At 43.3% G+C, this 125,867-nt stretch overlaps 1 protein-coding gene across 1 annotated transcript; it reads right to left on the reverse strand.

Annotated features, from left to right (window-relative positions):
* Positions 1-7,999: 7,999 nt before the first annotated feature.
* Positions 8,000-120,815, reverse strand: LOC119970635 (homer protein homolog 1-like). Its single transcript, XM_038805565.1, has 9 exons — positions 120,148-120,815; positions 81,602-81,758; positions 68,596-68,727; positions 66,011-66,103; positions 58,540-58,682; positions 51,654-51,810; positions 45,059-45,169; positions 35,978-36,058; positions 8,000-8,898 (listed from the first exon to the last, which is right to left on the reverse strand). Exons 1-9 carry the CDS (start codon positions 120,150-120,152, stop codon positions 8,710-8,712), a joined length of 1,068 nt encoding a protein of 355 aa, XP_038661493.1. The 5' UTR covers positions 120,153-120,815; the 3' UTR covers positions 8,000-8,709.
* Positions 120,816-125,867: the final 5,052 nt, after the last annotated feature.

The following is a 125,867-nucleotide window of genomic DNA, read 5'->3' on the forward strand; positions in this document are numbered from 1 at the left end:
CCGACTTTGAAGATCACTGACCATAGTCTGACTCCTGATTGTCGGCTGACAGCATGCTCACACCCATTACCTGCACATGGTATGCATTGGGTTGGGGGGGGGGGGGGGTGCAGATCTAGTGCAGAGGACAAACAGGGGAGGAGAGTGCAGGCCTGCCCGCAGTGCGGACAGATGTGACAGAGGTTTCACATGTCTCGGGTGTAACGTGTTTTAATGGTGTACAATCGTGACCCGATATGTCCCCACCTACCAATGGTGTGGCCCACCCCCTGCAGTGATCCTCAATCTTCGTAGTGTTCCGCGATCTGTCACTACATCTAGGTGTATCCCCAGGATGCACATCAGAGGTGGGGTGAGCCTGCTACTTATCAGTGGTTAGCATTGTGGCTTCACAGCACCAGGGTCCCAGGTTCGAACCCCGGCTTGGCTCATTGTCTGTGTGGAGCCTGCATGTCCTCCCTGTGTCTGCGTGCATTTCCAAAGATGTGCAGGTTAGGTGGATTGGCTATGCTAAATTGCCAATAGTGTCCGAAAAAAAAGGTTGGGAGGTTTTGTTGGGTTTCGGGGACGGGGTGGAAGTGGGGGCTTGAGTGGGTCGGTGCAGACTCGATGGGCCGAATGGCCTCCTTCTTCTCTGTATATTCTATTCTATTCACGTCCTGTGGCCTGGGGCCGGAGGTTACCAGGAGCACAGGCCTCACTGTGCCACCCTGGTCCACCCGCTCACCTTAAATGTGCTGTCAGGAGGGCAGGGGGAGGGGGTGGAGACTGGAGAGCTGGTGAATGCCGTCATTTCCCTGTCGGGTGGCTCTGGATCGGCCTATGGTATTTCCTCCTCCCAGTCAGTGCCAGTGGGGCGCTGGGAGGGTTACCTTGGGACGGAGGGGCAGCTGGATTGAGCTCCAGAGGCCCCTGCGCCATCTGGCTCTGCCAACCCTGGCAGCTCCCCATTGTATGCACCTTGGTGTCTATGCCCTCAGCGATGCCCCTCTGACTGGGACAGCTCCACAGTGCCTCACCAATATCATCTGCATCTGGGACATTAACCTCAGTGACTGTGACATGCTTTGGAGCACCTTGGCAATACCCACCTGAGACTGAGACATGCTCCGCAGTACCTCAGAAAGGTCCACCTGAGACTGGGACATGCATCTTGGCATCGTCCACCCACAGGGACACATCCCCCAGCGACTGGGACATGCTGTCGAGGCCCTCAGCCACAGCAGTCACTGACTGAGCAAGACCTTGGACACCGCCACTCATGCTGCTGACGTCATGCTCGGCTTTCCACTGTGGTCGCCACCCCAGACGTTAGCATGGGTTCCCCGTATTGCGTCGCCATCTCCTGCACTCATAGCCTTTGAGACTCCTCTAATCTGCTGGAGCGTCGCTGACTTCCCCGCTGAATCTCAGTTGTACCCCAGCATCTGCATCTGCTCTGGGTTAAACTGGTCCAGAGGCTTGATATCGGACTGGGACTCAGCTGGGTCCAGGAGTCCAGAAGATCTCAGACTGCTGTTCCCCTGGATGTTACTAATGTGCATCAGCAACTGTGTGGTGCTCACCAGGTTGTGCCCAGAAACGTGTTCACTACCTTCGACTACAGAGGTGTGTGTCTCTGTGCTGGAGGGTGGGAGATGACAGCTGTGAATTGATGATGGCCACCTCAGAGCTCTCCTTCGAGGTGTCCTCTTGGATGGCAGGGGGTTGGGTCCCACACACCAGACGGGCCGGCACCATCAGATGGAGATCCAACAGGAGAACGGGCAGGTGGTCAGTGGGAGGGATCATTACGTCTGGCATTAACACACATGTAATAGGTCGTCTGGTTGGGTGACGATGGATACTCACCACTGCGATGCAAGCCAAGCTCGACATCGGAGATCAATCAGTCGCGGCGATACCCCACAATCTCTAGGGCCTGTTCCTCTTAGGGAGTGAGGACTCTGACGTCTGGCACCCCACCGCCCTTCTGTTGTGGGCCAACTTCTCCTGCTGTCAAAGAGAGTGCTGCATTAACAATCATCATGCATTGTGGGGCTGGCTGCACTGGTGGGGGCCAGGGTGTACTGGGGTACAGGCACGGTATTGCGCTGGGGGGGTTATGTGGTGCCAACCGGAGGGCCATGGGGGGGGGGGGGGGGGGGGGGGGGGGGGGGAAAGAGGGAAGCCAACTCACCCATGCGGCCCGGTGGAGGGTGCTTAGCATCTTACTGCACTGGATGGTGGTCCTTCTGGATACAATCCCCATGCTGCCACTTCCTCTCAGGCAGCACTGGCTGACCACGTCCAACAATTGGGCCAGGTCCGCATCACCGAACGTGAGGCTGGTGTGCGTGGTGGCATGGCTGCGTGCTGTGGTTTGCTCTGCAGGATCAGTTTAAAAGTGGTTCCCTCTCGTTAGCTGCCGAGCATGGTCCAAGCGAATCAGCTGACGGGACAGTCATTTCCTGCATCAAGCCCGCAGGGGATCATTAGATACCGGTGACAGCCTCGCCGGGTCAGCCGCCGGGAAACACCCTGCAGTTCCCGTCTACTATCGCACTTCGATCTGTTGGATTGTGTCCAGTATTCTTCTCGTCACTGGGCAGCTGAGTTCGCTGGCCGGACCGGCTCCTCAGAAGTCTGGCCACCATTTTGAAAGGGTGCCCTGATCTCTAAATGAGCTCGAGGGTCCCCCACATCCCCACCATGGGCAATGTCACCCCCACCAAGTGAGGACAATCTGCTATGGAGTTGCAGAGGGCACCCACTTTCCAGTCCTTCCCACGCTCTTTTCGGGCCCCTCCTTTCAGGTGCCCTCACCTACCTTCCAGAAGTCCCTTCATACCCGCCCTTCAACCCACCCCCCATCCCTCCTTCCCCTCTCCCCCCCCCATCCGTCCTGTCATGTGCTGGGCGTCCGCTCAGTCCCTGGCCCTTGGCAGTGCCAGTCGGGCATCTTGGCAGTGCCAGTCGGGCATCTTGGCAGTGTCAATGTGCCAGGGAGTCACCCTGCCTTGACAACTCAGGGGCCTTCAATGGCCTGGGAGGCCCCCCCGGGTGCCTTTCAGCCTGGTCGGCTTTTGTGTTGACCAGTACTAATTGCCGTCCTGCTGCGGTCTCCTTTGGGAGGCCGACAGATACCGGGAGCCGGTTAGCTACGGCGTGGTTAAGTGGGTTCTTAAACCAACCTAACCATGAGAGACTGGGTCCCGCCCATTGTGGGCAAGGCCCAGATCACAACATCTGGGCGTAACGGCCGTCGGGAATACTGGAGAGCCCTCTCCTGGCATGAACTGGCCGCGTCCCGCACCGATTCCGGTGGGACGTGGCTAGTATATTGCGCCCACAGTGCTGCCCCCTTAACTAAATGTACTTTTACGATTGTTTTCATCTCAACAACAAAACATGACGGTTTCTTCTCATTTTTCAAAATGTTTGATTTTTCAAAATGTCTAAATATTTCTAAAATTTCTTGGAAGCAAATTAAATCATGAAAAGAATACTGCATTATTACTTACATTGCACACACTGAAACGACTATCTTTGTGGTCCAGGATCATCGCCTTTTAATCCTACAAATTATTTTCCAGTTATTAATTACTGAGCAAATATCTTTCATTATTCGTCTGCGAGCATTTAATGATTTCACTGAACCTACACAATAACAGGTTTAGCATTTTACTGTGAAGCCATGTATTTACAGCTTGGGTGTCCACTTTGGCTCTGCGATAACACCTTCCGTCAAAAGATCATAGGTTCTGTCCCACTCCACAGGCATTAGCATTTGGAAAAGGGAAACACCCCCATGTCAATCAATAATACAAGCTTACCCATTGATGCACAGTTGTGTGTGATCAAGGCGCGAGTCGGATATGCTCAGATTTATTTAGCAGAGCATTGTTGTTAGTGATTTGGAATGAGGAAAGGTAAACCAACAGATTTGGGAGAGAAATTTGGATTAGACTAGGAAGAGAGAGTTCAGGAAATGCAAATGCAAGAGAAATTGTTTTCTCAACTAAGCTTGTTTTCCTTTAAGTACTTTGTTTTATTTGAAGAATTAAGCAGAGTCAGTAATTTAAAAAAAAACCTATGAGCATATTATCTCACCGTCATTGATCTCACAAAACAGTAGAAGCTAGCTGGCTATCACCTTCCTCGACCAATAAAACCAGACAATTATGCAATAATTTATCTCAGTACTGTTCGTGGGATCTTACTGTGTGCAAACTATCCACTTTGTTTGCCTACATTAGCAACATCGCTACTGTTCTGTAATTCAAAACTGCCTATGTTAACTTGTCACAAGTTAATTACACTCTCCCATCAGTGGTGACATTACAACACTTCCACTTGGAAGGGGTAATGAAAGCGTGACAGGTTTACACTGGCAGTTCCCATTACAAATGTGGGAAAATGGGTTTATAATGGAATTGAACAGAAAGCACATGCAATTTTCTAGATAATTAATATCACTATATAGTAATCTATTTTGCTGAGCTTGTACAGTTAAAGTAATGACTGGAGATGGAACTCAAGAGCTTTGTACTCTGTACAGTGTTAACTACTCCCTAAATTAATATGATAAATGTTCAGGGAGGAGCACTGCAAAAGGATTGTCCATTAAATTCAAGTACTCGCACCCAAGGCCATTTTAATATTATTAATGGTGCTGTTTGCAGACAAATACAAAGGGATATTTATCAATTGCACCAAATTTCACAGCAATTACAAAATGCAACCCATGGCCAAGATATCTAGTATGTTTTTTTTTAAATTGAAAAACCTCACCTGATTGCTTCACCTAGAGTGCCTTCAGAGATGCTCAACAATACTGAGATAGTCATTGTGCTTTGCAAAGTTAGATTATTCATCCTTCATTTTAAACTGAAAATATGTTTTAATATAAATTAACCAACAGCAATAGAAGTCTGCAATGTTGCAGTTTTTAATACAGTACAAACAAGTTCTTTTGGCACAAGGGCTTACATGGATTCTAAAATCATAAAATCCACCTTAAGACACACCATAAGAATATTACAGTATTGCAATAAATCAATGACTCCATATTTGGAAAGACATTCACATATAAAAAAGAATCACTGACAGTTTCTGTAAAAAGGACACTGGGTTCGTCAATCTCGGCACAGCTGTTGGCCAGCCACATTGTTTGAGAAATAATAGTTACACCTAAATAGTGGCATAACAACAGAATAGCCTAGAGCGTTGACCCACTATACTGTACATGCTCTGAACAGGAGAGCTCTGTACCATACAATGTGTTAGATCTGTGTTCACTTGTCAACTAGAACATTTAAACACACCTGTGTTATAATGGGGGACCTGAAGCTGACGATGTGAGTCAATAATCAAATGCTTCTAATCCCGACCGGCTTATTCTGGTTCAAAACCAACATTGTGCAGAACTGTCTAAGCATAATGCCATTTAATTCCAAGCTTCAACATGTTACCAAGTGTAGCAACAGTTGCGTGATTAATAGGGCACTCCAACCCAAGACTCAATTCCAAATCAAAGATTACTCATGCGTCTTAAAATATTTCTAACTTCCCTGCCTTTCAAAAAAAAATATTCCCACACTATCCCCAGGAGGTTGCCTTGGCTGGTACAAATCGATTTCCTACACTATCCCCAGGAGGTTGCCTTGGCTGGTACAAATCGATTTCCTACACTATCCCGAGGAGGTTGCCTTGGCTGGTACAAATCGATTTCCTACACTATCCCCAGGAGGTTACCTTGGCTGGTACAAATCGATTTCCTACACTATCCCCAGGAGGTTGCCTTGGCTGGTACAAATCAATTTCCTACACTATCCCCAGGAGGTTGCCTTGGCTGGTACAAATCGATATCCTACACTATCCCCAGGAGGTTGCCTTGGCTGGTACAAATCGATATCCTACACTATCCCCAGGAGGTTGCCTTGGCTGGTACAAATCGATTTTTGTGGATACATAAAAGCGCAGGCGTGTCTGTAATATTAATACCACTGTCTTGATGAGTGTTCTCAAAACACTTGCATAAAAGAGGAGAAATGATGTGCAGTTTAATTTAGATCAGGCAGGTCTGCAAAGGTACACACAGCCTCTAATTAGCCCTCAATTTCAGCCACCACTGAGCACATTTCTTTTCTTCAGAAATCAACCAATTAGAAATGAAACTAGACTTTGCAGAATTAAAAATATTAGAGTTAACCTCGCAAAATACGTCAGAATCTCCAGTGGCATTACCTCCTGAAAGCCAATTGAAACAGTTAATTTATGGTAATTAATGCAGTGTTGCTTGTGTTCATTTATCAAGCAATATAATGTCCTAACAAAGTACAGAACATAAAGCTGCAGTTTCCCTTCCCTTTATCGAACATCATTCAACTTGCTACACAAAACTATTTAGTGCAATCTAGCTGCACGATAAACACACTATAGTTATAGTAACTATAAACACAGAGTAGCCTCTGTTTCACTAGCATGCAGTATTGGGTCAAGGCTCTATTATATTTCCTGATCCCAGTGTAACAATAAAGTTTAAAAACATGAAAAACAGATCTGACCCACCCCCCCCCCCCCCCCCCCCCCCCCCCCCACCTCCAAGATTGAGTGAATGAGAGATGACACAAATATCCAAAAAGTCATCAGGGGGCAGATAAATATTCTGTTATCCCATTTGAGGGAAAGCCTACACATGGTCAGTTGTAGATAAAGCAATAATAATTTTGCTAATCAGGGCACCAAGGTTCATCTTAGTACATAGACCAGAAGCTGGCATTGTTCCAAATGTTTTTTTCAAAAATTAGTGGGCGATCCAGAAGTGAGGACTTTCATCAATCTGTTGTAGGGGCTCTTTATATCCAAAAAATCATGATGCTTATTTCCCCAGGTCCTTCACTCTTGTTGGAGATTCAACTGTAGTGAAGCTATTTTACCCCATTTGGAGTTAGTGCTCATCTAGCAATAATCAAGCTTCAGTAAGCGCCAAATGTTCGTTTCTGTTCTGAGCAAAGCTATTGAACTAATGGCACTGAGAAACAAAATGAATTCTCAGAAATTACGTCTTACATTATTTTACTGCAGTGTTAGAAAGTCTGTATAATTGTTCTTCAAACATATCTTAAATAAATGTTAATTAAGTCATATATATCTCATCAGCAGGCTCGATCAAGGTCTATTCTAGACTACGATTCTAGCAGCAGGTTCACATTTTGAAGGGTACGTTTTTGCTTCTGTCCACCAGTTTGGTTCTGTGGTTCCTCAACTCAATCATCATATAGTCATTGCCTTGGTTCCTTTTTCTGTTAGACAACGGAGGCATGTCTTAAGAAAACCATGCCAGTGCCACCTTAACTCGTCTGCAACATTAGCCAATACTTCCAGTATCTTGTAGGTTGTGATAGAAAGACAGGCATATATTCTCAGAGAGCTTGATAAACATTAAAATGTGTAACACTCCAAGACTACCATATTATTTTAGATTTATAACGTACATTGTAAGCCACTGTTCACATTGTTTATAGCATGTACAATAAATAGATTTCTTACTTATAACCTGCCCCTCCACTTTTTTTTTTGAAGTCAACTATTTGTAGGAGCCTTCAGAGTGAAAAATTCACACACGTTTGCAGCACACATGCTGAAACAAGAGTTCCATTTTTAAAATGCAAGTTATTCTCCAAGATACAAGAAGCTTCATAAACCTTAACCAAAATGCACTGTTCAATTATGCCATGAATAATAACCAATTAACTATTACCAAGGTCTGCTTACACACCTATAAATTACTTAAATGCAAATGATACTCTGAATAAAACATTTCAATAAATTATACATATTTAAAACTTTAGTGGCATTCAATTATTGCTGTATAGTGCACACCTTAAAAACTGATGTCTGCCCGATACTAATGTTTTGGATTTTCACAAATTTACTTTTAAATGTGTGCAGGGTGTGCAATGGCACTGCTTTGGAAAACCATAATATATATGTTTTGTAAATAACAAGGTAGCAGTTATATTAAACTTACACTTTTATTAAATTTGAAGAGACATCATCCCTTTTATCAACCTGCACAGAGTATATCTCAGAATCAAACTGTACACCATACTCAAACATTTCTAAGCCTTCTGAAAGAACAATTTAGTGTTCTTAATAAATTGAAAAATCATTCTTATAAAGAATTTCTTTGGAGCCCATAAATAAATGCATCTGTCAGTGCATCATTTTTCACTGTTATAATAATTTGACAGCAAAAATGAATGAAACTTGGTTGAGATGCAAACAGTATGTGGATGTTACCATTAACAGCCTTTGCATAACTGTATAAAGGGATACTGTCTCTTTGATTCAGCAAAATCCATTTGTTCGCAATTAAAAGGCTTCATTTGTCATGTTATAAACCTTTCCAAGTTGCCCAGAGTACATTTTGATGCAGTCTTGTGAAATAATGGGAATTTTAAAAACTAAATGTACAAAATTCTCAGCTACAGCAAACAAAGAAGAAATAATATGGGAAATGCCCATTTACAGTTAGGCTTTCTGCTCTTGCACCTCCTTAAGTAATGGGTATGAAACACTAAATAAAGAGCACAAATCATATCTTTTGCCAATATAGAACGCGACAGGGAACAAACAGTATCCCTCTCACTGTGAAGATAGATTTCAATCTGGCCTTTATATGTACTGTATTTGGATGACAATGCTGATGCAGAGGTTCTCGTTTTAGCTACCTTCTATTAACTTTGCCAAGTTATCTCTTAATTCCGTTAGTTCAAAAATTTTCCCATCTAGAATTTCTAGAAGTGTTTTTAAGTTATTGCGGAAGACCCCTTGCTCGTTCTGACTCTTCTCCAGACGCTGCTCAAAGTCTGTCAACTGTTCCACCAGATCCCGATTACGGCTTTCAACTTCCTATCGGAAAAGAAGAGGAGGAGTTTAATTGGAGTATTCCATGGAAGAATTTATATGCTAAATATAATATAATAACTGAAAACAGACAAACAAAAATCAAAAAACCTGAAGGCTGAGAATAGTGAGATGCTCCTCTTTGGACTAATCAATCCAAATAAAAGCTGCAAAACATTCATTCTTTTGGTTTACTATTACAGTATAAAGAGAAATTGACGTAAATTTCTAAGTATCCATATTAGGTACATGAGATATAACATAAGAACATAAGAACTAGGAGCAGGAGTAGGCCATCTGGCCCCTCGAGCCTGCTCCGCCATTCAATTAGATCATGGCTGATCTTTTGTGGACTCAGATCCACTTTCCGGCCCAAACACCATAACCCTTAATCCCTTTATTCTTCAAAAAACTATCTATCTTTACCTTAAAAACATGTAATGAAGGAGCCTCAACTGCTTCACTGGGCAAGGAATTCCATAGATTCACAACCCTTTGAGTGAAGAAGTTCCTCCTAAACTCAGTCCTAAATCTACTTCCCCTTATTTTGAGGCTATGTCCCCTAGTTCTGCTGTCACCCGCCAGTGGAAACAACCTGCCCGCATCTATCCTATCTATTCCCTTCATAATTTTTAATGTTTCTATAAGATCCCCCCTCATTCTTCTAAATTCCAACGAGTACAGTCCCAGTCTACTCAACCTCTCCTTATAATCCAACCCCTTCAGCTCTGGGATTAACCTAGTGAATCTCCTCTGCACACCCTCCAGCGCCAGTACGTCCTTTCTCAAGTAAGGAGACCAAAACTGAACACAATACTCCAGGTGTGGCCGCACTAACACCTTATACAATTGCAACATAACCTCCCTAGTCTTAAACTCCATCCCTCTAGCAATGAAGGACAAAATTCCATTTGCCTTCTTAATCACCTGTTGCACTTGTAAACCAACCTTCTGTGACTCATGCACTAGCACACCCAAGTCTCTCTGAACAGCGGCATGCTTTAATATTTTATCGTTTAAATAATAATCCCGTTTGCTGTTATTCCTACCAAAATGGATAACCTCACATTTGTCAACATTGTATTCCATCTGCCAGACCCTAGCCCATTCACTTAACCTATCCAAATCCCTCTGCAGACTTCCAGTATCCTCTGCACTTTTCGCTTTACCACTCATCTTAGTGTCATCTGCAAACTTGGACACATTGCCCTTGGTCCCCAACTCCAAATCATCTATGTAAATTGTGAACAATTGTGGGCCCAACACGGATCCCTGATGTACACCACTAGCTACTGATTGCCAACCAGAGAAACACCCATTTATCCCAACTCTTTGCTTTCTATTAATTAACCAATCCTCTATCCATGCTACTACTTTACCCTTAATGCCATGCATCTTTATCTTATGCAGCAACCTTTTGTGTGGCACCTTGTCAAAGGCTTTCTGGAAATCCAGATATACCACATCCATCGGCTCCCCATTATCTACTGCACTGGTAATGTCCTCAAAAAATTCCACTAAATTAGTTAGGCATGACCTGCCTTTTACGAACCCATGCTGCGTCTGCCCAATGGGACAATTTCTATCCCGATGCCTCGCTATTTCTTCCTTGATGATAGATTCCAGCATCTTCCCTACTACCGAAGTTAAGCTCACTGGCCTATAATTTCCTGCTTTCTGCCTACCTCCTTTTTTAAACAGTGGCGTCACATTTGCTAATTTCCAATCCACCGGGACCACCCCAGAGTCTAGTGAATTTCGGTAAACTATCACTAGTGCATCTGCAATTTCCCTAGCCATCTCTTTTAGCACTCTGGGATGCATTCCATCAGGGCCAGGAGACTTGTCTACCTTTACCCCCATTAGCTTGCCCATCACTCCCTCCTTAGTGATAACAATCCTCTCAAGGTCCTCACCTGTCATAGCCTCATTTCTATCAGTCGCTGGCATGTTATTTGTGTCTTCCACTGTGAAGACCGACCCAAAAAACCTGTTCAGTTCCTCAGCCATTTCCTCATTTCCCATTATTAAAACTCCCTTCTCATCCTCTAAAGGACCAATATTTACCTTAGCCACTCTTTTTTGTCTTATATATTTGTAAAAACTTTTACTGTCTGTTTTTATATTCTGAGCAATTTACTCTCATACTCTATCTTACTCTTCTTTATAGCTTTTTTAGTAGCTTTCTGTTGCCCCCTAAAGATTTCCCAGTCCTCTAATCTCCCAGCAATCTTTGCCGCTTTATATGCTTTTTCCTTCAATTTGATACTCTCCCTTATTTCCTTAGATATCCACGGTCGATTTTCCCTCTTTCTTCCGTCCTTCCTTTTTGTTGGTATAAACCTTTGCTGAGCACTGTGAAAAATCGCTTGGAAGGTTCTCCACTGTTCCTCAACTGTTCCACCATAAAGTCTTAGCTCCCAGTCTACCTTAGCTAGTTCTCCTCTCATCCCCTTGTAATCTCCTTTGTTTAAACACAAAACACTAGTATTTGACGTTACATAAGAATTCATACATGAGAGATATATAATTAAATACAATGACCTTTTGACATATCCTGATTAGAATGTATCTCTATCGCCAACTTTCCCACTCCACAACCAGCTTACACTAGCTAATTGACAATTTTTATGCACTGGAAAAGGTTTTAAGGATCTCTTAACCTGTCAATGGAGGCAGGGCAGGGGGGGTTATTCCTCACAAACCCAACAGAAGTACTTCCTGGATGTCAACCTAGAATTTAGAACAGTAAGAAGCCTTACAAAACCAGGTTAAAGTCCAACAGATTTGTTCCGAATCACTAGCTTTCGAAGCACTGCTCCTTCCTCAGGTGAAAGAGCAGTGCTCCAAAAGCTAGTGATTCGAAAAAAACCTGTTGGACTTTAACCTGGTGTTGTAAGACTTCTTACTGTGCTCACCCAGTCCAACGCCGGCATCTCCACATCCAGAATTTAGATCCACAGCTCAACTCTCCACTTGCCAGAACTGTCTGGTGCTGGGGTAACTATGACCTGTAAAGAATGTTTCTCCTCAGTGTTAAAATTAATAAGAGGCAATACATTTTGTAAAAATACTTGGTTGTCTTACTTGTAGAATTAGAATAGATCTTGGCATTGACCCATGGAATACTATCAGTTTATTAGGCCCCATCTAACCTGCCAGTTCACAAAGAAAATACATATTGCAATACTAACCAACATTGCAACGAGTTACATTACCTTGTCTTTTACCACAGGAGATCAACTAGTCTAGATTTATTCACATACTCTTCTTAACGTCCCTCCTATTCTCTGCCATGCTTGTGAAACTAAAATTCACTGTGGCCATTTGCGTGTATTTTAACTGCTGCACCAGACTTTCTTGCCCCTTCTTGGAGCATCTTGTGACAGAGCCTACTAAGGAATAGGCAATTCTGGATTTAGTGATGTGTAATGAGGGAACTTAAGGTGAAGGAACCCTTAGGGAGCAGTGACCACAATATGATAGAATGTACCCTGCAGTTTGAGAGGGAGAAGCTGAAATCAGATGTAACGGTATAGCAATTAAATAAGGGTAACTACAAAGACATGTGGGAGGAGCTGGCCAGAGTTGATTGGAAAAGGAGACTAGCAGGGAAGACAGTGGAACAGCAATGGCAGGAGTTTTGGGGGGTTATTCAGGAGGCACAGTAGAAATTCATCTCAAGGAGAAGGAAACTTGCTAAGGGGAGGACAAGGCATCCATGGCTGACGAGGGAAGTCAGGGACAGCATAAAAGCTAAAGAAAAAGCATACAAAGTGGCGAGGATTAGTGGGAAGCCAGAGGATTGGGAAGCCTTTAAAAGCAAACTGAGCACAACTAAAAAAGCAATAAGGGGGGAGAAGATGAAGTATGTGTGCAAGCTAGCTGGTAATATAAAGGAAGATAAGAAGAGATTTTTTCAATATATAAAAGGTAAGAGAGAGACAAAAATAGACATTGGACCTGGAAAATGTGGCATGAGAAGTAATAATAGGAAACAAAGAAATGGCAGACGAACTGAATAGTTACTTTGCATCAGTCTTCACGGTGGAAGACACCAGTGGGATGTTAAAGCTCCAGGAGGCAGAGGTGAGTGCAGTGAAGGTTCTGGGGAAACTGAAAGGTCTGGAGGTGGATACATCACCTGGACCGGATGGACAACGCCCCAGGGTTCGAAAGGAGACAGCTCAGGAGTTTATATAGGAATTGGCGATGATCTTTCAGGAATCACTAGAGGCAGGAAGGGTCCCAGAGGACTGGAAAGTGGCTAATGTAACACCACTGTTTAAGAAGGGAGGGAGGCAGAAGACGGGAGATTATAGGCCGGTTAGCCTGACTTCGGTTCTTGGTAAGATTTTAGAGTCCATTATTAAAGACGAGATCGCGGAGTACTTGGAAGTCCATGATAAAATAGGACTGAGTCAAGGGGAGGACATGTCTGGCAAATCTGTTAGAGTTCTTTGAGGAAGTAACAAGGAAGTTAGACAAAGGAGAACCAATGGACATGAATTATTTAGATTTCCAGGAGGCCTTTGACAAGGTGCCGCATATGAGGCTGTTCAATAAGTTAAGAGCCCATGGTGTTAAGGGTAAGATCCTGGCATGGATAGAGGATTGGCTGAAAGGCAGAAGGCAGAGGGTGGGGATAAAGAGGTCTTTTTCAGGATGGCAGCCGGTGACGAGCGTTGTATCTCAGGGGTCGGTGCTGGGACCACAACTTTTCACAATATACATTAATGATCTGGAGGAAGGAACTGTTGCTAAGTTTGCAGATGATACAAAGGTCTGTTGAAGGACAGGTAGTATTGAGGAAGAAGGCGGGCTGCAGAAGGACTTGGACATGTTAGGAGAGTGGGCAAAGAAGTGGCAGATGGAATACAATGTGGAAAAGTGTGAGGTTATGCACTTTGGAAGGAGAAATGGAGGCAAAGATTATTTTCTAAAAGGCAAGATGCTTAGGAAATCAGAAGCACAAAGGGACTTGGAAGTCCTTGTTCACGATTCTCTTAAGGTTAACGTGCAGGTTCAGTCGGCAGTTAGGAAGGCAAATGCAATGTTAGCATTCATGTCAAGAGGGTTAGAATACAAGAGCAGGGATGTACTTCTGAGGCTATATAAGGCTCTGGTCAGACCCCATTTGGAGTATTGTAAGCAGTTTTGGGCCTCGTCTCGAAGGAAGGATGTGCTGGCCTTGGAAAGGGCCCAGAGAAGGTTCACAAGAATGATCCATGGAATGAAGAGCTTGTTATATGAGGAACGGTTGAGGGGTCTGTACTTGTTGGGAGTTTAGAAGGATGAGGGGGGGATCTTATTGAAACTTACAGGATACTGCGTGGCCTGGATAGAGTGAACGTGGAGAGAATGTTTCCACTTGTAGAAAAACTAGAAGCAGAGGACACAATTTCAGACTGAAGGGACGATCCTTTAAAACAGAGATGAGGAGGAATTTCTTCAGCCAGAGGGTGGTGAATCTGTCGAACTCTTTGCTGCAGAAGACTACAGAGGCTAAATCACTGAGTGACTTTAAGACAGAGATAGATAGGTTTTTCATCAATACGGGGATACGGGGAGCAGGCAGGAGAATGGGGATGAGAAAAATACCAGCCATGATTCAATGGTGGAGCAGACTTGATGGGCCGAGTGGCCTAATTCTGCTCCTATATCTTATGGTCTTCTCCTCCTGCTCCCTGGGTACCTTTTCTTTTGAGCGCCTTATCTTGACTTGCCCTCTTGTAACACCTTTAAAATCTTTGTCTGCAACTCTCATCCAGTCGCTTCCAATATATCCCTGCTCTTCTCCAATTCATTTGGTATTCTCTCTTTATATTTCATTGCCCTCCTGTCATCCCTATACTGAGACCATCCGTGAAATTGCCTCTGCTGCTCTTCCTCTTGTTCACCAAGAAAGACATGAAAAATTCGAAGACACCAATTCCACAAACAGCCCCCATTCTAATTCTCAGCAGCTCTCTCAACACCTCTACTGGCGTTATGTTCTCGGTCTACTCGTCCTACATCCATTGTTGGATGAGTGGCATTGTTTCTCATACCCATCACAAACTCTAGTACCCATGCTGCTTATTTCTTTTATCACCCTGCAGAACTAAACGGTTTGCAATCTCAGGGCCCAGTTGGATCGCAGGCTGACCTTCTGACTAGGTATCCTTTGCATCGTCCATCTACGTCCATCTCAATTGCATTGCCTGCATTCACACCTGTCTAAGCATATCTGCTGCCACAATGCTACTCTAAATCTTTGACTGCTCCAGACTTCACTGTTCCAATTGTCTCCTGGTTGGGCTTCTTCAATCTACCCATGGTGCGATTTAACTGAAACATTTCCAAGTATCATTTTGGGCAGGTTTGGTGGGTGCTTCTTGCTGGCTTTTTAGGCAAGATCCACACTGATATTTACTCACACTTAGTCATTTTTTGAGGCCTCGGACAGTTTCTCCCCGGTCTAACCCACACTTCAGTAGTGGGGAGCTGAACTCGCTGGCAGGACTGGTTCCTCAGATCAGTCCGCTGTTTTGAAAGGGTGCTCGATGGGCAATGTCACCCCCTACCCCCCTCCCAAGTGAGCCCACTCCCCCAACCTGTAGGAGACCCCAGGAAGGGTGGCAAGAGAGCACGGTGGTTAGCACTGTTGCTTCACAGCGCCAGGGTCCCAGGTTTGATTCTCGGCTTGGACCACTGTCTGTGCAGAGTCTGCCGGAATTGGCGACTAGGAGCTTTTCATAGTAACCTCATTGCGGTGTTAATGTAAGCCTACTTGTGACAAGATTACTATTATTATTATACCCACCGTTCAACCCCCACCTTTCATACCCCCTCCCTTTCATGGCATGGCCCCCTGAATCCCTGGCACTGCCACCCTCAGCCTGGCAGTGCCACCCAGGCAGCTTGGCAGTGCCCATTGGACTGGCAGTGTCACAAGCACCTGGCAGTTCCAGAGTGGCAGTGTTGCCTGGGCATGTTGGCAATGTCAAGGTGCAACCCTGGCCATGTCAAGATGCCAGAGGGAGAACCAGGGTGCCATCCTGCCCTGTCCCTGACCACCCACAGGTATGCAATGCCCTGAGACCCCCCCCCCCCCCCCCCGGGTGCCATTGGACCAATGCTTAACGGGCAAAGCACTTGGATAAACTAGGGCAGACATATTTAAATGAGCCATATGTTAATCTGGATCTTGCCCAGGAATCGCAATGTCTCGTGAGAACCAGTTAGATGTGCGTGAACGTTTCGAGGGTCGCAGATCTCATGAGAGTTAATGGCCTGGACACATCCTGGAGTTGGGCTAGGTAAGGTTGTTCGAACTCGCCCTTCCATATCTCATTCTGCTTCAAATCTTGCTCAACATCACTCTGCTGCTTAGGTATCATCCTTGGCGCAGTTGCAGCACTCTTATCTCGGAGTCAGAAGTTGTCAGCTCAAGTGTCATCCAGAGATTTGAGGACATAACCCAGATTAACATTTCAGTGCAGAACTGAGAGAATGATGCACTGTTGGAGCTACACCTTGCACATGAGATGCTAAATAAAGGTCGCCCAACAGTGCTATTTGAAGAGTCTTCTACTAATATTGATGGTTGTTTAATATCCATTAAGCTTTACACATCTTTTTGCAAAAACAACACCAAGAACAAATTTCAAATTGTTAATTCTTCCATTCTCAACTGGGTGACAGGGTGGCACAGTGCTGCCTCACAGCCAGGGACCTGGGTTTGATTCATTCCTTGGGTGACTGTGTGAAGTTTACACATTCTCCCAGAGTCTGCATGGGTTTCCTCCAGGTGCTCCGGTTTCCTCCCCGAGTGCAAAGATGTGCAGGTTAGGTGGATTGGCTATGCTAAATTGCTCCATAGTGTCCAAAAGGTTAGGTGGAGTTACGGGGATAGGGCAAGGGACTGGGCCTAGGTAGGGTACTCTTTCAGAGGTCCTTTTGCACTGTAGGGATTCTATGATTTAATTATTTGGATCAAAACATACTTCAAGATGTCCTAGTTCCAGATAAACCTCAGCAGTTAAAACCAATGTGTCAAATTTCTCACCTCTTACAGCATCCTCTCCTTACTTGCAAAGATTCTAAAGAACTTAAATGCTGTTGGCAGCTGTAGAGCAGCTAACAAAGACCTTGATGCCAAAAGTCAATGAAAATGCCAGCCAAATTTTTGCAATTCTTTTTCAAGTATTTTTCCATTACCAACACGCCAAATATCTATTGCATTACGATTTCTCTTGGACTCCATTATGTTCCTCTACCAAGCCGAACAGGCATTTGATGAGTTCAAGAAACATACTGTGACAGATGCATGTAATTGCCCTTTAATTTTCATGCTACATTATGTCTGCTTTATTTATGATCACGGCTTGTGGGTCATACTTAGCTTTATTGTTCTGTATATTGTTTTAAGTTTCCTGCATTGCTCTGTGACTGTTTTCCGTTTGGTAAGCCATCAGGAAGACTGTACAATGCATATCTTCCGACAGCTGTTTTATTCTTTGTAATTATCAACTTCAGTCATCTTTCCCATCTGCCGTAGGTAACTGTTGCATTGATATTTATTTAGTCAGTGTCAAGGATGTGCACAGTACCCTTTCCATTTTGCTTCATGGACTGCCAATAGCAAATTTCTATCCTGATCTTTATTGAACGCAAGGTCAGTTCGTACTTTGTCTTAGTTTTTTTACTTTTCAGCAGGCGTTTCTGATATTTATTTCACCAAGTTCTATAGTCAGCCATGTCTTGAATTCTATGAGGCTCTTAATGAACTTTGTTGAAACATTTTAGGCAGGGTCAATTCTGCTTCAAATGCAGTTATTTCTTCACCTTCTATCAGTGAGATGAACTTCAAATTTCATTGCCCAGCCCATAACAGATGGACAATTGTGTTGAGGTTGGGCCCTGCAGCAAGACAGATACAAGCTCTACCCAAGGAGAAAGAATCTGGCCTCTAATGCAATGGGCAAATGAATCAATATAGTTTAAAGTGTGATGCGACTTTTTGAGGTATAGAAGAACACAGAAAATTGGAGTAGTAGGCCACTAGGCCCCTCAAGCCTGCAATGCCATTCAACTTGATCATGGCTGACCATCTACCTCAATGCCATTTCCCCCACACTATCCCCAAATCTTTTGACATCTTTTATTTATTTTTTTAAAATTTAGAGTACCCAACTATTTTTTTCGAATTAAGGGGCAATTTAGCATGGCCAATCCAGTTAACCTGCACATTTTTGGGTTGAGGGAGTAAAACTCACGCAGACACGCGAGAATGTGCAAATTCCACATGGACAGTTACCCAGTGCCGGGATCGAACCCGGGTCTCCAGTGCCGTAGGCAGCAGTGCTAACCACTGTGCTGCCCTTGACATCTTTTATTCACTAATTTTACTTTGCTTGAACATACTTTTTCACTAAGCTTCCAGAGCCCTCTGGGGTAGAGAATTAAAAAGATTCATTGCCCCCATCACCTCAGTCTTAAATGGCCAGCCCCTTATTCGGAGACTAGGGCACCTGGTTCCAGCCCTGCAGCAGGGGGAAATATGCCCCCTGCATTTACCCTATCAAGCCTTGTAGGAAATTTGTACAATTTCCTATTCTTCTAAACTCTAGCAAATACACAATCTCTCCTCACAGGAAATTCTTCCATCCAGAAATTAGTTTGCACCTTTGTTGCACTCCCTCTATGGAAAGTATATCCAACTGTGCTTAATACTCCATGTGCAGCCTCACCAAGGTTCTATACATGATGTGGAGATGCCAGTGTTGGACTGGGTTGAGCACAGTAAGAAGTCTTACAACACCAGGTTAAAGTCCACCATGTTTGTTTCAACACTAGCTTTTGGAGCACTGCTCCTTCCTCAGGTGAATGAAGAGCTATGTTCCTCTTTCTAAGAGAATTGTCTATATCGATGTTTCTGGAACATACCTCTTCATTCACCTGAGGAAGGAGCAGTTCTCCGAAAGCTAGTGTTTGAAACAAACATGTTGGACTTTAACCTGGTGTTGTAAGACATCTTACAAGGTTCTATACGATTGCAGCATATCTTTACTCCTGTACTAAAATTCTCTTGAGATAAACATACTTTTTATCTTTCTAATTGCTTGTTACAGCTGCATGCTAGCTTTCAGTGACTTATGAGCAAAGATACCCAGGTCTCTATGGACATCAACACATCCAATCTCTCATTGTATAAAAAATACTCTGCAGTTCTGTTTTTCCTTCCAAAGTAACTTCACATGTTTCCACATTACAGTAAGCCCTGGCTTTAAGTCACCCCATTTAATGTTGTTTTGTTTTGTCATTTGTTCTTTAGGGCCAGTGCGTCTGATTTGGGTCACCATTTTTGCTTTTGTGTCATTTGCACTCTGACCTTCCCCACACCCCCCATGCTTTATTCCGGGACAGTAACTGAACACCAGAAGCAGAGGAGAGAAAGTGAGGTCCAAGACTCAGAAGCAGGTAGGGAGCCGGACCCAGAGGTTCAGACGGGCTATCACCACCAGTTGGGGAGGTGCCATAGTACAGCTCAGGACAGATGCTGTCAACCCCGCTCAATCTACACCCCCCCCCCTGACACAATCAGCAGCCTGTGTCTGGACCAAGGGACAGGCTCAAGAGAGCATGAATTACCGACAGGGTAGTTTGGGGGGGGGGGGGGGGGGGGGGGAAAGAGAGAGAGAGAGAGAGAGAGAGAGAGAGAAAGAAAGAGAGAGAGAGAGAGAGAGAGAGAAAGAAAGAGAGAGAAAGAGAAAGGAGAAAGCGAGAGTGAGAAAGAGAAAGAGAAAGAGAAAGAGAAAGAGAAAGAGAAAGAGAAAAGAGAAAGAGAAAGAGAAAGAGAAAGAGAAAGAGAAAGAGAGAGAGAGAGAGAGAGAGAGAGAGAGAGAGAGAGAGAGAGAGAGAGAGAAAGCGAGAGTGAGAAAGAGAGAGAACACGAGAGGGAGAGAGACAGAGATGAGCTGAGTTTCAAGAGTGTTGTGGATGAGACATGGAAGCTGCGTTACTCAGGGCTTGTTTGAGTGATTCAATGTTATACAATTTTAATTTATATAATTAAATTTCTGTAAATTAAGTATTTCTATAATTAAAGAAACGCTCAAGTTCAGGAGGCCATTCAGCCCATCAAGTCTGCACCTACCCTTTGAATGAGCACTCTACCCATGTCCAGTCCCCCGCCCACCCTGCCCTATCCGCGTAACCCCATAATCTAACCTACACATCCCTGGTCACTAAGGGGCAATTTATCACCATTCCACCTACTTTGGACACATCTTTGGACAGTGAAAGGAAACCCATTTAGTGAAAGGGGAGAACATACAAACTCCACATAGATCGTGATCTAAGGCTGGAATTGTACCCGGCCCTGTGAGGCAGCAATGTTAACCATTGCGCCACCTGTATATTCAACAATTTATTTTATTTTGCAAGTTATCCAACCAGGAATGCACTGTGCTGCACATGTGTGATACAGCATTTCATCTTGTACATTGGTTTTCCAGGCAAGAAATGTCTGAAGGAACCCAACTCTGGTTTTAACATAGGTTCAGAATGATGAAGTTGTTTCAGGAATACAGCCACAGCTTTGAGAGAGGACATATTGTATGTTCCATCTGCCATGTTCTTGTCCACTCACTTAGCCCGTCTCAGATGGAGAGTCAGTCAGTTTATTCTCTCAGGTCAAGAGGCTGCGTTCCATGCTAGGCTAGGAATCTTGATATTTGATAGTTTTGTAAACATTGCAAGAGGAATATCTGTAGCTTATTGGATACAAAATAATCTGCCTTCCAAATTAACTGCAAGCTGGTATTCAAAGGCAGGAATTGCATCAAAGACCATTAGCCAACTTCAATTTCTGGTCTCATGATAGGGAGATATTAGGAACTTGGATCCAGAAACAGGGTCCACATTCTAGCAGGCAATTTAGTGGTTAAACAGACTGAAGGAAAATACTGTTGGCAGCAGAGTCAATGGAATACACTCACAGCTGGAGTTACATTGTCCCATTCCGACTTAACCTGGTTAGTGGGAATACACAGGATGCCCCAGTTCAGCCAGAAGATTAATTGTCATTCTGGAAAAGCTTGTTTGACCAGCCATCAAAGTCTGATTACCTATTTGTTCGTCAATGGGTTAGCGCTGTTGTTTTGCATAAACGAGAGTGGCCAATCAGCAAAGATAACAAGAATAGATTCAAGTCTTGCCACCTCAGGGGAGAATCAAGGGAGACTTTTGTTTGAGGGGGTGACAGAGCCAAGAGAGGCAGGAAATGCTGTTTTTCTGATTAGTTAAAAGAAGGCTGTGGAAATAAACCAGGGACGTCATGAAAGTTGCTGCTGAGGCAGACTTGGGAAAAAGGATTCTGAACAAATGTCCCTCATAGAAGAAAAATTGCTTGGTCAATGAAAGTATTGCCTTTGCCTGTCTGTGATAGTGAACAAGAACTACATGTTCATGCACAGTGTGGTTTAATGGAAGCTTGTGTGTTAAGGTTAAGAAACTGCATGTAATCTGTAGAACTAAAGTAAAAGTTTGAATATGGATTTATTTTCTTTTGTTTTAATAAAATTTGTTTATAAAATAACCACGCCCCATTTCTTACATTTATCATCCCGAAACAGATTGATCTTTCTGCACCACATTAAAACATTACCCGCCTGGTTTAGTATCTTAGCCAGTGTGGACAGCTGACCAGGTGTCCGTAACACTGGGCATTATGTTTCACTTTTCCCTCATTTTAAGTTTTGAAGCTCTAGTTTATCGGACCAGAATTTGACCCAATTCCTTTCTTAAGTATTAAACCGAGTCAGCACGCAAATAACTATTCTCGTGTGTTTTAAATCTCCACCATCAGCAGAGACTTGATTTTGACTTTACTGATCATGTTAACATTAATGCAGTCCTTGGCTACCCTTCAGGACTTTGAACAATTCAACACTTAACCTTTCAGTATCACTGATCATTCTAAATATTTTCCCTGCCTCCAATTCCAACCCTTACACTATTTTTCCATTTTTAATTCCAAGTCGAGGTCTCTCTGCAAACTAGCCCAGACTTCTTTGGAATGACATGCCCATCACATCCTACAAGTTCTGATCCTCAGGGCATTTTGCAACACCATCAAACTCATTACATGCACACTCAACTCTCCTTTCTTTTCCTGACACCCAATCACCATTCCTTTCTTAGATACTACCATTTGCACAGCCTGCAACTGCTCTCATGACAACGGTCTTTACTTGACATTAAGAAGTCTCACAACACCAGGCTAAAGTCCAACATGTTTGTTTGGAATCACTAGCTTTCGGAGTGCAGCTCCTTCATCAGCGTAGTGTGCCCACCCAAGTCCAATGTCAGATGAGATGTTAAACATAGGCAGTGTCCAACCTCTCAGCTGGATAAAAAAAGATCCTAAGGCACTATGTGGAAGAAGGGAGAGTATTTTCTATTCCTACATGGGATGTGGATGTCAAGTCCAGCAGTTATTGCCCATTCCGAATTCCCCTCGAAGGTGCTGGTGAGCCGCCATCTTGAACTACTGCAGTCCATGTGGTGTAGGAACACAGTGCTGCTGGAAGGGAGTTCTACAATTTTGACCATGTGACATCAAAGTTCCAAGTCGGTATGGTGTCTGGCTTGAAGGGAAACTTGCAAGTGGTAGATTTAGAATTGCTACAGAATTCACAATGTGCCAGGGGCAGTCACTCGGCCCATCGATTCTGCACAGACCCTCCAAAGGAGGACTCCACCTCGACCCATCCCCATAACCTAACCTGCACAACTTGGGACATGAAAGGGCAATTTGGCACAGTCAATCCACCTAACCTGCACATCTTGGGACTGTGGGAGGAAACGCACGCAGACACGGGGAGGACATGCAAACTCCACACACAGACAGTGACCCAAGGTCGGAATCGAACCTGGGTACCTGGCGCTATGAGGCAAGTGTTAACCACTATGCCACCTATACTTCCCATTTCTGGGTGGCAGAAGCAGAGCGGCATCCCTGATCACTTGGTCAATATCCCTCAATCGACAAGACCAAAACAAATGACCTGGTCTTTATATTATTGCATGTGGAAGGTGTGTTGTGTACAGATGAGCTACCAGTTATCCTATAATAGGACTACACTTTTGGCTGTAAAACACTTGGGAGGCATCTGGTGGTTGTATGAAATACCATATAAATGCAAGTATTTCTTTAACATATGATAAAGAGTGGTGAAGGATGTAACAAGACTGTTAAGCAGCAGAGCTTTGGGCAATTTCTCGGGTCACTGGAATCACATGAGCTGATCTTTCACATCTGTTGCTGCAAGGCTTTGAAGGGACTCATCATCTGCTGCTTTCTCATCTCTGATAATGAATGCTGTTGCTTTGCACCCTCTAAATATTGGCCTTTCTGCATGGCATACAGCACAAAACTACTTAGTAGGACATTTGTAGGGAACTCCCACTTGGCAAGTTTCTTGACCGATTGTTTTAGCATGCATGTGATACGCTAACAATCCACTAAGTAGGCTGACAGATTCAATTATACTTGCGCTGTTCAGTAATGGAACAACGGAGATGGGCGTCACATGTAGATGGGCTACACCCCCATGACCCAGTGATCATCCTGCCACGTGTCTGCTCGGCTCAGGTACGAGATTAAATGGTCCTCATAAATGCATAGTCAAATTTGCTTGGATATCTTGCACAAAATTATAGGATCCCTGGCTGAGCGGCTGCTCACCAAACTATTTATGAATGATGTTGATTGGTTTAGTAACATTCTGATGGCGATATGACTATAGTTAAAGATGTCTAGGCTATAGGGGAAAACTGGTCACAGCGGAAAAGCGTTCCACTATTGATTAATGAAGATTGTTATGTGATAGTTGGCACAGTCAAGCAGAGGTATAGCAATGAACAGCGAGTGGGAGTTGAAGGGCAGTGTCCCCTGTGACAAATAGGACGCAGTGGTGAAGAAATTAAATGTTTTGATGGTTTGGGGGCTATTGGTAATAGCCTAGCTGATGAAGCATAGCCGCCTATGAAAATGCTCTCCAATTAGATCCAAGAAAGAGGCTTTCGACCAGTATCCTCTGCTTGCTGTAGATGAAGGAGCAACAATTTAAACTAATTGAATGTCAGATTGGAAAAAATGGGCTGATACACTGAGCTGCACAAGAGTGCTCCTTCAATTTCAGACTCCATACAGCTCAGATCCAAACCTCACCCAGTTTAACTGGCAGTTATACCATTGATTTGGGGATTAAAAAATTTAAATTAGCCCCCTCACCCCAACTTCCCATTTAAAAACAAAGCTACCAACAAAATGGCAGAATGCGCAAGTACATCAGGAACATGATTAGGGTTGCCAATCCTCTAGGATTGCCCTGGAGCCTCCTGGAAAGATTATTCTCCAGGACACTGCTGTGTGCCACCTTGGAGAAAAATCATATTTTATTTTGGTATTTCCTTTAACATTTCTTTTTACCAGATATAAAAATATTGAAAATGGGGAAAAAGTTCTTTTTCAGCTGACACTCCTGCATCATCCAATTGAGTCACTTTCCAATTGGCTTAAGACGACAGTGCATCACGCAAGGTGTGAGCAACATGTGATGAAACCTTCAGGAATACATTTAATCATAGTTGGCACCTTTAAGCCCAGTAGTAAATGTCTGACTGTCACTTTACAAACCGATGCATTTTAAATCCATTTTAAAGGCATATGCAACAAAAACAAACCAAAACCTCAATCCATTGAATAATTCAGAATAATCTTGAATTGCTTCAATCTCTAGTTCTATTCTATCCACTTTCACAGAAATTTAGTCTGGTTTATCCTTTACTCAAGAAAGTCAAACTATATGATTACTAGTATTGCATTGGGACTTAATGAAGTGACAAAAGCTATCAAATTGGCTATCGCTTTAAACACATTGGCCTTATCCTTGAAAATGATATGCTTTTCCAGAAGTGATCTTGTTTCTCCACATTATGCACTTCTGCTTCCGAGAACTTGAGAATTATCAGTCTTGGGGCATCTCCAGAGCCCTGGACATGGTCCAACACCAAAGAACAGAACGATTTTAAATTACTTAACCTACATTCATGATTTTCCTTTGTCCTCAGCCACATTAAACAGTTTTCACTCCTCAACATTTCTATCTGCAGTTCTGGGGACTGGCTATCAACCAATGTTTACTCCAGGTCCATGGTCTCCCACATCCACCTTGATTGCACTTCCTCCCACCCCACTTCCAGTAAGAATTTAATTTCGTTCTCATGATTTATCTCCATCATTCTACTGATGCCACTTTCCACACTGACTTCTGGTATATCTTTTCCTCAAGATTTTGCTCCATCTGATCCTAATCTTTATCCACCTGCCCCCCACATTGAACAGATCATCCATCATTTCTACCATCTCCAACATACCACCAATCATATTGTCACCTTGCAGCATTCCAAAGAAACCCCAAAATGAATTTCCTTTTCCATGGCACATTCCAATGCTAGAAGATGCAACAGTGACCTTTCCCATCACGCAGAGCGGTAAATGTTTCTGCCACTTGAAACAATGATCTATTTGTACCATCAATTTGTGTACTGTATTTGCTGCTCATGAGACAGTCTCTGCAGAGTGGCAACCAAACGCAGATAGGGCAAACAATCACTTGGCTGAAGACCTGTAAAAGTATGACCCTGAATTTGTCACTTGCCATTTTAATTCCTTCTGACCTCTCCCTCCTACACTGTTTAATGAAGTTCAATGGAAGTTCAACGAAGAACATTTCATCTTCCAATTCGGCACTTGAACCTCACATAAACAAAATGGAATCCAACAATTTCAAGTCATATTTGCTGCTCCCATTTGTTTCAGACAGCAGCTTTTGCTACTGACTCTTGTCCTTCACATTACGACTCCTTTTAGTTGTTTAATGTCCCATGTCTGCCACCCTATCAATCTCTTTTTGTTCTTTTCTTCCCTTCCCCATTTCCTGCCTCTATTTTGTTGATGAGTCACCAGCCTAAAACAACAATGCCATTTCTGCCACCACACATGGTGCCTGACCTGCCTGATCAGACTTTCAATACCCATCGTATTTTGCTTTCGTTATTACATTTTCCCCCTCTCAAAATCAACAATTAAAGCTGTTGACTTTTTCTATCAACTCCAAAGTACCTCAAGGGTTCTAATCTTACTCACCCCATTGTTCCATCTTCACATGCATGTCAACCAATTCTACCTATTATTTTACTGTCTTCTGTATTCAGGTTCCTTAAACATTTTAAACTCCAGTCCTATTGGAATGTAAAGGCAGAATTCGCATCTTGATCAGTGGAGCAGTGCACATTGTGGTCCTTTAGATAGCATTTCAATTTTCTTAGACGTCTAACCAACTACCACCACTTGGGTTTGGTTCCTCAATTTGTAATTTTCCATCCAAGACTCGTGGCATTTAACTGGAAACATCACTCTGCCTCCGGCACCTCAACCTCATTATCATGAAACTCTGTGGTCTTATAATTTATTCTCTAATAATTCTCACTTTATATATGTATTGATTGTGTACTCCCATAAGCTCTTGACAAGTCATCTTGTTTAGCTTCGCTTCACAATTTAAAAATACTGCACTAAAAATGGAATTTTATTCTCCAAGCATGCATGATGTTATTTATTCCTGCAATTTAATCTGCAATTTCTTTAAACTCATCAAGACTGATCCAAAGGAACAAGTGACCTCTTAAGTAATTTGAGGCCACGGGGTAGGTTTAGTCTTCAGAAACAAGCGATAATCTGGAAGAGGTCACCTGTCCAGTACAGAACCTATCCAAGTTTAATTCCTCTGGAATGAAACTCTGGTAAGTTGTCATGGGTAAGTGATCTGCGATCAAATATTGAACTGTTCAGAGAGATCAATGTGCAATGTGACAAAATTATACTCATTAAGAAAGCTGGCCAGTTCAATTATCTTTTTTTCAGTCTGGTTTGGACATACTACATTGTATCTTGCTGAAGAGAAATCTGCTAATGGTGACCATGAAACCATTGCCAATTGTTATGAAAACCCATCTGGTTCACTAATGTCCTTCAGGGAAGGAAATCTGCCTGATCTGGCCTACACGCAACTCCAGCTCCACAGCAATGTGGTTGACTCTTAACTGTTCTCTCCCCCCCCCCCCCCCCCCACTGAAATGGCCTCACAAGCCACTCAGTTCAAGGGCAATTAAGGATGGGCAACAAATGCTGGCTCAGGCAGCGACACTCACATCCGAAGAACGAATGAAAAAAAAAAATGCTGCTGAAGCATTTAGTCTTGCACTCTAATCAGGATAAATGTAAGAATACCAAATTGTAAACACTCAATTTTCAGGAGAAAAGGGGTGCCGATGGGTTGACATTTTAATTAGCCAAGGCAGTCAGGAGAACTTAGTCTCCCCATGCTTCTGGGCGTTAAGAAAAGTTCAGCAATGTAACATGTTTCACTTTTCAGCAATTCTACTGTACACTCTCTTCCTTTCTCAGACTTTTAGAACAGTACAGCACAGAACAGGCCCTTCGGCCCTCAATGTTGCGCCGAGCAATGATCACCCTACTCAAACCCACGTATCCACCCTATACCCGTAACCCAACAACCCCCCCCCTTAACCTTACTTTTATTAGGACACTACGGGCAATTTAGCATGGCCAATCCACCTAACCCGCACATCTTTGGACTGTGGGAGGAAACCGGAGCACCCGGAGGAAACCCACGCACACACGGGGAGGACGTGTAGACTCCGCACAGACAGTGACCCAGCCGGGAATCGAACCTGGGACCCTGGAGCTGTGAAGCATTTATGCTAACCACCATGCTACCATGCTGCCCCTATTTGTTTTGGAAATCCTGGATCCCTCTAAAACGTCCGAAATAAACATGAAATGAAAATGGCTTATTGTCACAAGGAGGTTTCAAATGAAGTTACTGTGAAAAGCCCCGAGTTGCCACATTCCAGTGCCTGTTCGGGCAGGCTGGCACGGGAATTGAACCCAAGCTGCTAGCCTTGGTCTGCTTCAAAAGCCAGTGATTTAGCCCTGTGCTAAACATCTGCACAGGTTTGATCCAAATAGCTACAAACAAATTCTCAACCCTCCTGAGAGGATTTACACAGAATCCCCTTTTAAAGAACTCAAGTGAAATCCAGTTTAAAGGCCCAGGAAGATCCACTCAATTTTTTGAAAAACATACCTAAAAGTTTTTTAAACTGAGCATTAGGAGAAAAACAAGGAATTCCAATATCATTTGAGCATAAAGCAACAAATGCATTGAATAAAATCTCTGATTGGACAACGTACTTTGAAAAATAAATGATGAAATATGGTGACTTTTGGTGCACATTGATATTAAATGATGAAACAGTTTTAAATTAAAAGCAAATGTATTAGAGGTCACTTCTTTATTGCTGAGTTTTTAGCAGCAAAACTATGGAAAATCATTTTGGACTTGCTTACGGGCATCTTCAACCCTGCTCAACCAGAAATTGTCCACAAGAGTCATAATGAAAACAAATTATTTAGCCTCTATTTTGAGATCAAGCCTCAACAAGATATCTGAATTTTTACAAAAAACATGCATTAAGTTTTCATTCAATGTTTTGAGAATCTCTCAACAGCAAATTGACAGACGTGGACACAATAGGCCGAATGGCCTCCTTCTGTGCTGTAAACGTCCATGAATTAATCAGCATCAATGCTGAATCACCCCATTATTCTTTGCTAACTCTGCTCCAATTATGCCTTTGAGTGCCATGTGCTTGGAGATAGACATGTAGATTTTAAGTTTAAGATACAAATCCTGGTCTGCTTAATAGCCGTTTAGATTAACTGAACTGAACATATTCAATGAACAAGCAAATCTAAATCTTTTTCTTTTTTTTTTTTAAATTTAGATTACCCAATTATTTTTTCTATTAAGGGGCAATTTAGAGTGGCCAATCCACCTACTCTGCACATTTTTGGGTTGTGGGGGCGAAACCCACGCAGACACGGGGAGAATGTGCAAACTCCACACGGACAGTGACCCAGAGCCGGGATCGAACCTGGGACCTCAGCGCCGTGAGGCGGTTGTGCTAACCACTAGGCCACCGTGCTGCCCTGTCTAAATCTTTTTCAACCCCTGCTCGTGTAACCCTTCATGTTTTTATTTGAAATACTATAATACCAACATAATTTAACAAACTATATTTAACTGGCACTACTCCCTTCTGTATTATTCATTAGCATCAACAGCGCAGGCCTCAAATGGAGATTCCAAGTAGAACTCTACTTACTGCTCCCCAGCGATAATCATTGTTTTAACTCGATTTATTCTGGTTTTAACAAACTCAAAAACGGAAGAGAAGTCAACATTGGAGGTGGGAACCCTGCCTTGGGCTCAATTCAGAATCGATTTGATTCAACATCAGCTTGACCTTCCGCCAGCAAATTTATTGCACTTGCAGAACTTTGATTTTCAAATTAATTCTCTTTCAAATTAATCAACAGTTCATGAACCTACAAATCCCTGTGGAATTAGGATTGTCGTCAAAAATGATGTTTACCAAACATCCTAATGTACCAATTTTAGGTATCTGGTTAAAATGAGATTAGCGATATTGTGAAGCAGAGTTGAGGTCCATGCAAACTACTGCATGTAGCCTCTACATTCTCTCTGCACGAGGATCATCCTGCAAAATGATAGTAACCCTTCATTTCCACTATGCATGCCACTCTGATTAGTTTATGACTCTTGGGTTCACATGATTTGCTTTTGTACAAGATGTGTAGGGCCATAGGGGTTTACCACCAACAAGACAACACTAAATTTAGAAGGATAAGGCCTGGAATTGACTCAATTATGAAGTATCAAGTTGAAACCGTACCAATAAAGGATGCCAGACTGACAGCTCACTTCCTCATTAAAAATATAAGTATTACTTTTCGTAAGCTAACAGTTTAGTTTTAACAATGCTCAAATGTTGCACTAGAAATGTTAAAGTTCGGGTGGCATGGCGGTGCAGTGGTTAGCACTGCTGCCTCACGGCACTGAGGACCCGGGTTCGATCCCGGCCCACTGTTCCGTGTTGAGTTTGCACATTCTCCGTGTCTTCGTGGGTCTCACCCCCACAACCCAAAGATGCGCAGATAGGTGAATTGGCCATGCCAAATTGCTCCTTAATTGAAAAGAAAAGAATTGGATACTCTAAATTTATTTAAAAAAAATAAATGTTAAAGTTTTGTTAAAACAAGTTTCAATCATTGGGAATGTAACCCCAATATTCAAGTGACAATATGACCACTAATTTTAACTATAAATTGTGGAATCATAACACATTTTAAATCCTCCTCAAAGTTGATCTTTGGCCAGTTATAGGGGTAGGACAAGGGATTACTAAAATGTGTCCAGCAATACTAGTGTTCAATCTACATTGGAGTTTGCAAAAACAGTAAATGCTCAACTTCCCTTAATATTTTCCCCACATTATGCACCATCGAACACTGTGGGTTACAAGGAAAGTCGATCGCCCGCCACCTGCCTCAAGTTACCCAGAATGGCTCCTTAAGGCTGCAGTTAAACTGACCTACTGCGATCACTGCAGAAAGGCTACAATGACAGCGAGACAAATTTTAAACTGTTGTCTGCTCCACGAGGCTGGGAAAGTGGACTGCTGAAAACTACTGCCCAGTAAGATTTTCAGATTTAAGATTACAGCCAATTGTACAACTTTTTAAAAATAGGCCACCTTAACATCTTGCCTTAAAGCACAAGGGAGTCTTACTAAAATATTTTACAATGATATAGCTCCTTTAAAAAAAAAGTCAATGTATTTAAAAAAAAAAGTGTATTTCAAGTTTTGGGAAAAGCATGTCTCCAAGCTTTGAGACAATTACAAAAGGCTTGATCAACAAGAAGGCGATCATTAAAAGAACCCATAGAAGAGCGTGATAGACAGGTTGAAGGAAATTTCAACTGCTGAGAATTAGGTGAGGGAAGACACAGCTGTAAGAGGTTGGAGGTATGGAAAGAGTAAGGGTTCAGAAACCAATCACGATGCTGGTGGGCCAGGAATCATGTGAAAACAAAGTAATCAGGGCTCAGGCCGAGATTCAATTAGCTGAGCTTTGGATAGGTGCAGGTTGTTGGAGGAGGATGAGGGATTAGCAAAGCAAATCAAAATCTGATGGTTATAGAATTATCCTAAACAGCACAGGAGGCTGGTCGAGTTGCACCTGGAGTATTGTGTTCAGTTATGAGTTTCAGTACTATTGGAAACAAAAAGGACAGAAATACTAGAGAAAGTGCAAAAAGTTAAAGATGGAACCAGAACGAGGATAAACTAAATTTATTAAGCAGTTGGTGTGGAATTTGTGACTGCAGGATGTGGTTGAGGCAAATGGCTTAAATACTTTCAAAAGGGAATAGAAAGATATGTTGATAGGCTGAGATAAAGGAACAGATGGGCAAACAGCCTGTTCCTGTGCTGTATATTGATTTATTGTTATGATATTAATGACGGTTTCAGCTGCTGAAAGTTTAAGCTGGGGGAAAGAGGTGCCAATGTTATCAAACTGGAAGCAGGCCGTCTCTGTATGGAGATGAAAAGTAAGCCGAGTTGAGCAAAACTCAGATTGTGAACTGACTGGCAAAGCCTAGCTGGCTCTGGCGGTTAATGGAATCCCTGCTGGAGATGGAAGCTAATTGCATCAGTCTTCACAACATTCAAGTCTAGGAAGTTATGGCCTAATTAATACTGAATGGCAAAGAGTCTGACAGCACCAAAGCAGTGTCAATCAAAAAAGTGACAGCGGTAGAGCCAGGTACCATTGATGTATGTGTCTACAGATTATGTTGACCAGGAGCAGCAGAAATTATATTGGTTAAAGTCGATAAAGTGAAATAATACGAGGCTTGTCCATCACACTATTTCAAATTACACTTTTAAAAGCAAGCAATCGCGACTTATTACAAGGAAGCATACCACCAAATTGTTTTCCTCATTACCAAAGATAGGGATATATTTTCTTGTTCCTCTGATAGGATGTACTGGATCACCTGGGTACAGTGCTTAGAAGGCAGTGTAGAAGTAATAGTACCCACCTAACCCATTTCCTACAATATAAATAGGCCAATTGCCCTTCCAGAATAAGAAATTTCTTCAAATGATTATTAAAATAGTTACCCTTTGTCAACTTAATGCTAACTCCCCAAATGTATTTTGATTTAGCTAAACTCTCCTGAAGGCTTGACCGTATTATGCATATGCACCTAATGCAAACAGCAAGAAAAAAATTCAGATCACACTACAGGCTTGTAAATGTTTATTGAGACAGCGCAACAAGACAATCCATTCAGAAATGCAAAGTCGACTTCCCTTTTTTAAAACCAGTAACTGGTTGAAGTTAAAGTTGTTGCCTAATTTTACGTTCTAAAGATGATCCCACTGAAGATGGATGCTTTTCTTCTGCACATACTGGATTCAAATCCAAGGACCATGTTAGTTTTTTTTTTAAAACGGAGTCTTCCAAAGGAAAAATCTGGAAGCTTTCTTTCAAAAGTCACTGCTCAAACCTTCGTTTTTTTGTCAAATTCAACTGCTTTAGTTCTGGTCCACAAGGTCAGGCCCAGAAGCCTTGTAGAAAATTAACTGTCCATTAAAATCTCCTTTTAAAAAATAATTCTCATTTAATCAAGCAAGAACATTTTAGAAAACAAAATCTAGTTTAAACATGTTCATTTTGCTCAACAAAAGCTTAACCGTTCCCATTGTGGACTAGATTACATTATGCATTTAAAACATACATCAAGTATTTACTATTAAGACTTGCAGGTTTCAATTTTACACTTTTATAGAAAAGGCTTCTTAAAAACAATACATGAAGTTCAGTCCATCTTGGGTCCCAAGTCAATCAATTTAACGTTAATATCTTGACTGCCCAGTCCGTTTGTTCCCAGATGCTTGGTTTTGATGGTAACAGCAAATGTAAACATCATTGTCCACTGTAGCAAGAATCTGAGAAAGCCAGCTATTGTCATCTACCAGAGGAACCAGAGCCTAGCAGAAGGTTACAATCGTTTTGCCTGTAGCCAGCAGATAGTTGTACAGTTGAATTTCCTCCACGTTTCAGATCAAACATTAACTTTTAGTCGGTTCTGCAACATGAACACAAGGCTGCCTTGTGTAGTGTGCTAAATAAGTCAAACTTGATCACATTTCATGTAGAAGCGAAGTACGTTGTGTCAATCATGGCATTGCCATTCTGTATCCATGAGAGTCTTTAAGTTTGTCTCAGCAACAGTATTGTTCGTTGCATTGTCATTGGATTGTAGCATTTTCTCCAGCAATAACTGCATACCTCATTAGAAACTCTCGTTTTTTTGCACTGCAGCTTCAATCATCTGGCTGTTGTAGCAACATTGATGCAATAAAGGCTTTGCATACCTTTGATGTGCATTTTTTTTTAAAAGTGGAGTATTTTAGTGAAGTTCTATCACTGAAGTTCAGAAAAAGTACACCAATTGCTTGCACACTATACAGTTGCTATTGTTGAATAAAATAAGAATTCAGATAACTTGCCATTCACTCTCTGTTAGCAACTTGAGCTCGTTCAGCAGGAACCTTTTCCATTCTCTACTTTGCAAATTTTAATCCCAATTTTTAAGCAACTTTAGGCTCAACAGTTAGCAACAATTCAAGTGTGAGCGCTTCAGCAACTTCAAAACCACTTAAAACACCCAGCAAGTGGAATGACCACTTACTGCTTGCAAAATAACTCATCCATACACGATAGAGAAACCTAGATTCAGGAAATGATTCAAACAGCACAGGACAATCCAAATATGAAGCTATGGTTTCTTGGATTTTATTTTTGTTTTAAGTTCATTACTAACAGCTTTGCACAATTTTAAAATACTTTCACTTTATAAATCAGCCAGACTCAGAACTTGAAATAATCAAACTTCAAATCTGCCTTCATACTTTCAGGCAAATTTGCTAGTCTTCAAAACAAATAGCTTCTATACTTGGGCCAAAAGTTAGTTATGTAACTTTGGGCATGCACTCTGAACATAGATACGGACCAAGGTTTCTTGAAGTTTGAGTTATCTCAAGTGCAATCTTAACAGCTTAAGTTACAATACAAACAAGATTATAAATCTAGAAGAATATTAATGAAACCTATGAAACTAACATTAGTAATCACTATATGGCTCTATAAAAGATCATTGGTTGCATTTAGGAAACCAGAAAATGTGCATACTTTGTATTTGCTATATGGTTCTATTTTGGTCCTGAATATAGGGAAAGGAAAGAAATGAAAAGCACACAAGAATTTCAGACAACACATAGCAGAATCTATATGTACTACTCTCTCTTGAAAGAAAGGGCTTTAAATTAGCACCATTTGGGTTGGTGAAGGATGTTTGATAGTGAAAGCAGTGACCCTTCAAATAGTTCTTCCAATACGAGGGTTTATTGAATCTTTTAAAAAAATTTGCTCAGACACTTATTAAATAATTCTTTGGTAGATTTAATCAGGCTGCGTGTTGTCTGAAGTGACTTGGTAGGCCTGAGTAGACAGCTTTTCTCAAATGGCAAAGGTGCTGTAGAGCTCAGGATTTGTGCGCATTTCATCGAGAATGCTTTCCCTAACTAGAAGGATACAGAGTTGTCATCAGCAACTGGAAGAACAAAGATCTAGAAATCTATTTAATTGCAATAAGGATTCTAGCCTATTACTTTAGAAACAAAAGCATTCTTTAAAGGATGGACAAAAAGTGGAAGCCGCTTTAATCAAATATCCACAGGAATACCCCTTTAATAAAACTATATTCCAAGTAAACTATTGCTAGTTGGCACTGAAGACAGAAAAAAAATGGTTCAATATTAATAAGCATTAACAACTTAAAAATGGAGAAACTGATATTACTCTGAAAGAACATGAAAGAAAGGAGGCTGACACAGTATATCCCAGACAAAAAGATGGTCAAAAGCCATCTCAATTTTCTTTTTAAAAAAGGTCCTGAACTTCAAGATGGTTCTGAATTCCACTAACTTTTTGGTGCTAAGAAATTCCTATCTTGAGCTTAGAAGCTGTAACCTCATCTAACAGAAATGTCATTAACTGTTATGTATTCACAATATTTTTTTGCACGAATTTTGGAAGGGTTACTGGAAACTGAAAGTCATCTAACTCCCTCAAACTGACAACTTTATCCACTGAACTCCAAGCTGAAGTACAAGCTCTGTCACAAAAGATTAACCCCTTCTGGCAGTCATTTCCACAGAGCTTGCCCACTCCCAAAGCAGATTGTAGACAGCACTTACTCATGAATAACATGGAGGGTAAAATTGTGCTAGCGTTCTAAAATAGTTCCACTAATATTAAGAACACTGTAGGGCATATTTAAGCCCCCCCTCCCCCCAGGATTGAGAGCGGTTTCATATAAGACACACAATTATGGGTCAAAAGACTACCAGTAGTGGATTGTAAACAGATGAATGCAATGACTGCACACCAGTTCTTGATTCTGCCAAATGCTGCCCATGTGCTTCAAATCCAGACCGTCTTGCACACATGAAAATTTTAAGTTGCAGACAACTGGAAGTGGCAGCCCTTCCCCTTTGGAATTACTTAGTGCATTATAAAACTCTCCAATGTGTATGTTATACAAGCATTACCAAAGTATGGTGATTTTTGGAAAAAGGCTCCAGCCCATTGAGTCATACAATATTTGCCATTTAGGTAATGATTTCCTTCCTACATCAGTGTCTCCATTGGCAGGAGATGCAATGCAGAATCAAGTGTTTTTGTCTCCCATTTGTCCCTGCAACCTCCATCTTCCTTGATCACGAAAGCATCATCTTTTGGAATGTCATTACATTGTTAACAGAAGGCACTTCTGATTGTCTAGAAGTTTATATTGAGCAACAGAAAAATCTACAATCTGGATTGTGCACACCTCGGACTCAAAAAAGGTGAAATACAGTAGATGGCAGAAGTCAGGATCTATAGGGATGTAACACACGAGTGACCAAGAAATCGGAATGGTGGGGGAGCAACCGTAACACTTACCTGTAACTGTTGTGACAATGTATCCCTCTGTGCCTCCAGCTGCTTTGCTCCTTCGATATCCTTTTTCAGTCGCTCAATTTCCTAAAAAAAGGATGTTCGCATAAGTGATCATATTAAAAGTAGTGAAGCCAAGTTTACATGTACCTGAACTGTTAAATCATTTTCTGAAGAACAATTTTCACCTTTCAGAACTAAATTTTTATTGCTCGGTTTGTAAGTCAAATATTCTCAAATTAGTCTGGCAACAAGAGAAATTAACTTGAAGCAAAAAACTTTTGTTGGGCTACCATTTTGTTACAATTTCAGAGTGTGCATTCAGATCTTGCTTGCAAATTGTATTTACTTGATAGCAATCATACTCCTGAATTACAATGTTGGTTCCAGCTCCTGGGACCTGTGAGAGATGCTTAATTCATTATATAAATACAAACTATTTCCTTCCCTAATCACATGGACTATTTGTTTTAGGACAGAATTGTAACTTTACTTCTGTAAATATAAATACTTGCTTTGATAAATTAAGTTATTAGAACAGAGTTCACACCAGATCAATATGCACGACAATGAACATAATATTGCAGGTCGAGTAAACATAAACAATTATGATCGGCGACTGAGTACAAAGGGCGAATGCAGCATAGTGTCACCAGAGATTTACAGCACAAAAAGAGGCCCTTCTGCCTATCGTGTCTGTGCCGGTCATCAAGCACCTATCCGTTCTAATCCCATTTTCCAGCACTTGGTCCGTAGCCTTGCATGGTGTGGTGTTCCAAGTGTTCATCTGGGGAGGGTTCCCGCCTCCACTACCCCTTCAGGCAGTGAGTTCCAGAATTCCACCAACCTCTGCGTGAATTTTTTTTCCCTCAAATCCCCTCCAAATCTCCCGCCCTTTGGGCTTCGGGCAGATGCGAGAGGAGGGCACCCACCGGGAGATGCTCCGTGGGGGGAGCCAAACATGCTCCTCAGTTTCAGAAGCTTCCATGGAGTTGGTAGGAGACAGATTAGCGGCGGTGTGCGCACAACACCCCCCCCCCCCCCCCCCCCCCCAACCTCCCCCCTCACCAGGCTACCACGTGGCAATCAGTCAAGGACATTAGCCTCACTGTGGTGGCTGAACTGAAAAAACACCATCGGGGTATGGCTGGAGCAGTAAAAAAGGTCGGTGGATGAATCTCAAAGCCAAATTTCTAGCCAATTGGAAGGGGTGGATAAAAAAAAAAATAGAAGTGTTGGGTGACAGCCAAAGATATGGAGGTAGCCCTCGCTGACCACAGAGAGCAGATCACACACTGGAGAAAAAAAAAAACTTGCCTTCAGTTCTGGATTAGAGTAAGCTTCTGAAGAATAAAGTTTTGAAGAATAAAGTAAGTGACCTGGAGAACAGGTCTCGAAGGCAAAACATCTGCCTCGTGAGTCTGCCGGAGGGAATGGAGGGCAACACCCCCACAGAATTCATAGCTGGCATGTTATTCAAAATAGTGGGCAAGGAGGTGCTCAAGTCCCCCCCCCCCCCCGGAACTAGATCGGGCTCATTGCACGCTGTCACCAAGACCTCGTGCAGAGGAACCCCCTTGAGCGATGATCTGGAGGTTCCATAACTTAAAAGAAAAAAAAAAGAGCAGGTTCTGCGATGGGTCAGGGAGCACCAAGGTGTTAAATGGGAAGGTCACTTGATCCAGCTTTACCAGGACCTTAGTGCTGAGTTGCCAAAAGAAAGTGCAGCATTTAATGGGGCAAAATCTGCCCCATTCAAGAAGGGAAACGGTTTGGGCTACTTTACCCGGCCGGTCTCGAGTCTTGGTCGAAGGAAAGGATCACTTCCTTGACTCCCCAGTGAAGTAAGCATTTAAAAAACTTGTTTGAATTCTGTCTCAATCTTTCTCTATTGTTGTCCAAAAGTTAAATTGTTGTATGTTCGAAAGTTACACTATTGTTGCTTATAGGACTGATTTACACTGTAAAGTTAATACTGTTGAAGTATTTTTTTTTGTTATACTAATGCTGTATATATTGCTCATATAGTGCTGTCAGTGCCACTGGGCTGTTGTATGAATTAAAAAAAAAAAAAAATTTGTTAGTGAAGTTTCTCAACTTTTAACATAGAGTCAGTTGGAGAGCCTTTCAGCTATATCGTAGAATCATCATCGAATTTACAGTGCAGAAGGAGGCCATTTGGCCCATCGGGTCTGCACCAGACCTCGGAAAGAGCACCCCACTTAAGTCACACCTCCACCCTACCCCCATAACCCAGTAACCCCACCTAACATTTTTGGACACTATGGGCAATTTATCATGGCCAATCCACCTAACCTGAACATCTTTGGACTGTGGGAGGAAACCGGAGCACCCGGAGGAAACCCACGTAGACACTGGGAGAACGTACAGACTCCACACAGACAGTGACCCAAACCGGGGATCGAACCTGGGACTACCGTGCCGTACAGCTAGAGATGGGAAGTAATAAATGTGGGTATTCTGCAGCTCCTACTCACAAACACGTGACGAGGGGGAGCTTAGATTATTCTGTTAAAGAGTTCAAGTTTCACTTCCGGTGGCGGCCATGGAGCGAGTGCTCCCACATTTGATGGCTCCCGCTCGTGGCGTGTTTTCGGACGTTTTCCCCAGTTAACAGGTGGATGGGAGGCGGAAAAAGGTGCAGGAGAGTGAGGGGACAAGATTGACCCGCTGGTGCATGGAGACGAGGGAAGCGGTCGAAAAAGAGGGAATCATTCGGTTGGAGCTGGTGCGGCGCTTGCAACGCACGTAGAGATGGTGGAGGGGCAGGAAGCAGCCCTACCGGCTCAGTGGTCGACAGACCAGCCGGTGAGTTTCCTGAATGAGGGGTTCATCTAGCAACGGAAGGAGTCTGGAGGACCTGGGCGGTGGATTTGATCAAGGCAGTGGTGGACCACGTGGAAAAGAAGCTGGCGGCCCAGGGTCAGGCAATCCAGAAGATGGAGGTGGCGGGGGAACACTAGGAGCAGTTCGCCTCGATGGCAGTGGAGATGGGGCTGATGCGGGACCAGCAGAGGCGGCTCCAGAAGAACGATGAAGACCAGTAGAACCGGTCACACAGGCAGAACAGAAGGATCATGGGCCTCGGAGGGGAGTAAAGGAGCCAATGCTGGCACATATGTGGGGAGGATGCTGGAGAAACTGCTAGGAGTGGGTACGTTTGCATGGCCTTTGGAGGTGGATCAAGCACATAGGGCACTAATGAGGAAGCCCCAGGAGACCGAACTGCGGAGGGCGATGGTGTGAGATTTGCATTGGCTCCTGGACAAGGAGCAAATTATGAGATGGGCCAGAGAGGGTACCAGGCCCTGGGTGCAGAGCTGGCCAAGAGGAGAGCGAGCTACAAGGTCAAGGTGGCCCTCTACAAGACGAGGGTGAGGTTTGGGCTACTGTGGGTGACCTACGAAGGCTGGGAATTGTACTTTGGATCGGCAGAGGAGGCGGTAGAAGTTGTCAGAGACAATGGACTGGCAGGAGAAGGTGGACTTTGGTTGAAATGCTGCTGTGAACTTGTGTTTGGGGCAATTTATTTTTCATTTTCAGATTTGCTCTTTGTTCGAGGATGGGGTTTGGTCTCTTTGTTTGGGTTTGGGGAGGGGTTGTTTTGGTTTTTTGCACTAATGTTCGAGCGGGGGGTGGGAGAATGATAGGCGCCATGGACAGGGGCTGCCAGGCTAGCTGGGTGGGCTAGTTCAGGGAAGCACAATGAGTGGAAGGTTAGTAGGGGCATGGTAGCAGGGTTGTTGCTGGGGGAGGGGGGGGGGGGTGAGAAGTACTGTTGACAGGGGTAGAGCTTTTAAAGTGTAAGGGGCGGAGGCTCGATGACAGTGGGCGCCGAGGGGGGCCTGGTGAGGTGCGGGACAAGGGCCAGAGGTTCGCTCAGGAGGGTCTATGGTTGGAGGATTGAATGGGCCAGTCAAAAGGACCTGTGTGTCGCACACTTGAGCGATTGAAGGCGGATGTGGCCATGCTACATGAGACTCACCCGAGGGTGGCAGACCGGATTAGGCTGGGTAGGGCAGTTGAGAAGGGCAAGAGGAGCAGTACAAGAGTATGGGGGGGGGAAAGCGAGCAGGATGTTAGCGCACCAGTTTACAAGAAGCAGCGAGAGAGATTGGGAAAGTGAAGGACACAGGTGGGAATACGGACTTGGACCAGTAGGGGTGAATGGGGTGTTTAGGGAGTTTTACAGCTAATTGTACAAGGCGGAATCCCTAGCAGGGAAAGAGGGGATGAGGTGGTTTCGTTGGAGTTTCCGAAGGTTGCTGAGGAGTTGGTGGAGGTCCTGGGGGAACCAATTGGGCTTATAGAAGTAGTAGGGGGGCTGGAGGCAATGCAAATCAGGCAAGGTCCCAGGACCGGATGGGTACGCGGTGAAATTTTACAAGAAGTTCTCGGGGTGTTGGGGCCGCTGTTGGTAAGGGCCTTCAATGAAGCAAAGGAGTCGAGAGTGCTCCCCCCAACGTTGTCACTGGCATCGATCTCCCTCATTTTAAAGAGGATAAGGACCCGGAAAACTCGGTCATACAGATCGATCTCCCTGTTGAATGTAGATGCCAAACTACTGATGAAGATCCTGACCACGAGGATCAAAGACTGCTTCCCATGGGTAATAGGGGAGGACCAGACAGGATTCGTTACAGGGTGGCATTTGACGACCAACATTAGGGGGCTGCTTAATGTAATTATTTTTTTTTTATTTTTTATAAATTTAGATTACCCAATTATTTTTTCCAATTAAGTGGCAATTTAGCATGGCCAATCCACCTACTCTGCACATTTTTTGGGTTGTGGGGGCGAAACCCACGCAGACACGGGGAGAACGTGCAAACTCCACACGGACAGTGACCCAGAGCCGGGATCGAACCTGGGACCTCAGCGCCGTGAGGCGGTTGTGCTAACCACTAGGCCACCGTGCTGCCCGATGTAATTATGATGCCTCCAGAGGGGCGCAAGGTTGAGGTGGTGGTGGCCATGGACGCAGAGAAGGCCTTTGATCGGGTGGAGTGGGAATACTTATGGGAGGTCCTGGGGCAGTTTGAGTTTGGGCAGGGATTAGTGGACTGAGTCCGGTTGCTATACCAGGCACCGGTGGAGAATGTGCGGACAAATCGGGTTAGACTGGACTACTTCAGGTTACACCAGGGGACGAGGCAGGGATGTCCACTTTCCCCACCACTCAAGGCATCTGCCTGGATGGAAGATTTGAGATTGGTCTTGCATCTGGAGAAAGTCAAGCGGACCACCAGAAGCTCGGTGGGAAGATTCTCCCAGAGATGGCAGTCATTCATTACTTTCTTCAACGACCTGGAAATGTTAGAGGGCTGTTTGGGTGGGGGGTATATGGTTGCTTATGGAAGTTATATTGTGTGTATTTTTTGGCTATATGTAGATTACTGTTTATCTTTGATAATTCAATAAAATTCATCTTAATCTATGCCCCATGGTTATTGACCCCTTTACGATGAGGAAATGTCCCTTCCCATCTATGTCCATCAATTTTGTACACCTCGATCAGGTCCCCCTTCAGCCTTCACTGCTCAAGGAAATTCGTGCACTTTCATTGCATTTGTCAATGTAGAAAGTGACAAGATTTCTAAAACATGAATATTATATATTATATTTATTTAAAAATAAGGAAACTGGCAAGCTAAGAGAATACAGGATGAAACAATTTCAAAAACATCAAAAAGGTGCTATCAATAATATATATCAAAAATATAATGAGCAAAGAGGATTGTTGGCAAGGTAAAACCCCTGATTGGGGTCAGTTTGTATCGAATGATTAAAAAAAATTGCAAAAACAATTAACACTTGCTTTGCACCGATCTTTACTAAAGACAAGGATACCAAAGAGGTGATGCATCCTGAAACAGTCATGGATGAAAGGAGCAATAGTTTAATGGATAAAAGGCCATTTTAGGCACCTTATTTTAAGTGACAGAATACATCCTGCAATCTAAATGGAGGAAATTGCAGAATTATTTTAGGTCTAAAGTATAAATGTGTGCCAGAGGATTGGAGAGTAATTAATGTAGTCCGTATTTTGAAAAACGCAGCCAGACGTATACCAATTAGATGAACACTTGTAGGGGAATTGGAAAGTGAAGGAAATGACCACATTATGCAAAGAGAAAATAGTTAGCAGTAGCTAACGCACAGATTTCAAAGTGCTCAAGAAACTTCAAAATTCTCTCTCAGGACACATTGGTAGGGGTGAAGTTAGAGGTGATGAATGTAGTGTACATGGTCTTTAGGAAAGCTTATAAGGCTATGTTTAATTTGCAATGTAACACTACAAACTAGATTGGATTTTGGTTACAAGGGAGAGGAGTTGAGGGCCAGCCCTTCCAACCCAAATTTTCCAAAGTGGGCAGGGCTATTTCCATTGAATCATTTGGATACAATCACAGAGGATAAAAATGGAAGGTGTAGTTAATTCCTTAAAAAAATCCCAGGAAATTATGGAGAGAGAATAGTCATTACTTAAACTATGCCTCAATTTCCTTGCATTTTTGCACCATCGAGATACTTACAGAAACAATTCATGCAACTCTCCCAACCATCCTCCATCAATTTTAATCAATGGTGTCCACAAATCTGCCGAATTAATGCTATATTGATTATCTCCTTCATTTGGATTACGTTGGAGTGGAGGGCTCAGAATCAGTAATATTTTCAATCATTCAGCAGGTAGCCAATATTAAAGTATTTAGCACATTGGTATCTTGATCACAAGGTTTAAGCAGATATAAACAAACAAAGCATGAAAAGTGCCAGTCTACCTCAAAGCTACCTTGGAAGGATAAGGTGCCTCAAAAATCAAGCAACAGGTGGTGAAGTTAGCTGTTTCACACTGCTACTGTGCAATATAAACACAAACAACATTCTCCTCTAATAGGATGCTACAGTCAAGTTAAAAAGACATTCCACCTATCACACAAATGAGCAATGTGGTATGCGAATTTCAATGCCGGTGAGGTCCCAATGACTTGTGGATTGTATCCAACAGCAGATCCCTTCGGGTGTTCACAACAGGCAAATATTGACTGTGCCCAACCAGTCCATGTTTGTAAAACTCAAATGTAGTGCCCAACATTAGATGTGATTCTGTGATTGGACAACACTTACTAAATGGAATGAAATGAAATGAAAATCGCTTATTGTCACAAGTAGGCTTCAAATGAAGTTACTGTGAAAAGCCCCTAGTCGCCACATTCCTGTTCAGGGAGGCTGTTACGGGAATTGAACCGTACTGCTGGCCTGCCTTGGTCTGCTTTCAAAGCCAACGATTTAGCCCTGTGCTAAACAACCCTATTGTGCTAATGACAATAATAAGCAATTTTAAGGTGATTAGTTACAGTGTGGCTCTCTGCAAACAAAAAGATCATGTCCATGCATTGTGACTTTTTCCACCAACACGGAGGACAGCCATTCCCTGGTAAATTCCTTATAATACCTTGAACAGAGTGGACATCCTGGTTTGAATTTTTAAAAAAGCTTGGTCGTTAGCTGTTCCTTGGTGCATAAGCCATAGCATTTTCTCAGCCTCTACCTATCAGCGTCCACTTTCCAACCAATCAGCACCCTTTTGCTATGTAATACAACTTGTTCCTTTGCATTTATTCTGACGAGTGCAAAAGAAAAAGCTTTGACCGCATGTCTTTCTTTTCATCTATACCCAAATATAGACACACAACAGTTTCATCATTAAATTTCAAATTTCCTTAGTGCATAATGTTGACGTGAACCTCAAATCCAAAATCAAAATCACAAGGTTGCAGTTTATAAACATAAAAGTCTGGACCTATATGTACAAGTTGTCCCTTAACTCTGTGCAATTCCCAACTGTGTATTACTACCAACTGCAAACCATGCTTAGCACACAAACTCAAAAAGTATTAAATCTGTCAGGGAAAATGTATGGCTGTCCAAACATTTATTTACCAAGTCAAAAGCCAACAGCCTTCAATAACTATTTGAAGTTAAAAATAAGTAAAGATAATCTAGAGTCACTTTTATGGAAGCTTTAATAACCTATTGTTCCATTTGTTGTCCACTGTGGCACCTTGGGTGTATGTGTTGCATCTGACTCACCACTAGGCTCAGTACAGCCTTTTCTAGTCAGTTTTGCAGTAAATTATGTAAATTTATCATTGCAGGATCAGGGACACAATGGTCTATGGCATGTGCTGCTAATATCGTCCAGGGGAAATTTGGGCTAATAATTATTTCAAGGCACAGAATTTAAAAGCCAAAAGATAATGATGAGACAGTACTAAACATTACAGTATTGAGATTCTTATTATGGAAAAGATGTTGCAGCTTTAGAGCACAGTAAGAAGTCTTACAACACCAGGTTAAAGTCCAACATGTTCGTTTCAAACACTAGCTTTCGGAGCACTGCTCCTTCCTCAGGTGAATGGCGAATTAGGCAAATTAGAGTAGGCATGAGATTGGAGGAATAGAGGAAGTTTGTAGGTAAATGTGATGTGAACTCTCTCCTAGTGTGTGTTGCTTAAACACTGACATGGAGTTGGTTGGGCAAATAGTCTGTTTCCATATTGCAATTTCTATCTATCCCTGCAAGTCATTCACTGAATTAAAGAACATTGAGAATTGACATTTTTTCAATCCAGATCTTATTGATTTGTGTTCGTGATAACTGAACACCTATCAAATTTAATAGAATAGTAATGTACACAGCATTTATGAAATACTTTGAGCTATCCAGACAATGAATTGCAATACAAAATTCAGCAACATGTAGGTAATGTATGCAGATTTGATTTGTATATTTAGTGAAAGTCTTTACTTTTTTGATCTCGTTAGATATGCAAGAAGTGTTTTGTTCTACATTTTTACTCCTTGTAAAGTACTCCAGTGTTGCCAATTATTCATTCATCAATTCAACATGCTAGAATATGATTATGCACTTAAGTGCTCAAGGACACCAAACATCTTTTTCTGTTTACATTGAATTTAAATTTATAATCACGTACATGTTGAGTGTTCCAACCAAATGTCGCTACAGACAAGTTGGAAAAAGATGCATTATGCCCTTACCTCTTCCTTGTCCTTCATCTGTGCCTCTAGTTCTTCTATCGTCCTGTTCAATTCAGTTTTGTGTGTCTTAAGCACATTTGCCTGCCCACTCAGGCATTCAAGTTCAGAAACCTGAATATAGATCAAAATGAGAAAATACATTTTTCACGATAGTCATTCCAAATATGTCTTTAGTTGTATATTTAAAATATAAAATAATATACATTTTCTTCAGATTATGGAATTCTCTCCCCAGAAAACAGCATAAACTGGGTCATTAAATATATTCAATGTGGAGTTACACAGATTTCAGGGTGTCAGGGGTTATAGGGGCCCAAGGCCACAATCAGATCAGCCAGGATCTTGTTGAATTGTGGAGCCAGCTTGAGGGTCCGAATCCTCTGTTCTCATCAATGGAATCTCAACATTTTGGATCAAAATTCTAATAAATCACAGAATTAGCGTGGACTTTATTTACTACTACCATTACTGCACAAAAGTAACACTTGACCATTTTGAAGGCATGCATAAAATAGAGCTTTGGGACCTCTGCATCTGGGTTTGTGATAAGATTGAAGGGAATAAGTGAAAATCCTGCTCATGCACATTTTTAAGCCAGATAACGTGATTGCTCTCTACTCAAATTATACAAGCTTAATAATGGAGCAGATTCTTCTACCATTTACCATTGCAGTTTACTATCATTGAACAGATTAGAACAAGTGAGTATTGTTCCTTCATTTCAGATGAACAGATGACTAGCTACATTTCACAAACTGGTTTTAACATTTTGGGTGCCTACGCCCTATTCTTTGTACTTGCAAAATGCCGGGAAACTGCAGAGAAAGTGATCAATATCTGTAAAGGGGAAAGGCAGGTTTTGACATGTTCAGTGTGTTAACTTTTTATTAGAATGTGTCAAAGGTTACACATCCAAAATGTTAAAAGCAGTATTTTCCTACAAAAGTAATGACTCAAAGCAGTGCATATCCTGAACCTGGTTTTTATTTCACGTTTCCGGTCTTCCTCCCTCATTATCATACTTGCAGTCAATTATGTTTTTGGTAGCACACAAGAACTATGCCAGAGGAGGACTTGTATTGTACACACTCTGAAAACTGAATATCGGGATACATAGATAACAGAGCACATTTTCTGCACTGAATGCCAAACATCTTACAGTAATTGTGTGTTCTCCTTTGAGAGTAGAAGGGCTACAAGGAGATTTGATAGAACTGTTCAAAACTATGAGGGCATTGGACAGAGTAGAGAGGGAGACATTGTTCCAGCTTGTAAACGGATTGAGAACAAGAGGGCACAGATTTAAAGTGATTTGCAAAAGAAGCAAATGCAAGAAAAAAAAACTTTCACACAGCGGATCTGGCAGGTTCAATTGAGGTATTCAAGTGGACATTTGGATGATTAGTTGAATAGAAACAATGTGAAAGGTTGCAGGGAAAAGGCAAAGAATGGCACTAAAATCACAATGCTCATTCGGAAAGCCAGTGCAAACATTATAGGCAGAATGGCCTCCTTCGACAACATAACAATGTTGTGATAAAAGAACCAAAAACTGCAGAGTGACTTCCCATTCACTGCATTTGAAAAAAACCCACAAGGGGGCAGACTAACTAAATTGAAAACCAGACCTTATTACATTTTGTTTCCTTGGTAGTCTCCAGCAAATAGTTAACTCAGATCAACATTAAAAAAAAACCTCTTCCTAATGACATTAACCATGCAATTTAATACCTGTGCTAGCTGCACTCTCTGGAATTAGCTGATGGTACGAAAACAAGACTATCAAATTTTAAATTCCTGCTTCCTACAGCAGGAAGACATTTCTGCTCAAACACTTCACCGATGTGTTGAACAAAGTTGAACAGCCAGCTCAGACAATGGCGTGAAGTAATCATTCCACATTTTTTTTTAAACTAGAAGGAAATGGAGTTACTCATAACAAGATTTGTTCAGTGAAGTTCATAAACAATCCTCCAGGCACTTTTCATGACATACTTGCTACTCAAATACTGCAATGGTCAGGATATATCAAATGCCACAATCTTTCACAGTCTTGACCCTGAACTTGATCTGGCATAATTCTTATATCTAATGCAATTAAAAGATTAAGTCCCTGCGGTGCATATTTATAATAACCAACTCAAATTTGGAAACTAGGAACAATATGTTCTATGTAAACTCTTCTAGTCAATATTTTTTATTTATTTTTTAAAACTCTTTCAGAATGTGGGTGGTTTACTGCACATCCATAATTGCCCTGGAGAAGGTAGTGGTGAGCTGCCTTCTTGACCTGCTGCAGTCAATGTGGTGTAGGCACATCCACAGCACTGTCAGGAATTAAGGGAGTTCCAGGACTTTGATCCAATGACAGTGAAGGAACAGCAATATATTTTCAAGTTAGGAGGTACTTGCAAGTAGTGGTGCTCCCTTGAATCTGCCACGCTGATCCTTCTAGATGGCAGTGGTTATGGGTTTGGAAGGTGCAGCCCAAGGAACCTTGGTGAGTTCCTGCAGTGCATCTTATAGATGGTACACACAACTGCCACTGTTCATTGGTGCTGGAGGGGTAAATGTTGAAGGAGGTGGCTGGAGTGGCAATGAATGGCTTTGTCTTGGACGGTTTTGAACTTCTGGAGAGTTGTTCGTGCTGCATTCATCCAGGGAAGTGCAGAGTATTCCATCGACTTGTACCTTGTAGATGGTGGACATGCTTTGGGTAGTCAGATGAGATGAGATACTCATCGCAGCCTATGACCTGCTCTTGTAGCCACAGTATTTATATGGCTAGTCCAGTTCAGTTTCTGGTCAATGGCAACTCCCAGGTGTTACCTTAACATGGATTTGATTTTGATTTGATTTATTATTGTCACATGTATTAGTATACAGTGAAAAGTATTGTTTCTTGCAAGCTGTGCAAACAATGCATACTGTACATAGGGAAGGAAGGACAGACTGCAGAATATAAGGTTACAGTTATAGCAAGATGTAGAGAAAAGATCAACTTAATACGAGGTAGGTCCATTCAAAAGTCTCATGGCAGCAGGGAAGAAGCAGGAGGGAAGAAGCTCTTATACAGTGAATGGCAGAACCATTCAAGAAGTCAATTCAGGTAGTCAAGAAGGCATATGGCATGCTTGCCTTCATTGGCCAGGGCATTGAGTATAAGAATTGGCAAGTCATGTTGCAGCTGTATAGAACCTAAGTTAGGCCACACTTGGGAGTTTAGTGTTCAATTCTGGTCGCCACACTACCAGAAGGATGTGGAGGCTTTAGAGAGGGTGCAGAAGAGATTTACCAGGATGTTGCCTGGTATGGAGGGCAGTAACTACGAGGAGAGGTTGAATAAACTTTTTGTTCTCACTGGAACGAAGGAGGGTGAGGGGCAACCTGATACAGGTCTACAAAATTATGAGGAGCATAGACAGAGTGGTTAGTCAGGGTAGAGGGGTCAATTACTAGGGGGCATAGGTTTAAGGTGCGAGGGGCAAGGTTTAGAGGAGATGCACGAGGTAAGTTTTTTTTCTTTTTACACAGAGGGTAGTGGGTGCCTGGAACTCGCTGTTGGACAAGGTGGTGGAAGCAGGGACGATAGTGATGTTTAAGGGGCATCTTGACAAATACATAAATAGGATCAGAATAGAGGGATACGGACCCCGGAAGTGTAGACGATTTTAGTTTAGACGGGCAGTATGGTCGCCGAAGGGCTTGTTCCTGTGCTGTACTTTTCTTTGTTCTTGAGTCGGTTTGTCCGTGACCTCAAACTTTGGTATCTTTTTCCTGACAGAAGGTGGAAGAGTGTATGTCCGGGCTGCGTGGGGTCCTTAATTATGTTGGGAACTATAGCAAGAGTCAATGGATGGAAGGTTGGTTTGTATGATGGATTGAGCTACATTCATAACTTTTTGTAGTTTTCTGCAGTCTTGGGCAGACCAGGCTCCATACTAAGCTGTGATACAACCAGAAAGAAGTTGGTGAGAGTCGTAGCTGACATGCCAAATTTCCTCAGTCTTCTGAGAAAGTAGAGTCATTGGTGGGCTTTCTTAACTATAGTGTCGGCATAAACTGGAATCTCTCGACCCTGCACTCTACATGCATTGCACTCTAAATGAGTTCCCAATAATGATTCTTGTACATTTGTGTAAAAATTATGTTGCATTTTATTATGCTTGCAGCTAATTTTTAAGTTGCTGGTAAAAACAATTGATTCAGCACATGACCAGAAAATATTTTGTTCGCAGCTGCACTTTGCAGGAGCCACACATTGACTCAGGGGATAGCTATATATTTCAGAACAATAATTTCATTTGGCATGCACAAAGTTAAAATTCCTGACTCAAAGAGAGATTTTTTTTTTAATAAACTGAAATACTGACAATTTTCAGGATATTACAGCAGAGTTAGTCAATAGTCGAGCAGTTATCCCCTTTCAACATTCTCAAAAATGTGTGCACATTGCAGTGGTTTGGCTTTGACAAGTGTTTTGAAATAATTTGCATAAATTACAACCCCCCCCACTTTCCCAATTAATAAAAGTTCACTTCTGTGATGCTGATCTCATCATCCCAATCCATGTACTAACAGATAACGTGCAACAGCTAGAACTTACTAGAACAAACCTGGAGCTAAATTCTTGTTGTAAGAAAGCAACTGACCTCCTCACAGCAGTACTGTGGACTGGCAACACAGCAGTACTGTAAGGGAAGCTAGCCTTGCATTTTCCTTTGATGGAGCACCAATGCAAAACACCAGTTGGCTCCTGTCAAAAATCATGGACACAGATTTTTATATATGCATCATTGTCAATGGAACTGATTTGTGTGCGACAGACACACCAAGTTTTACAGTGCTCTGCCATCTTAATGCAGTTAATTTTCATCAACTATCCATTATTATTTTTTAAATGGTTAAGACTGTCAGACTCCGTTTCAAGTGATACAAAATTGTCCAATAACATCATCCTAACCTGAAATACAACTATTTACTCATCACCTAGATTCCATGAATTTCCCTAAAAATGGTTGGGACCAATAAAGATCTGCAGTTATTCTTTGTGGTCTACCAATTTCAATAACTCAAGTCAGGGTCATCTACTAAAGCAATAAGTCAACTATCGGTACATTTAATAATCACACTGTATAGTCCCTCAAAGAGGCACAAAAAAAATCTTAAAAGCAGCATTCAACACAGAACTATGGAACTGTTTATTTCCATTTTTGGTTTGCAATATCTTCTACTAAGGAGAGGAGCTATCAACTTGAAGTCAGATTCCCTTAGGGTAAAATAAATTTGGTTTGAGGACTATTCTAAAAGAGGTGCAGCTATATACAAATGTACAAAGGGGCAGCACGGTAGCATTGTGGACAGTGCAATTGCTTCAAAGCTCCAGTGTCCCAGGTTCGATTCTGGCTTGGGTCACTGTCTGTGCGGAGTCTGCACATCCTCCCAGTGTGTGCGTGGGTTTCCTCTGTGTGCTCCGGTTTCCTCCCACAGTCCAAAGATGTGCAGGTTAGGTAGATTGGCCATGATAAATTGCCCTTAGTGTCCAAAATTGCCCTTAGTGCTGGGCGGGGTTACTGGGTTATGGGGATAGGGAGGAGGTGTTGACCTTGGGTAGGGTGCTCTTTCCAAGAGCCGGTGCAGACTCGATGGGCCGAATGGCCTCCTTCTGCACTGTAAATTCTATGTAAAATCTATGTGACAAATTGAAGATGGTACCTACTACTGAAAGTTACTTTTCCAGAATGCAAGCTACACTTGCAGAATGAGAGAGGCAGAGCCATGGTGTTATCACTGGACTAGTAATCCAAAGACCCAATGTAATGCTGTGGTGGCTTGGGTCCAAATTCCAGCAGGGCAGATGGTCAAATTGGAATTAATTAAAAATGTAATGATGACCATGAAATCATTGTAAAACAAAAACCATCTGATTCACTAATACCCTTAGCAGGAAATCTGCTGCCCTTACTTGGTCTGACAATGATGTGGAGATGCCGGCGCTGGACTGGGGTTAAGGATAGCACTCTTGTGTGGAACTTGGCTGCAAGTTTCTGCTCGGCAATTCTGTGTTGTCGCGCGTCCTGAAGGCCGCCTTGGAGAACGCTTACCCGGAGATCAGAGGCTGAATATCCTTGACTGCTGAAGTGCATTCAGCCTCTGATCTCCAGGTAAGCGTTCTCCAAAGCGACCTTCAGAACGCGCAACAACGCAGAATTGCCGAGCAGAAACTTATAGCCAAGTTCCGCACAAGAGTGCGGCCTCAATTCACCCCCCACCATCTGGCCTGGGCTTGCAAAATCCTACCAACTGTCCTGGCTTAACCCCTCTTTAACCTGGGGTTACCCCTACCTCTGGATCTGTAAAGATTTGATTACCTGTAAATGCTCGCATTCCAAGCATTGTCTGGCATCTTTGAATGAACAAAAAGTAATCTTTAAATCTATACACAAGACTACCTCGAAACAAACAAATTCAGTGAAATATTCCAGTACATTTCAAGAGTCATACGGTATATTAGGTAATAATCTATCAGTCACTATCAACATTATATTAGAACATAAATGGATATTAGAACTCTTTATAGTGCATCAATACATACGCGCTTGTGTAGTCGCTCGGCTTCGTCCTGGTATGCAGTAAGCTGCTGTTTCCACTGTTTAACATTAGCAGTAGATTCCAGTAGTGCTGCTGTAAGTTTGGCATTGTTGGTTTTTAAGGTTGCCAATTCAGACTCCCAGTGCTTTCCTATTGTAGTACTATATATAAAATAAGCACAACAGTATGGATTTTGTTACTGAGTTCTTAAAAAAAAAAATCAGTCTATTTGCATCTGACATTTAAGATATCTACAGTAAATGGTAAATCAGATGGAGGTAACATACTCTTTGTTTCCCAGTTTCCCCATGACCCTCTTCTAATCTTTCCTGAGGGATCATCAAAGGCTGACCACACAACATTCCTTTCTGGCTGACATTTTACACAGTACCTTCTCTGCTCTTCCATTAAATTCTCCCCCCTCAAAAATTCACTATTGCCTTCTCAGTCTTTGAAAGGTACTGCTGTACTGGCACCTACACATGCCTTTCAGCATGCTTGAACACAGTGGATTTTGAGCATTCTGGTTACAGCTGTCATTATATCCAAACTCTCCATTGTTCACATTCTGGCCATGTGCATTTCTTCCCCCCCCCAACATGGTCTATCAATGGTAGCTTCAGCTGTTCAGTCTCCCTACACCCCTTTACATCACTTTTAGGTTACTCTTTAAAACCCAGTTCTGCAGGTAATTTATTTTCCCTCCCGGCATATCAGGAACTTATTTTGCATTGAAGAGACTATCAATGCAAGTTGCAATAGATAGTCTTTGAGTGAAAAAAGGTGAAGAGTATTTGTGAATCTTCTGTACATTCCTATATTGTTAATCAGCCGGTGTGCATAAACTTAAGCTTGTAAATCCACCATGGTCATTTGCATTTCAATTGGGTCAGGTCAGAAAGACCAACTCCGGCAATCTGTCCATCTGCGACCAGAATTCAATGCTGGTTTAAAACAAAATGTAGAACTAAGTAGGTCAGTTACCAAAGAAAAGCTACATGGTAATTGATTAATGAGTGTGGATTTTACATGACGAGGAGTCACCACACAGACTTGAAAGTAAAACGATTAAGATTTCACACTTATTGGATTACATAAACTTCAACACAATATTGGTATTTCCAAAAATTGTTTCAATTACTTTATCATAGACAACTGTAGAAGTCAACCACCTCCACAGTACACCTTTTATGCTTCATTCCCAGAAATTGTCTTGGATATTTTTATAGCCACTCAATCCCAGAGATAATTCATGTAGGGGAACAAAGGAGGGAAGGAAGGAATTCATATTTTTAAGAGATATTCGCAGTAAAATTCTTACTCCTTCTCCACGGCAATATTTCCTGATTCAAAAAAAAGAATCAAAAATGTCCCAATCTTAAACACAGCTCTCTAACAGGTTGTAGGGGAGGCAGATCTATTGCAGTTTTCAACCTCAATATACAAATGCTTGAATAAATATGGGATTGACTTTGCCTTTTTATAATTAATTTATGGGATGTGGACATTCCTGGCTAAGCCAGCATTTATTGCTCATCCCGCCTTCATTGCCCTTGCAAAAGCGGTGAGGAGTGGAGTGGAGTAGCCTTCTTGAACCACTGCAGCCCATCATATATAGGTAAGCCCACAGTATTGTTGTGCAAGCAGTTTCACCATTTTGACCCAGCTGAATGGGGATACCATCTCAGGATGGTGTGGGTCTTCCTGCTCAGTGAATGTATGCCAGTTTATGAAGTACATTTCTGACATTATGCAGTCCCATTCATGACAGGTAAGTGTAGCACAATTAAAAGTCAAGGAACAAAAGTGTCACCAGAATGTGCTTTGACAGCATCAGATTATGATCCAACATTGACAGAACATGGTTTGACTTTCTGTTCATAATCCTTCACCAAATCCAGGTGAAACGAAGGAAGCTCTTTATGCACAAAGTCATGCATCTGCAGATATCCAAAGACATTCCCTCTCAGAAGCTGAAATGTCTCAGATCTCTTCTAGACTTGCAAACCTACCTTCCAAAAACAAGTCTCTAAACCTCATTCCCTGAATATTGAATCTAGGCCAAATAAACAAACCTACAATTCCTACTAATTGGCGCCAAAAGAGACGGTGCTTAATTTAAAATGCTGTCTAAATTGGTTCCAAATTCATAAAATGGCTATTACCACTGGGTTTGATGCAAATCTTGCTCAAGAGAATCAAGGATCCTTAAACGATCCCCGTACCTTATAATTTGCTGCCCAGTAATAATACATTAGAAAGTGCCAAACCACCCTCCCCATCCCCGACTCTCTATCCCTGTATAAAAAAGGCCTACGCACCCCAAGAGCCTTGCCCACCCAAACAAGAGTAATTATAACGTATTGACCTGAAACAAAGAAAGCCTTAAAAAAAAAAGACTGAGATGAAAACAATTCAAAATCTTTCCTGTCGAATGGGCGCCTCCAGCTCCTTCTATCCCACTCCATCTCCGGAAAAGTCAACTTATGTAAAAGTTGTATCACTGTCAATTCCTCCTCCAGAGGCTCCGACTATAGCCTACAGCAAAAGGTCTCAAACACTCACGAGAGGCAGTCTGTTTCCTCAGCTGGTGGGCTAACAAGCGGTTGGCCTACTCTACAAACTTATAAAAGTTCCCCTCGTGCGATGAAGCTGGCTCAGCGCCTTCTCCGTTGACAACAACCAATAAGTCCAATTGTAACTTCTTTCGCTCTGCGAAAATCTCCTGCCTAGGGGCACTCGAGTATTAGTGGTCCACCACCAGAAGAGTCAACCAGACTCTGCCTCTCCATACTTCCAGATTTATCCCTATATGACTTGTATGAAATTCTACCCCCCCCCTCCCCCTACACAACTGACTTCAACGTTTCCCAGAGCATGGAGGGCAAGGCTTCCTGTTCTATTTTATTTAGCTCCACATACTCCCCAATGGCAAAATGATATCCACTCGCAAAACTCCTTCTCTGCAAGTAATTCAGTTTCCAACCTCCATGGGAGTCGCGGAGAGTGGCCCAGCTCCAACAAGAGATCCACAGAATAAGAGTATGATCTGATATTACTATCGCCAAACACCCCACCTCCATGACCTCAGGAATCAAAGACCTGCCCAACATAAAAAACCCAATCCAGGAGTAAACCCGATGCACATGGAAAGAGAAAGAAAACTCATCACTCAATGTCTAAATCTCCATGTGTCTGCTCCCCCCTCATCTGTTCCATGAGCACCCATAGCTCCTTTGCCATCCGCGATGGCATGAAGTACTTGGCACTTGATCTGTACAGTCTAGGGTCTAACACACAATTAAAATCCACTGCCAATATTAACTGATACACATCGAGATCAGGAATTACACCAGCACCCTCTGAATAAAATCAGTGTCATCTCAATTCGGCACATAGATGTTAATCAAAGCCACCGGCTAACACCCCACTTACTATTACATATCTTGCTCCTGAGTCCGCCAAAATGTTGACCGCTGCAAAAGCCACCCTCTGAATAATGAGCACTGAGGTCCCCAGTGTTCTGGCATCAAAGCTAGAGTGAAACATTTGTCCAACCCCCATGGTTTCCGCAGCTTTGTTTGATCCTCCAACTCTCAAATGGGTCTCCTGCTGAAAGACCATCTGCCTAAAACTTTTCAAATGGGCAAATACCTGGGCTCTTTTAACTGGCCCATTTAACCCGCAACTCCTCCCCCTCAGCACCCACCCCCATCCCGACACCAAACAAACAAGCCACCAAGAACCAACAGCGAAACAAACACAAAACCCATGCTAATTTCCTGAAGCAACAATGAACCCCCCCCCCCCCCCCCCCAAGTAGGTAACCGGCTGCGGCCATCTTTCTCGCTCCACTCCCATTAACGTGGTAGCCAGGTGAACCCACCTGGGGTGAAAAACTATCTTTCACTCCATGTATCCATAACAGCCCCCTAGCCCATATCACACTTTAATAGCAATCAATATAGGAAGAAAACAGAAAACCACAACCCAATCCCACCCGCTTCGACAGTTCCAACAATATAATAAACCTCCAAATACACCCAGAAACTACCCCACCAGCAAACCCCATTACAATGTACCCTCTCCCACTTTATAACCATCCCATAGACAACACAAAACTGTATTTTTTTGCAAATACAAATATAGGAGAAATCAAACTGTCCAAATAAAGAGGACCATAAGTCCTCAAAGTCTTCAGTTCCCTCCCAATCGTGGTTATTAACAAAGTTTTTTGCTTCCTCAGGCACGCCAAAATAATTAGTCTCTGAAAGCAACACAAAGATGAGTCGAATACACAACCCATGTTGCTTCTGTAGAGGGCCACCTTGGCCTTAAATGCCACACACCTTCTTGCACCTTGATATATTCAGATAGGATGGCCCTCCCATCTACATTCTGGCGTGTCCTTTACCCATCTGAGGACCTGCTCCTTAACCAGAACCACTCCCCCACCCCCAAACATCATGGAAACATAGACAGTAGTGCTATACCTTCCAGGCCCTCCAGCAATCCAATAATCCTAGAATTCTGATGCCTGGAGCGGTTCTCCAGGTCATTGACTTTGGCCATTTGCTCCGCCACCAGCAACACCTTATCTGCCTCCAACTAGACAATCTGATCACTGTGATCATTGAGCAACCTCTTCCACCTTCTTAGTCATCATCCCCTGTACCTCCCGCTGATCCAACCCGTCCAAGGTCACACAAATGGGTGCCATGGCCCCCACAATTGTCTTCATCAAATCTTCAGCAACAGCTTCGACCATAGGACAACAAGAATAGGAGCAGAATCAGGCCACTCAGCCCATTGAGTCTGCTCCACCACTCAATCATGGTTGACATTTTTCTTAGCCACATTCTCCTGCCTTCTCTTCATAACCCCTGATCCCCTTATTAATCAAGAACCCATCTATCTCACCACTGAAGAAATGCCTCCTCATCTCAGTTTTAAAGGATCGCCCCTTTCGTCTGAGATAGTGTCCTCTGGTTTCAGTTTTGTGCGACTGCTCACATCATAGCCGCTACTGGAAGTCCTGGATAGCTTTTTTGAAGAACAGACAGATGGGCCAAATAGCCTTCTTCTGTGCCGTATCATTGAAGGATTCGAAAACATTTCCAAGCACGTTTTGGCTTGGGTTGGGTTTATGCCAGTAGGTGGTTCATGACTGATTACTTTGCCTATGTAGGAAATTTAATATGAGCATATCCACAGACTTGGCTAAATAGATATTGGTCATTTCAACCAAGTGTACATTTTACGTGTGACAGATATGATAGGATACGAAAGGAGCTAAAGACAACAGAAATTTGGAAAACAGAATTAGGGGCCGTAAAGCCTCCGCCTGGCTGCTCAAAACACAGATCAATCACAATAGATGTTTTATTTCAATCAATTAAGAAACAGCTTTGTCCACAGTTGGATATGACCATCTGCACTAACATGTTATTCTGGAAAGTTTAAAAAAAAATTTAGAGTACCCAGTTATATATTTTTTCCAATTGAGGGGCAATGTAGCGTGGCCAATCCACCTAACCTGCACATCTTTGGGTTGTGGGAGAGAATCCCACGCAGATATAGGGAGAATGTGCAAACCCCACACGGACAGTGACCCAGGGCCAGGATTTGGACCCGGGTCCTCAGCACCAGTGCTATCCGCTGCGCCACATGCCACCTGTTATTGTGGAAAGTTAACCCAAGGTAGTAAGGATGCATGTTTGAATGGATGAGTTATATGATTCCCGGCTGGGTCACTGTCTGTGTGGAGTCTGCACGTCCTCCCCCTGTGTGCGTGGGTTTCCTCCGGGTGCTCCGGTTTCCTCCCACAGTCCAAAGATGTGCGGGTTAGGTGGATTGGCCATGCTAAATTGCCCGTAGTGTCCTAATAAAAGTAAGGTTAAGGGGGGGTTGTTGGGTTACGGGTATAGGGTGGATACGTGGGTTTGAGTAGGGAGATCATGGCTCGGCGCAACATTGAGGGCCGAAGGGCCTGTTCTGTGCTGTACTGTTCTATGTTCTATGACAGCCACAAGTTCGAATTAATGGTTCTTAAAATTCCAGGATTTGATAATTTAAGAAGTTTGTGATCCCATTACACAGGTTGATATGCATAAATTGAAAGTTCGGGGATAGTTCACATTTTGCATATAGTTTTTTCCTGTCTGACAACTACAAACTGATTCCTTGCTTTACCCAGCTCATCCGAAACATTCCTGACTCCACTATCTTTGCTGAACTCAAATGGAAGTCACACCTTTTCTTTCATCAAGGTTGCCTATAAATTGCTTGGCTCATCAAGCACTTGTTTCTAAAGCTCTATAAAGTTGTTGAAAGTTCTCAGTCAGTAGTTCTCAGTCAGTCAATCTCAGACTTACTGCTCCCATTTTTGAAAAGCCTCTTGCGAAAACTTTTCAGAACAGAACAAATGAAAATCTCAGCATGCAAATAGGCAGCTCAACCTGTTCTCTCATTATATTGGGCAGGTGGAGTTCTATCTCTCATCAGCTTTCCTCTTAAACTCCAAATACATTACCCAACATGACTAAAATCACTTGCTCAACTTGAACTCCTTGTGGTCCTCAGTCTCCTTTGCCCTGCAATCATCAGTCCATTAAAGGACAAACTCAGCAAAAGTTTTCTGATATGTAATTTAAAAAAAAAAAAATCAACCTTGGCAATGGCCTCCATTACAGGAACTGGCTCTTTGTTTCAAATGGAGAAACCAAAGCAGTGTCCCAGAGACGCAATGTAAAACATTAAACTCCAGCAAAAGAAACATTATGCAGTTTTAAGCAGCAAGAGATTTTACGTAACAGCGACTCCAATATGGAAGCAATGTAAAACAGCAATCACCACTGACCGAACAAAAACTTCACATATCATATGCTTACCTGTGAGTAAAAGGTAGAGAACTCTGGTTAATTTCAGCTCGTGCATCAGAATCTTGCGCCACATCCTGAATAGATCTTTCATCATCTGTCCCATTGATGCTCTCTGGTGTCAGAGGGGACTGCAGGTCACCGCCTGCAGACTCCTGTGAAACAAAATATAAATCTTTCATTCTGGAAAAAGGAGTCCTTACTTGGGATGTTAGCAGATCATCGAATATAACGCTTTCAAATTCACCCCAGTGAATTCACCTCTATAACTGGGTTCAGATTCGCAGCTATTATTTGCCTTAGTCTGTGCCCTTCTCTCCCCAGAACTTGCAATCCAGTGTCTCTCTCTCGCTCTGTCCTCCCCTCCCCCCCCTTCTTCTCCTCCTCCCCCTCTTCTTCTCCTCCTCCTCCTCCCCCTCTTCTCCTCCTCCGCCTCCTCTTCTCCTCCTCCGCCTCCTCTTCTCCTCCTCCCCCCTCTTCTCCTCCTCCTCCCCCTCTTCTCCTCCTCCTCCTCCTCCTCCCCCCTCTTCTCCTCCTCCTCCTCCTCCTTCCCCCTCTTCTCCTCCTCCTCCCTCTTCTCCTCCTCCTCCTCCCCCCTCTTCTCCTCCTCCTCCTCCTCCTCCCCCCTCTTCTCCTCCTCCTCCTCCCCCCCAGTGGCGTGCAGAGGGGGGGGGGGGGGGGGGGGGGGCGACGGTGCATTGGTCCCGGGCATCCATTGGATGGGGGCATCCAATCAGAGAAGGGAAAATTTTATTTTTTTTTTTAAATTTAGATTACCCAATTATTTTTTTCAATTAAGGGGCAATTTAGCGTGGCCAATCCACCTACTCTGCACATTTTTTGGGTTGTGGGGGCGAAACCAACGCAGACACGGAAGAATGTGCAAACTCCACACAGACATTGACCCAGAGCCGGGATCGAACCTGGGACCTCAGTTCCGTGAGGCGGTTGTGCTAACCACTAGGCCACCGTGCTGCCCCAGAGAAGGAAATAAGATAGTAATTTTAAAATTTCAGCGGTGATAAATCAATTTTTGGAGGCTCACCACACTGCAGAGGCAGTTGTTAGCCCTTTATTCCTTTAACATGGTGTACCCTTTCTGTCTAGAGAAAATGGTGCTTCTCCCCCATCCCCCCACACGCATGCGCATGATGTACGTGGTGCAACCATCAAAAGCAACAAGCAGACGTGGCTGTTCGTTCCTGCATTTCCTCGAGTCATAACTCGTCTTTTCTTCAGCTTTTTGTGCATCTAGATTAGTTCTTTTACCTACTCAGGTCAGTGAATAGCTCTAGAACAGGTGCAACTACGGTTTTTATAGGTTTTTTGGCGATATTTAATGAAATATTTACGTGGGATGTAGTAAGAGTGAAGCCTGGATGATCAGAGGACTGCTATGGCATTTAATCTCGGAATAGGAGACATTTATTCCTTAACATGCTAATAGTCGAATACAGATACCACTAATTTGCAAGTCTATGATATAAATTGCACAAAATTATCAGTGGAGAATCAGTGTGAAATAATTTGATACGAAGGAACAAAGAAATGAAATATGGTTTATCCGTCTGCAACTGACCGATTGTTTACGATTTTCTTCCCATTTTCTCATGCGTCTTACGGTTTTTGAGATAGAAAATGAAATGTTACGAGTATTTCGTGTACAACCGAGTGGAGCACAGAACAGAAAAAAAAGAGGGCCAGAGTCGAAGAAGAGTTCCATCAAAGAGGAGCATTAGATGCATGGATAAAAAGAAGTAAAGAAGAAGTAGGAGAACCTGGAGAAGTAAAAGATGATGTGGGTGCAGAGAAGGATTTTTCTGATACGGATTCAGCTCGGTCAGAACATAATACTCTCTCTCCTCAGTCTCGTTGTCAGGATGATGATCCATGTGAAGAAAATAAAGAAGATATTTGCATATTTTTGCAAAGAAGCGATTTTGGCTGTTTGAAGAAACCGATTCCAGATCATTTGAAGATGACAATATTACAACATGGCCCTGAAAGATATCAGAATAAAAGTGGTCCATTTTCTGAGAAGGATGGGAGATAATTTTCCAAACAGTGGTTTGATAAAGTTTCCACAAACGGAGAAATTGTGGAGAGAAAATGGTTGTTATACTCTCCATATCGGAAAGCATGCTACTGTTTTGTTTGCTTTTTGTTTTCAAAGGAGCATTTGTTGTCTGTGTCAAACTTTGGAAAGGAAGACGGTTTCTCCACTTGGAGAAAATTAAATCCAACAATACCTGACCATGAGAAAAGCCCTTCTCATAGAGCTCACATGAGGGAATACCTGAACCTTGTAGTTCGACTCCATCATTCAACTACGATAGATGCTGAACTTCAACAGCAAATGTCTGCTGAAAAGAAAAGATGGAAAGCTATAACTGAACGGATTGTCGAGGTTATATCCTTTCTGGCAAAACAGAATCTGGCCTATCGTGGACATCGAGGAGAAGGAATATCTGGGTTATCAGAGCCAGGGGAGACAGTCAGTGAAAATACAGGAAACTTTCTAGCAACAATCAGACTTTTGACCAAATATGATGACATCTTAGCAAAACACTTGCAGAGCGGGAAAGAGAAACCAAAAAGTGTCACCTACTTGTCCAACAGAATTCAAAACGAAATAATCAATCTTCTTGGTGAAACTGTCAAGAAAAATATAATTTAGAAATTAAGGACGCAAAATATTTTAGCATAATGCTGGATTCAACTCCAGATATTGCCCATAAAGATCAGGTTTCTGAAATTCTGCGTTACGTTCATATTGATGAAAACAGAAAAGTAGAAATACAGGAGACATTTCTGGGATTTTTTCAAGTCAACAAGAAAGATGCAGTCAGCCTGGTAAATAAAATTCAGGAAAAATTGGAAGACGACAAAATTTCCATGAATGACTGTCGTGGTCAAGCATATGATAACACAGCAGTTATGGCTGGAGTGAGAGGAGGTGTTCAACAAAAAATTCTTGAAGTTAACCCAAAAGCTGTGTTTGTGAACTGCGAGAACCACAGCCTCAATTTGGCCAGTGTCCATGCAAGTGAGGTGCAACCTGTTGTTGTTACATTTTTTGGCATTCTAGAAAAACTCTTTACTTTTTTTTCTTCATCTACTTCTCGTTGGGAAGTGTTAAAATCATTTGTCACTCGGACTGTGAAAAGACAGTGTGACACAAGATGGAGTTTCAGCCATGATGCTGTGCAAGTAATCCACGAAGAGTGTGACAACGTTATTGCAAGCCTTCAACACCTGCTGGAAGGAGAATTTTCAAGGGAAACTAAATCTGATGCAGGATCGCTACTGAACTCTATTCAACAGTTCCCGTTTATAGCTTTATTAAATTTTTGGTACTCAGTTTTATCATCAGTGGATAAAGTCTCAAAACGTTTGCAGGATCCGAAAATGGGGTTCCATGAAGCTTCTTGTGATCTGAGAGGACTTATTCATATCTTGAATTTGAAGAATGACGAAATTATCCACAATGCAATAGATTTAGCCAATGAATATTGTCAAAATTGGGGAATACCAATTGCACGAACAAGGAGAAGAAGAATAATGCCTGGAGAGTCAGCAAGAGATAGTGGACTGACGGCACAAGAAGAAATTAATAGAGTAATGGTAGAGATTGTGAACAGATTAAAAACTGAAATTGAAGACCGCAGTGTCCGTCTTCAAAGACTCAGTGACCGATTTTCTTTTCTTCTGAACTTGAATTCAGGGGTGATTGAAGATGAACAAGAAAGAGAGAAATTAAAAAAGGAATGTTCAGACTTTGCAAATTATTATGACAATGATGTGGTTGCAATTCAGTTATATGACAAAATTATTGATTTTGTGATGCTCCTTCGAGCTGGAGGGAATAGAGTTCCCCCTGATCCTAAAGATGCTCTGGAGTCTTTACTGCAGTATGGGAGGGATGTCTTTCCGACGCTGTGTGTTTCATACAGATTACTGCTTACATTTTCAAAAAAGGTCATTTTCAAAACTGAAATTAATAAAAACATATCTGAGGTCTTCTATGTCACAGGAGCGACTGACCAACCTGGCTTTAATAAGCATTGAAAAAGAATTTCTCACAGCTGATGTAAAAAGTGAAGTAGTTCAGGTGTTTTGTGACAGGAGGTATCATTTGGGGAAAAGAACTTAATAAATTTGATTGATTTATATTAAAATCGAATAAAGCGTTTATTTCATGTTTCATCTGTGTTTATATATTCAAAATGTTTTCCTTTCTCATAATATTTCTCAGTATATTAGGCCTTATACTTGAGTCCTAGGGGCATACAATCAAGATTTGCCCCGGGCATCACCAGACCTCTGCACGCCACTGCTCCCCCCTCTTCTCCTCCTCCTCCTCCTCCTCCCCCCTCTTCTTCTTCTCCTCCTCCCCCCTCTTCTCCTCCTTCTCCTCCTCCTCCTCCTCCCTCTTCTTCTTCTTCTCCTCCTCCTCCTCCTCCCCCCTCTTCTTCTTCTTCTCCTCCTCCTCCTCCCCCCTCTTCTTCTTCTTCTCCTCCTCCTCCTCCCCCCTCTTCTTCTTCTTCTTCTTCTCCTCCTCCTCCTCCTCCTCCTCCTCCTCCTCCTCCCCCCCCCCTTCTTCTTCTCCTCCTCCTCCTCCTCCCACACCCAAACAAAGATGAAGTTTTGCTCAGAGGACGGTTTTGGACCGGACTCAAATTTGAAGTATGGACAGTTCTACCCATAACACAAATCACAGTATCAGACGATCTCTAACTAGTGCAGCCCTGCAATTTGGGACAAGTAGATGAGCCATCCAGCTTATAAAGGCAAAAAATGTTTTCATTTTGCAAAAATAGTTCTCACCTTGAAAATAGCTTATTGAATACGTGATCCTCATACTTACAGGGACTGGGTTAGGAATTTTAGACATCTCACTTCAGAGTTACAGGAATAGTGGGCACGATTCTCTGGCCTGGTTACATTTTTGATCAGGTTAGATGAGACTGGCGAATAGTGGAGGTGCAAAAACGGGAATCGCGCCTGGTGCCAAACAGTTTGCGATGCAACCGTCCCGCACGCGTAGGTGAAATCGGAATCTGGCTGTAGCATGGTGAGAAACCAATTATCACCACTTAAGCCCCATTTTCACACAAGTAACGAGAGTCACTCATTATCCAATGGCCTGCTGTCATTCAGCGGCCTCCAAAGCAAGTGAAAAATGAAATGAAATGAAAATGAAAATGAAAATGAAAATTGCTTGTCACAAGTAGGCTTCAATGAAGTTACTGTGAAAAGCCCCTAGTCGCCACATTCCTGTCCAGGGAGGCTGGTACGGGAATCGAACCGTGCTGCTAGCCTGCTTGGTCTGCTTTAAAAGCCAGCGATATAGCCCAGTGAGCTAAACCAGCCCCGAGTGGTTTAGTACTCCTTTTGAAAAACGTGAACCTGGCGTTAGGGCTTCTATGGGATCAGAGGAGGTGAGCAGCCATCTGTGCTCACAGGCAAACAGCTCATGGGCTCTGGACTTGCCACCCCAGTGCTCGGTGCGGGGTGCAACTGCAGTGGCACCATCATGCCAACCCCTGGATCGTGTGTTCCCATTCCTGGGGCAGCCCTTATCCCTGCCCATCTGCCCCACCGGCCACACATAATCCCACCAACTGTCGAGGTCTCGGCTATTGCCAATCGTGGTTAAGTGAGCACCTCACACAACCCAAATGGTTGGGCGGGCCATGCAGCATGTGGAAGTCATTGCCTAGGATCCCACTCACACCTTGATGCATGGACTCTGTGCGAGGCAATACTATACGCGCAGCAGCCAACATCCGAACACTCAGGGGTGAGACACAACTCCAGAGACATGTCCACAGGCGGAGGATGGGTGAGTGCTATGGGGAGGGGAGCTGCTTGGAGAGATCGACTAAGGGTTCGGAGGTCAGCCCGCATTGCGAAAAAAAGTGATAGAGGCATCATACTAGTTGTGCACAAAAGGTGTTTGTGTTTTACAATTCCTACCCTCCGAATTATGCTGCCCCCTCCTGCACCTGCAGCCCCTCAACTCTTACCCATCTCCCCACCCCCTCCCCCAGTGCCCTCAGTGATCCTTGATGTGCTTGGCCCTCCTAGCTCCACCATGTCTAGCTATGTCCCCAGGATTCAAATCTGGGGTGGAGGCAGCCAAATGCTTACCACATCCCATACACTTCAATGCCTCTGGCAGGCGCAATCTTTTCATTCGTCAATGAAAAAGGAACAATCTGGTTCTTCGACTCTTTGACAGAGTCATCCAGACACAAAACGTCAGCTCTGTTCTCTCGTTAAGAGATGCTTTCCGACCTTCTCAGATTATCCAGCAATTTCTGTTTTTGTTTCAGATTCCAGCATCCGCAGTAATTTACTTTTATCGATGTTTCCTTTGTCTGTCCCTTTTTTTCATTTTGATCAAGACTAATTAAATTTTCTCAGTACAAAATAATACTTCTCCAGTTTCTCAAGAATTCAGAATTTTCCAGTCTTAATTTTAACCAAGTAAATCTGCACTGCACACTCTAGCGATCCATACCCATCCTATTTGAGGAGATCTGAAGCTATAGATTATTCCAAATGTGGCATGATTGGTGAGCTATCACAACCACTTTCCTGTTACAATACAAATACCAAAATCTCATTTATCGATGTTTTATTTTTTTTTTTAATTGTCCACCCACTTGGGTGGGCAATATACAACCCTTTGATCCTTCCCTGCCTGGAGATATTACCATGTTGACATGTCTATTCTTGGTTTGCCCAAAAAGCATCACTTCATTTTTTGTTGTTCCACTAGGTTTGCAATATGTTTCTTCCAGTGTGTTTAATGCCCATGATTTTCCCAAGACAATGGTATTCCACGTTTGCAAACAGCAGTCAATTACAACATCAGCACAGATTAGTGAGAAAAATATCCTCTTGCCACAACGGTCCACCTTTCAGCCATGGTTACCCAGACCTTCACTCTTCCTTTTACACCATAGATCTCAACTATCTCGAACAATTTCTCATGCAGCACTTCATAAAATGTTTTCTGCATTTTCTATGCAAAACGCCCAGCGCCATATTTTTGCAACATGAAGAATTACGTTCCTCTACATGAGGTTGCAGGTCTGGCTGAGATAACTGTTCTGAAGTGAACTGGATTCGGAGTTTAAGTTCAAATGTTATACTTCTGAGGAATTTGGATAGAATGAGGTGCGCAAATTTTCAAAATCTGATTTGGTTAGATTATTTACTGCAAAATGGGCCAATGCTGATTTTCAATAAGTGTTTACGGCCCCCATGAAGCATCCCTGTGTTCTCCATATCAACGTGCTCATGGGCTTCTTTCATTCAAGACTGAAGAAGGGTCTGTTGGACGATAAAGAACCCTACCCTCTAATTACCAGACCTGCTTTTTTAAAAAACTGATCCCACAAACGTGTTTCCCACCTGTTTAATGCATCATAATATTTAGTGCCCACCTGTGAAGACCTACTGGTTAACTCACCTGTGAAGGCGTACTGGTTAACTCCATTTTCTCCTGCATTTTCTCTTTTGCTATCCGTGCTGCATCTTTAAATTCCTGGAACTTTTCAGAAAACTATATTGGGAATAAAGAGTCTTTTAAAAATCAGTTTGTAAGAAATGAAAGACTACAAACAATACATGGGCAACACACAGCTGATTATTCAAGTCGGCAATTTATGTACAAACAAAAGCAATGGGCTTTGTTTGTTCAGCTGCAACACGAATGTCCATACCTATTCTACAAACCCCTGCGAATTTTCTCTCTTCAGATAATTATCCAATTCCCTTTTTAAAGTCACAATTCAATCTGCTTCTATTACACTCTCGGGTAGCATAGTCCAGATTTTAACCACTTGCTGCAGAAAGGAGATTTTCCTCATGTCATCTTTGGTTCGTTACTATTCACCTTTTCGCTGTCCTCTGGGTTCTTGACCCTTGTGCTAATGGGAAGTTTCTGACCAGATTCTTCCAAGATTTTGAGCACGTCTATTAAATCTCCTCTGCTCAAAGATGAGCAACATCAGCTTCTCCAATCTATCCATGTTACTTAGGTCCCTTATCCCTGGAACCATTCTCATGAATTTCTTCTGCACCCTCTTCACATCCTTTCCAAAGTGAAATGCCCAGAATTGGACATAACACACTGCTAGAGGCTAAAGCCTTGTTTTATGAAGATTCACCATAACTTCCTTGCTTTTGCACCCTATCCCCTATTTATAAAGCTCAGGACACTTCAAAATGATTTGCGCATATATGCCCCCAGGTCTGCCCCTTCTTTCAACTCAACTGTACCCTCTGTTTTGTTACCTGTAGAGATGGTAACCAGTGCTGCTCAAGTCAGTTACAGTAGATGCTCTGGAAGAAGGCTCAAAGTCGTCCAGAAGTTTGATAGAAGGTTTATTGAGCAACACAACTTAAATAACTGCGTGAGCTCTTACTTGAAGAACTGCACTAGTAAAAAGGTTACAACTTTTCTATGCTCTGCAACTAGGCCCGACCACACTCGCAGCCCTGAACTAAAATTTCTATTCCTGTTCTCTTCACAGTCACATCAGCCAAAGAGAGCGGGAGGGCTGTCTGCGTCCCACTTTTATACACGGCATTGTTGCCCCCTGGTGGTCTTTCCATTACCCATCAGTCCCTTCTGTACATACCCATGCAAGGATCACTACACCCTCTATTTAATGATGCCACTTTTGTGTTCTGCCAACAAAAAGTGTTCCACTTCACACTTCTATGCATTAAATTTAACTTCCATGTGTCCATCTATTCCACCAACCTGTTTATATCCTCTTGAAGTCCATCACTACCCTCCTCACAATTCATTATACTTCCCCAGTTTTACAGCATTCACACATTTTGAAATTGTGCGTTGCACATTCAAGTTATGTACCAAGAGAAGCAATGATGCCAGAAGTGACTCCCAAGGAACTCTGGAGCAAAAAATTAAGTACTCAGCACTGCTTGGCTTCCTGTCACTCAGCCACCTTTGCATCCATGCTGCCTCTCGTCTGCTTTATTCCATGGGCTTTAAACTTTGCAGACAAAACCTGTTATGCAGCACTTTGTTAAATGTCTTTTAGAAGTCCATGTACACCACATTAACTTGTGCAAACTATGTCAGTGACACTTTGGCAGAATTGGTAATTCACTCCAGTCACACTGTAGTGCAACTAATTATTATATAAATACTCTAGATGTGTCACCTTAAATTAACTTTTTAAACAAGCTTTGCATCAACCATAAACTGGCTGCCAGGCCACATTTCTGCCTCACCACGCCGGCGGGATTCTCCGTTACGACGGCTGGTCAATGGGGCTTCCCATTGTGGGGCAGCTCCACGCCATTGGGAAACACCCAGGCGCCGGCAAAACAGAGCATCCCACCGGCGGAGAATCCCACCCAGAGTCTCTCGGGTAGTAACCCAAAAAACATGTTATACAGTGAGCAGGCAGTAAGAAAGAAGAGTTTACATATTTATTTCATTTACACATATAGTAATTTACAGTATTTAAACAGGATATATTGTTTTGATTTCATTATTCTCAAAAAGTACTACTAACTTAAGCTTTTATATTGGTTCCAATGGGGAAATCTGATTCACTTCTCATTGTTTCATTTAAAGTTGCAATTTTCAGGAAAACATTGTAGCATTAAGTGAGGAATTACTGTTCGGGGATGATTTGGCTCAGTTGGCTGGACAGCTGGCTCGTGGCACAGAATGGCACCAACATCATGGGTTCAATTCCTGCACCTACTGAGGCTATTCATGAAGGCCGACCTCAACCTTGTCCCTTGCCCGAGGTGTGAGGATTCTCTGGTCAAATCACCACCACCTCAGATCTCCCCCTCAAAGGGAAAAGCAGCTTCTGGTCATCTCGGACTGTGGTAACTTTACTTTACTGTAAGGGGTATTGAGATATTGTGCATTACTGACCTTCTAATATTTTAGTCATTCAATATAAATTACCCTTAATTTTGAACAACAAGTTCAATAAAAGTACAACCAAAATGTGTTTGAGTATTGATTTTGCCAAGTTTTCCAAAATTATGTATTATACTTACTTTTGTTAGATGATGCTCAGAGGCAAAACCTAGGCCATAGACTGTATTTGCACGGCTATCTGGCCACTGACCGAACTTCTGAGATGTTTTTGTGAATGTCATATTTGGGGTGATTGTGCTGTTGATTATTGCCTGGAAGAACAAAAACTTTATTGTATCATTAAATTGGCTTTACAAGTAGAATTCTTCAAAACAGATCAATGGCCCCAACCTTCCCCACTAACGTTAGACATACCATTTAATTCCAAATCAAAATTAGGCTTTGGTCAATTCTTTCTTCATCACCCACTTCCACATGGGAAGTGGCCTGTGACGAACTGTCCATATATTCTGTTGGCTACTTACGTTCTACGTTAAAAAGGGAAATCTCAATATCAGTTTGTGGAAGAATGCATATTGCTCATCTTAACTGTTAGCTAATCGACAGGGAGTTGAAAACATTTCCCAAAAAGAAAATCACAGCTTTCTATGGAAAGACACATCAAATCGGAGTTTGCAAACCTTCAAGCTTCAACGTGCCTCTCCACGCACTTGGAAGCTGTCAATGAGAAGCAGTTTTGCACAGATTGCAACTGGTTATCTTAATTTTTTTTCTTTAAAAAGCTACACAATCTAGTCTAGAAAAGGAAGTTTGTCAGTTTCAGGAACCATTGCAGGGAGAATTTTAACACTTTTAATCTTTGGATGATCAGGCACCTCAAGGGAACTCTGAACTCTTAAAACCTCCTACTGAAGGAAGCCGCCAGAGATCATGAATAAAATGCTCAACAAACATTACTTGTGCTCACCATCACCACAATTTCTCAATTGAGCTTCACAAATTCTGAAATACTCACATATAAAATTTTAACTTTTGCCCTTTTAACAGTGCAAGTTAATTAATTACAATTTTTTCTGATGTTCCACAGATCTGTAAGGGGACAAATCTTTAATGTGTTTTTCTATCTTGAGAGGAGGAGCGTTCAACGTAAATAATTAAAGATTTACATTTATAAGGTGCCATTCATAAACTAGCAAGCGCTTTACACCAAACAAAGCACTTTTAAAGAGTGGTCACTGTATTTAGTGTAGAAAACATGGAAGTCAAATTGCACACACCACATTCTCAGATATCGTTTTGAGATGTTGACACAGGGGTAAATATTAGTCAGAAAACTGGGAATCGACTTTCATGTTCTTCTTTGAAATAGTGCCATGGGATCTTTTACATTCATCCAAGAGAGCAGATGGGGCCTCAGTTTAACATTTCATCGAAGAGACAGAACCTCAGACCAGTCAGATTCACTGGTGAAAGATGGTAAGCAATTAAACAACTTTAAGAGGAGGGGGCTCGACAAATAGCAATGAATTCAGAACAAGTCTGTGAGTACCAGAGAAGGCTGAAGTTTTTACAATCACTTTCAAACAGCACAGCCAAGTGAATGTTTGAGAACCAGTTGTGCCTCTAGCTAAGCTATCCCAGTACAGTTACAACACTGAAAAATTGCCCAGGTACTTCCTGCTCAGAATTACTACCCCATCTACTCAATCAGCAGCAAAGTGATGACAAGTGTCATCAACAATGCTAACCAGTCGGACCTGCTCACCAAAACCAAAAATAACCTGCTCAGCAGTGCTCAGTTCTGCAAGGACCACATATCTGCAGATCTCATTACAGTCTTGGTCCAAACATGGACTAAAGAGCTGAACACCACAGGCAAGTGGAGTGTCATTGCTCTTGACATCCAGGCAGCATTTCACTGGGTGCGGCATCAAGGAGCACTAACAAAATTGAAGTCAATAGAAATTTGGGGCAAAATACTGCACTGGTTGAAGTTACCCCAAACACAAAAGGAAGATGGTTAGGTTGTTGGTAGTCAGCCTCAATATTATTGCAGGTGGTCTTCAGGGCAGTGCCCTGGCCGCAAAACATTTTCAGATGCTTCAGTGACATGCTCTAGTTTTAAGAATGGTGGGGACAGTCATTGCTGATTGCAGAGTTTAGAGTCTCATTTGGATTATTCTAATCGAGCAGTGAACCGGACAACATTCAGACTTGACGTGAGACACAAAATGTTACTTGCCACTTAGTGTCAGGCAATTACCATTTCTAACAAGCAGGGAATAAAGTGAGTCGGTGTAGTCTGGTATGGTGTGCTGATAACAAAGTTGCCAAATCATCCGGTACAAATGGGCAAAATAGGCTCAGTTTAACTGTATTTAACAGGAAATCAGATTTGTCACTTGAATTAAATATATTTTACAATCTCTAGAAATGAAATGTTCCTCTTTAGTTTTTACTTCATGGCAGGAGGAAGATGTTCACGTGATGCTGAATGGTAGCTTTTGAGTCACCACTTGCTCCTTATTGGTAAAGTCCATCGTGCCAGGGACTCCCGGTGGTGGCCATGAGCCGAGCAGTTGTATGCAAGGTGACTCTCGTGTGAAATTCTCAAATATGGCCTTTAACTCCTTCAAACAGGAACCAAAAATATCCATCCCCCCCCCAGCCTATGGGGGTAAAATGGGGGAACCAGACCAAGAGGGGAACCGTTACACTAGCCAGCAAATTGGTGCATGGGAGTAAAGCAAGTTGGTGCATGGGAGTACAGTGAAGGAGGAGGATGCAGCAGACCTCCCAGGAGGGAGGACGCACCTGACAGGAGGGAAATGAAAGGCAGAAATTCTGGGAAAGTAAAGGGTAAAAGAGTAGAGCACTGGTTGCAACAGACAACACGTGGAGTTGGCGAAAAAGACAAAGCAGTTGGTGGCTATTTTGGATGGCCCAAGAGCAAGGGCAGGCCCAACAGCTTGTTGGCTTCCTGCTCGAAACTAATACAGAATGAATTGAGTTCATCAGGGAAGAGTGTTCTGTTGCCAGAGATTCTACTCTGCATTGCTTTGTACCAGTTATATTATTTAAAGCTTGCCACAACCGACGAGAGTGCATGTCGTTAGTCTGGGACTAGAGTTTAGTTTGGTACTGTCCGCTTTGCAACATCCGCAAAGCCATCAGGTAGTGGGGTGGGAAGAGGGTGTTGCAATACAACTAAACCAGCAATAAATTGAAGTTACTTTCACCCCTGTCAACAAGGCAATTGACCCACATCGTTTTGACATTGCATCATCAAATCCACAACCACCAACATCCTTGGGGGTCACCGTTCACCAGAAACGTAAATGGACCAGCCACATAAATATTATACACACAGGAGGCGATGGGCAGAATTCTCCGCTCCCCACGCGGCCTGGGAGAATCGCAGGAGGGCCTCACGACATTTTTTACGCCCCCCTGGCGATCCCAGCGATTCTCTCCCCCCCCCCCCCCCCCGGGAACAATCGCAGCTCGCAGTTTTTCACGACGAACGGCGATTCTCAGAGCCAGATGGGCCGAGCGGCCGGCCCTTCACGTCCGTTTCACCACGGCAGCAACCACACCTGGTCGCTGCATTCGTGAAACGGGCGCCATCTAGAGGCCCGATTTGGATGGGAGCACCACGACTGTGCTCCGGAGGGGACAGGCCCGCGATCGGTACCCACCGATCGTCGGGCCAGCGTCCAAAACGGACACACTCTTTCCCCTCCGCTCTCTGGCAAGATTAAGCCGCCACATCTTGCCGGGCGGCAGGTTGAAACCGGCAACCCGCGCATGCGCGGATGACATCATGAAAAGCGCCGTTCGCGCGTCATTTCTGGCGGCCGAGGCCGTGAACGACGGGGGCCCGCTCCTAGCCCCCCGGGTGGGGGTGAATTAGGTGCGAGGTGTGGGCCCCGAGGCCTTCGTGAACCACGGCCGAGTTCACAACGGCCTCCGCGATTTTTGGCCTTAGCGGAGAATACCGCCCAAGATGTTTGGCATTCTGTAGCAAGTCACTCAGAATGATAGGATTCCTACAATGTAGAAGGAGGCCATTTGGCTCAAAGTCTGCACCAACCACCCTACACAGATCCAATCCCCACCCTAACCCTGTTAACCCTGCGCATGGGCTGGTTTAGCTCAGTGTGCTAGACATCTGGTTTTTAATGCAGAACAAGGCCAGCAGCGCGGATTCAATTCCCATACCAGCTTACCCAAACTGGCGCAGGAATGTGGCGACTAGGGACTTTTCACAGTAACTTCATACTTGTGACAATAAAAGATTACAATTATTATTAATCCCACCTAACCTTTGGACACTTGGGACCTAACCTGCACATCTTTGGACTGTGGAAGGAAACTGGAGCACCCAGAGGAAACCCACACAGAGAGAATCAGCAAACTCCACTCAGGCAGTCACCCTGGCACTGTGTAGCAGCAGTGTAAACCACTGGTTGGAAGGTTGTGACCTGGGGAGGACCAAACAGCCATCATGCTGCCTGAAAATTCATTCTTGGGATGTGGGCGTCACTGGCTGGGCCAGCATTTGTTGCCCATCCCTAACTGCCCTTGACCGGAGTGGCTTGCTAGGCCATTTTATATGGGACAGTTCAGAGTCAACCGCATAGCTGTGTGGGTCTGGAGTCACATATGGGCCAGACCGGGTAAGGATTGCAGACTTCCTTCCCTGAAGGACATTAGTGAATCGATGTGTTTTTACAACAATCAGTAATGCTTTCATGGTCATCACCAGACATGTAATTCCATATTTTGCTAAAAAGGGGCAATTTGAAAGGCTGACAACTGGGAGGGCAGTAGGACAGATGCTTGGGCAAGAGGGGTGCAGTTCGAATACGGAGAGAAGGCGAGTCGAATGTTAGCGGAGGCAGGCCGCGTCCAGGGAAATATTGAAGATACGGACAGGGGATGTGGTGTTGGAGCCGGGGAAGATAAATGAGGCATCTAGGGATTAGAAGGAGCTGCGCAGGGCGGACCCGGGGCATGCGCTGGAGGGAGGAGAAGGGGCTGGTGCTGGAGGGAGATATTAGACAGTATAAAGGGGTATGAAGTCAGGGGAAGGCCCCGGGGGCTGGTCGAATTTTATAAGGAGTTAGAGACCGACCTGGCACCACATCTCTTGGGGGGTGTTTAATGAGGCGCTGGAGAAGGGGGTGCTGCTGGAGATGATGGAGCAGGCAACAGTCCGTTAATACCAAAAAGGAAGGACCCATTGGAACAAGGGTCGTATGGGCCCATATGGCTGAAGTTGGTAGCAGGAACGAAAGGAATGTCACGTTGCAGGGGACCAAACAGGCTTCGTGAAGGGCAGGCAGCTTTCTAGTAATATAAGGAGACTGTTAAATGTGATTATGACCCCGCTGGGAGCTCAGGTACCGGAGGTAGTGGTGACCATGGACGCGGAGAAGGCATTTGACTGGGTGGAGTGGCAGTACCTGTTTGAGGTCCTGGGAAGGTTTGGGTTTGGGCCAAAGTTTGCAGCATGGGTGTGCCTCTTATATGTGGCACCGAGGGTAGGTGTGTGGACCAATGACATGGGTTAATGGAACTTTGAACTACACAGGGGATTCAGATAGCGAGGGAATGGGCGATGCTCCACAATTGGAATTTAACAAACTGGTGGGAGGAGGCTAGGGAGGAACTCAAGCAGTGGGATATGTTGCACTTTACTTTGGCAGGGGGGAGTCCAAGTGGTGAAGATGAACATTTTGTGGAGGTTCGTTTTCATATTCCAGACACTAACGTTCTTTATACCCAAGGCCTTCTTCCAAAAATTGGACATGATTATTTTGGACTTAGTATGGGCAGGGAAGTTAAGATGACCCTGTTACAGAGGCAGCAGGGAGGGTTGGCTTTGGCAAACCTGCTTCAGTACTAATGGGTGGTGAATTTGAAGATGAGGCGATGGTGGGGAGGAGAGGGGTAGAATGGAAGAGGAATCCTAAGGAGTCCAGCTTAAGGGCTATGGTGATGGCAGCGTTGTCAATGGCACCGAGCAGATACTCAGTGGCCCGGTGGTGCAGTCCACGGTGATGATCTGGAACCAGCTGAGGAAGCACATTAGGATAGAGGGGATGTCAGTGTTAACTCTGTTATGTGAAAACCACAGTTTTGAGCTGGGGAGAATAGGTAGCACGTATCGGAAGTGGGGCTGGTTAAGGTGAGGGATTTGTATCTGGAAGAAGGGTTTGCCAGCATATATGAATTGAAGGAGGGTAGAGCTCCCAAGAGGAAGTGAGTTTAGGTACCTGCAGGTAAAGAACTTTTGCTTGGAAAGTTTGGAAAGAGTTTCCCAAGTTGCTGAGGTACAGCCTGCTGGTGCGACTGTTGCTTCTGGGCAGGTGGCTGGGAGAGCAGGCAGGTAAGCAAGTGGGAGGGGGAGCTGGGTGGAGAAATAAACTGGGGAGTATGGAATGAGGCGCTATGAAGGGTAAATGTGACCGCCTCGTGTGCAAGGATAAGCCCGATACAGTTCAAGGTCACACACAGGGTACATATGACAAGGGCAAGAATGAGTGGCTTCAAAAAAGGGGGAAAATTTGTACAAACTATATAGTCATGTGTTGGGAAGTTGGTTTCCCGAATTGTTTCTGTATTGTAACATTTCATACAAGCTTGGAATAAAATACATTTTAATTCCAGATTTTTACGAACTTCAAATTTCACCATCTGCCATTGTGAAATTCAAACCGGAGACCTCAGAGCATCAACTTGGGTGCCTGGATTATTAATCCAGTGATGATACCACTGTGCCACCAACTCCCCTGATTAAGTTTAATTCTCGGCCATTGGCCATTAACATTCATGGAAATCATAGGATCCCTCCAGTGCAGGAAGCCATTTGGCCCTTCGAGTCTGCACCGACAGTCTGATAGACTGATACTCCACCCAGACCTCATCACCACCCTCTTTCTCTCCCCCCCCTCCCCCACACAACCCTGTAACCTAATCTTCACAGTCTCAGATACTAAGGAGCAATTTAGCATGGCCAATCCACCTAACCTGCACATCTTTGGACTGAGAGGAAACCAGAGCACCGGGAGTAAACTCCCACAGACACTGGCAGAGCATGCAAACTCCACACAATAACCAGAGATTGGAGTTGAACCCAGGTCCCTGGTGCTGTGAGGCAGCAATGCTAACCGCTGTGCTGTCCACTTGTATCCAAAACTCCCCAATGCCTGCCCACCATCTACAAGCACAAGCTGAATGGAATATGGTTCACGTGCCAGGATGAGTGCAGCAAGAAGCACGATATCACGGAGGACAAAGCAGTTTGGGCGGCACGGTAGCACAGTTGCATCACAGCACCAGGGTCCCAGGTTCGATCCCGGCTTGGGCCACTGTCTGTGCGTTCTCCCTGTGTCTTCGTGGGTTTCTTCCGGGTGCTCCGGTTTCCTCCCACAAGTCCCAAAAGACGTGCTGTTAGCTAATTTGTACATTCGGAATTTTCCTGCCGCGTACCCGAACAGGCGCCGGAATGTGGCGACAAGGGCTTTTCACAGTAACTTCATTGCAGTGTTAATGTAAGTCTACTTGTGACAATAAAGATTATTATTAGTTGACTTGCTCGGCACTTCCTTCAATTCCTGTAAAACATTCACTCCTCCATCACCAGCCCACTGTGGCTGCAGTATATACCATCTACAAGATGCACTGCAGCAACCCACGAGGCTTCATCACCAGCACCTCCCAACCTTGGTCCTTCTACCACCAAGATAGATATGTCCAGTCGCTGGATAGAGCACCACCACCTTCAGGAGTTGTCTTTTGCCATCCTTTGCCCGCTCAGATTTTTCAGTCAGTTCCAGGGAATCCTGGAGCACAAATTCCCAGTGCAAAAACTTGTATATATAATTAGCAAGTCACAAACTATCCCAAAATTCCCTACCCAACAGCACTGTGTATACTACATGAACTGCAGCTATAAACCACCACATTCGCCAGGTGGGATGGGAAATAACCACTGGCTTTGCCAGTAATATCCACATACCTTGAACAAATAAACAAAAAGGTTGAGGAAAATACTTGTGACAATTTTGTACTTGTTCTACTTTCAGCAAATATGAAAACAGTTCAACTTAGTGCAGGATTGTCATTTTGAGTATATAGTCTGAGCATTTCCAGTTACCCACATCACTCAAAAGCTATGCTCAGTATGCACTGGGATGAAGAGTCTCAAGATGGGTATCACTGTACCCCGGGTTTATATGTCAAGGCAGCCTTCTTGCACCCCAGCGTAAATGTCAGGGGTGCGTCTGTCGCCACCTAGCTGGCTCACCCAACTTGCATAGTTTGGGTTGTGGACCTTTAATTAGCATGAGGCAGGTGTCGTGCCCACTGCCAATTCTGCACGTAGGGCAAGAGCAAGAAGGTGGTGCTCAGGGACAATTAACTATGTTTAGGATTTTCTAGGGGCCAGGGGTGGAGGTAATAATGTGTGGGACATATTGGACAAGATAAAGAAAGGAGATGGGAATGAGCAGGGGCAGACAGAACTGTGACAAGGAGCCTCCCGACTGGCACTGGTGGCCAGGCAAGAGGCAACACCTGTTCTTTTACCACTACTACAACAACTCCTTAACTGGCCAACAGCCCACAGGATTAAACCAATGTTGCTGCATGTTCAGTGCCAGGTGCACATTGAATGCTGAGCTCTCCTCCCACCAATTGAATCAGAGCTTAATTGCCCACTTAATGGTCTAAACTGGCCCATGGGTGGACGCCCCAACTGGCCCATGGGTGGACAACCCATCTAATGCTTCCCACAGGACACATAAAAGGATAGTACCATTGGATGGTCTCCACCTGCCGATCTGGGGCCAAAAACATGTAGCAGTGCAGAGAGTAAAGAAAGTCAGGAACCCAATTTCTGGAACTGTAGCTAATGACAAAACTACAAGTATACCAGTTAAACCAAAAGAGAATAACAACAAACAAGCAAATAAAGTATCAGTGCTAAGGGAGAGGTTAGCCCAATTAAGAGTTCTATATACTAATGCACCGAGTGCGAGAAATAAACTAAATGAGCTGCAGGCACAAATGCAAATCAAAGATTATGATGCAGTAGCTATTACGGAGACATGGCTGCAGGATGGCCGGGACTGGGAACTAAATAGACCGGTTATAAAGTTTACATTTTTTTTTTTTCATTACTTTATCTTAGTTACAAAGCCAGGGCTCAGAGTGTGGACAGAGGCGAACCCCCAATCCAGCTCGTTGCCTGCTCCAAAAAACAACTCAAATTGAATCCAATTCATGGTCCCCACAAAGGAGACACACCAGATCTGAGCCAAAAGGCTCAATCTACACTCAGTCTTAGCCAAAAGGCCGAGAAGCGATGTTATAAAGTTTACATGAGGGACAGGGAAGATGGCAGAGGGGGTGGAGAAGCCTTACTGATTAGAAATACTGTATCACCTCAATGGTGATGACGGGAAAGCATCCAGTGAAGGCCATTTGGATGGAACAGAGGAACAACAAAGGATACAAAACTGTAATGGATGTTATTTTTGCAGTTCGGAGATGTCAACATGGAGAACTGCAGAAATCGGGAGGGTGGAATAAAGACAGTAGTGTGAATAGGGATTTTAACTTGGCACAGAGATTGAAGGGGCAGACAAGCACTCATCGGAAAGGTAGTAAATTTCTGGATTATGTCTTCCAGCAGCAATATGGTCTAGATACATCAAGGCGAGAGACAATATTAGATTTAGTATTGAGTAATGAGGTAAAACTACAAGTATAATGGTTAATGGGAACCAGAACAGGTCAACATGTGAGGGAAAGGTAGAGGAGGTTAATAGAATGAACCTAACGACTACGTAGGGATAAGAAAACGTAAAACAATAAAATAAAATACAAGGTTACTGGGGGAGTGAAAGTTGGGGATGAGGCCGAGTGTTATCAGAGACTAATGAAGGAGGTCAGAATGAGTGAAAAGCGTAGTGCACAAGAAAATCCTGCAAGGGAAAGACAAATCAGTAGAATATATTTTAAAACCTTGTACCTAAATGCACACAGTATTCGGAATAAGGTCAATGAGCTGACTGCACAAATAGAGACAAATGGGCATGATAATTTTTATTGTCACAAGTAGGCAATGAAGTTACTGTGAAAAGCCCCTAGTCGCCACATTCCGGCACCTGGTCGGGTACAGAGGGAGAATTCAGAATGCCCAAATTACCCAACAGCACGTCTTTCGGGACTTGTGGGAGGAAACTGGAGAGCCTGGAGGAAATCCATGCAGACACAGGGAGGACGTGCAGACTCCACACAGACAATGAGCCAAGCCGGGAATCGAACCTGGGACCCTGGTGCTGAGTTAAATGTCCAAGGATACTCAGTATTCCGGAAAGATAGACAGGGTGGAACAGGAGGAGGATTTGCTTTATTGGTTAAAGGTGACATCAAGGCTGTATTAAGAAATTATATTGACACTAAGGGCCAAGATGTTGAATCGATATGTGTGGAAATAAAAAACAAGGGGGAAAAACTCCCTGGTAGGAGTAATTTACAGGCCCCCAAACAATACGTCCAAAGTGGTGCATAGTATAAACCAAGAAATAACGAGGGCTCGCCAGCAGGGCACAAAGGTAATCATGGATGATTTTAAGAGCAATATGTCAAGGAGCCAACCAGGGTGCAGGCTATTTTAGATTTATTATATAACGAGGAAGGGTTGATAAATAGTCCGGTCACTAAGGATCCTCTTGGAAAGAGTGATCACAGCATGTTTAAATTTCAAATCCAGATTGAACAAGAGAGGACAGAATGCCGTACTAGAGTTTTAGTGTTGGGCAGTAGTTATACAGGCCGGAGGAAAGAGTCGACCCAACTAGACTGGGGACAAATAATTGTCAGTAGAACAGTTGAGCAACAATGGCTGATGTTCAAGGAGATATTAAATACCTCTCAATTAAAGTATATTTCCGAGAGCAAGAGGAACTGTAAAAAAACGTTCCATGACTAAGCAAGTCAAAGAGGGCATAAAGGCAAAAACTAAGCATACTGTGAAAGTTAGTGGTAAGCTGGACGATTGGGACAACTTTAGCATAACTACTAAAAATAGAATGAAAAATGCTAAGATGAACTATGAAAGGAAACTGGCAGAAAACATAAACACTGATACCAACAGCTTCTATTAGGATATAAAGAGGAAGAGAATAGCGAAAGTAAATGTTGGCCGTTTACAGGACAATACTGGTGAGGTAATAATGGGGAACACAGATGGTGGAGGCACTGAACCAATATTTTGCCTCAGTCTTCACGGTACAGGATAATAATAAAAAATTCCAAGAACTGCAGTTAATAGAACTTAATAGTCATCACGAGGGCGAAGATATTAAATAAACTAATGGGACTAAAGGCAGATAAGTCTCCGGGATCTGTAGGCCTGCAGGTAGGTACAGCAGTCTTCCTTAAAGATAGGCTTGCAATGGTATAGCTACTTGTGTGACCTCAGGATGTCCCAAAGGGTTTCACAGCCAATGAGGTACTATTCAACTGTAGTGATTATGATTACATCGGAAATAAAGCTTCCATAAAGAGCAACGTACTGACAACCAGACAATCTGTTTTAATGATGTCGATTGAGGGATAATTATTGGCAAGGACAGCAGGAATAACGGCCCCACTCTTGTTCAAAACAGGAATGTTTTACATCCAGCTTCAGAGTAGACAGGATCTCAGTTTAATGTTGCATCCAACAGACAACACTTCAGGTATTGCAGCACTCCCCCTGCGCTGCACAGGAAATTATACGGTGTGTTAATCCTTTATGATGTAGACACATGATTTCAGCAAGAGATTGCAGTAAATATCAAAACAAGCTTAAAAATAAAATCGAATGAATCAAAAGAAAAATGTTGTGTAGATATGGGAAGCGTTGCAGCAAATTTTTAAAAAAGATCTTTGAATTATACTTGGTTTGCACACATCGTAACCAAAAAATAGCAAGCTCAAGGAAAACATGACCAGAAATGTAAAGCAAACCTATCAAAGCCTTTTTGTGACCTCCGTTGTTAGAAATCAAAATCATAGTTTGGCAGTATTTTGGGAGAGGGGGGCAGCTACTATCAAGGTCAATCATGTACTGATCAGGAGGGCATGACATTGCAATTCAGAACAAGTTAAATGAAAAGGCTCCACCTCAAAAGATAGGGACAGTGAAAATAACACAGAAAAATGACCAGGATGATTAAACTGTGAAGACAAGTGCAATCATAAAGATTTAACATTTTATCAAATAAAATCCTTACGTTTTTACACTATTACTAATGTGAGGTATTGTAAAATAGTTAGGTTTTAAATTGTCACATTAATTTAAGGTAAAATGGAGCAATGTGGAACCACGTGATTTGCTATGAGCTGTTCCCAACAACTGGCCTGAGTGACCGGACTACCTTGGAAGCAGGGTGCCTAGGTCAAGTGCTGTTGAAACACACGTAGCAGGTTTAACACCAGAAAACAAAGGCAAAGCTGATATTTTTGTTATCAGACTTTGTCTCAGGCATTTGGAATGGGAAGAGAGGAAAGGAGTCCAGGATAAAAAGAGACAGCACACGTCAAGGAAAATACTGTTGTGTGTTATCTATCAGTTAGAATGCTGATAATCTAGTTGGAAGAGGAAACCAGAGGAAACTAAGAACTCTGAAAGATTTGTCCTGGCATGGTTTGGGGGCGATGGAAAGAAGGAATGCAAGACAGGTTGTACTGCTGGAATCGGTTGGGATTCCTTGGAAGACCGAACTGGTCACTGGATGTTACAATGTGGCAAAATGGGGAGAAGCTAACCTGTTGGAAGCTGGAAGTTACTTTGGACCATTTCCTGAAAAGACTTCAATTCTGAATACAGCTTATTAATGCAGTGTGGGTTTATTGGTCATGTTAAACACTGGTGAGCAATATATTTTCTGTAGTTTATATTAGGCGTCACTAAGTAATGTTTAGTCGAGATTGCTTTTAGTTTGTTTGTTGCAGTGAAGGTCTTGAAATTTAAAATAGTGAAATGTCATTCCTTCAAGTCGGTCACTGGGAGTTGAAATATATTTTTTAAAGTTATCGGTCCCTGTAGGGATTGTAACAAGAGATTGAAAAACAGATGCTAGAAACCTCAACCTTTAACGCATTGTACTTTCATGTAGTTCTCACCTTTGAGCCATCAAGGCTGATTATCCTATACACATTGCGTGTATTGTCATAGAAGTAGGACACAGTCACAGCATGTTTGCTGGTGGGAACCCAGTTCTTCTTTGTGGTAGGGTCAATCTGGAAGACATGGGCTCGCGTGCTGAAGATGGGCTGCTCCCTGAGGGGGTAGAAAATAGAAATTAGACCATAAAACGGCTTGTGCACAATCATGCTGGGGATGGAGAAGTCAAATAGCTCAATTTACTTCTTTTTCCATTAGAAGCAAACAAATTGGGGGGAAAAAAAAAATCTTATTTAGCACAAAGTTTTCACAATTAGGAAATGCTAACTATGCAATCTAAAGGTTGGACAACTAAATGTCTGATGTTTCTCAACATCAATCCTTACTGAAGCTTAGCTTTTACCATGTCAAAATGTTTCCTTACAAAAATATGCAAACATATTTGAGAATAAAGGGAAGAACAATGAGACCAAAGAGGAAACAGTGCAGTTAAGGCATAGCTAAATGCTGCCAAAACATTTCTGCATTTCCATCTAGAAGCAACAAAAATCCTGCAACTGGCTGGCAGTTAAACCTTTGTTGGACGAAATTTCTCAATGTGGCATTTTAAGGGTTGGCCTGCCAAGTGAAAATTAAATCCACAATCTGTTCACTGTCCAGGAGATCATTTATATTTAATTTGTTACACAAATGTCAATCAATGCTTTAATTCAAAAGCCATATAATAGTAACAAATGTATGGCAGTAATATAGGAAAGCTGCAATTACTGAAAATCTGAAATGAAACTCCATAAGAGGTCAGCACATCACAAGTTTAAGTTCTAAGATAATTATTAATATTTTGATTTCACACTCAGATTATACGAAGCCTTGCAATATTAAACTGGTCATCTATGACAATGCTGGAAAATGAAATAAATCATCACTTCTCAGCCTTTTGGCCAAGATTGAGCGTCAAGGGAATGAATTGTAAGGTGAAGGAGCCTTGGATGACAAGAGAAGTGGAGCTTCTAGTCAAGAGGAAGGAAGCTTACTTAAGATTGATGAAGCAAGGATCTGGCATGACTCAAGAGGGTTACAAGATAGCCAGGAAAGCTCAATAATAGACAGAGCTAGAAGGGGGGCATGAAAAAGCCTTGGCGGGAAGGATTGGGGAATATTCAAGGCATTCTACACTTGAGAAATAAGGAGGTTGATCAGAATGAGAGTAGGGCTGATCAGGGATAATGGAGGGAACTTGTGCCTAGAGTCTGAGGAGGTGGGAAAGGGCCCTAAATGAATATTTTGCTTCAGTATTCACTAGAGAGAGGGACCTTGTTGCTTGCGAGAACAGCGTGAACCAGGTTAATAGACTCAAACAGGTTGATATTAAGAAGGAGGATGTGCTGGAAATTTTGAAAAGCATCAGGATAAATAAGCCCCCTGGACCTGACGGGATATGCCGAAGGTTACTACGGGAAGCGAGGAAGGAGATTGCTGCGTCGTTGGCAATAATCTTTGCGTCCTCACTCTCCACTGGAGTGGATTGGAGGGAGGCGAATGCAGTTCCCCTTTCAAGAAAGTGAATAGGGAAATCCCTGGGAATTACAGACCAGTCAGTCTTATGTCTGTGGTGAGCAAAATACTGGAAAAGATTCTGAGAGATTGGATTTATGATGATTTAGAAAAACAGTTTGATTAAAGATAGGGCCTGCCTCACAAGCCTCATTGAATTCTTTGAGGATGTGACAAGACACATTGATGAAGGTCGGGTAGTGGATGTGTTGTATATGGATTTCAGTAAGGCATTTGAGAAGATTCCCCATGGTAGGCTCATTCAGAAAGTTAAGGGGCATGGGATACAGGGAAATTTGGCTATCTGGATACAGAATTCACTGGCCGAAAGAAGACAGCGAGTGGTAGTGGATGGAAAGTATTGGATGGAAAATATTCTGCCTGGAGGTCGGTGATCAGTGGTGTTCCTCTGCTCTTTGTGGTTTTTATAAATGACTTGGATGAGAAAGAGGAAGGGTGGGTTAGTAAGTTTACCAATGACACGAAGGTTGGAGTTGTAGATTGTGTTGAGGGCTGTTGCAGGTTACAACAGGACATTGACAGGATGCAGAGCTGGGCTGAGAAGTGGCAGATGGAGTTCAACCTTGATGAATATGAAGTGCTTCATTTTAAAAGGTCAAATTTGATTGCTGAATACAGGGTTAAAGGCAGGATTCTTGGAAGTGTGGAGGAACAGAGGGATCTTGGGGTCCACATACATAGATCCCTCAAAATTGCCACCCAGGTTGAGAGGGTTGTTAAGAAGGCATATGGTGTGTTGGCTTTCATTAACAGGGGGATCAAGTTTAAGAGCTGTAAGTTTTTGCTGCAGCTTTATAAAACCCTGGTTAGACCACACTTGGAATATTGTGTCCAGTTCTGGTCGCCTCATTATAGGAAGGATGTGGATGCTCTGGAGAAGGTGCAGAGGAGATTTACCAGGATGCTGCCTGGACTGGAGGGCATGTCTCATGAAGAACCGTTGAAAGCTAGGGTTTCTCTCACTGGAGCGAAGAAGGAAGAGAGGTGGCTTGAAAGGTGATTACATAGAATTTACAGTGCAGAAGGAGGCCATTCGGCCAATCGAGTCTGCACCGGCTCTTGGAAAGAGCACCCTACCCCAAGGTCAACACCTCCACCCTATCCCCATTACCCAGTATCCCCACCCAACACTAAGGGCAATTTTGGACACCAAGGGCAATTTATCATGGCCAATCCACCTAACCCGCACATCTTTGGACTGCGAGAGGAAACCGGAGCACCCAGAGGAAACCCACGCACACACGGGGAGGATGTGCAGACTCCGCACAGACAGCGACCCAAGCCGGAATCGAACCTGGGACCCTGGATCTGTGAAGCGATTGTGCTATCCACAAGGCTACCGTGCTGAGAGGCATGGATAGAGTGGATAGCCAGAGACCTTTCCAAGGGCAGAAATGGCTGTCACGAGGGGACATAATTTTAAGGTGATTGGAGGAAGGTATAGGGGAAATATCAAGAAGTAGGTTCTTTACACAGAGAATGGTGGGTGCGTGGAATGCCCTGCCAGCAGAGGTGGTGGAGTCAGAGTCATTAGGGACATTTAAGTAACTCTTAGACAGGAACATGGACAGCAGTAAATTGAAGGGGTGTAGGTTAGGTTGATCTTAGATTAGGATAAATGGTCAGCACAACATCATGGGCCGAAGGGCCTGTACTGTTCTAAGATCAGGTGTAATGCCTCTATCTGGTATCTCTCGGTTGTCGGGACCATGAATTGGATTCAGTTTGAATTGTTTTTTGGAGTAGGCAAGGAGCGGATTAGGGGTTTGCCCTTGTTCACTCTGACCTTTGACTTTATAAATCTGATATAGGAATAAAAGAAATAAGTGAAATAAAGCAATATTAATATTCAAACTAATGTACCTAGTTTATAAAACAAGTAAAGTCACCATCGTGCCAGATGTTTGCCCTTTAGAAACAGAAATTAGGTGCACGAGTAGGCTATTTGGCTTTTCGAACTGGCACCACCATTCAATATGATCATGGCTGATCATGTAAATTCAGTATTTCATACCCGCTTCACACCTTGATCCCTTTAGCCACAAGGACCATGTCCAGCTCCCTCTTGAATCTATCGAACAACCTGGCCCCAACAGGTTGGGTAGAGAATTCCACAAGTTCACAACTCTGAGAGAAGTTCTTCCTCATCGGAGTCCTGAATGCCTTATCCCTTATTCTTAGGCTGTGAGCCCTAGTTTTGGACGTCCCAAACATTGGAACATTATTCCTGCATTTGGCCTGTCCAGCCCCATCAATATTTTATATAATTCTATGAGATCACCTCTCATTCTTCTGGACTCCAGTGAGTAAGCCCAGTCGATCCAGTCTTTCTTCAAATGCCAGTCCTGCCATCTCAGGAATTAATCTCTCTCCTTTTTAAAAAAAAGTGGGGTTACATTAGCTACTCTCCAATCCACTCCACTGGAACTCTTCCAGAGTCTACAGAATGCTGGAAAATAATTATTTGAGGGGAGAGCTGACTGATGGTGGTTTAACCCGAGGATCACCATACCTCAGGCGAGGGGCAAGGTTGAGAAGGTACGTCTTCACGACTAACTGCAGCTGGTATGGGAATTGAATCCACGTTGTTGGATTTGCTCTGCATCACAAACCAACTGTCCAGTCAACAGAGCTAAACTGGCCCCTGGTTTATACCAAATTACTGCACAACAGTATATTTGAAACTTGACTTCCTGGGATAACAAAGCTGATAGTCATTTGAATGACGAGTAAAAAAAAAAGAAAATTAAGAATGAAAGTTAGCCAGAAATGACGTGATGTCCAGAGAGGAGTCCAGTGACATTGCCACTACCCATCTCCCCCATGAGATGGAACCTGGAGTACGATGTACAGTTTGGTTTCCTTACTCAAAGGAAACAATTGCATTAGAAGTAGTTCACTCGGCTGATTCCTGGGATGAAGGGGTTATCTTGTGAGGAATGATCGAGCCTGCATCCATTGGACTTTAGAAGAATGAGAGGTGATCTGATGGAAACATACAAGATCCAGAAGAGACTTGACAGGTTGGATTCAGAGAGGCTGTTTTTCCCCCATATGGGAGGGACTAAAACTAGGGAACAGATTTGTAGAATTATTTTTCCCAGAGCAGTGGAGGCAGGGTCATTTCAGATGTTTACGGCCAAGTTAGAGAGACTATTGATTAACAAGGGAGTCAAAGGTTATAGAGGGTAGACAGAAACAGGAGTTGAGGCTTTGGTTACTGTCTTTGCAGAGTCTGCACATTCTCCCAGTGTCTGTGAGAGTTTCCTCCCACAAGTCCCAAAAGACTGCTTGTTAGGCGAATTGGACATCCCGAATTCTCCCTCCGTGTACCCGAGCAAGCTCCGTAGTGCAGTGACTCGGGGATTTTCACAGGAACTTCATTACAGTAATGCAAACCCACTTGTGACACGAATAAGATCGTATAATAATAATAATCTTTATCAGATAGTGGAGCAGGCTCGAAGGGCCAAATGGGCGATTCCCTGCTCCTAATTCTTATGTTTGTATGTACATCTATTCACAGCACTTTATTCTATATATGAAAATACTCCAGCTGTGTTGTCACATTCCATAATTATATTCACTCAATATTCAAAAATGATTTAACCTTGATTCAGCATTTTTTAAAAATCCATGATTCTGTCTTCTCCCATATTAAAAGGAAATTAAAGAAATAAATCCTGAAGATGTTACAATCACTGAGACACAGTCCATTCCAAGATACAACTTTCCTTCATCGATTCATTTCACGCTGAAAATTACAGCTGGTGTTTAAAAACAAAAGACTTGTGAGCAAGAGTTTGAAAATGTAACGAGGAGCAACTTGTTCTGGAGGCATAAAAATTGTTGGTGAAAATGATCAGCTCTCTCATAAAACAAACATCAAGAACGGAAGCAAGCAGCCGATACCCATGTTGAACAATTAAACTAATGCAGCATACTTGATTTCAATGATTTTTGATCAAAGCTTCTGAACATGCTCACAAATGCAAGTCCAGATGGGGAAAATCACATTTTACAAGCTCAATTCATGTAAAGAAATACACCAGATAACTCTGAAGATACTCATCAATTAGCTTATTTTGATGCCACACATCAGCAACATCTCCCATTTCCATTTCCCCAAGTAGGACTTCTAAAAATTAGTCAGTGTAGCTGAACCGCTTGATGCTTCAAGTGGACTTTTAATATTTCAACATGAAAATGCAATAACACAAATCAGGATTTTCAAGCTCCTCAAGCAAAATGTTCAATTTAAAAGTCAGGCTTGTTGCATCTACTATTTAATAATCATTCAGCTGCAGTTACTATCAAGGCACAAATTAGAAAGTATGGGTGCCATGTAACCGGAAAACGAAAGTACATTCGGGGCAGGAGTGAGGGCTTCTTCCAGGCACTTATAGCGCTGGGCGGGAGCTACGTCACTATCTAACGGCACTCATTTTTTCTCAGGCCTCAGCAGGGAATGCCCCGCTGAGACAGCACTCGAGTCACATTTCCTTTGATAAGGGCAACATTCCGATCGCCTGACGTGACCCCCGGACCACCCCAATGTCACCCGTTTTGGGGGAGATGCGACCATCAATTCACTCGGAGACTCAAGTCGAAGTAAACAGCGGTTTTAATCAGTTTACAACTTTGCCTGCCTGTGACCTGTACATTACTGAAGGCGGTCTCGCAGTTCAGCTGCTCTTATACGTCCTATAAGGGGCAGAGCCCATACATGCTTCACATCTCCCCCTGTGCTAAATGGCACCCACCTAGGGTCGACTCGGCAATGCCGGAAGATCTGGCATTGGAAGAGACAGCAAGTCTCTGTCACGCCCATTATGGGGGGATCCAGATCGTGACATCTCACGAGATGTCCTGAGGCATAACGACTGTCAGGAATACAAGAGGCCTCATGGTTTTTACTGGCTGCGACTCATTCGGATTCCAGTGGGACACGACCAGTTGATCACGCTCTATGATTTGGTAATGGGGTAGAAGGGCAGCAGGGAAACAAACAACAATAGAAACAAACAGTGCAAAGAATGGATAAAACCATAAACTGAAGACCTGAGGACTCAACTTTATATTTGATGCAATAATTAGTACGCATTCTGTAAAAAAATTGATGGGGGGGGCGTGGGAGAAAGAGTTACATCCATTCCTCACTACTCAAGACCAGATCCATGCTCGTCACTGGAGGATGGAGTGCAAGTTGTAAGAGAATTCTAATTTACTATACACCAAGGAATTATGGTGATCTATAAATATGACGCTGGATTCCAAAAGTTCAACTCTTCAGTTTTAATGCTGCTGGTAACAGCCTCATGTGTTAAGAGGCATGGATATCTTTTAATATTGATTAGATGCAATTTAAAGAAGCAACCTTGCTTGCTTGCACACTATCTTAGATCAGCTTTTTTCAAGTGTGGGTGGCAACTCACGTGTTTGGTCACAGGATGGTGTAAAATGATCACTGAAGATCACCTGATCATTTTTCCCTGGTTTCTTGCTGGCTAAATTCTCACTGCAGTATATAGTGTATGGCCATGTGAAGCTGATGTAGAAGCCAGTGCTGTGGACTTTATAGTCTCCCTGGGGCACAATGTAGTTGGGGGAAGTTTGCAGTAGAAAACCTGCAAAATCCTGTGTGGAATTTCCTGCTACTGGATCTGTATTATTTCCGAGCTCAGTTTGTCACCAACAAACCCAGCACACCCTTTATCGTTCTCGCAGTTAACTCGGAGGTATGGCCTCCTCCACCCCTCCAAGCCCCACGTCCACTCCCTCCACTTCAGAATTGCCGCTCCACACCAGTGGCTCTTGTCCTTCAAGAATGCTCATTTTCTTTCTTCACTTACTCTGCCACTATCCACCCTCTCTTTCCCAAGAATCCATCATTGCTTTGTGGCTACATGGGCTTGGTCAGCTGAATTGGTTCCTGTACCACAAAGGACTTTTGTATCTACCTTGATAAAGTCTTCAATTGTATACCAAGGATGACATTAGCTGGCGACTAAACTATATTCATGCCTACGCGAGCCAATAAAATGTTGCAGGTGTATGGAATGGAATACGCTTACAAGAGTTTGCATATGGTTAGCAGAGATTATTCAGCAAAGCATTATTTCAGTCTGTTACATATTTACCTGGGAAACTGCACTGACAGGCAACATTTTGGTGCTTTTGGTTCAACAATTGGAGCTCCTGTTTCTGAAGTGGATATTTGGAATTTAAGTTTCCTATCCAGGGAGTTGGGTTTTGAAAGAGTGAACATGACGTTGTTGAAATTGTGCAATATAGAGCGCCTGTTAATCTTTCCAGCCTTGCATGCAGTTCTCCAAATGCTAACAATGGGTGTGAAGAGACAAAATAATCAAATAATCCTGAGTTATACCCTTTAGTAAGGTGTCAGGGTAGACTTGTCCTTAGCTGAAACAGCAGCTCAATTTGCAATTTTTACATTTAATAACACAGAAGTGTCAACAATGAATGTGGCATATTTAAGAGTAACTATGGAGAATCTATTGCGAACATGGCATGGGTCGCCAGAAAAAAAGTTTGAAAACACTGTCTTTTGTACCGAAAGTAGAAATCTTACGATTTGCTAATTCTTCAGACACAATCAGAAACAATTATAACTACCAAATTAATAAGAATCATAGAATCACTACAGTGTAGAAGGAGGCCATTCAGCCCATCAAGTCTGTACTGACCCTCCAAAAGAGCACCCTATCCCAGTAATCCCACTTAACCTTTTGGACACTACGGGGCAATTTAGCATGGTCAATCCACCTAAACTTCACATCTTTGGACTGTGGGAGGAAACCGGAGGACCTGGAGGAAACTCGGAGAAAGAAAGTGAGTAAACTCCACACAGACAGTAGCCTAAGGTTGGAAATCAAACTCGGGTCCTAGGCGCTGAGGCAGCAGTGCTCACCACTATACCGTCCCAGAGGATCAGAAATCTTAAGACACTTTTGGTATTTCAATTAATATATTGCTTCCAAAAGGAGGTCATTTTAAAAACCAAATGAAGACAGTTCAATCAAATGAGCAAGATAGCAGTCACTTGCATCCAAATGATTGTGCTATGAAAGGACAACCAGGATTAACCAAATTGGCAGTTTTGGTTGACAGACATGGGCAAGTATATAGCTAAAGCCGAGCTTAGGTTAACCTTGGCTTGCAATGCTACATTAATAAATAAGGCTTTGTAAAATTGCAAATAGCACAAGCAGACACTGCATTTCCACATACGATTTGCATGTTAATTGTGACTGCAGTAATTGAAACTCTTAAAACCAGGCAATAAAATTAGAATTAGCATTTTAAATGACTACAGTACAAATTACAAGGTGCGAAGCACTATTGATAGTTAATTGGGATGGGATGGGATAATGGGGTGGAGCTAAGAGGATGTTCTCATCCGGTGTTAAATTGCAATCCAGAACCTTTAAGAACTCAAATCTTATTCCTTATTAAAATTACGTCCTGCACTTTGTTACCCAAGAACTTAGGTTGCACTTTGCTACAGGAAATTTAAGTTATACACTATTAGGATGAACAGCAAAAATAAGGAAAAAGCCATTTAGCTCATTAAGCCTGCTGCTTCCTCAGTCCCCAACTGTTTTTTTCATTTGAGAGCAGAGAAATATAACCAAATCAGAAAAGATTTACTGGCATGAGAAAGAAAGAATCAATTATATACTTAGCTCTCTGTGATGAAAGCTTCAACTTAAAGTCTTTAGAAACTTAGAAAGAGGTTGCTAACCTTTCTTTTCTGCTTCAGTTGAGCCGGTATCACAGATCAATATCCATATTCCACCAACATTTATATGGGTAGCGGAACTCCCAGCAGAGACGTAGTCCTGATAAACTTAGAAATTGAAATAATCTAAAGATGGGTTTGAAGATTTCAAGTGCTGGGGCTATGACTACTTCTTTTGGTAGCTTGCTCTATTGTGAGATTGTCCTGAGGAAGAAAGATTGTTGATGCGCTGTCTTGCAAACAAATAGTCTTTGTTGCTTGTGTTGTGTTTTGTCATTGCCAGAAGGCAGCACATTTGTCTGTCAATTCCCACCAGCCCATGCCATATTTTATGGAAGCAAAATATTGGAAGCAAAATATTGCAGATGCTGGAGATCCAAAATGAAATAAGAAAATGCTGGAAAAGTCAGCAGGTCTGGCATCTGTGGAGTTTACGTTTGAGTAAACTATGACTGTTCTTTGGAACCAAAGTTGAAAGAAGATTCATATTGGACTTGGAAATGTTAACTCTGTACCTGTCTGCACAGGTGCTACCAGTTCTTTTCCAGTAATTTTTATTCCATAATTTATAGAACAGAAGTCGGTGTATTTGCCCCGCTCCTTTCCTGCAGTTATCACCATTCCAAATCTTTGATCAAGGATGTGACATTAATGTATTTCCCATATGAATTTGTGCAGCAAGTCTTTTGATCGCTTCAATCATATTGATAAGATTACTCCAGGATTGGATGAATAATTGTTGGTTATGCTATAACTTTAATATTTTGCTGGTTCTTGGTCAGAAATCCAAGAACCCAGTTTGCTTTAGATGGTTTCTACTGAATGTACAATACCCATTGAAGATTGCGGTTTAAGATGAACTGCCACGCATAGTTATCTATTTAACTGCTGGAGAATTTGATTACATAATGTAAAGGTATCTGTTGCTGGATCTTTGGTGATGCACACAACAATTTTGTCATTGAATGCCATCTCCCATTATTCTTGTCAATTTTGCAATCACTTTGTCCTCAACAGCAGTTACCATTTTAATGAAATAAAACCTCAAGAGGATGAGAATTGGATGCATACAAAGTTTTTTATGCTGTAAAAGAATGCTCCAACGGAATGACAACCTATAATTCCAAGAGGAGCCCTCAGGATAGAATTAGGTCAGAACTACAGTGAAAATAACCTACTCAAAAAAAAAGGGTCATGGGACCTTAAATGCTGAAAGTTATTGTCAGATCAGGACATCATATGGGATGCATCGTTAGATATTTTCCTGCTCCCTGCATCTTGAATGGAATTGTGTGCCATAAATTTCTGATGATTCGAGCTGATAATGATAGGGGCTGGTTTAGCACAGTGGGCTAACACAGCTAGCTTGTAATGCAGAACAATACCAGCAGCGCGGGTTCAATTCCCGTTTCAGGCTCCCGAACAGGTGCCGGAAAATGGCGACTAGCGGCTTTTCACAGTAACTTCTTTGAAGCCTACTTGTGATAATAAGTGATTATTAATGGTGTGATGAGGTTTGGCACAGTAAAAAAAAACCCAGTTAAATCTCCTTAACAAATGAGGTTTAAGGTGTTGATATGCCTCTGCACAGTTAGCAATGCGATCATTGGATCAACCAACCATGGATCAACCAAAACTCATCGATCCAGCCAAGGTTCTGAAATCAGCCACGGTGGCAGAAGAGCTAGGGTCAGCCTGCACAGCATGATCCAAAAGCACCGCAAGCAACTAGCCCCATGGCAGAGTCCAGTGGCATGACGGATGCAACCGAAGCAAAAAAGAAAAAAAAGAGACGCAGTCAGAGAATCCCTCCCATGAGAAAAGGAAAGTGGGTCAATGGGGTAGCACCCGTGACACTGAAGAAGAAGGCATCGACAATGTGGCCAACAGGCAAGAAAGCACACAAATAGAAAGAAAAAGAAACATTATGCTAGAAAATTGAAAAGGTTGGTGACGCAGAGATGACCAACAAGAAAACCGCAACAAAAGGTGAAACAAGTTACCGATACAAAAAAGACCAGCAAGAAAACCGGTCTTCAGAAAGTTAAAGCAACATCAAGCAGTTGAAAAAATCTTCGAGCAATGTCGCTGTGAATGTCCAATAATCCAATAAGCTGTGCACAAGGGACAAGTTGATCAGGTACATCATGTCGTAAGAAGCACATTTGCATCTGTATATATGGCATGTGTAAAATGATAATGCAGATCATTTTTTGTAAGACAGTTATATTTGAATGTAAATGTTAACAGTTCCAGAGAAAGGGGGGGATGTGGTGATATGGCTGTGCACAGTTCTGTATATGGTTAGCAATGCGACCTCCAAACAGCTGGCGTCAATACAGATCTATCAAGTGACTCAAGACACCCTCCAGTTGATGGCAAGATATACGAGAGGGTAGTCACACTTGGGAGTAGCTCCAGAATTTACTGAATTCATTTAGTAGCCAGTGTCTGTATCTTAGATGGTTAGTTATCTTTCCACGTGTTTGTTAATAAATCATCTTTCTTATGTACATCATTACAACGGCCGTATCTCAGGACACAACATAAGGGGTGATAATTAAACAGAGAAATAAATAGGAATATAAATATACACAGATAAGTCAACAGTTGACCCCTCGAGCCTGCTCCGCCATTCAATAAGAACATAGTCAACGTAACTTTAACCTCAGCTCCACATACCTGCCTACCCTCGATAACCTTTCACCCCTTGGATGGAGAATCAGAGTCAAATCAGGTACAGAAAGTGAAAGATATGATAGAGAGGAAAGGAGAAAAAGGCAATATATATTTTTAAAATTTACATTAAAATCTCCAAGAGCAGTTTACAACACACAAGAATGAAACACCAATTTAGGTTGTTCTCTCTTTGGACTGGAGGGATTGCTTATGGAATTCCAAATTATCAGTTAATTAATGGGTCACTTCTGTGGTTATTTATGAGCCTCAAATTTCTGTAGCACTTAATAGGCAATTAAATGCGCAAATTCAGTAAATTCTTTAATAAAAAATTGCAGCGGCTATGCAAGAAATTTGTTAAAGCAAGTGGTAAGTAGCATAAGTTAACCAGCAAGTTCTGGAGATCTGCAACTCAAAGTGCACTTTTTCATAGAATTTACAGTGCAGAATGAGGCCATTTGGCCTATCGAGTCTGCACCGGCCCTTGGAAAGAACATAACCCAGTAACTCCACCTAACCGTTTTGGACACTAAGGGCAGTTTAGCTTGGCAATCCACCCAACCTGCACATCTTTGGACTATGGGAGGAAACCCACGCAGACACGGGGAGAACGTGCGACTCCACAAAGACAGTGACCCCCCCCCCAAGCCAGGAATCGAATATGGGACCCTGGAGTTGTGAAGCAACTGTGCTAACCACTGTTATTTCCTTCAGGCTTACTGTTAATGTTCTCATTAGTCATAGCATGTTTCATGCATGGTCTTTATTTTGCCTCTCAAAAGGAAGATTTGTCTCGATGGAAGAATTCTGCCAAGAATCCCAATAACATTTTTAAAAATTCATTCATGGGATGAACAACAACTGGTTATACCACAATTTATGCTCATCCCCAATTTCCATCAAGGAGGAGTGGTCTACTTGTACTGCTGCAGTCAATATGGTGTAGGGAGTTCTAGGATTCTGACCAACAGCGAATAATTAGGTGAAATCTTTAATATGCAATGAAAAGAATAATTCCATAGAACACATTATACGTTTATAAGCTGCAACTGAATTCAATGCAAGTACAACTGTATTTTAATGGTCCTCAAACAGGTTCTTTCCACAGTGTAAATTTTGAACAGCTTTCTATCTTTGTTTTAAACTAAATATCTATAATATGCAAGTTGAGAAGTGATACATTGAGTGGGATTTACCATACAACCTGCCATGAAAGACAGCCCACCAGTGGCGAGATCTTCTGGTTCTGCTGTGGTCAATGGGATTTTCTGTTGAATGTACCCCATGCTGCTGTGAAACCCGCAGCAGGAATGCACATTGGCGGGCACGACCAGAAAGTTACAGCCACTGACTTTAAAATATCTACGTGGAAACCGGACAGGTGACCAACATGGTTGAAATTTTGCTAATGTGGGACACGACCCTAACTTTAGATTCTCCAACAGCATACATGTTCATCATGTTCAGGAAAACAGACAGCAACTCCAAGGGACTGTCTGCTGATTTAATCATTTATATTCTGAACATGAACTGTTGTGCTGTAAGCAGAGTCCCTTGGTTCCTGCTTAGAAAGAAGCCTAGAGCATTACTGCTCCATGGTACTGGCAACTGAAATGGGTTCATTCAAAACTTCCATATGCCACTCTTCCCCATAGTCAGTAAAAATGTTAATTTCCTATATTACAACAGTGATTACACTTCAAAAGTACTTAAGTGGCTATAATGGGTTTTGGGATATCCCAAGATCATGAAAGACACCAAGCTAATGCAAGTCTCCAAGGTAAATGGCAGATCCACCTTTTTAGGTAACATAATCCATAATAGTTACAGGTTTCTAGATTCTCTCTCTCGCACTGAATTAGCAATGTGGTGGCAATGATACTGCATCGCCTACAGACATTCATTTCCTGTATAAAAAAGACCAAAAGTTCACAATTGGCTGCAAATTATGGTGAGCTCACTGATGCTTATTTGGCACACAACCTGAACATCCCAGATCACCTAATCTAACTCCCAATTTAAATTGGCTATTGGTGGGAACAATGCCAGGCCAAATAATTTTATTCAATTATTCTCATCAAGTAACCAGTTAAAGTCTGTTCTTGATGACTAATGTCAGTGCCCAAGAGCTAGTAATTGACTACTTCGCACTGCAACTTGCCAGGTAAAAAAATTGCAAAACAAATTCCTGCTCTTTAGGGGTCAGATCCACTGCACAGCAAAGGTTACAAAAAACTGACAGGACACCCGGTAACAAAGTAGGACTGACAAAATAGCCTGCTGATTATCTGCAAGAAACCAGTCCCAGTTGTAAAACAGGGTTAGAAGAATCCAATACCCTCAAACAGAATCAAGACACTGTACACAAATTCATAAATATCAGATTTTATTTAAATCCATGCCTCCAAATTCACTCTGGAATTTCCTCATATTATAAGACCAATTCAATAGAGAGGAAAGTTAGTTCTGTGAGAACCCAAATTCAGTAAAATAATCATCTTATGCATAAGCTTGCTGTTTACCCATTCTTCTAGCCAAAACTGAAGAAACTTTCCAATTTAAATGAAATTGGTCTTGTAATAATAGTGAATCACAAGATATTAGATGCAAGCTAAAATCAGGTTAAAATGAACATTAGAACATTACAGCGCAGTACAGGCCCTTCGGCCCTCGATGTTGCGCCAACCTGTGAAACCAATCTAAAGCACATCTACACTATTCCATTATCATCAGTATGTTTATCCAATGACCATTTAAATGTCCTTAACTGTTGCAGGCACGGCATTCCACGCAGTGGGGGACATTCAACGGAAAATCCCATTGACCAGAGCAGAACCAGAAGATCTCGCCACCAGCCACTGGTGGGCTGTCTTTCATGGATTCCACACATTCCTTTGCAGTGCGAAGTAGTTAATTGCTATTATTTCCAGTCCATCCCAAATGGAACTCAGACTGTGATGTACTACAGTTAATGCTGTCCCTGTTAAAGCATTCAGGAAGGAATGACAGATTTCATATTCAGCAAACATAATCAGCAGACATAAAAAGGATGAAGGCATTAAATCAAGGCTAATGGAACTTCCAAGGGGCGCTTGAAAGATGAGGCAAGTCAAGTTATTTTATTTAAATGCTGCTAGTTATATATCCTTCTAGTGTATCATCAAAACCCAAATATCACTTGGGATAAGGAAGCTGCAAAGTTCACATTTGAATTTACTGAAATAATTAGAAATTAGGATCTAGTTTTGTTTCTAAAAATATGCACAATAGCAATAATATAATGCTCACGGCTAGATTTGACTCAAGTGATTCTGCAAGTTGAAGCTTTCATTACTCCAGATTTGTCTTAGTTACAGTTTTAATTTTTATTTAAGAAATGGGAAGTACGGTAGCATTGTGGATAGCACAATCGCTTCACAGCTCCATGGTCCCAGGGTCGATTCCGGCTTGGGTCATTGTCTGTGCGGAGTCTGCATGTCCTCCCCGTGTTTGCGTGGGTTTCCTCCGGGTACTCCGGTTTCCTCCCACATTCCAAAGATGTGCAGGTTAGGTGGATTGGCCATGCTAAGTTGCCCTTAGTGTCCAAAATTACCCTTAGTGTTGGGTGGGGTTACTGGGTTATGGGGATAGGGTGAAGGTGTTGACCTTGGGTAGGATGCTCTTTCCAAGAGCCGGTGCAGACTCGATGGGTCGAATGGCCTCCTTCTGCACTGTAAATTCTATGTAAAAAATCGTTAAATGTGTGTAGGCTTTTCCCGCTTTGAAATATCCCATGTTATTCTTGGTTAGTGAGAGTAGGGGTGCGATGATTGGTAACTTCTTTGTGGCTCTATCAAACCCAATTTAAACCGGTTAGTAAGGTTGTATCAGGAACTGTGTCAACTTGGTCCATCATTTTTTTCCCTCCACTGAAAGAAGCCATTGCTGACCTGCACCAAGAAATCATAAAGAGCAAAGCAGAGATGTAACCAAAAAATGTTTGTCTTTCTGTGACTTTATTTGGCCACAGAAAGACACATTATCATATTACCCTGGATCTTTGGTTTCCTTGTCAGAAGATGTTTACACCAGCTGCCATCAGCAATTTGCCCAAAGTGCCATTCCCCATTTGTGTGTGAATCAGGAGTAATTAAATGTTACATAATGAGAGCCTTTGACAAGGTGCCACACAAAAGGTTGCTGCATAAGATAAAGATGCATGGCATTAAGGGTAAAGTAGTAGCATGGATAGAGGATTGGTTAATTAATAGAAAGCAAAGAGTTGGGATAAATGGGTGTTTCTCTGGTTGGCAATCAGTAGCTAGTGGTGTCCCTCAGGGATCCGTGTTGGGCCCACAATTGTTCACAATTTACATTGATGATTTGGAGTTGGGGACCAAGGGCAATGTGTCCAAGTTTGCAGATGGCACTAAGATGAGTGGTAAAGCGAAAAGTGCAGAGGATACTGGAAGTCTGCAGAGGGATTTGGATAGGTTAAGTGAATGGGCTCGGGTCTGGCAGATGGAATACAATGTTGACAAATGTGAGGTTATCCATTTTGGTAGGAATAACAGCAAACGGGATTATTATTTAAACGATAAAATATTAAAGCATGCCGCTGTTCAGAGAGACTTGGGTGTGCTAGTGCACGAGTCACAGAAGGTTGGTTTACAAGTGCAACAGGTGATTAAGAAGGCAAATGGAATTTTGTCCTTCATTGCTAGAGGGATGGAGTTTAAGACTAGGGAGGTTATGTTGCAATTGTATAAGGTGTTAGTGCGGCCACACCTGGAGTATTGTGTTCAGTTTTGGTCTCCTTACTTGAGAAAGGACGTACTGGCACTGGAGGGTGTGCAGAGGAGATTTACTAGGTTAATCCCAGAGCTGAAGGGGTTGGATTATGAGGAGAGGTTGAGTAGACTGGGACTGTACTCGTTAGAATATAGAAGGATGAGGGGGGATCTTATAGAAACATATATAATTATGAAGGGAATAGATAGGATAGATGCGGGCAGTTTGTTTCCACTGGCGGGTGACAGCAGAACTAGGGGGCATAGCCTCAAAATAAGGGGAAGTAGATTTAGGACTGAGTTTAGGAGGAACTTCTTCACCCAAAGGGTTGTGAATCTATGGAATTCCTTGCCCAGTGAAGCAGTTGAGGCTCCTTCATTACATGTTTTTAAGGTAAAGATAGATAGTTTTTTGAAGAATAAAGGGATTAAGGGTTATGGTGTTCGGGCCGGAAAGTGGAGCTGAGTCCACAAAAGATCAGCCATGATCTAATTGAATGGCGGAGCAGGCTCGAGGGGTCAGATGGCCTACTCCTGCTCCTAGTTCTTATGTTCTTTATGTTCTTATGAGAGTGGGCCAGTTGGATGATTACATTTGTGTTCCTACTTTTCACCACAAACCCCCAGTCAAACCCCACTATCCTGCTAAATGCCCCATCATCTTTAATACTGCTCCTTTTCAAAGCAACATAATCATGTACATGGGTTCATAAAACAGCCAAGATAATTCTGGTCTTCACCCAACATCCACACACAGTAGCAATTACGGGATTGTTTTTCAGCTTTTCTGATCCTTCAACCGAGGCCAATAATAGTACCCCCATTCACTACACATGCGAGGTCAGCTACCTAAGAACACAACAAAGACTTTTCTGTTCAGGATCAAAATCATATGAAGCAATATCAAAATTTGAACTCCCTGACCAACTCAGCTATTGTGCCAAACCTGAAAGTGGATTCAAGCTTTAGCCAATTTCCCCCTTTTTAAAAAACAATATAAAAATGTTCTATTGATTATGGCTTTCAATGAAGTTAGAATTAGAATTAGAACAGTACAGCACAGAACAGGCCCTTCGGCCCTCGATGTTGTGCCGAGCAATGATCACCCTACTCAAGCCCACGTACACCTATACCAGTAACCCAACAACCCCCATTAACCTTATTTTTAGGACACTAAGGGCAATTTAGCATGGCCAATCCACCTAACCCGCACATCTTTGGACTGTGGGAGGAAACCGGAGCACCCGGAGGAAACCCACGCACACACGGGGAGGATGTGCAGACTCCTCACAGACAGTGACCCAGCTGGGAATCGAACCTGGGACCCTGGAGCTGTGAAGCATTTATGCTAACCACCATGCTACCGTGCTGCCCGTTACTCGCTATACATTTCTGAACGAAGGTGGAATCATAGCGCTACTCCGAAACAATTATTGAAAATCCCACTACAGTTGCTGGCAATGCAGGATGTGACTCTACATTTTCCTTTTAAAAAATTTCACTTGAGGGTCGCTGAACAGAAATGCCACGGTGACATGCAATAATGAGGACTGCAACTTAGTGCCAGCATTATCACTGTCAAGCACAGAGATGGATCTTGAATTCATGACCTTGAGCACACAAGTTAGACTGACAGTGCAGTATTGCTTTGTTTGGGGAGCACATTATACGTTAGCCAACTTGATTGCTAAATCAACACTACCAAAACAGGTCAGTTATCACACCGCTATGTGTGGTGCCTTTCTGTTTGCTATGGACTGCCAGGATTGTATTTGTAAAGATAACAGTCACTACACTTCATTAACTGTGAAGTGCTTTGTCAATTCCTACAGATATTAAAAATTACATAAATGCAATCAATGTCATGTGATGACGAGCTCAAAGTTGGAACCAGTATACAGTATGCTGTAGCTTCCAGCTAAACACAAAGGAAAGATTTTCCTTTGTTCTTCAGTTTGAGTGGCCTTTGGTTGCCAAGTAACTACATTTACTCTTCACACCGTAGCTCCGTCTACCACAATAGAATTCCAGTTGGAACTGAAACTTACTCCACACATGTGCAAACATCTTTGCACAAACACCTTTGCCCAACCTGAATCCAACTATGGGTCCTGGCATAGAAACATTAAATTGAACCCACTTAAAACTATACCCATTTCTAATGTTTATCACTGCAAATAGGGCAGGCACTGTCTCAGCACCAGGGACCCAGGTTGGATTCCCGAAGTAGGTGACTGACTGTGTGGAGTTTGCACATTCTCCGTGTCTACATGTGTTTCCTCCAGGTGCTTCAGTTTCCTCCCACAGTCCAAAGATGAGAAGGTTAGGTAGATTGGCTATGCTAAATTGCCTCTTGGTGAGATTGTGGGGGGGGAGTGGGTCTGTGTCAGGGTGCTCTCTCAGAGGGTCGGTGCAGACGCGAAGGGTCGAATGGCCTCCTTCTGCACCGTAAGGATTCTATGATCAATCCCATAAAACTAGCTTCATTTTTTTAACAACGTATGCTTTCCATCCGTGATTCTATGTGGGCAGCCATTTAAATATATGCTCCCTATCTGTGATTGGAGAAATATTTTGTTTTTCTTCCCCCGCCCCCCCCCCCCCCCCCCCCCTCCCCCGCAATGAAATTTCCAGTGGGTCACAAAGTATTAAAAAAACCTAAGTTGATTTAATACTGTACTTCCATCACACGGGTTGTCTAAGTGCCACATTGACTTCAAAAAAGACTCCGCTAAACTACTGCCAGCCCTCTTAAAAGAGGCAAGTACCAGTTGTTATTAGGCAATCAACAACTCTTGGTGGGCAACAAGTATCTCTTAATATCCCTCAGGTAACTGTGGAGCAATATACCTCATTAGGGCACTGATGTACAACATCCCACAGAAAGCAGATACCATTCATTGGAGGTAAAAAGTAGCTTCAGCAGTTGGTCTCTCTCTAGCTCAATCACATTGCATATAGAGCCTTAGGTACAAAACTATCTCGTACTTTGCTTCCGGGCAACACTTTCTTATAGCTACCAACAACAACCCCCCCCCCCCCCCCAAATCAACCCTATATTTCAGTTTTCTCATCAGTTCAACAACAAGCATCTGTCTTCGACCTGCCAGAAACTCCACTGGGAAGTTCGTGTCCCAACAGCCTTCTAGATATTCTAGGCCACGAACTCCAGTTCATAGAATTTCATAGAATTTACAGGGCAGAAGGAGGCCATTCGTCCCATCGAGTCTGCACTGGCTCTTGGAAAGAGCACCCTACCCAAGGTCAACACCTCCATCCTAGCCCCATAACCCAGTAACCCCAACACTAAGGGCAATTTTGGACACTAAGGGCAATTTATAATGCCAATCCACCTAACCTGCACATCTTTGGACTGTGGGAGGAAACCGGAGCAAACCCACGCACACACGGGGAGGATGTGCAGACTCCGCACAGACAGTGACCCAAGCTGGAATTGAACCTGGGACCCTGGAGCTGTGAAGCAATTGTGCTATCTACAATGCCACCGCGCAGAGAATCTACAAGATTACAACTAATGAACGACTTATCATCCTGGAGCGTCAATTTTTCCAGCAGTTTCTATTCAGTCGTAAAGTTTGCTTTCTTCATTATGGAAGTCAATATTACTCTACACTGTTGTCCCAGATTAAACTAACCATTTTATATTGATTCTTTCAGCATCGTGATCTTTTGTTCAACTATATCTAATAGAATACTCCTTCACATTGCAAATTACCTTCATGCTATTTTTCCAAAACATGAGTATTTGTAAACTTGGTTTACTACAATAATTGTGTTTTTGTACCGACATTTAGTGTTATCCAATTTTTAGAATACAAGTTTGAAACTAATCACGACTAAGTTACCTTTGTTGGCTCTTCCCCACCCTTGTATTATCTTGTGCAAATAGTGGAGTTAGCTTTCAGTCAGCTGACATCTATGTTAGATCAGCATAGACCAAGGACTGAGGCTGGGACCATTTATTTTTAATGGCTCACTAACACACAAGAAAACTACTTATGGCTGAAAAGAGAGACCTATTGCCAAAGCTTCTGGTCTTGCATTAATCAGGCCAAATGAAAGAATACCAAATGATCACAACAATTTATTCTACAGGAGAAGGAGGGTATTGATTGGTTGGCAAGTCAAATCTGATTCTAAGTAATGAGAAAATATAATCTCCAAGCTCTGGAGTAATTCACAAACAGCACAAAGGAGAACATATTCCTTTTAGGTCACTTTTAGTAAATGAGCAACATTATGAGGTTGATTTTGGTGTAGCTGTTAGCACATTCTGGATTGTTCAGCAGGTGTTTCCAAATCCCCGAATAATATCGCAGTAGATGTTTGGTGCTGGGTTTAAGTGCGTATTACAAACAACCAAAGAAACATGCTGTTCCATTGCTTTCCCTATGCCACACCTTGGCCAATCGTAGTATGTGCACCTTAATTTTAACAGCCATTTTATTTTAATCACAGGCATCCAGGTTTCCCAGGACTCGGGGAAACTCAACATCTTAAATGAGGGTCCATGAGGCAAGTGCCTCTGCAGCATTGCTTGTGGGCCAGTAGGTAAAAAGTGTGATTCTTCCAGGGCAAAGCAACCCAGTAAACCATTCATTTCCAAAGCCACTAGAATCTGTCTGCTACAACCCCTCACCCTGACCATCATACTACTCTCTTCCTGCGACTGGGATCCTTCCCACCTCCATGGTCTCTCTCGCTCCTCCCCAAATACATGTACCTGCTCTTGAAGGCTTCCATCCTGTGAGATGGGCTTATCGCCCAACAACAGAAAGCCCCTCATTCCCTATGACAGAATGCACTGCCATCTAAAATCCAGATTTTAAGTTTCTAAAGCAGGAGCCCAATAAGAGATCAACAGTTCTGACTTTTACATTTACATGTAAAAGCGGTTTTCATGGGTTAACATTTTTTACATTATTCCTCAAAAACTAATGCTGCTGGCCATCACAAGTGCTGAGCCTCAACTGCAAAGCTAAATTGGTGCAACTTCATAAGCTTACCACCGGATAAACTGAATTATTTGCACTAAATGTGAAATGTTTAATGTGAGCTCAGTAAGTTTCTGTGTTTGATATAGTATTAATCATAGAATTTACAGTGCAGAATGAGGCCATTTGACCCATCGAGTCTGCACCAGCCCTTGGAAAGAGCACCCTACCCAAGCCCATACCTCTACCCTATCCCTCTAACACAGTAATCCCACCAAGGGCAATTTAGCATGGCCAATCCACCGAACCTGCACATCTTTGGACTGTGGGAAGAAATCAGAGAACCTGGAGCAAACCCACGTAGACATGGCAAGCAAACTCCGCACAGACAGTGACCCAAACAGAGAATCGAACCTGGGAACCTGGAGCTGTGAAGCAATTGTGCTAACCACTGTGCTACCGTGTCCCCCAAAATGTTCAACTTCAACTATAAAGTAGCTACACTATAGTGTTTCCTGCAATCTACGTCACGAGGTAGTGCATTAAAATAAACACTTCTGTTGCCAACAATTGCGCACACTCTCCTAGACCATTTCCACCTGTGCTGCAACATTCTAGACTCAAAAAGTGTGTTTTGTTAGTGTATATTCTGAAGTTTACAATCTACATGCATCAGACATATCAGTATTCAGACCCCACAAAATATGTTGCTTCCATTGGGAATACAGTATTGCAATATAGTTGATCAAGCAATCTGAAATGTGATTCTTTGGCTTTAGACTGGGTATGCATAAATACATTTGAGATATGCATTGGCAACTGCAAGTACACCTTGTACACGGGGCAGAATACTCAAATATTTCCACTATTTTCTATTGGATATGGTGCATTTCAAAATACTACAAGACTGAAGTACTTCAAGGGAATTTTCACGCAATTAGAAAATGATCAAAACCAGTAACTCATTTGGCACACTTAGTATCTCAGTATTGTTACGGTGCAGGTGACCATTCAGCCCATCATGTCTAGGGCTCTGCACTGGCACTATGACTTAATACCATTCCCCTGCACATTACTTGTCTAATGCCCTCTTGAATGCCTCAATTGAACCTGCCTCCACCACACTTCCAGGCAGTGCATTCCAGACTTGAACCACTCATTGTGGAAAAAAAACTTCCATCACATTTGCTGCTTTTGGAAATTACTTTAAATCTGTGCCCTCTTTTTGTTGATCGTTTCAGAGTGGCAACAGTTTCTCCCCATCTACTCTGTCCAGCCCCCTCATGATTTTGAACACCTCTATCAAACTGCCTCTTCTCTTAAAGAAAGAACAAAGAAAATTACAGCACAGGAACAGGCCCTTCGGCCCTCCCAGCCTGCTCCGATCCAGATTCTTTATCTAAACCTTTGAAGAAGTCCCAACTTCTCCAAATCTATCGTCATAACGGAGGAGCAGATCTTGGAAAACACTTCTGCACTCTCTGCCTTCCTAGAGTGTAGCACCCAGAACTGTACACAATACCCCAGCTGAGGTCACATCTTCACTTCTGAATCAGGTAGCCAAAGGTTTGCAAATCCACAACTACTGGATATAATGTAACCTGATAATTCAGTGTTCTGCACTACTTTTGCCCTTTTTTTATGTTTTGACAGCTCCTGTGGATGTTAAAGATGAAATGGCGTTTGTTCCAAAAGACTCTTTTGGTACCTTGGCTCATATTTCTTCTTCAGCTGCCCCAAAAGGACTTTCATTTATAAGCACTTTTCACGACCACTGAAAGTTTAAGCGCTTTACAATCAGAAGTAATTTTTGAAGCCCAGTCATTGTCGTAATAGAAGAAAAATAGATCAACTAATCTATCTTACTACTGTTTGTGAACTCTTACTCTGCCCAAAATTGCTGCAGTATCGACCGAACAGTAGGCACCTCACTCCAAGTAGTAATTAATTCCTTGAAGTGTTTGAGACATTTCTTAGCACAATGGCAATTTTAAACCTCTCCTAGCCTCCTTCCAAACTGAATGAGAGCTATAACATACTTGTTGATCCAAAAAACATCTGAAAAGATTCTGCAAGTTAACACCTCGTCATTTCTTCAACTGTCCAACATACAATTGAGAAGCTTTCCGACGTTAAATACTGAAAGTTAGATCTGATTTAATGAAATAATCTTGTATTGTAATGCATTGCGTTTCAAGATCACTTCCAGGTGAATGAAATACTTTTGTATCAAACTCTTGAGGGGCCTGGGCAGTATAGGGGGAAACATCCCACTGATGAAAGGGTCACAAAAGAGGGGGCACAGATGTAAAATAATTGGGGGGAAAAAGCAAAAGCATTATTTCACAGAGTGTGGCTCGGGTCTAGAATGCACCGCCAGGGATTGTGGTGGAAGAGGGAATTAGATGATTACTTGAAAAGAAACAATGTGCAGGGTTTTGGGGAGAAAGCAGGAGAGTGGCATTCGGTGAAATGCTAATTCGGAGAGCCGGTGTGGACACGATCTACCGAACGACCTCCTCCTTCTGTGCTGTAATAATACTGTGGTTCTGTACTAAAATGTAGTTGTATATTTAGCATGCTTCTTAATTCTTAACATTACACAACATTATGGCATGGTAGCACAGTGGCTAGCACTGTGGACCCCGTGTTCAATTCCCAGCTTCGGTCACTCTCTACGGAGTCTGCACGTTCTCAGTGTCTGTGTTGGTTTCCTCCAGGTGCTCCATTTTCTTCCCACTAGCCCTGAAAAATGTGCCCATTAGGATGTGCTTGTTAGGCGAATTGGAAATTCAGAATTCTGCCCAAGTGTACCCGAGCAGGTGCTGGAATATGGCGACTAGGGGATTTTCACAGTAACTTCATTGCAGTTTTAATGTAAGCCTACTTGTGACACTAATCGTTATCATCGTTAATATAGCCAGAGTTGCAATCTTGCTGCAATTATTGTCCAGTGTAGGTCAGAAACGTCCACCCACAAGAGGACGAATTAAAAGGACTCGCAATTAACTGATTTCAGCTTTATCATCAAATACACAGTAGAGTTGCAATCTTATTTTGCCTACTTGAGTTTGATAAAAGGCTGGCTATTGCAAATATTTAATTATGTGTGATAGATTATTCAATTATTCATTAACAAAATTTTATAGTTTAAACTTTGCTCTGTCACCTGTAAAACAAGAGGTGCAAAATAGTCCAATACATAATAAATTACAAAATAGGGTCAACTTGTTAGTTTGAGACATTACCAAACCTTGAATATTTCAAGGCAAGGCCTGACCTCCTCAAAAGCTAGGGCATTCGAACACAACTAAAAATGATCTGAGCTGAAGCAATCTGGGATAATTTCAAAATTTGCAATTGATACATGTGGAAGCATTGTAAACTGCAAGGAGGACACTGTAGAACTTCAAAAGGAAGTTGGTGGGATGGGCAGATAGGTGGCAGGTGAACTGCATGTAGAGAAATGTGAGGAGATACATTTGGTAGGAAGAAAATAGAGAAAATATAAAATAAAGGATAGTACTTTAGGGTGCAGGAACAGAGGGATCTGGTGTATACATGTGCAAGTCATTGAAGGTGGCAGGACAGGTGGAGAGAGCATTGAATAAAGCACCCTAGGCTTTATTAATAGGGGGAGGGTGTACAAGAGGAATGGGGTTATGTTGAACATGCAGGTCAGCTGGCGTACTGCATACAGGTCTGGCTGCTGCATTTTCGGAGGGATGTGAAGGCATTGGAGAAAGAACAGAGAAGGCTTATGAAACTGGTTCCAGGGATGAGAAATTTCAGTTGTGAAGATAAGATTGCAGAAGTTGGGACTCTTTTCCTTGGGTGGCATGGTGGCAGTGGCTAGCACTGCTGCCTCAGCGCTAGGGTTTCGATGCCAGCCTTGGGCGACTGTCTGCATGGAGTATGCACATTCTCCCAGTATCTGCGTGGGTTTCCCCAGAGTGCTCCAGTTTCCTCCCACAGTCCAAAGATATACAGGTTAGGTGGGGTTACGGAAATAGGGAGAGGGAGTGGGCCTCAGTAGGGTGCTCTTTCAGAGGGTCGGTACAGACACGATGGGGCAAATGGCCTTCTTTTGCATAGTAGGGATTCTATAAAAAGTTCTAGTGCTGAGAGGAGGCTTGCTGGAAGTATCAAACTCATGAGGGACCTGGGCAGTGTAGGGGGAAACATCCCACTGATGAAAGGATCACAAATGTAAAATAATTGGGGGGGAAAAAGCAAAAGCATTATTTCACAGAGTGTGGCTCGGGTCTAGAATGCACCGCCAGGGATTGTGGTGGAAGAGGGAATTAGATGATTACTTGAAAAGAAACAATGTGCAGGGTTTTGGGGAGTCGGTGTGGACACGATCTACCGAACAACCTCCTCCTGTGCTGTAATAATGCTGTGGTTCTGTACTAAAATGTAGTTGTATATTTAGCATGCTTCTTAATATTGAACGCACAGTATTGACACCTTTCATGCACATAGGGGTACTCTGATGTGAACCAAAAGGCAAGGATAATTTAAGCCTTATTCCGTTTGTTGACATTTTATTCATCTTAGACAAAACTGGATGAAAAGGATTGTGTTGGCAGAAAACCTCTGTGCCAATTCAGTGAAGTTATCACATGGCAGTAGCTATTGTAGACCAGACAACTAGTGTTATTGTATATATTTAGAATCCAAAAAGTATAGCTTGAAAGACTGAGGGAATGGAGAAGTGGGAATGTTCTAATTAGGAAAGAGAAGATCAAGGGAAAATTTAATTTGGAGATATTCAAATTTAGGAGGGGCTGTGTCAACTAACCTTTTAACTGCAATTACATGGTGCCACAGTGGTGCAGTGTTTATCACTGCTGCCTCACAATGCCGGGGACCCCAGTTCGATCCCGGGTCACTGTCTGTGTGGAGTTTGCACATTTGCCCTGTGTCTGCGTAGGTCACGCCCCCACAACCTAAAAAGATGTGCAGGGTAGGTGAATTGGCCATGCTAAATTACCCCTTAATTGGAAAAAAAAGAATTGGGTACTCTAAATTTATTTATTTTTTAAACTTTGTAATCACGAGTTCTGAAATTATACACTTATTGGTGACTGGATAGATTCTATTCAGTGATAAAGACTTGATATATGCCAATGTGTGAACAAGAATATCAAAAGCCAACAGTAGTAAAATTATGTCCTGGGTAGAAGCATGATCTCCATATAACGATGCACTCTCTAATCATGCTTTGGGTACCGCATCAATCAAGGCAACATGTACAACCTCCACAATCTGTCCACTTGGGAATTTCTTCGCACAACATTATGGAGACCAATTTAACCAAATCATTACTTCACCATTATTTCAACAGCCCAATTACAAAAAAAGTGTTATTGAATTGTACAGCTGCTCACGCCAGGTCAAATTCCCAAGATCTCTGGCTTACCACTCTGACATCTATTAGGTGTGTAAATATTCTAATGCTGATGCTTAGCCAAACCAAGGAAAACATGGTGACCTGGGCTGCTAGTTATTTAGTCTCGATTCTAACACACATCGGAGCTGCTGCTAAGGTGTTTATCTCCTAGGTCCCACATGGCAACCCGCCTGTTTTTCTGTTCTACCATAAGTCAAAGGCGGCCCAAACCACAATTCTCCACAGATAGTTTTACGCAAAGTGGATCACAAGGAGGAATAAAATAGTTCAGAATCAGATGAAAGAAATTAAAGCAAGGTACAGCTATTGCATATGTTAATTGCAAGAAAATATGTAGAGATTTCCCAAGATTCTTAGACAGGTGTGTTGATAGCCAGAAATTATTCCACTTGTTACGTGGAATGCATTGTCTGAAAGGGTGGTGGAAGCAGATTAACTATAGTTGTAACTTCCAAATGGAAACAGAATATTTAAAAGAAAAAATTGCAGGGCTACAGGGAAAAAGCAGGAGAGTGGGACAAATGGCTAGCCCTTTCAAGAAGCTAGCACATGCATGATGGCAGAATGGCAATCATCAGTATTGTCATTGGACTATACTAATGCAAATCAATCTGATGTACTGCAGAATTTTAGCATTTGTTGTTTTAGCAAAAGCCAGATTAGACATTAGAATAAGCGGTAGGCAGTCATTTAAGTTTAAAACCAAAAACTGCACAAAGAAATTCAGTAAATCTGCTTAAATAAAAGCTGAGGATGTTGGAATCAGAAACAAAAACAGAAAATGCTGGACAATCTCAGCAGGTCTGACAGCATCTGCAGAGAGAGAAAACAGAGCTAATGTCTGAGAGTCTGGATGACTCATTGTCAAAGCTAGAGAGTGGGTCTATATCAGACAAGATCAAGGCTGCAATAGATTAGGGTATCAGCCAAAAAGGTTTCTATTACCAAATCTTGAGAAATTTCAGTATTTTGCCACTACACTGGAAACATTACCTGTAATATCTTTGATCTTCCCAAACCCCCCACCCCCCGCCAAACAAAAATAACCCCCAACCAAAAATAACTTTCTTGCTCTTCTGTTGAATGCCACTCTTTTCCTCCACCCCCTCCCCCCATCAAATAGCTCCATTTGTGCTGTGGTTAGTGGCAGATATAGAGAAATAACTAGTAGCTTACAGAGTTAACTTAACAAGCCACTAGGTCTACTTCCAAAATAAAGTTTTCCCTTTACCAGAGTAAGTATTCACGTATTCACTAGCAGCATGGAAAAACTTGTATGCAGAGATATACAGAATTAAATTGCTCTCAACACCTTTTATACAGGAGTTGAATGTGTCTTTGAAAGGTTATATTGATTGCAGGTTGTAACAGAAACATAGAAAATAGGAGCTGAGGCATTCGAGTCTTCTCCGACATTCACTAATGATCATGATTGATCCCGAATCCCCCCCCCCCCCATATTCTTCGATCTCCTTTGGGGCGAAGGAGATCGAACTACATCCTGTGGTAACAAATTCCAGGCTCACCACTCTCTGGGTGAAGTAATTTCTCTCTCTGTCCTAAGTAGTCTGTCTACCCATATCCTCAGACTACAACAAGTGTTTTATGCAAATTCATTCTATACCTATTGCATGTTGAAAATTTCAACTCCAGTTCACGCACACAATCTTCAACACCGTAAACTGTTTCAGGCTTCAATCCTGGCTCAGCGCTGGCAGTCGCAGCAGAGTCAGAAGATCTGGAGTTCAAGTCCCACCCCAAAGTCTTGTGTACACAACCAGGCTGTTGATCAGTCTAGTACTAAGCAGAGTTCCATGTTCTTGAGATTAAAGTATTTCCGATAGATTGTCCAGATAGCCATGTCAGATGTATACAAGAGATCTCTCCGCACTATTTTAAAAGAGCAGTGGAGTTTTCCTAGGGTTCGGACCAATATTTATCACCATCAAGATCATCAAAATAGATTAGGGCTATTTATATCTTTGTGGTTTGTTCCGTGCTGTACACAAATTGGATGTGGTGTTACCCTATACTTCAGAAGTATTTAACTGGTTATAAAGCTCTTTCAAATGAACAGAGGTTATGAAAACTCTCTTGAAGTGAAAGTTTCTCCAGTCATAGATTTTACATAGAATTTACAGTGCAGAAGGAGGCCATTCGGCCCATTGAGTCTGCACCAGTTCCTGGAAAGAGCACCCTACCCAAGGTTAACACCTCCACCCTATCCCCATAACCCAGTAACCCCACCCAACACTAAGGGCAACTTTGGGCACTAAGGGCAATTCATCATGGCCAATCCACCTAACCTGCACATCTTTGGACTGTGGGAGGAAACCGGAGCACCCGGAGGAAACCCACGCACACACGGGGAGGATGTGCAGACTGCACACAGACAGTGACCCAAGCCGGAATCAAACCTGGGACCCTGGAGCTGTGAAGCGATTGTGCTATCCACAATGCTACCGTCAGATCAGATCTCAACGGTTAACCACCACCTTGATAGGTACGACACATTGCTTGCGACCCTGGTCAATTTGCTTCAAAAAATTGATCAAGTTCCACTACATTTGCCTCTCAAGATATTCAACATGCAATTAGACACACATCGCCAAGCAGTGGGAACTGTTTACATGATGCAACAAATCAAAACAATTTCATCTAGGTTTTCCATAATAAACTGACTTAGCGCTGGTGAGTCATTTTGAAAATACATCAATTTTTAAAGGAAATGAACAATTGCATTTACTAGAAACAATGGTTTAGATCTGCTGCATCAATAGAGTACATATCAGAACAGTTACTCATTCAAATTTTGTAAAGGTTATGAAAAATATGCCAAAAGTTCAGGAAACAAACTGTTTACAGCAATGAGTGAACAATCTGCACAACTGTTTTGATACTGTGATGTCTTGCATTGCAAAGTATAATAAATACATTATTTACATTTTTGATTAAAGGAGAGAAATACAACTGTTAAAGGAGGAAGCCATTTTCCGAAAGTGATCTTCACTCAATTCTATGCATTGCAATAACCTACCACAACAGTTACTTCCCAATCCAGATTATAGAACTGGAAGAGGCAACAGAAACAGAGCAATGATACCATGGAGAGATTTGAAGACAATAATAAGAATTTTAAAATTGTTACACTGCCAAACCGACAGGTTTTGTGGCAGTGGGTAATGTTTTAGTCTCTGAGCCAGAAGCTCCAGGATTGAGTCCCATGCCCAGGACTTGATTGCCAAGGAAGGTGCATTCATAATGCAGCCAAGTGTTAATATCGACCTGCAACATCCTCCAAACTCCCCAATGTCAGGCAATAAGAGGAGAGACTCAGCCATGCTTCATGCGGTGTGGCACCCCTCATGCGAAAGGTTTCTGGCGACGGGCTAGTGACCTGTCCCAGGAAATTAGCGATGGAAACAGATGAAAGTCTAACTTGTGACTCACTAGGTGCAGGAAGAGAAACAACAGCAAACAGAGGGGTCGGGATAAAGAGTCTTGCAAGTTAGGATATAGGCTGCAGAGTTTCAGATGAGCTCCAGTTTATGGAAAGAAGAGCATGGAATAGTCAAGTCTAAAAGGTGTGGATGAGCTGGAACAGGACAGATCCAGCAATATTACAGAGGTGGAAATAGTTGATCTTAGAACATGGGGCCAGAAACTCAGCTCAAGATCAAATAGGACACCAACATTCTGAATAGTCCAGTTGGGATAGGGAACAAGCTTCTGGCAGAGATCAAAGATAATAGCTTCTATCATCTTAATATTACTCTGTTTCAGCATTCAAAAGCACTAGAATATATTTATTTTATTGACTCTACTGTGAGATTGAGTAGGTGCAATTTTAGCTACAGGGCAACAATTAAGGTGACTACAATGTTGATAAAGTTTAAGCTGCCTCTCATTCTCACAGCAGTATTACTACAGTAGCACAGGCACCAACAAAGTCCTCTGAATTAACTAATTACAGATTCTCTCATTAAAAAGGCACAACAAGAAATACACTTTCTCCTCTGTCAGGATCCCAGTTGCTGTTATAACTGGACAGTGTGATCTCAGAATGGAACCCTGGCTCAAAGACCGTAACTTCTACTGATATTTATAATTAGTTTCAAGAAGGAAATAAAACATTTAATAAACATGAAAAGTTGGATTATTGTACAATACCCCTTTACTCCCACCTCTTGGCTATAAGTTCCGCACACAAGTGCGGCTTCATCCGGGACCTGGGATTCATGTCGCATTACATTCATCCCCCACCATCTGGCCTGGGCTTGCGAAATCCTACCAACTGTCCTGGCTTGAGACAATTCACACCTCTTTAACCTGGGGTTACCCCTATCTCTGGATCTGTAAAGACTTAATTACCTGCAAATGTTCGTATTCTAAGCATTGTCTGGCATCTTTGAATTAGTCTATATATATATATGTTTCTGGAACATACCTCTTCATTCACCTGAGGAAGGAGCAGTGCTCCGAAAGCTAGTGTTTGAAACAAACATGGTGGACTTTAACCTGGCGTTGTAAGACTTCTTACAGTGCTCACCCCAGTCCAACGCTGGCATCTCCACATCATTAACAGCTTTTATGCCAAAATCCAGACCACGTTTTACAAAAGACTTTTTTTTTTTTAAAAACAAGAGCTCCTACACTTTTAACAGCAGATCCAGTCCAAAACCTCCCCTGGCAACGCGTTCCAGGGACTCACCACCCCGCATATAAAAACCTGCTTCGCACATCTCCTCTAAATTTTGCCCCACGTACCCTAAACCCAAGCCTCTGAGTGACCGACCCCTCCACCCTAGGAAAGAGTGCCTGACCATCCACTCTATTTCAAGCCCCTCAATCTTGTAGACCTCTATCAGGTCACCTCTCAACATCCGTATTTCTTTTTTTTTTAATAAATGTTTTTTTATTGAGTTTTCATATTTTATATATGACAAATTACAAGTTATTAGAGAGAGAGAAAAAAAAAAAGGAAAACACAAAAATTTAACATGAATATTTACAGGTAAGCATCTTCATAACAATAATTGTGGCCGCCCCCTTTAGCCAGCATACATATTTTACATTCCCCAATATGGCCGAGGCACATGTTTATAGGCATTTATTTATAGTTTGGTTTTGGGCCTTGGCTTGCCATCAAACCCCCATACCGAGCCCGTATCTCCCCCCCCCCCTCCCCCCGGCTACTTTCCCCCGATTCCCGTCCATTTTCCCCTGGTTCTTGGCCACCCGACTATTCTTCCTCATGTACGTTGGCCACAAACAGGTCCCGGAACAGTTGCATGAATGGCTCCCACGTTCTGTGGAAGCCGTCGTCCGACCCTCGGATGGCGAATTTGATTTTCTCCATTTGGAGAGATTCCGAGAGGTCGGACAGCCAGTCTGCAGCTCTGGGTGGTGCTGCTGACCGCCAGCCAAACAGGATTCTACGGCGGGCAATCAGGGAGGCAAAGGCAAGGGCGTCCGCCCTCCTCCCCAGGAATAGATCTGGCTGGTCTGAAACCCCGAAGACCGCCACTATCGGGCATGGCTCCACCCTCACCCCCACCACTTTGGACATAGCCTCGAAGAAGGCTGTCCAGTACTCCACAAGTCTGGGGCAAGACCAGAACATGTGGGCGTGGTTGGCCGGGCCTCTCTGGCACCGCTCACATTTGTCCTCCACCTCCGGGAAGAACCTACTCATACGGTTTCTCGTTAAGTGGGCTCTATGTACCACTTTTAGTTGCGTCAGGCTGAGCCTTGCGCACGTGGAGGTGGAGTTGACCCTATGCAATGCTTCGCTCCAGAGTCCCTATCCTATCTCCATCCCCAGGTCGTCCTCCCATTTCCTTCTTGTTGCGTCCAGTACAGTGTCGTCCCTATCTACCAGTCGGTCATACATCTCACTACAGTTCCCTTTCTCTAGGATACTTGCGTCCAGTAGGTCTTCCAATAGTGTCTGTCGTGGCGGTTGTGGGTACGTCCTTGTCTCCTTTCGTAGGAAGTTTTTGAGCTGCAGGTACCGTAGCTCGTTCCCCCAAGCTAGCTGAAATTTCTCTGTCAGTTCGTCCAGTGTTGCGATCCTGTCGTCCGTGTATAGGTCCCTGACTGTCAGTGTCCCCCCCGTCCTGCCTCCACCTTTTGAAGGTGGCGTCGGTCAGTGCTGGTTTGAACCTATAGTTGGTGCAGATGGGAGCCTTGTCCGACATTTTGTACAGGCCAAATTGCTGCCGCAGTTGGTTCCAGGATTGGAGGGTGGCTGTCACCACTGGGCTGGTGGAGTGTTTTTTGGGTGGGGATGGGAGTGCTGCCGTGGCGAGGGCCCGGAGGGAGGTTCCCATGCAGGAGGCCTCCTCCGCACGCACCCACTCGGCTTCTGGCTCCTGGATCCATCCCCTTACTCGCTCGGCTGTTGCCGCCCAGTAACATCCGTATTTCTAATGAAAACTATTCAGCCTCTCCACATAGCCAACATCTTCCAGACCACGGAATATCCTGGTAAACCTCCTCACCACAGCCTCCCTATCCTTCTGGTAGTGTGGCGACCAGAATTGTGCGCAATTTTCCAATTGCGACCATACCAAAGTTCTGTACAACTGTAGCATCACTTGCCAGTTTTTATACTCTATGCCCCGTCCAATGAAGGCAAGCATTCCGTATGCTTTCTTGACTACCTTGTCCACTTGTGTTGCTACTTTCAAAGACCTGTGGATCTGCACATCCAGATCTCTTGACTTTCTATATTCCTAAGAGTTTACCATTTACGGTATGTTTCCCCTATTACCTCACATTTGATAGGATTAAATGCCATTTGCCATTCCTCTGCCCAAGTCTCCAAACTATATCCTGCTGTATCCTCAACAATATCTGCCACAGCACCAATCTTGGTGTCATCAGCGAACTTATAAAATCAGACCAGCTACATATTCCTCCCCATCATTTTATGTATACTACAAACAACAGAGGCTCCAGCACAGATCCCTGTGGAACACCACTAGTTACAACCTTCCATTCAGAAAAACACCCTTCTACTGATACTCTCTGTCTCTGTGACCGAGGCAGTTCTGTATCCATCTCACCACTGATCCCATGTGGCTTTACTTTTTGTACCAGTCTGCCATGAGGCACCTTGCCAAAAGCTTTACTGAAGTCCATGTCAACAACATCCACCACCCTCCCCTCACCAACCATCTTTGTCACCTCCCTTAAACCTTGATCAAGTTAGTGAGGCGTGACCTCCCTTTCACAAAACCATGCTGTCCCTTTCACAAAACCATGCTGTCTACTCGCTAATGAGTCCATTTGTTTCCGAATAGGTATATATTCTGTCCCTGAGAATTCTCGCCAATAATTTACCTACTGCTGACGTGAGGCTCACCGGGCCATAGTTTCCTGGATTATCCTTGCTACCTTTCTTAAACAGCGGTGCCACATTAGCTATTGTCCAGTCTTCAGAGATCTTACCAGGAGACAATGAGGACACAAAGATGCCAGTCAAGGCCCCAGCAATTTCCTCCCTTACTTCCATCAGCATTCTGGAGTAAATCCCGTCCGTCCAGGAGACTTATCTACCTTAATATCTTTTAAAACACTCAATACCTCCTCCTTTTTGATGTTAACATGACCCAGACTGTCCACACACCCTACCCAAGAATCATCTTCCATAAAGTCTTTTTCTTTGGTGAACACTGATGCAACGTACCCATTCAGTACCTCGCCCATTTCCTCTGGCTCAACTCCAAAGCAAACATTGTACATCCCAGAACCAACATGCAGCTACCTCCAGACATATTTATTCCATTATGATTATTAATCTAGACTTTTTTGATTGCTGTTTACTGACTCCTTTATATTCAGTAACTAGACAGCATAATGTGGGACTACAAATGAGATCTTTGCGACAAATAAAAAAACAGAAAATCTTGGAAATGCACCTGCCAGTATCTGGAGAGAACATACAAGTTAATGCTTCAGACTGGAAACTGGAAGATCAGAAATTGCATTCTTTTAAAATAAATCGATAAAAAGCTTACATAACTTACAGTACTTAGTTAAACACAAGTGGGTTTTGATCCTTACTTTCTGCTTAAAGTGACAGACCTGCCATATATTTCCAGCAATTTCAATTTACATTTCAGGCTTACATTAGTTCTCAGCTGTTGAATGATTTCCCTCAGCAAGGGAGCAGACTGATTTTGATGGAAAATGATAGCTTTACAGATGATAGTGTCCAAGAGGACAACACAGATAACACAAACAAAACACACACTGATTCGATGATCAGATGATGGAACACAACTGTGGGTTGAAGTGAAGACACTCGAGAGAAAAATAACTAATAACAGCATCCCTGCTCATCAGAGCAACAGCAGCTATATCCTTATAGTTTAAAGGGCTGTGAACATTGAACACAAGATAGAAGAATTAAGAGCAGGAATAGGTCACTCAACCCATTACACCTCCTCAGCCATTCAAGATCATCACTGTTGATCTGACTGCAGCCATAACTCCCCTCATGTCTGTCCCACACAATCCCAGACTCCCTGTTGATCAAAATTATGTCTAGCTCTGTCTTGAATATATTCACCTGGTCCCCATTGTCCTCTGAGGATGAGAACGCCACAGGAAAGAAAATCTTGTTATCTCAGTCCTAAATGGGAGACCCCTAACTTTTAATCTGCGTCTCCTGGCTCTCGACTCCCCAACAAGGGGAAACCACTCAGCATCCACCCTTAAATATTTGATCTTCCTTGAAATAAATGCTAATGTTCCATTTGCCCTCCTAACCACTGGCTGTACCTGTATACCTTTTCTCATTCATATACTCGGACATTCAAATCCATCTGTACCGTAGTTCTGCAGTCTCTCTCCATTAAAATAATATGCTGCTTTTCTATTCTTCCGCCAATGTGGACAAGACCACACTTTCCATCTACCAATTTTTTGCCCATCATTTAGCACATCTAAATGTCATTATAGACTGTGTTCTCGGAACAAATTACTTTCCTACTTCTCTTGAAAATTTAGCGGCAACAGATTAAGTCACTGATATAGATTACAAATATCTGAGGCCCCAGCACTGATCCCCGTGCACTCCACAGGTTACAGCCTGCCAACCCCAAATTGACACACAATATCCCTACTCAATACTTCTGGTTAGCTAACCAATCCTCTATCCATGCTAATACGGTATCCCCTACATCAGGAGCTCTTACTGCATGCTATAACCTTTGATGTGGCACCTTATTGAATGCCTTTTGGAAATCTAAGCACACCCAAACCTACATTGGATAACTGCCTCTTTCCTCCATCACCCTGTTACAGATATGGGTGTAACGCCACAATGCACAACCATTTAATAAATCCATAAATCTGCTGGACAAGATTTGTGAAGCTATCCCATTTAATCTGTTGTACAGCCTTGTTGGATTAATTATCAATAAAGTAGAGGTAAAACTAGATCATTTATCCAACAACATACATTCCTTCTCTGCTTAAATGTGTTTGGTTTAGCTCCACCATCTTACAAAATAGAGAGAAAGGAAAATAAATTGTGATTACAAAAAAACATGGATGCAAAAAATGTTTCATCAGATCTGAAATTTTAACTCAATATCAATGTCGAAGAATATTCTATTTCGATGGGGAGCTTGAAAATGTAGAGTGGTCAAAGAGAAAGCTTAAGGTGGTACCACAAACGTCTTGGACAGGTGAAGGCCCACTCAGAACTTTTAAAACTCTCCACATATATTCCTAACAGAAATGTAATTTGGACAGACCATTCCATTGCAAAATAGAAAAGAGCTCCATCATAAGTTGCAATTGAATTCTTGCTCACTTCAGGAAACCACACCTATCACTATGTAGAAGTCATGTAAAATACTTTTAACAGTAGTCGTAACTATGCAGTGTTATGAAAAATCAACCACTTCATGAATTAGTAAACCAGAATGATTTATGACAAATAGTTATTAGCTGTTGCAATGACACCACAGAATGACCACGTGAATTTTAAGGTACAGGTTAAAACATTGGAAATACATACAGGTGCACACTTAATTTCACAAATCATGCACTTGACTTGAATCTTTCCACGATGTTGGCTTTCGAGTTTCAGAAATTAATCATAAACCTAGACAAAGCTATCGACTCACAATTAAAGCCAAACTTGAGCTCTAAAACATGCAAAAAAAATTGTTATCTTAGTCCTAAATGGGAGACCCCTAACTTTTAATCTGCGTCTCCTGACTCTCTACTCCCTAACAAGGGGAAACCGCTCTCAGCATCCACCCGTAAATATTTGATCACCCTTGCAATAAATGCTAACGTTGCATGCACAAATTATGACCAAATAATGTTTAAAATCTAGTCCAATTTGGTTTTATAAAAACAAGTAAATCACCTACGTTAAAACTGAAGCCACAGATACTAGGTGACGAGTTTTTTGTATTAGAAAAGTTTCACTAAGAATTAGGGAATCAAAACACTAAATCCAAAAATCTTTGAAATTCCAGATGTTTCATCAACTGGTCACCCTTGACTGAAAATTAAGTCATAAATGGTTTTAAAAATGCTTCCCTTTGAAACATACCAAGATATGAAAAGGGGAGAAATCAATGGACTGAATAGCTATCATTCATAATGCTGCTTGACAGACTGCTACTGCATTAAGACAGCAGGATCCGAGCTGATTTTTGCCCTGGCGGGTCCCACGGATCTGGAACAATAATACAAGGTCTTCAAGTAGGAGGATTTGGAATTTAATTATCTTAATGAAAATATTTTGAATATATAGATTTGGTTTAAAGGCTAATTTAAATTGGAGCCCTGATCCGTTATTTTTAAGAAATTGTTAACACCCCCAACATACTAAACAGTGTTCATCGCACTGAATCGAGACTTAGAACACACAAGTCTTAAAAAGCTCCGCACCTTTCACATCATTCAGGGGCTGCTGGATATGGTCACAATTAGAGGAGGAAATTCTGGCGTTATCAAATTACGGGAACGGCGTTGGTAAAGTTTCTCAGGTCAGACCCGAGCTAATTTTCAAAACTTATTTTAATGTTACATCTTAAACGGACACTTATGACTTCGCAGGATTGAGTCCGCCAGCACACGGCGTTGCTTTCCTGTGACTTTGTAGCAAGGCGGCATGACCAAATGTATAGATTTAAAATAGTGCGAATTTAAACCAGGGGAATGCAGCTCATCAGTTTGAGTGGCTTCTGTAACTGATCCTTGTCCTTAGTCGCCCGAAACGCCCGCGACCCGAGATCAACCTGACAGCAACATTAGATACTGGAATTCGGGGGTGGTGAAGACCTGGAACCGGCTCGACCCACCGTGGGTGGTGCAAAGTGGTACATTAACAGCAGTAGGGAACGGAATGTCTCACCCCATTTTTCTTCCTCTCCTCCTGCTGAAGACACGCCGTTTGATTGTCCGCCTGCTGGGAACGCTTTATTGCGTTAATGATGGGAGATGGTGCCGAGACCCAGGCTTCTCTTCCAGCCCCTGGCTCTGCTCAGAGACACACGGAGTGGATCATTTCATCCCTCAGGCGAGAAGGAGCGGGAGCTGCCGCTGCTGCCACCACGGTTTAAACCTCGTCAAGTTCCTCTCTGCAGACTTGCCCCCCCCGCCCCCCCCTCTCCTTTTCCCGTCCGGAGTGCCTGGAGGTGGGAAGGGTTGAAGGATGGGGGGGGTGGTCAGTTGATCGCAGCCCACCGGCAAAGCTGAGGGACGGATGGATGGAAGCAGTGAGCAGCGCGAGCAGCCGGGTCAAGATTCCAAACAGGGCGGAGGAGATGGCAATGCCCAGCGCGAGCGGCTGCTCGTGCAGCCCGGTCAAGGCTCCAAGCAGGGGGGAAAGAGGCAGTGGCCGGCGCGAGCGGCTGCTCCTGCAGCTGGGTCAAGATTCCAAACACGCGGCGTTCCAGCCGCTATGTTCCATCCCTTTGTCGGCGCTCCAGTTGCACTCTCTGTGCCTGCCCGTGTCTCTCTCACTCACACACACTCCGGCACTTATGTCCGTCCATCCTCCGTGCGCCGGACCTTTAAATAAACGTCAGCGCGTCGCGCCGTCACCCCCGCCCTCCGACTCGCCCGCCTCGTTCCGGCTCGGCCTGACGTCAAAGCACAGCAATTATGCGATGACGTCAGGACAGCTCCCCACACTTTCTGCTAATTATACACACACACACAACAGCATCCTGTAATTCAAAATGCCCTAGTTTGGGGTTTGAAGAGCCACCCACCACTGCATCCTGAGTGGCTCAGGCGGCACAACAGGAAGTTAGGACGTTGGCGAGGATAATGAAGCTTCAGATATAAGCCAAGTGTTTTTTTTTAACCTGCTCAGAATTGCAATGTGTGAACAGAGTGCTTTGGAATATGCAATGGTGGCTGGAGCATAATGTCTTCTCGGTCGAACCTACAATTTGATCCCCTTAAACATCATGAAAGGTGATGTTTCCAATGTGTGCGTATCCAGCACCTTTTGCCACACTTTACAAAACAAATCAGATGTACATCAGCCGTTCTTACTTCTCTCATCCAGAGTGCATCCTCTCTGCATGCTCTTTTCTCCCTCACATATTGGTTGGATCAACCCCTCCCTCTCTGGCTGGCTCTCGACTTCTCAACTTCACCATTTCCAGATATTACCAAGTCCAAAAACTTGAAAATTCGAAATAATTGAACACACATGGCCAGAGTTTTTGCAGATTGCCCACTTTGGGAAATATCCCACTTGTCGGACCTGCCTCAGTTTAATATGTACCCCAATTCGTGCAATTTTCGTTCTCGGATCAGGTGTTGGTTGGAGTTGAGCTGTCGAACCTGGAGGTAGGTGGCCATTGGGGTGGATGAGTGCCAAGGCAGGCAGGTTACAGTGCCCGCCTAAGTTCTCTGGGGCTTTGTCCCAGGTGTTTCAGAAGATAGTAGACCCTGTAGTCCTCGTCCCTCACACCCTGACACCCACCACACAATCCCCATGACTTTTAAAATCCTCCATACCAAATCAATGTCAAAACATACCCGCCACCCAGCCCCATTCCCCCTCATACCTCTAAACTACCTCCATAAGCCAGGAACCACCATGGGCAGACTTCAGGAGCCATGTAGAGATTAAATCTTTTTACTTCTAATAACGCAGTACATACATACATACATGATAGGGAGAAAATTCATTCATAAAACACATTCAATGCGTTTAACTCTCCCCAAGTGATTAATCTCTTATGAAAACAAGCACAATTCTATTCAGCTCCCACATCAAAGACAACTAATCCATTGATAGATTCTGTAGACTGTCAATGAAATTGTGAACTCGTAATCCTTACTGAGATCATTATAACTTTAGAAACTCAGCCAACCATTAATAGTGACATAATATTAGCCCTTGGGGACATTTCAACAAAGAACTCTATTGAAACTGTGCGAAAAATGCAAAAACATTTTTCTAACCTGCGCCAGAGGACCTGTCAATCACGACAGTACCACAGAGGGGTTTTTGAATTCTAACTGACATCTGCAACCTGTTTTTTTAAAGTTACTTCTGATTGTGACAGTTATGCAGACCTTATTCACCCCTTATGGGCACTTATGTCCACTGGATCAATTTGTGACACTCACACAATACGTCAAGGTCCTTGTACCAGCAACAAATGGTGTCTGTTTGAACTCAGCACTAAGTTCAAATGGCCCCACTGACTTCAAATTTCCTTTTTGAGTGAATTACACATTTCCCCTACTGGTAAAAATTGGTTCTATCAGAAATGGGGCGTGGACTTGCCTATCCAGGTCCCACAAACATTTTTAAACATCAGCAGAGTCTTTCTAACTCAGCGTAAATCCAATGCACAGTACGTTTCTTCTTTATTCTTTCATGGGACGAGGGCATTGCTGGCAAGGCCAGCATTTGTCACCCATCCCTAATTGCCCTTGAACTGAATAGCTTGCTTGGCCATTTCAGAGGGCAGTTAAGAACCATCTACATTGCTGTGGATCTGCACTCACATAAAGGCCAGATCAGGTAAGGATGGCAAATTTCATTATCTGAAGGACATCAGTGCATCAGATGGGGTTTAATGACAATTGATGATAGTTTTATGTTCACTGTCACTGAGGATAGCTTTTAACTCCAGATTTTTTTTTAAAATTGAATTTAAATTCCACCAGCTGCCATGGTGGGGTTTGAACTCATGTCCCCAGGGCATTAGCCTGTCTCTGGAATATTAGTTCCCTGAATACCTGTAATGATATCACTAAGCCACAGTCTCTTCTATATTTCTCATAGAATAGAATCATAGAATTCTTACAGCTTTGAAGGAAGCCATTCGGCCTGCAAGTGAAACTCAGCTAGTACGACTATTCGCCCTTTTCCCAGAGTCCTACAAATTTTTCTCTTCTAACCTGTGCAGAAACATGGGGCCAAGTGGTCTATTTCCGTGCCATCAACTTCCTACGATTCTATGAATCCGCCTCCACCACACACTCAGAAAGTGCATTCAAGATCATACCACTCACAATGTAAAATTCAGGATTTCCAGGGAGGGATAGTGCAGGATGTCCAGCGAGAGATAGTGCAGGAGGTACAGGGAGTGACAGTATAGGCTGTCCGGGGAGGGATAGTGCAGACTGTCTGTGAAGGGATAGTTCAGACTGTCCGGGGAGGGACAGTGCAGACCATACGGGGAGGGATAGTGCAGGATGTCCAGCGAGAGATAGTGCAGGAGGTACAGGGAGTGACAGTATAGGCTGTCCGGGGAGGGATAGTGCAGACTGTCTGTGAAGGGTTAGTTCAGACTGTCCGGAGTGGGATAGTGCAGACCATACAGGGAGGGATAGTGCAGACTGTCCGGGGAGGGATAGTGCAGGGTGTCCAGGGAGGGATAGTGCACGGTGTCTGGGGTGAGATAGTGCAGACTGCCCGGGGAGGGATAGTCCAGGGTGTCCGGTGAGGGGCAGGCTGTCCGGGGAGGGATAGTACAGGATGTCCGGGGAGGGATAGTGCAGGGTGTCTGGGGAGGGATAGTGCAGGGTGTCTGGGGAGGGGTAGTGCAGGGTGTCCGGGGAGGGATAGTGCAGACTGTCCGTGGAGGGATAGTGCAGTGTGTCTGGGGAGGGATAGTGCAGGGTGTCCGGGGAGGGATAGTGCAGGACTGTCCGTGGAGGGATAGTGCAGTGTGTCTGGGGAGGGATAGTGCAGGGTGTCCGGGGAGGGATAGTGCAGTGTGTCTGGGGAGGGATAGTACAGGATGTCCGGGGAGGGATAGTGCAGGGTGTCTGGGGAGGGATAGTGCAGGGTGTCTGGGGAGGGGTAGTGCAGGGTGTCCGGGGAGGGATAGTGCAGACTGTCCGTGGAGGGATAGTGCAGAGTGTCCTGGGGAGGGATAGTGCAGGGTGTCCGGGGAGGGATAGTGCAGACTGTCCGGGGAGGGATAGTGCAGGGTGTCCGGGGAGGGATAGTGCAGACTGTCCGGGGAGGGATAGTGCAGGGTGTCCGGGGAGGGATAGTGCAGGGTGTCCGGGGAGAGATAGTGCAGGGTGTCCGGGGAGGGATAGTGCAGACTGTCCGGAGAGGGATAGTGCAGGATGTCCGGGGTGGGATAGTACAGGGATTCCGGGGTGAGATAGTGCAGACTGCCCGGGGAGGGATAGTGCAGGGTGTCCGGTGAGGGGCAGGCTCTCGGGGGAGGGATAGTGCAGGGTGTCTGGGGAGGGATAGTGCAGGGTATCCGGGGAGGGATAGTGCAGGGTGTCCGGGGAGGGATAGTGCAGACTGTCCGGGGAGGGATAGTGCAGGGTGTCCGAGGAGGGATAGTGCAGAATGTCCGGGGAGGGATAGTGCAGACTGTCCGGGGAGGGATAGTGCAGGGTGTCCTGGGAGGGATAGTTCAGGGTGTACGGGGAGGGATAGTGCAGGGTGTCCGGGGAGGGATAGTGCAGACTGTCCGGGGAGGGATAGTGCAGGGTGTCCTGGGAGGGATAGTGCAGGGTGTCCGGGGAGGGATAGTGCAGACTGTCCGGGGAGGGATAGTGCAGGGTGTCCGGGGAGGGATAGTGCAGACTGTCCGGGGAGGGATAGTGCAGACTGTCCGGGGAGGGATAGTGCAGGGTGTCGGGGGAGGGATAGTGCAGACCGCCCGGTGAGGGATAGTGCAGACTGTCCGGGGAGGGATAGTGCAGACTGTCCGGGGAGGGATAGTGCAGGGTGTACGGGGAGGGATAGTGCAGGGTGTCCGGGGAGGGAGAGTGCAGACTGTCCGGGGAGGGATAGTGCAGGGTTTCCGGGCAGGGATAGTGCAGGGTGTCCAAGGGAGGGATAGTACAGACTGTCCGGGGAGGGATAGTGCAGACTGTCCGGGGAGGGATAGTGCAGACTGTCCGGGGAGGGCCAGGGTGTCTGGGGAGGGATAGTGCAGGGTGTCCGGTGAGGGGCAGGGTGTCCGGGGAGGGATAGTGCAGGGTGTCCGGGGAGGGGTAGTGCAGGGTGTCCGGGGAGGGATAGTGCAGGGTGTCCGGGGAGGAATAGTGCAGACTGACCGGGGAGGGATAGTGCATTGTTTCCTGGGAGGGATAGTGCAGGGTATCCGGGGAGGGATAGTGCAGATTGTCTGGGGAGGGATAGTGAAGACTGTCCGGGGTGGGATAGTGCAGGGTGTCCGGGGAGGGGCAGGGTGTCCGGGGAGGGATAGTGCAGACTGTCTGGGGAGGGATAGTGCAGACTGTCTGGGGAGGGATAGTGCACACTGTCCGGGGAGGGATAGTGCAGGGTGTCCGGGGTGGGATAGTGCAGACTGTCCCGGGAGGAACAGTGCAGACTGTCCGGGGAGGAATAGTGCAGACTGTCCGGGGAGGAATAGTGCAGACTGTCCGGGGAGGGAATGTACAGACTGTCCGGGGAGGGATAGTGCAGGGTGTCCGGTGAGGGGCAGTGTGTCCGGGGAGGGATAGTGCAGGGTGTCCGGTGAGGGGCAGGGTGTCCGGGGAGGGATAGTGCAGGCTGTCCGGGGAGGGATAGCGCAGGATGTCCGGGGAGGGATAGTGTAGGGTGTCCGGCGGGGGGGGGGGGGGGGGGGGGGGGGGGGGGGGGGGGGGGGGGGGGGGGGG

Source organism: Scyliorhinus canicula, chromosome 8 (assembly GCF_902713615.1).
Source record: "Scyliorhinus canicula chromosome 8, sScyCan1.1, whole genome shotgun sequence".
Classification (NCBI taxonomy): domain Eukaryota; kingdom Metazoa; phylum Chordata; class Chondrichthyes; order Carcharhiniformes; family Scyliorhinidae; genus Scyliorhinus; species Scyliorhinus canicula.

What these genes read in the sequence shown, in the direction of transcription:
- LOC119970635 (XM_038805565.1), bottom strand. An exon ending in CTGAGCATCATCTAACAAAA is followed by an intron (nt 66,104 to 68,595) that starts GTAAGTATAATA and finishes TTCCCAATATAG; the next exon opens with TTTTCTGAAAAGTTCCAGGA. An exon ending in AGATGAAGGACAAGGAAGAG is followed by an intron (nt 36,059 to 45,058) that starts GTAAGGGCATAA and finishes TCCTTTTTTTAG; the next exon opens with GAAATTGAGCGACTGAAAAA.